The following is a 144,179-nucleotide window of genomic DNA, read 5'->3' as shown; positions in this document are numbered from 1 at the left end:
GGTTCTCCTCACACCACAACTCAATGTGTCTCCTCTGACTGTTGTTCTGTCTAACCCTGGCCTGTCCTGCTCTCTGGCTGCATAGCTCATAATTATATGGCTGAGGTCCGTTATATGAGTAAACATTTACAATTTCCTCAGCGTCCGAACTGTCATTGCGATCCATTACTTTCCTATTGTTTAAATTGGCCGCACTCCCTCCCGTTACGTCACTTCTGGTTTGCCGTTTTTCAGATGCGGAAGTAAAATGTTCTCACAAAAACGACTCCAGAAGCCTTAATGGCGTTTTATAAGTATATAAGAGAATCTAGTTCCTACATTATTTTTCTATACATTGGGTAGTGGGTACTTTAATCTGCAATATGCCTTTTAATAAAAATCCAAAGTTACCAAAACTCATTATTATGAGTTGTGCTGATGTTCTTTAGCATTTTATCTCATAAATACATTCTTTCTGACATGACTTGAAAACACTGTAACTGCCGAAGCTAAGCCTTAAACTCCATTGGCCCAACATCCTACCATTGGTTAATAAACCAGAAGTTGACTTGTCAGACCGCTATGCTTGATCTATGTTTTAAACACACCATAAAGCCAATGCCATCAAACTCACCAACAATCGGTTTGCTGTACTTTTGTTTTGCTAAACAACCGAACTCACTAGAGTGCACACTATAGTACATTTTTCTTTAAATGATTGCACCAATATTTGAAAAAGGATCAGAGACAGTCCAATAAGGTGTGAGAGTCACTATCATGACATGAACTGCACATAAAAAAATATGTGCGTGTGTGTATGAAGGCGTAGAGAAGCCTTTTGGCAGGTTTTATGACGTTTTTTTTATTTTACATATTTTACATATTTTTTTATTTTAAAGTGACACCAATGTGCAGCATCCACCTGGATGATGCCACGGCAGCCATATTGCGCCAGAAGGCCCCACACACACCAGCTTACTGGTGGAGAGGAGAGCAGTCTCCGCTCTAATTCATCCCAATGGTGTTCTGTCGGGTTGAGGTCAGGACTGGTGCGCAGTCCTGTTAGAACAGGAAGGGTCCATCTACAAACTGTTCTCACAAAGTTGGGAGCATTAAATTGTCCTAAATGTGTATGTGTAATATGTAATGAATCTTGTTTTGTGTGGACTTTTGTTATTTCCTGTTCTGTGCCATGTTTTGTAGTCCTTTGTAGTTTTTCTTGTTTGTTAGTCTCCCCAGGTGTTTAGCCATGCCCCCTTGTTATCTTGTTTGCCTGTCTATTAATTTGGACGATGGGGAATTGTTTTAATTTGTACTCTGTGCATGCTCTTTGAGACAGTGACCATAGACCTGCATTATATGACTGACAAACAAGAACGGTTTGACCTAAAAATATAAAAATTGAAACTACTGCGGAAAAAAGACACCTACTGTACATCTTGGATGCCCTTGAGGTAAGCTAAAACATACCAACATTTAATTTCAAAGTGAACTATCCCTTTAACATTGGGCTTAAAGGACAAGTTCGGTATTTTACACTTAAAGCCCTGTTTTCAGATCGTTTCTGATGAAATAGAACTGTTAAGATTAAAATATGGACACATGCTCCTGTCCTGAGAATTTTCGTTTTCTTTCGCTTTCCCTCGCACTTCCACAATAATAGGTAATAATAATCCACAATAATCCTTCCTAAAAACGCATTCAACTTTCATTTACAAAGACGTGAAACTCACCGAGTGGTCAGGGGTGTTCACTGAGATGCTCACACAAAAATCGCTGCAAAAGATACTTTCCAACAGGAGTTACCATTCGTTGTAAAACTGTGGACCTATTTTTTTTAAACGCATCACACCCATTCTTCCGTTGAGAGCTGGAAAACTACGACAAAACCTGTTGGAAAGCATCTTCTTCTTTTTTTTTTAACAGGGACAGTGCATATTAATAAACATTTCTGTCAATATGCCAGAAGGCTATTTTTCATCTGCAGTCCCCGGACAGATGTTAAAAGTCACCCTAAAAGAGAATAAAATTACATATAAAAAATAAAAATAAATTGTACAATACATTTAGTAAGAAATCCTATTATGTTAAAAAAATACAGTCGAAATACAGCAAACCAACAATCAAACAAACATCTGACAAAGACGTAACATATACACACACACAAGGCAAGAAGCCAGCAATGGATAGAGCACATATAGAAATGTGTTAATGTTGACAGCTCTGAAATTCAAGAAGCCATTTCTTTAAATGGTTCTTAAATGTACAATATGTGTTTAGATTTCTGATGATTAAAGGAATGCGGTTCCATTCAGTAGCAGCTCGAACAGAAAAAGAAGAAGTAGGCTATGACCATACACTTTTTCTAAAGGGAATGACACAATCTCCCCTCGCTGCACCGCTGGTTCTGCTATGATCAGCTGTACGGATTACAAACTGGTGGAAGTTCTTTCTGGTGGAAATGGAAATCTGTGCTGTAGGGTTAAAGAAAAAATAATTACTTGAAAACAAAGCTGTGCATGAAGGTAGATATGTTAAATGTTGATTTAAAACACATTCTGAAAGGTCAAGTATTGCTGTAGGCTACACACTCACAGGATGAGTCAGTGTGGCCTCATAATACTTCTGTGTCAAACTCACACCGTATCTGTGTGTAGCGGATGCAGCCTTCAGCCAACCCTGACGTGCCCTGCGCTCCTGAATTCCTTTCCTTCTGAAACAAATCTGTTTGTCTAGATTGTTTCTAGCAACGCGAGCGCGCCTCAGTCGCTTTATCCCTGTCAGGATCAGTGAAGATCGTTACTGTTAGAAACACTATGGGAAGCAAATTGATCTTTTGGATAGGCCTACTATTCCTCACCAACTGTAAGTGTTTGCATCAGTTCCTTTGAGCGTTAACATCGACAGTTATCACTTTACGTTCAGACCGCTTTAAAGTCTCTGAAGTAAACTTTTCAGATCTAACAGACTCTCTACACTGTGAAAAGACTAGAGGTTTAGTCGCTTTGAGCTCATTGTGATCTGATAATGACACGAGTCTATGAAAACACCGTGACCGAGTGTAAGTATATCCATAGCCTATCACACAAAAACTAGTTAAAAATAAAATAGTGTAGGCTAATTTTTTATTGTGGTAATTTTTAGAATATATATATATATGTATTTAATGTATTCATTGTATGAGTTTTATGTAGTAGAGTAGCAGGCCCGGTCCAGTGAAAGGGCCCTCCCCAAATCTGATATACTCATATCATGTGTGTGCTCTCTCTCTCTCTCCATTAACACATACATTTAACTGAGAGAGACTCAGGGACAACTACCCAGTGTCAGAAGGGTACCCAGTACCACCCCCCCCCCCCCCCCCCCCCCCCCCCCCAAAAAAATAAAAATAAGTGTGCCATGTAATGAGTGAGTATAGGAACAAGTGAGTTTTTTTGTGCTTTTTAATGTTAAATTCATCAATCTGGTGCACTATGAGAGTTAAAAATTAAAAACTCCAACCCATATTCAGTGTGCAACTTAAAAATGAAAACCTCTTTTAGTTACAGTGTCTGTCTACATTACACTAATAATAGTTATAATATTAATCCCATGATAGTAGCCACATATTGTAAAACAAATGCACTGAAAAATAAAGGAAACTTTCATAATTCGTTTTGTAGCCTATAGGCTACTAATTTCTATACTTGAAAGAGTATATTTATATACTTCACATTAAAGATGTGATTGGGTCAGCCCAGTGACCATCAAGAAAAAAACCTTGGGGAAGGAGTTGGTGACATTTAATTTGACAACATTTTAAGGATGTGTAGTGCAAATATCTTTATATTATATAATTAAACTTCCATTTTAGTTAACTTTCTTTCCAGTGCAAAACAATAGTACATAAAAAAACTGCTAATAAAGAAAATATAAAATATATATTTTATATATATTACCTGTTTTTTTAATGTATTATTGTTTTGCACTGGAAAGGAAATATTGCACTCAAATAATGCATTCAAGCAATACAACACCTGTATATATGCACAAGGAAAATGGCTAATGTAGTTTTTCACCACAAATTCTGCTGTTAAACACAATTAAGTTTGATGCAGGTTGAAGGGTTCAAGAGAAGCAAATATTATATATATGCACAAGAAAAATCTCACAGAAACAAATAAACCTCCAGACTAAGCACATTGTGCAGCTATTTCCCATTCAATTCTATATTTTTTATATATATTGCTCTTTTTCGCCGGCTGCTTGGAAGTAACGTTAGTCATTTTTACATTTCCCGCTGTTGTCACTTGTCATCATCGTTGCTACGATACATGACTCACAATGACTGAAACGACCAATTAAAAGGGCGTTCTCTGATGATGTTCCAAGATGTTAAAAACGCTACGCTGATCATAGACAAACGGGGAGAAATTAGTATCTACCGCACGCAGCGTCTGTTTTTTTTTCTTATCATAGCCTACAAATGTCTTCGTTCATAGTCTGACATATAAATCCCCTTCCTCGGCACTCCCACTTTTGGCATACATGCATACATGACATACCCAAAATAAAATGGTTGCAGCTTCTGAAGTCATTCTGAATAGACACATAACCAACATATATTTAGAAAGCCAACCCTTGAGAGTTTACAGTTCAAGACTCAAAATTAACCAGACTGTTATTAATATTGAGATATATAAGCTCAAACATAAAACAAAAACAACAAATATTAAGAATATATTTATTAAATGTATAAAAATATTATGTGAATTTAGGATAGCAACTTATTACCACAACTAAAGTGTAGCCACAACTGTGGTCATGCTTCATTTCAAATCTGAGAATGATATATCTAAAATTATGCATTTTGTGAAGCCTATTGTGAGACCATATCAGGGGAGACTTTGGAGAAGGCTAAAAGATTCTCATCAAATATGCATTGCCTGTAATAAACACTCATTTACAGTCTCTGACTAATGTCTGGCGAGGAGAACTGGCCCCATTCATGTTCTTTTCATTTAAATCGACCAACCTTTCACACCTCTGCCGGTATGAGATTTAATCTTCATTATTCTTTTGTCCTTATTCTTTTGTTTGAATCCAGCCATTATAGCCGTTCTTCTGTCATAATGCTTGGCCATTGACACCTAACCCAGGTGAAAAAGACGTAGTATTAAATGTATTAAAAATATATTTGAAATTCAAATAGTATGTTTATAATACATTTGTATTTCCAACATGCTTATTTAAAGTGCATTTAAAATACATTGAATTGCATTTTAATATATTTATAAAAAATATACTAGTAGGTAATATTGGTAATAAATATATATTTAAGTATACTTTTAATAAATATACTAATTAAAAGCATACTTTAAATACATTTCTAAACAGTATACTAATAGTACATTGGTAATAAATATATATTTAAGTATACTTTTAATAAATATGCTAATTATAAGCATACTTTAAATATATTTCTAAACAGTATACTAATAGTACATTGGTAATAAATATATATTTAAGTATACTTTTAATAAATATGCTAATTACAAGCATACTTTAAATACATTTCTAAACACTAATAGTACATTGGTAATAAATATATATTTAAGTATACTTTTAATAAATATGCTAATTACAAGCATACTTTAAATATATTTATAAACAGTATACTAGTAGTACATTGGTAATAAATATATATTTAATTATACTTTCAATAAATATGCTAATTACAAGCATACTTTAAATATATTTCTTAAAAGTGTACTAGAAGTATTTGGTAATAAATATATGCTTAGTTACACTTTTAAGAAATATGCTAAATGCAACCATACTTTTAGAGAAGTTTTAGTGTATTTAAAGAAAACATGCATATGTTGCTCTTACTGAAAGTAGCCTACATTTTATGTGTACTTTGTGTAAGAACAGCAAAATGATTAAGCTTTTAGTGTGTTTAAAATGTATGTACTTTATAAACACTTAGGCCTACTGCAATATAGTTTAATTATTTGTTTTTATCATTTTAATATAAAAAAAATACATTTACAATATATACCAACTTATAATTTATTAGAAAATTTGTCAACTATTATTAGCATTTCAATAAGCTTAAAATTATTATTTTTTCACTTTTACTTGTTTGTTGTAAAAGGCTACTTAAAGGCTATGTTGCAGGTTAGAGTACCCAGTGAGCCAATGTATAGAAAAATAATGTAGGAACTATATTTAAATATGAACATATACTTAAAGCTACACTGTGTAACTTTTTTAGTTTATTCTTAGCTAAAAACACTTAGTTCTTTCAAAAATATATGTGCTCATTAATGTATATTTACTTCGTTCAAGTAATAAAGTATTCTCGTGAGTGTATAATATGCCATTGAAAATACATACGGGTGAGGGGTTCGAATGCCGGTCGCCATGTTGTCCCTCCATCTTGAAAGTACATTAGCCAAAGAGGGACATACCCGTTAATTCAAGCTTCGCCTTTCGCGTTTTAACACTAGATGGCACCGTGTCGAATGTGAAGAGGGGGATTGCTTGAGACTGCTATATAAAAACCTGAAAGCCTTTTTGAAAGTCTGTTGCTGATGGAGGATCACTCTTATTCTCGAGGATATGTATCAGAGTCGCAGAGGAAGCGAAAAAGAGAATTAAGACGGCAACGCAACAGGCAAATCAACAAGACAAATGAGACGCGAGCACACACACACACAAACTCATTAAAGTTATCAAAGGTGACATTAAAACGTGTGTAGTGTTACAAAATATTTAGTTTTTAAATAATTGTTTTTCTTTTTAATTTTTTATTCATCAAAGAATCATGAAAAATTGTATCATAGTTTCCAATAGTTACCTGATAGCTGATGTTAGCAATGAAATGGTAAAAAAATAACCAAAACATAAAACTATTATTCATTTTACATAGATGTCATAACCTATATGTTAACTGACAAATTAAATTACTGCAAATTATAATAGTTTTCTAAAGTAACCTCATCACTTGAAGGAACACTCATGGACGAGGTCGAACTGGAAGCCATGTTAATCTTGGACTACATTGGCCACCGTAGGAGTTGAAACTAAATCAGAATTGAGAGGAACAGAAACTAATATTCACTGGATGGTCATATACCTTTTCACCGCTAGATGGGGGTAAAAATCACACAGTGTAGCTTTAAAAAACGCTATTTAGGCTTCTGGAGTCGTTTTTGTGAGAAAATTTTACTTCCGCGTTTGAAAACCGCCAAACCGGAAGTGACGTAACATGAGGCAGAGCGGTCAAAGTAAACAATAGGAAAGCAATGGATTGCAATGACAGATCAGACGCTGAGGAAATTGTAGCTTAAATGTTTAATCGTATGATGGACCTCAGCCATATAATTATGTGCCTCATATGAAGCCAAGAGAGTAGACCGGTCAGGATTAGACAAAACAACGCTCAGAGGAGACACATTGAGCTGTGGTGTGAGGAGAACAGGGCAGGAGTCGGGTCTCGATGAGAGAACAGTGTTAGCTTATAGATGTATTCACGTTAGCCGACGATATGTATAACACTATGCTCAGATCACAATATTGTACAGATTATCATCATGTATCAGGCAAAAGTAAAGCTTTTATTTAGACCCTTACCTGCGTGTGTTGTGTATGTCAGCCATTAGGAGACTTTATAAACTTTGAATAGCCCCATTTGGTGACAATGAATACAAAAATAATCACAATCACAACTGTCTTACTGTTTAAAAACTTTATATGTATAGAAGCAGCCAACACAAACATTAAAATTCGGAGTAGGCTACAGATTGGAAATGAACTTAATATATTATATTTATAATAAGTGTCGGCTGCAGACTAATAACAAACACATAAATGCATTACATTACAAGTTTATGTAGGATATGTTAATTAAATTAAGACAAGGCACATTAAGACAGGTAGGCTACATGTAGCCTATGCATTTTGTAAAACAGAAGTACAATAAGTGATCTCTGACGGATCCGTGAGCGTCATGTTTCCCGCCCGCGGCCGAAACACAATCTGACGGCGGACCGGGCGCCCCGATGAAGGAGCCGGGACAGTGTGCACATATCGCCGTCATCATATAACTCCATGTCGCCGAGATTAAATAAACACAAGATTTTGACGCGTATCCGAGAGTGGAGCAGAGTGTGAGCGCGCACTGCATGGCGCGGGCGCGAACACTTATCAACAGTGAAACCATTTAAAATACTCTATCATTTCTGGTCATACAGAAAATAATAATACATTATTCGCAACTACTTTTATTTGTGTAAACTCGCAATAACAAGAAACGTTGTGCTTTTGTCAAATAAAATAAAACAATCAGGCGCGCTTTCATGATCTCCGTGAACTGGAGCGCGAGAACTGAAACTAAATATATATGTAGGCTAAAGCTTGAAATGTCCACTTTAAAACGAACAAATTCGAATCGAAAGCTAATACATTCTGATTATGTAATCCGTATGAAAGGTGCATTTCTCTCTAAAAGCGCACCCGCTTAACAGCGGAGATGGAGATGTTTTTAACCGACACTGATTTAGAAAACAATAGTTTATTAATAAACAATTAAAATGCCTCGTTATTTTTTCAGACACATTTATTATCATTAGCCTATAAATCACCTTTCTGTAGGCTGTGGTTCCAGAGACATATGGCTCTTCTCATTCAGCACTGCGGGAATAATATCATTTCCAGGTTCTAATTTTGTCTCAGAAAAATAAATCAACAACAACAAAATCCATATTAATTTGTGAATATTTTAAATGTTTAATTAAGGGGCAACAAGTAGCCTAATAAACAAAAATTCGTCAATATTCATTTTTTTGCGCAGCATTTGGTGTAGCCTAGCCTACAGTTCAAATTAAAATTTTGCCTTTTAAAAATACAACAACCGTTTTTGTTTTGTAATTACGGGTTAAAAATATTTTTTTCTCTCTGTTTTGTAATTTAGTAAACTTTATAGATTTCAACCATATTATTCCTTCTTGAGTCTTTTTAACAAGAATTTAGATTAATGTATGAATTGAATAGTGATTGTGTGACCTATGATGAGGGAACAACCAGTGATACCCTTGGTAGTACCATCAAATGATGCCTATAGCGATGTCATCAGGATACACATACAGCGGTAGGCAGTGGCCCACCTTACCGGGTGACCACGTCGTGGTTCACCAGAATTTAAAGTTTACCCACCTCTTTTTTTTACCACTACACCTCTGACCACGACGATGATTAATTGAAATACAATAACCACCGAAAACACACTGAATCACGACCGCTCCAACTGAATACCAACCTACTCTGCACTGAACGAACGCACAACGCAGAGCCCGGCGGCAAACGACTACCTCATGTGACGTAATATGACGCGATGGTGAAAAAAAAGCGGTTTTTCAACACGGTCAAGGAAACGGTCACGTTTTCTACTAAATTTGTGCCCTTATGTCTTGCAAAACGATTTTAAATCCTGCATTTACTTTTCATATGGTATTTTCATACAAGGTTATATATTAATTTCGAAGAGAAAAAAACCCTGCAAGATGGCCTTTAAGGCTGTTGTCTATTACATGATATTTTGTACTAGTGAAATTCCCACAATAATTTCAGCATCATATTTTTTGAAATGCATCATAGATACATTTTCCAAAGAAATGTTAATTTCCAAAAAGGTGTTGTTCTTGTTTAAATTTGAACAATGCGCATAACACACGTGACTAGTCCTGATTGGTTCCAGAGGCGTTGAACGGCTGTGATTGGTTCTTATGATAATGCGCTAGCATCTCACTCGGAGCTTCAGTTGCTGTGCATGCGGTCCTTGAATGTGATTAGATTTAGACGTTAAAATTTAAACTGTTAAAATATTTATAGCGATCGTGTTTCTTTAGAGGACTTGGAGGAAACCACGCGATTAATATGGATTGGGTGATTTTTTTGCGATTCACTTTTAGAAACGTGAACAGATCTGGTGAATCGTTCATCGGAGGGATAAGTTATGAATGTCAGTTTTTCTTTCGAAGATTAACGAAAGTCTTAAATGGTTTGGAACTACTTAAGGGTGAGTGATCATGACAGCATTTCGTATTTTTGGCACAAATTGAACATCACGTCTTTTTCAGTTTAGTTACATTCAGTTTGCCCAATCAGAGCCAAGATTTTCAAGTCAAAGTCGAAGCAGACTCGAAGAGATGAAGATAACTTACTGCCTCAGAAGTTACTGGTAAGTTTTAGCTGTTTGCATAAATAAATAGCTCACTGTTTAGTTGTTTTCCTAGGTGGAAAGGTCTGCTATGCTTTTGCTAATATGACTTGCACGTGGGATACTGACTTTAACCGCTGTAACATGATGCTGACACTGAATTCTAGCAACTTCTGCACTGTCAAAGTCTAAAGTCTTTGATAAATCTGTTTAAAATCTATGTGGAGACATTTATCTGTCTTAAAACAACTATAAAACATTGTCCAATGCATCTTCAAAAAAATGAATTAGTTATTATAATATGTACATCATTATATTAATATAATTTTTATTTGCTGAAGCTGTGTATTTATTTCTGATTTCCTGAAGAATTTGGCTTCATTCTTATGATGTAAATTATCTTTAAAAAGTTTGAAAAAACATGTTATGTAGTTACCTTTGTCTTGAGCTGACCAGCCAATTATGGTAGTGTGTGTTGATTGGTGTTTATATTTGTTCAAGCTTGACAACCTTATTGCCTTTTTGATTACTTTCTAATATATATTTCTAATTACAAATAAGTACAAAGATTAAATTGTTAAAAGGGATGCTTATAAGAGAGCATACATCTAAACTGCCGAGTCTGTGAAAGGTTTTGATTATATTACCCACCAAGTACATTGTACTCAGCATACTGTCATTCTTAAAAACAAAACAAATCATTCTTCATAATTTGCCTGCCTTATATATTTGTGTGTATGTATATATATATTTATAAATCTCTCTTTTTTTGTTGTTGTTTTTCAGACTAACTGCTATAGAAGAAAAACTGAGTGCAGAGACAAGCGAAGAAGAGAGTAGTGAGTAGTGATGCACCGATTGATCGGCTGGTGACGGGAATTGGCAGATTTTCACGTGATCGGCCATGACCTCGGGCGCCGTATGATTAACATCGCACAACATCAGCAATCAGACATGCACACGGACCGCACATGTAGGAAACCTCGTGAATTACGGCCGTTTCACACCGCAAGCGTGAGCAGCGGGTTTTATTTTTTGTGTGTGAATGCTCTCATTGATTGACATTCACGCCCGAAAAAATACGCGGAGCAAGAGTGCGTTAAAGTGAAAACACGCTTTTGATGGACAAAATAAATATGATTTCACACAAAAAATGCCCAAAATGCACAGAATGTGCATGTCTAGTGTGTTTAACAAGAACTGGAGTAGGCTAGAAAATGAACACAAAAATATTTGTAGAAAATGTACCCATTTAAACTTGTTTTAATTATTCAGTTTGGGTAAAAGTATATGGTGTTTTATTTAATAAAAAAAATAATAATAATAAATGAAGAGTTCAGATGCAATTTAAGCCTCTAAGTGCCATCTGAAATTTTCTTCTAGAATGATCATTTTTATCAAGCTTGAATATTTAAGTTCAGTAATTTATCTTAAATGGCAATGAAAATTACCTATTTGTCATTTAAGTGAAATTACTGAACTTAAATATATGAGCTTGATAAAAATGATAATTTTAGAAGAAAATTTAATCGGAATCGGCTAAAATCGGTATCGGCAGGTCAAACTCAGTGAAAAATCGGAATCGGCCTATAAAATTGTAATCGGTGCATCTCTAGTAGTAAGTATGGTTTAATCTCATATCACCTCTGTTATAGAGATTTTTGAATCCGGACTATTGAATGGTGATTCGGTCATGACGGATGTGTTTCTGTACATCACTTTTTTTTGCTCTCGAAGTCAAAGGGGGCTGACTAAAACAAATAATAATGCTAAAAATAAAGATTAGCATTTGTTATACATTATAATTATTATACTTGTCTGTTTTTTTTTGCTGTGATACAGTGTCATAACATGTAGACCTCACTGTTGTTCAGCAAGACTTAATGTTTGTTCTATTTGATGTAGATATTTTATTAACTCCTTTTTTGCATTATATTAACATTTTATATTGAATGTCTTCTGTTAAAATATGAACTAAGCATTACATGCCATATATAAAAATCGTGGTTACGACTGTTCCCTGAGAGCAGGGAATGAGACATCGATGACGCTTTGGGGAATGCCCTCCATGTGAACCGGTGTCTAAAAAGCTATAAAATCACGGCAAACGAATTTGGCGACAACCTATGACACTATTAGTGCGACCCAGAAGTATAAAAGGGGCGCCTAGATACGCAGTGCAAGTTCCCTTTCGAAAGGGAACAGTGACTTTTTTAACAGATGTTAATTTTGCATTAATATTTAAAAAAATAATAATAATATTTTTCCCTTTTCATAGATACTGTGATCAAACAGTTTCCGACCACGACAGTGTCTGAGGTGCGAGCACTGATCAGAAGAAAATGCAACAATGAGGCAAACTCCAAGACCAATCACTTCAATTCGCTTGAAGGATGAAGGACTGTTTGCAGCTATTGTATTTCACTTTGTTTGACTTTGTTGAACTTATTCCTTTAAGTTCTTTTTTTTTTTGTTCTGTTTAATACTTCTGCAGATCAATGCATTTTATGTTAATGTATTTTATTTAATTTTCATATGTTGCTGTACTAATGTAGTGCATTAAAGTTTACTATCTTTCAAAGAGTGTTTGTGTGTGTTTTATACAAATATTGTTTTTACTGTGTTTAACTGAATTATAATTTTTAACTGTATTTTTAATACATTAAAATATATTTTTTTCATACTGAATGGTTTTGTAAAAATATATTTTTAATATACTAATAGTGGGTCTTATAGTGTTCTACTAATACATTATTAATAAGCTGATATTATATTTAAAATATACTGGGGACACATTAATGTGAAGTTAAAAATATACTTAAGTTGTATTTCTAAAGTACATTTAAAATGTATTAAAAATACAATTTAAATAAGTGCTATTAAATTACACTAAATGTACTTAAAATAGTTCAATTTTAACACAATTAAGTATATTAAAATATATTACTATTACATTAAAATTGAACTTAAATACATATAAAAGTACATTTAGTATACTTGAAGTTGTTCCAAAATAACACATTTAATACATAATTAATACAATACACTTAAAATACATTAAGTATATCAAAATAAGCACACTTTAAATATATTTCCTTTTCACCTGGGATGGTTTCATTTATGTTGAGTTGAAAGATGATGTGTACTTATTACACTTGTTTATTTATGTTACACTTGTTTTATTTATTTTTATTTGAGCTGCATGTGCCTTAAGTGCAATAATTAAAATAATATTTTTCCTAAAATAACTTCTTGTGAATAAAACCAGTCTCCTTCACCTGACCAACAGTTTGACAGGTAAATGGGTAATTTTATTTGTCTTACTTGTGTTATTTTCCACTTTCATTCCATGTGTGTTTTTCTTTTCTTTCCAGTGTGTTTTAAATAAATACAACTATATTTAGAGCTTATATTGTGCACTAATCCGTGATAATATGTGATAACGTCTAAACACATTCAGCAAAGACATCCTCGAAAAGTACTGAATATCTGAACAAAATAAAATAAAAAATGCCATAAAACCTTCATAAAGGCATACACCTTCATACACACATGTATTTTTTATAGTTCATGTAATTTTAAATAAGATTACTGAAGCAAATAATCTTGCCTTCTTCCATGAGCTCCTGCTGTGGCCATGTGTCAGAAAAGGAAATCACAATCCTGAATGAACAATCCTTCCTAAAACGCATTAAACTTTCATTTACAAAGACGTGAAACTCACCGAGTGGTCAGGGGTGTTCACTGAGATGCTCACACAAAAATCGCTGCAAAAGATGCTTTCCAACAGGTGTTTTACCATTCGTTGTAAAACAGTGGACCTATTGTTTGTTTGTTTTCAAACGCATCACACCCATTCTTCCGGTGAGAGCTGGAAAACTACGATAAAACCTGTTGGAAAGCAACCTTCCATTGTCTGAAGGCCACACTGTGCTGTAGGGTTAAAGAAGAAATGATTACTTTAAAACAAAGCTGTGCATGAAGGTAGATATGTTAAATGTTTATTTAAAACACATTCTGAAAGTTTGTCAAGTATTGCTGTACACACTCGCAGGATGAGTCAGTGTCAAGGCCAATACTTCTGCGTCGAACTCACGCCGTAGGCTGTGTAGCGCATGCACCCTTCCGCGTACCCTGACGTGCCTTGCGCTCTTGGATTCCTTTCCTTCCCTTCTGAAACCAACCTGTTTGTCTTTGTTGCAAGCAACGCGAGCGCGCATCAGTCGCTTTATCCCTGTCAGGTGGATCAGTGAAGATCGATAGCCTACTGTAACACTATGGGAAGCAAATTGATCTGTTGGATAGGCCTACGTCTACTACTATTCCTCACTAACTGTAAGTGTTTGCATCAGTTCTTTTGAGCGTTAACATCGACACGACAGTTGTTCTTTACGTTCAGACCGCTTTGAAGTAAACTTGTCAGATCTAACAGACTTGGACACTGTGAGTGTGAAAAGACTTGAGGTTTAGTCGCTTTGAGCTCATTGTGATCAAATAATGACACTCTCTATGAAAACACCGTGACCGAGTGTAAGAGCCATATCACACAAAAACTAGTTAAAAAATAAAATTGTGTAGGTTAATTTTTTATTGTGATCATTTTTAGAATAGGTCTGTATGTGTTTAATTTATTCAATGTAGGCTATGTGTTTTATTTACCGGGGCAAGATGGTTGAGGTTTATATAATTGTATCTCTGGAAAGTAGCCTAGCCTAATCTGTGACATTGTTTAATCAAGTTGTTTGAGTCTATTTGTTAATGAATTTGTGGACACATTCATTTTTTAGATACGGGGCTGAATGAAACCATATACTGCATAAAAATAGGCTACTGTTTGCGGATTCAACTGTGGTGAACTGCGTGATATCCCGTGAACAGTGCTCGCGATGCCTTGCCTCGTCCGAGGGGCTTTCATGGGGAGGAATGAAAAAAGTGCCGCCAAGACGGACAGTTCAGATCGCAAAAAAATAATAATAATAATTAGGCTACTTGAAAACAAAGCTGTGCATGAAGGTAGATGTTAAATGTTGATTTAAAACACATTCTGAAAGTTTATGTCAAGTATAGCTGTACACCACTCGCAGGATGAGTCAGTGCACATGCTCCTGAATTCCTCACTCTGACAAGCTCTCAAAACTAAAACCTCTTTGTTCAGAATCAGACGTTCCGTTAATCAACGTGAGCGCGCCTCGCTTTATCCCAGTCAGTTGGATTAGTGAAGATCGCTACTGAAGATCGTGTAGGCCTACTGTAACACTTTGGGAAGCAATGGCGGCTGGTGAAAAATATCTTAGGGGCTGTCATATTTAGCCGGTTTCAATAGTCTGGTAACCATGGAAGTATGTGGCCTACTTTCTGCCCTTGGTATGTGTTGTGCTTTGATGTTTAATTTGTTCTATTCCTTAACCCAGTTCCAGTGGTTCTCAAACTTTTTAGAGTTGTACCCCAAGAGGCTTCTGCGTACCCCCACTCTTCAGTCACACCTTTATCAGTAAGGGACAATATTTGCCCCCCTAAATCGAGTTTTTTCAAGTGCATTTTTACCTTTACAAATAGGCTACCTTTATAAAATAGCATAAATGCTTTGAATTAAAAAAAAAGTTAAATAGATAAATATGCAATGATGGTAAAAACGAAGTGATGCTTTTAAATATTAAATTAAAACATCGAGTCATCGAGTCATTCATTCAGTAACGAAGCAAGTGGCTGTATTTATGAATTAATCATTGAATTATTGACTCCAAATATTCGTTCACAATCATTGTTGTGTGCTGCAGTTCTGCTGTGGCTTTCATTGGAGCTATTAATTTATTGTAAAAATACTGACAACTGTGTTGAAAATGAACATTATTATTAATATTTCGTTTGTTGAACTGTTGTATAAAATCAATGTCACTTTTGCAATCGTGTGGATCTTCATAATGTGATCATCATTAAACACAGGAACTCACACAGTCTTTGTATCGAAGAGAGTTTGAATTATATCGATCTCCATGAACAGCCTGTGTCTATATTTGTTCTTCATGCTAGTAAGTGCTAACTTAAATCCCTACTTTTACAAAGGCTACATTGTTGAGAACGGCAGTATAGCGCGATTTGCTGAGGCAGCAATCTAAATGCAGACAGTTTCGACCGCAAAAGATGAGGTAATTTGTCATGTATTTACAGCATTTAACCTGAGAGAAATGCATGCTCAGTTTAAATCTTATTTTAAGATGCAACGTTAGTATTAACGTTAAAGGAACGGCAAAATTCAGCATTTTGTTCCCGCACCACTTTCTGTCACCTCACGGTTTGAGAACCACTGCCTTTACAATTACATATCTTTGTAAAGCAAAAAATAATACAAATAATTATTGTTAACCACCCAAACACAATTTAACAAAAACTGCATGATACCAGTGCTCTGTGAAAAAGTCAGTAATTATTTAATGCCATATTACAAGACTGAAGCATTCTTAAACAAAAACAAACAAATTGCACAAACTTTCCATTTGCATTTAAAACTTAACTCAAAAAGTTTAGTTACTTTCTCAGACAGATCCCTCACTTCGGTAACTGTCCATGTTGGATCTGTCCCTGTTGTTTTAAAAAGTAATCACGGAAAGCAAAACAAGGCATTAGCATGACGCATCCAGAGCCATATATATATATATATATATATATATATATATATATATATATATATATATATATATATATATATATATATTATATGGCTCTGTCTGGACGTATCCAGCTAGCCAGGCCGATAGACCGCATGTCTGATCGACATAGGCGCGCATGAGTCAGGGTCAGATCATCCGGATGATCTGACCCTAGCGCCCCTTGGCCAATATGATTTTGAGGTTATATAATTTTGTTTATTTAAATCTGTGACATTGTTGAATATCGAAGTTGTTTGAGTCTATCTGTTAATTAACAATTTGTGGACACATTAATGTTTTAGATACGGGGCTGAATGAAGCAATACTGCATAAAAAAAGAGGCTACTGTTCGCGGAAAAACTTTTTTTTTTATTCTTTTTTTATTTTTTATTCAACTTTGAAAGTTTACAATGACATTTAACAGCAAACATAAAACAAACAGAGGGGAAAACGTATAACAGATCTTACCTTATACAGAGTAAAGCATTAAATTCTACAAATTATTATTTTCAACAAAAGAGATGTTTTTATGCATTTCTTATTTCTAGTGATTGAGTTCAATGAGTCATGGAATATTTTAAGATCTTTACAGAAAAAAATTAAAAGAGGGTGTTATAGACAGTACTTTAGCTTTATGTATATGAAACTTCCCAAGAAGAATGATTAACTTTAATGTGTTATCAATTATATCTGAGCCAGTATTACAGTCCAATAAGAAGATCATAGCCTCATCTATTTTGATTATTTTGTAGAATTTATCAAAAACCATCATAGATACCTGCTTCCAAAAGTCTTCAGAGTATTTACAGTTATAATAAATGTATAAGCGTTTCAGATTCAAGATTACAAAAACAACATTGTGGTGAGAGGTCCTTTTTAAACTTAGTAAGAAATACATTACACGGATAATACCTGTAGTATTTTAAAATGATTTTCCTTAACCTTATTTGGCAGTAAAAATATATTACTTGCTGACCAGATTATCTCAGTTGAAGGTATAGAAGAAAAAAATTGTTTCCATTTCAGAATTGCTTTTGGGTAACAGTGATATCTTGATTAAGACACTTTCTGATGAAAGAGTTATTACATTTCCTATCCAAAATATGAACACCTCCAATAACAAGTTTAGGGGTCTGCCGTAACACTGAGTTGTAGCTGAGATGCGCTTTCACAAGCTGAAGCAATTTAATGGAGATTTTTTTAACAACCACATGGTAATCTCTGCATGAAGATTCAATCCCTGAGAGAGCAATAAATTGTTGATAAGTGTAAATCTCACCATTACAATTTAATTTTTGCGGATTCAACTGTGGTGAACTGCGTGGTGAACTGCGTGATATCCCGTGAACAGTGCTCGCCATGCCTTGCCTCGTCCGAGGGGCTTTCATGGGGAGGAATGAAAAAAGTGCCGCCAAGACGGACAGTTCAGATCGCAAAAAAAAAAAAATAATAATTAGGCTACTTGAAAACAAAGCTGTGCATGAAGGTAGATGTTAAATGTTGATTTAAAACACATTCTGAAAGTTTATGTCAAGTATAGCTGTACACCACTCGCAGGATGAGTCAGTGCACATGCTCCTGAATTCCTCACTCTGACAAGCTCTCAAAACTAAAACCTCTTTGTTCAGAATCAGACGTTCCGTTAATCAACGTGAGCGCGCCAGCCTGTTCTCACCCAAATGCGTCTCTATAGCACGCAGTGTGTTTAACACTTTGGGAAGCAATGGCGGCTGGTGAAAAATATCTTAGGGGCTGTCATATTTATCCGGTTTCAATAGTCTGGTAACCATGGAAGTATCAGGCCTACTTTCTGCCCTTGGTATGTGTTGTGCTTTGATGTTTATTTTGTTCTAATCCTAAAAAGTCGGAAATAAAAATAATTCCCTTATCAAACCATTCTTTTATATATATACACTTTTCCTTTTAGATAATACATGTTGGTTATTCCATATGGAACATAGAGGGATATGTAGCGCTCCAACCAGAAAAGTATCCTTTTGTTATGAGTCCATTTACTTCAGGTGCGTAGAGCCAGGCGAATGGTAGGAGTAGAGAGAGTGGCTAGCCGCACACTGATCCAATTGAGACAGAAAGTGTCTACGAAAACATTATTTTATTAATAAAGTGCAGGTGAATTTAAAAACAGACAAGGCGAGCAAACGTTTCAGCACATGCTTTCCTCAGTGCTCACTTAACAAACAAGATTCACCCCTTTTGAACAAGTCAGTAATTGAGATCAGTCAGCTGAATCCAATTTTCACAGATAAGTGATTGAATACAATTATCTCAGGAGAGTGATTACCTCATTGATCACTTAAGCAGAATTCACAGCAGATTTTGACAACATTTAGCAGGAAATATGAAACATACAACTACAGAGAATAATCAGATTTTACAAAAAGCATGACAGTTCAAGTTCTTCATTCATACCCTCAGGAAATAGGGATTTAAGTTCAAAAATCCAAAAGGCCTCTCTTTGGAGTAATTTTCTGTCTCGATCTCCACCTCTCCTGTGGGGAAGGATCCTCTTGATGCCCAGGAACTTCATGTCAGCCAAAGAGTGGTTTGCAGACTTAAAATGATGAGAAATTGAGGATGTATCATCCTGTCTTCTGACAGCACTAGTGTGTTCAATCATTCTTGTGCGTAATGCACGTGTAGTTTTCCCAACATATAGTTGTGAACATGGACAAATGATGATATAAATCACATGTGTGCTTTTACAGGTAATCAATTGTCTGATCTTTTATGTTTTTAATGTACGAGGATGTGTAAATAATTTGCATTTAACATACTTGGTACAAGAGGAACAGTTGTGACATGGGAAATTACCCTGGGCATCGACAAGAGTGGTTGGAGATGAGATGTAGGTATCAGCATGAACAAGTTTGTCCCTCAAATTCGAGCTCCTGGAAAAGACACAAAGTGGTTGATCATTAAATACACTCAATAGTTGAGGATCACTTTGAATAATATGCCAGTGTTTCTTAATGATAATTTTGATATCATTGCTAAGTGGACTATATGTGGATTTGAAAATACAAGAAAAATTCTTATTTTTTTTGTGTCTTTAGTCAAATTGGTCACCTCCTTTCTCTGTATTCTAGAAACCTTGTCAAGAGCAGTATCAAGCCACTTGTTGGGATAGCCCTGTGATTTAAAGTCCATATACATGCTCTGGGCTTTCAACTCAAAGTCTTCTCTCCTGAAACAGATACGATGAAGTCTCAGGAATTGACTATATGGTAGACCGCGTTTCAGGGGCATTGGATGAGCACTGTTGGCATGAAGAAGACTGTTCTTAGCTGTCTCCTTTCTATAGAGGGAAGAGACTATTTGGTTATCCACAATTGAAATAGAAGTATCTAAGAAATTGACATCTGTGATCCCCACACAATGAGTGAACTTAATGGAAGGCCTGAGGCAATTCATGTATAGAACAAAAGTTTCAAAATCCCTTTCAGAGCCCTTGTAAATAACAAAGCAGTCATCAATGTATCTCTTACATAAAATGATATTATCAAGAAAAGGATTGTTATTGAAGACATACAAGTCCAAGCCAGAAGGCCTTCGTTATGTGGAATGTTGGTATAAAGTGAGGTCACATCCATGGTTGCCAGTATAACATCACAATGAGCATATTGTAGTTATACATTGTAGAAAGTCAGCAGTGTCTCTTAAATAGCTGGGAAGGGAAGTGACTAGAGGTCTCAGCACAAAGTCAACAAAGTTAGAGAGTGGTTCAGTCAGACTGTTGTTTCTGTCTCAATTGGATCAGTGTGCGGCTAGCCACTCTCTCTACTCCGGTTATTCCATATTGTACATGTGTGTGGGGAGAAATTGTGTTTAAAGGCAATTTTCCATGCATCTAGTGTTTGCTTGTGAAAATTAGATAATTTGATGGGAAGTTTACTACATTTGAAGTCACATGATAATAAAAAGTTCAACCCACCACATTTTTCAAAAAACAAATTGGGGATATAAAACCATATAGAATTATTATGGGCCAAGCAATGTTTTAACCAGTTGATTTTAAAAATGGTATTGAGTGCACTGAAATCAAGAACATTAAGCCCACCCTCTGAGAGAGTTCTAATAATCGTTTTTCGCTTTATATATTCAGTCCTGTTTTTCCAAATGAACTTAAATATGACCCTGTCAATATCTGTGGACATTTTAGAGTTAACATACAAAGAGAGAGCCAGAAATACCAGCCTCGAAATTCCCTCAGCCTTAGAAAGCAGAACACGTCCATGGATAGACAGGTTTCTCTGAGACCAGCAATTAAAGACCATTTTTGTTTTATGTAAACATGTAGAGAAATTATTTTCAACTCTTTCATGTGGATATTTATTGATTATAATGCCAAGGTATATATCTGGGATATCGGAATGTCATAATCTCAGATTTATTCTGATTAACAGAAAGGCCAGAGGCATGTGAAAAAAGTTAACGCCTCTAATATAATGGGGACTTGTCTTTTATCCTTCAGGAAGATGCATGTATCATCTGCCAGCTGACTGGTTAAAATAGTGCGGTCTGCTATCTGGATGCCTTCAATATTCGAACAATTCACTATATAAAGGTTAAGAAGCTCTGCGACCAACAGAAACAAAAAAGGAGATATAGGGCAGCCTTGCCTGATGCCTCTCTCAATGACAAACCGTGGTGTCCCACTAGACAAGGATACATTACTATTGATGTCTTTGTACAAGGTCTGTACAGTTTTCATAAATTTCAGACCAAAGCCAAATCGTCTTAAAGCATCATACATAAAGGTATGCTCTACTGTATCAAATGCCTTGTAGAAATCTAAGAACAAGATAAGTGCATCATCATTAACCAACTCAGAGTAATCTAAAAGATCTAAAACAAGACGAATATTATTTGAAATGTGTCGACCTTTCATGAAGCCAGATTGAGTGAGTGAGATAACTTCTTCTAAGCAAGGTTTTAGTCTCCTAGCAGCATATACTGCAGCTAATAATTTGTAATCAGAATTAAGCAAAGTTATAGGCCGCCAATTATCTAAAAAATGTTTATCTTTATTTGGTTTAGGAATTAACGTAATAAGACCTTGCTTCATTGATGCAGATAATTCCCCTCGATCTAAACATTCTTTGAAAGCGTCTAAGATTAAATATTTTATATCACTCCAAAACGATCGATAAAATTCAAACTGTAACCCGTCAGGGCCCGGACTCCTATTAAATGGGGTTTTTGTAATTAGAATGTCCAGTTCTTCCATAGTTATTTCTCTCTCACAAACAGCATGACTATCTTCACTTATAGCTGAAATAAATGGATCCACATTCAAGAAAAATGTATTAGAAAAATCTGAATGAAAAGAAGAAGTATAAAGTCGTTGATAAATGTCAGATACAAACTTTGAAATTTTGCCTTCCTCAGAAGTGAGATTACCATTAATATTAAGGGTTGTAATCCTTTTTAACTCGCCTCTTCTTTTTTTCTAAATTAAAGAAATATGTAGAATTCTTTTCTCCAAATTCTAACCATTTTGCCCTTGATCTGATGAATGCACCTTTGGCCTTTTCTGCATAAAGAACATCAAGAGCCGCGTTTCCACCGAAATTACCCGGAACAATTTGTACCAGGAACTTTTTTCCCAGGAACTTTTTTTGCCCCAGACCGCTTTCTGCGTTTACACCGCGGTCTAAAGTAGGCTACCGGGGAGATTATAACTGCGCGCAACTCCTCCCAGTCTGCGACGCACAGTAATCAGTTTTGAGTGCCACATTTATAATAAGTATGGAGGAGATTCAAACTGCAGTTGTTTGTGATGTATTGGTTTACTAACGAGGTAATTAACAAAACGGCAGAAAAGAGACGAGCACTGCTAAAGCGTGTTCAGAACGTTCAAAAAATTTCCTGTTACACAAATATGCTTAATAAAGCCTGAACCTCGTCGTTGGTCCAGCTGTGTTTTTTTTTATTTTGTTAAATTCCATATTTGCAGACATTCAACTCTTAATGCATGAAGCCACGAACCGCAATAGAGTTTTAAAAATGCCGGTTAAAATAGAATGCTGCGTGGAGTCATCCAGTCAAAATGCGGCGTGAACACGACCAATCAGCATGTTCAGCGCACAGTCCCACCCCCGAAAGTTCCTCAACTTTGAAAAAGTACCACCTCGCCAGCAGGGACTTTCGGAGGGGGAAATATTTACCCGGAACTTCATTTAGACCCTGGTTCCTGCGGTGTAAACACACCGAGTACCACCCCAAAGTTCCTAGTTCCTGGGGAAAGTTCCCGCGGTGGAAACGCGGCTAAGCTCTTCCTTCAATAAATACAACTTCTCCTTGTCCTGTTCACTGGGAGATGACAGACATAAAATATTATTCATTTCTTTTATGATCGCAGAGCTTCTCGACTCCTTTGCCTTAGAAAGTTGTTTACCAAACTTTATAGAGAATTTTCGGCACTCATATTAAAAAAATTCCCACTTTGCAATAGCAGAATCTGAATTAACTTTACATTTTTCGATAATGTTTTTAATACCTGAACAATATGAAGGAAGTTTCGCGGATTCAACTGATGTGGTGAACTGCGTGATATCCTGTGAACAGTGTGGGCTCGTTTAAGATGCGCCACGCCTCGCCTCACCCGAGGGCTTTATGGGGGAGGAATGAAAAAGTGCCGCCAAGAGGGACAGTTCAGATCGCAGTCAGATCCTCAGATCGCTTTGAGAGAGACCAATACTTTGAGTTTAACAAAATGAGCTAATGCGATAATTGCATCAGAAGCAGGCACGTGCAGAGGGGGGGGCTTTGGGTGCTCGAGCCCCTGCCCTTTTTCAAAATTAATCAAAAGTGCCCTTTTCAAACAAATATCATTGATAATATTGTGGTCAATAAAACAAAATGCATTTGCTTATAATTTACATGACAATGTGTACAAGACTAAAGTAGCCTAAATTCACGTTTATTTTTACGTTTCTGTCAGTCTGAGGTGTCGTTGCTATAACGCGTTGCTATGGGTTGCGTCACTTGCGTCAAGTTGTGCGTGTCTTGCTTCGGTCTTGACTGACGGTCTCCTTTTTAGAGGGTCTAAAACTCCGGAGTAGTGTGTGGACAGCAGGCATAACCGTAGCAAAAGTTATGCGTTTTAAAATGAAAATGTACACGTAGGTATCCCACACAGTCTGCTTGGGAACCGATGCTCTCGAGCGTCTTTCAGTGAGTATGGCTCGACGGCAGAAAAAGAAAAAAGAAAAGCTTTTTTTATAATTATTTTTTTTATAATAAAAGGTTGCGTGTCGATTCAATTAAAAATCCACATAACACATATTTTAAAATATTACTTAATTCGCTGAAGCCTGTTTGTCATGCATAATACACCGACCAATCGTCATCTGGCACAAGAAGTTCAAATATCATTGGACGGTCATTTATAAATAAATCATTTGAAAATTACATGGACAGACGAATTTACATTAAAGTGATCTGAATCTCCGTCGTTGACCTAATGGATGTTAATTGACTACAAACCAGCACCAAAAGTAGCATTAATGGTAAGTATAATATTCAAGTCACTTGTAGGCTATTTAGTCTATATTGATACACCGTTTACCATTATGAAACTATCATAGTTTGTTAAATGAAGCCCAGGCCTACTGCAGGCTGCCTGACAACAACACACTAAATGGTGAATTTATTATTTTAACATTTTTGCACACACACACATTACTTTTTTTTTTTTTAAAGAAGTCCCTTATGCGCTTTAAGCCTGCATTTATTTGATCAAAAATACAGAAAAAAACTACAATTTAAAATAATGGTTCTCTATTTTAATATACTTTAAAAATATAATTTATTTCTGTGATGCAAAGCACACACACACACACATACACATACATACATACATACATACATACATACACATACATATATATATATATATATATTATATATATATATATATATATGCCCCTTTTTATATTTGAGCCCCTGCCCCTGAGGAACTCTCTGCACGTCCCTGATCAGAAGCTTTGTGAAGCACGGGGCTCTTCCCCTCAACTGTATGAAAAATTGTTCGTTACTCGAAACTTTCCAAGGTGCACAGATAATGACATCTTGTGGTCAAAAGGTGGAAAAGATGTCTTTCTGTCCCAGAGGACCCATTCATGTGGGTAATTTTTAATAAATAAAATATTTTTTTATTAAGGAACAGGACTTGTTCACCAGTGTGAGGGCTAAGTATATTTATTTCTTTATTTACTTCTTCCCCTGCATTTGAGAATATTCTCTCACACGGGTCTGAGGAGGCAGGAGTGCATAAACGTTATTCCAGGGCAAGACAATGAAGATTGAGGATAGAGGATAGACACCCTTTGTCACGACACACACGGGAAAAGGTAAGATCCAAGAGCAGTTTATTTGGGAAATCCGTACTCACAATCCAGCCAGGCAAATGGTCAAAATCCAGTAATTAAATCCGAAAACACAAGGCAAGAACAAGTAACAGGAACGGAAGTGTGGGGACATTAAACAAGGACTCCGTGACATGAACTGAGACAGACAGGGTACTTAGACACTAACAAGGAACAGCTGGGAACAATGAAGACAGGGAACAGCTGTGTGAAATGAACATTGATGGGTAACAGACAAAGGATTATGGGAAATGTAGTTATAATGTGGATGACACCGTGGGGAAGAGGACATCTAGTGGACACCAGGAATACGCAAACCAGACACTGTGACATAACCCCCCCTCTACGGAGCGGCTACCAGACGCTCCAAGACCCACAAGAAACAAACAAAACAAGAGTCCAGGTGGGAGGTGGAATGGTGGAGGATCAGGGGGAGGGATGGAGGGCCAGGACCATGAAGGGGAACAGGAACAGGGGATGACAACTTAACTGGCGGCCAATGGGTTTTCATGGACCCAAAGTCCATCTGGCGGCCAGGGCGGAGGCGACAGTCCATCTGGCGGCCAGGGCGGAGGCGACAGTCCATCTGGCGGCCAGGGCGGAGGCGACAGTCCATCTGGCGGCCAGGGCGGAGGCGACAGTCCATCTGGCGGCCAGGGCGGAGGCGACCCCTCGGGCGGCCAGTCCATCTGGCGGCCAGGGCGGAGACGACCCCTCGGGCGGCCACGGCACAGGAACAGACACCACCGGCTCAGGAACTGGAACAGACACCTCCGGCTCAGGCTCGGGAGGCGTGACGTGAAGCTCAGGCTCGGCAGGCGTGACGTGACGCTCAGGCTCGGCAGGCGTGACGTGAAGCTCAGGCTCGGCAGGCGTGACGTGAAGCTCAGGCTCGGCAGGCGGGACAGGAACAATGGTGAAGGGAGCTCTGGGTCGAGCATCACTGGCCCAGGGTGGAGGAGAGACTGAGGCGGAGAGTGGTGCTGGAAGTCGCCTCTAGTACCTCCTCCCCTGCGGCTTCCACGGGTCCCAGAAAACTTGGCCAGACGGGTTCCCTCAAAAGATTCCTGCCTGACTGATGGAGGGTCAGGGGATTTGGTTGCCATGATCTCCTCCGTTTGATGGGCCCATAGCGCAAAACATTAAAAAGATGTTCATCCGCGGTGGAACCTCCTTCGAACTCCCCCTCTTGATGGCTGGGGAAGAGCCATGAAAACCCATGAAAACCCTTACCGCTGGATCTATTCATGACGGAGTCCTTCTGTCACGACACACACAAGGGAAAAGGTAAGATCCAAGAGCAGTTTATTTGGGAAATCTGTACTCACAATCCAGCCAGGCAAATGGTCAAAATCCAGTAATTAAATCCGACAAGACAAGAACAAGTAACAGGAACGGAAGTGTGGGGACATTAAACAAGGACTCCGTGACATGAACTGAGACAGACAGGGTACTTAGACACTAACAAGGAACAGCTGGGAACAATGAAGACAGGGAACAGCTGTGTGAAATGAACATTGATGGGTAACAGACAAAGGATTATGGGAAATGTAGTTATAATGTGGATGACACCGTGGGGAAGAGGACATCTAGTGGACACCAGGAATACACAAACCAGACACTGTGACACCCTTTTGAGTAGCCCAGAAATGCAGGGGATCTTCAGTGCATGAAATATCTGGATCTGAGGTAGAGTTGAACTTCAACTGTGGCATCTGCAGTCGCATTGTTCATTTTTCTGGTTTCCACGACATGACTGTCCATAGATCCCACAAACCTTTGCCTGCAAAAGGATAGAATAATACAATAAACGTTTAATGGATTCAATGTATTTCTATACAATAGCTACATTCATGATCCATGCCAAAAATAATAAAACATATCAATCATTTGTTTTCTGATTCCTGCAATACAGTAAAGTATTTAAAATATAAGTGAAGTATTAACTATGCACTATTTAAGATATACCTCATTATAAAGACAGCAATTGTCAAACAAATAAATGACTGATCAGAAGACTCAAAACTTGGTTGCTATGGCTGTTGGTCCACTTCCAGAAGAAGTTTTCATGTTTATCTGTAAAATGTCTCAACATTGAGGATGTGTTGTTATTTATAAGAAAGCTGTTGAGAACAAATTAGGCACTTAATCTACAGAAGTATTTTTTCTTCTTCATATTATGTAGGATTATTATTTAACATCATATATTTTAATATGCATTAAAGTTGAAACTACATATGTAAATATTTATTTATATTACAGCATATATTATATATATATATATTATATATATATTATTTTAAAATCATATTCTTATTACAAAATAATAATAAGCTTTCTTTATTTTGTCACAGTGTCTGGTTTGAGTTCCCTGGGTCACCACTAGATGTCCTCCTTCCCCACGGTGTTTGTCACATTCTGAACTACATTCCCCACAATCCTTGTTCTTCATTGCACTCAGCTGTCCCTTGTCACTAATCATTGCACTCAGCCAATTCCCCATTAGCATTGTCATTTCCCTGTGTATATAACCCTGTCTGTTTTAGTATGTGTCACGGAATCCTTGTAATCGTCACGCCACTTCTGAGTTCTGAGTCTGTTAATGCCTGTTGTTTTGTTTATGTTTATGTTTGATTGCTTCTTTGGTTTTGACCCCTGCCTGGACTGGTTCACGATTACGGATTACCCATTAATAAACACTGCACTTGGATCTACCCCTGTTTCCCGTGTGTGGATCGTGACAGAAGGATTCCGTCAATATGCACAGATCCAGCAGTACGGGTATTCGTATCGCTCCTCCAAGCACTGCTGAGGAGAGGATGGGACGTTTTGGTAATCTGGCCTATCTACGTCAGCAGGGCCGGTCGGTGGGTGATCTATCCCAATTTTTTTGGACTCTCTCGAGAGGTATGGGATACAATGAGGCCACACTCAAGGACCTTTTTAATAAGTGTCTTGACGACCCATTGCCGGGCTGGGAGATGAAGGGGCTGGAGATCCTGGACTTTTGGGGATTCACCAGTTACCTTCATCATCGTAGCCAATGGGATACACCACTCCCGCCTGTGTCTCCTGACATGGCTTCCATACCCTCGCAGGAGACTGCAACACCCCCAGAGGCGGTCACGGACGTCACAGAATCCCCAGAGGCAGTAGGTTTGATGTCGCCGCCTCACCATCAGAAACGGCGGAGGAGGAGGAAGATCGCCAGTCTTCCCAAAGACCCGGAGGCCGTCCCCTCCGAGCAGCCCGCTGTCGTCCCGGAGGCCGTCCCCTCCGAGCAGCCCGCTGTCGTCCCGGAGGCCGTCCCCTCCGAGCAGCCCGCTGTCGTCCCGGAGGACGTCCCCTCCGAGCAGCCCGCTGTCGTCCCGGAGGACGTCCCCTCCGAGCAGCCCGCTGTCGTCCCGGAGGACGTCCCCTCTGAGCAGCCCGCTGTCGTCCCGCAGTCCGTCCCCTCCGAGCAGCCCGCTGTCATCCCTGAGATTGTCTCGGAGCCGCCCACCATCAGTCCTGCCACGGCCAAGAGAGCGGTCTTCCTCTGTTATGCGGTGGCGGTACTGCATGCGTGGAGGAGGCACAGGCTGTCTGCCGTTCCAGAGACTGTCCACTTCACGTCTGCTGTTCCAGAGCCGGAGCCAGTGTCTGCTGTTCCAGAGCCGGAGCCAGTGTCTGCTGTTCCAGAGCCGGAGCCAGTGTCTGCTGTTCCAGAGCCGGAGCCAGTGTCTGCTGTTCCAGAGCCGGAGCCAGTGTCTGCTGTTCCAGAGCCGGAGCCAGTGTCTGCTGTTCCAGAGCCGGAGCCAGTGTCTGCTGTTCCAGAGCCGGAGCCAGTGTCTGCTGTTCCAGAGCCGGAGCCAGTGTCTGCTGTTCCAGAGCCGGAGCCAGTGTCTGCTGTTCCAGAGCCGGAGCCGGTGTCTGCTGTTCCAGAGCCGGAGCCGGTGTCTGCTGTTCCAGAGCCGGAGCCGGTGTCTGCTGTTCCAGAGCCGGAGCCGGTGTCTGCTGTTCCAGAGCCGGAGCCGGTGTCTGCTGTTCCAGAGCCGGAGCCGGTGTCTGCTGTTCCAGAGCCGGAGCCGGTGTCTGCTGTTCCAGAGCCGGAGCCGGTGTCTGCTGTTCCAGAGCCGGAGCCGGTGTCTGCTGTTCCAGAGCCGGAGCCGGTGTCTGCTGTTCCAGAGCCGGAGCCGGTGTCTGCTGTTCCAGAGCCGGAGCCGGTGTCTGCTGTTCCAGAGCCGGAGCCGGTGTCTGCTGTTCCAGAGCCGGAGCCGGTGTCTGCTGTTCCAGAGCCGGAGCCGGTGTCTGCTGTTCCAGAGCCGGAGCCGGTGTCTGCTGTTCCAGAGCCGGAGCCGGTGTCTGCTGTTCCAGAGCCGGAGCCGGTGTCTGCTGTTCCAGAGCCGGAGCCGGTGTCTGCTGTTCCAGAGCCGGAGCCGGTGTCTGCTGTTCCAGAGCCGGAGCCGGTGTCTGCTGTTCCAGAGCCGGAGCCGGTGTCTGCTGTTCCAGAGCCGGAGCCGGTGTCTGCTGTTCCAGAGCCGGAGCCGGTGTCTGCTGTTCCAGAGCCGGAGCCGGTGTCTGCTGTTCCAGAGCCGGAGCCGGTGTCTGCTGTTCCAGAGCCGGAGCCGGTGTCTGCTGTTCCAGAGCCGGAGCCGGTGTCTGCTGTTCCAGAGCCGGAGCCGGTGTCTGCTGTTCCAGAGCCGGAGCCGGTGTCTGCTGTTCCAGAGCCGGAGCCGGTGTCTGCTGTTCCAGAGCCGGAGCCGGTGTCTGCTGTTCCAGAGCCGGAGCCGGTGTCTGCTGTTCCAGAGCCGGAGCCGGTGTCTGCTGTTCCAGAGCCGGAGCCGGTGTCTGCTGTTCCAGAGCCGGAGCCGGTGTCTGCTGTTCCAGAGCCGGAGCCGGTGTCTGCTGTTCCAGAGCCGGAGCCGGTGTCTGCTGTTCCAGAGCCGGAGCCGGTGTCTGCTGTTCCAGAGCCGGAGCCGGTGTCTGCTGTTCCAGAGCCGGAGCCGGTGCCCGTGTCTGTTCCTGAGCCGGTGCCCGTGTCTGTTCCTGAGCCGGTGCCCGTGTCTGTTGCAGCTCCTGAGCCGGTGGAGTCTGTTGCAGCTCCTGAGCCGGTGGAGTCTGTTGCAGCTCCTGAGCCGGTGGTGTCTGTTGCAGCTCCTGAGCCGGTGGAGTCTGTTGCAGCTCCTGAGCCGGTGGTGTCTGTTGCAGCTCCTGAGCCGGTGGAGTCTGTTGCAGCTCCTGAGCCGGTGGAGTCTGTTGCAGCTCCTGAGCCGGTGGTGTCTGTTGCAGTTTCTGAGCCGGTGGTGTCTGTTCCAGTTCCTGAGCCGGTGGTGTCTGTGACTGTTCCTGAGCCAGGGTCTGTCCCTGTCCCTCCTTGGTCTTCACCGCCATGGCCGCCCTGGCCGCCCGAGGGGTCGTCTCCGCCCTGGCCGCCCGAGGGGTCGTCTCCGCCCTGGCCGCCCGAGGGGTCGTCTCCGCCCTGGCCGCCCGAGGGGTCGTCTCCGCCCTGGCCGCCCGAGGGGTCGTCTCCGCCCTGGCCGCCCGATGGACGGTCTCCGCCCTGGCCGCCCGATGGACGGTCTCCGCCCTGGCCGCCCGATGGACGGTCTGCTCCGCCCTGGCCGCCCGATGGACTGTCGGTTTCGCCCTGGCCGCCAGCTAAGTCGTCACCCCTTGTTCCTGTTCCCCTCCATGGACCTGGCCCCCCATCCCGCCCCCTGATCCTCCACCATTTCACCTCCCGCCTGGACTCTTGTTTTGTGTGTTATGTCTTGGAGCGCCTGGTAGCCGCTCCGTAGGAGGAGGGTTATGTCACAGTGTCTGGTTTGAGTTCCCTGGGTCACCACTAGATGTCCTCCTTCCCCACGGTGTTTGTCACATTCTGAACTACATTCCCCACGATCCTTGTTCTTCATTGCACTCAGCTGTCCCTTGTCACTAATCATTGCACTCAGCCAATTCCCCATTAGCATTGTCATTTCCCTGTGTATATAACCCTGTCTGTTTTAGTATGTGTCACGGAATCCTTGTAATCGTCACGCCACTTCTGAGTTCTGAGTCTGTTAATGCCTGTTGTTTTGTTTATGTTTATGTTTGATTGCTTCTTTGGTTTTGACCCCTGCCTGGACTGGTTCACGATTACGGATTACCCATTAATAAACACTGCACTTGGATCTACCCCTGTTTCCCGTGTGTGGATCGTGACATATTTGTTAATACGCACTCGAAACTTGAATTTATGAATCTGAATACGAAGCAATCACGTGACTGTGTGGAAATGAAGCTTCGGACGTCACAGATCACGTGGTTATTGCCAAACGAATCAAGCTCCGATACAGTGCTTCAATATGAGATGTGTTTTTTTTTATTTTTATACAAGCTTCGATGCCTCGGTGCCGAGCGTCACATCAGGCTTGCAATATCATCCTATTTGTGTAGGCCAGGGGTGCCCAATCCTGCTCCTGGCGTTCGACTGTCCTGCACAGTTCATCTCCAACCCTAATCAAACACACCTGAAGCAACCAGTTAAGGTCTTCAGACAGGGGCGGATTTAGTCATTTTGGGGCCCAAGGCAAACACAGGCATGGGGCCCTCTACATCTCTTGTTTCCCCCCTTTTGTCAATCCTTATTTTTCTAAGAAAGCCCTACTTGTAACTTCTCTTCAGCAGTCTTCACACAGCAATGATGTCTAGACATCTGGAGTTGCATCTGTAAGAAAAGAAAAATAAGAAAAAAAACACAGAACAACATTCTGTTTAATAGATGCATCCATTGTAAAATTGTATTTACATACATTTTTCTCTGTACAATAATATGTATTGTCTATTTACAGGGAAGAGCTGCCATTGGTTGTCATTTACCTTGGTTGGCTCTCTGATAGTATCTCCTATATGGATCTGCTTGCTGCTACATGTTTGTGGACTTCTGTCTTGTGTTACTAAAGTGAGAAGAAACACACAAGACAATAAGTGATCAATTATGGACACATAATTTTAATAAAAATAACTTACCGTTTAAAATGTTTACCTTTTTTCTTTCACTGATTTTCTCCTGCTCTCCCTTTTTTCTGACCATTTCTTCATTTCCCTAGTCTCTGTTTTTGCACCTGTCTTTTTCTTCTTCTCCCTTTGGTCTTTGCATCTGTCTTTTTCTTCTCCCTTTGGTCTTTGCATCTGTCTTTTTCTTCTCCCTTTGGTCTTTGTCTTTCTCCTTCTCCCTTTTCTATTTGTATTTGTCCGTCTTGCTCTTCTTCATCTCACCTTTCTTCTATGTCTTTGTATTCTCTTCCTCTCTCTTGAATGTATTTATGTACATTGAGTTTCTTTGGCTTTCTCTTACTAATTAACTCAGCTTTAATGGGTAAGTAACAAATGAAGAATCTTGGGCTGATCTGTGTGTGTGTGTGTGTGTGTGTGTGTGTGTGTGTGTGTGTGTGTGTGTGTGTGTGTGTGTGTGTGTGTGTGTGTGTGTGTGTGTGTGTGTGTGTGTGTGTGTGTGTGTGTGTGTGTGTGTGTGTGTGTGTGTGTGTGTGTGTGTGTGTGTGTGTGTGTGTGTGTGTGTGTGTGTGTGTGTGTGTGTGTGTGTGTGTGTGTGTGTGTGTGTGTGTGTGTGTGTGTGTGTGTGTGTGTGTGTGTGTGTGTGTGTGTGTGTGTGTGTGTGTGTGTGTGTGTGTGTGTGTGTGTGTGTGTGTGTGTGTGTGTGTGTGTGTGTGTGTGTGTGTGTGTGTGTGTGTGTGTGTCTGTCTGTCTGTCTGTCTGTCTGTCTGTCTGTCTGTCTGTCTGTCTGTCTGTCTGTCTGTCTGTCTGTCTGTCTGTCTGTCTGTCTGTCTGTCTGTCTGTCTGTCTGTCTGTCTGTCTGTGAGTGAGTGAGTGAGTGAGTGAGTGAGTGAGTGAGTGAGTGAGTGAGTGAGTGAGTGAGTGAGTGAGTGAGTGAGTGAGTGAGTGAGTGAGTGAGTGAGTGAGTGAGTGAGTGAGTGAGTGAGTCTGTGTGAGTGAGTGAGTGAGTGAGTGTGTCTGTGTGAGTGAGTGAGTGAGTGAGTGAGTGTGTCTGTGTGAGTGAGTGTGTGAGTGAGTGTGTGAGTGAGTGTGTGAGTGAGTGTGTCTGTGTGAGTGAGTGAGTGTGTGAGTGTGTCTGTGTGAGTGTCTGTGTGAGTGAGTGAGTGTCTGTGTGTGTGTGTGTGTGTGTGTGAGTGTCTGTGTGTGTGTGTGTGTGAGTGAGTGAGTGAGTGTGTCTGTGTGAGTGAGTGTGTGAGTGAGTGAGTGAGTGTGTCTGTGTGTGTGAGTGAGTGTGTATGTGTGAGTGAGTGTGTCTGTGTGAGTGAGTGTCTGTGTGAGTGAGTGTGTCTGTGTGAGTGAGTGTGTCTGTGTGAGTGAGTGAGTGAGTGCGTCTGTGTGTGAGTGTCTGTGTGTGTGAGTGAGTGTGTCTGTGTGTGTGTGTGTGTGTGTGAGTGAGTGTGTCTGTGTGTGTGAGTGAGTGTGTCTGTGTGTGTGAGTGAGTGTGTCTGTGTGTGAGTGTCTGTGTGTGTGAGAGTGAGTGAGTGTCTGTGTGAGAGTGTGTGTCTGTGTGTGTGTGAGTGAGTGTCTGTGTGTGTGAGAGTGAGTGTCTGTGTGTGTGAGAGTGAGTGAGTGAGTGAGTGTGTCTGTGTGAGTGAGTGTGTGAGTGAGTGAGTGAGTGTGTGAGTGAGTGAGTGTGTCTGTGTGTGTGTGTGAGTGAGTGAGTGTGTCTGTGTGAGTGAGTGTGTATGTGTGTGAGAGTGTGTGTCTGTGTGTGTGTGAGTGAGTGTCTGTGTGTGTGAGAGTGAGTGTCTGTGTGTGTGAGAGTGAGTGAGTGAGTGAGTGTGTCTGTGTGAGTGAGTGTGTGAGTGAGTGTGTCTGTGTGAGTGAGTGAGTGAGTGTGTCTGTGTGTGTGTGTGAGTGAGTGAGTGAGTGAGTGAGTGTGTATGTGTGAGTGAGTGTGTCTGTGTGTGTGAGTGAGTGAGTGAGTGAGTGTGTCTGTGTGTGTGAGTGAGTGAGTGTGTCTGTGTGTGTGAGTGAGTGAGTGAGTGAGTGAGTGAGTGTGTCTGTGTGTGTGAGTGAGTGAGTGAGTGAGTGTGTATGTGTGAGTGAGTGTGTCTGTGTGAGTGAGTGTCTGTGTGAGTGAGTGTGTCTGTGTGAGTGAGTGTGTCTGTGTGAGTGAGTGAGTGAGTGTGTCTGTGTGTGAGTGTCTGTGTGTGTGAGTGAGTGTGTCTGTGTGTGTGTGTGTGTGAGTGAGTGTGTCTGTGTGTGTGAGTGAGTGTGTCTGTGTGTGTGAGTGAGTGTGTCTGTGTGTGAGTGTCTGTGTGTGTGAGAGTGAGTGAGTGTCTGTGTGAGAGTGTGTGTCTGTGTGTGTGTGAGTGAGTGTCTGTGTGTGTGAGAGTGAGTGAGTGTCTGTGTGAGTGAGTGAGTGAGTGTGTCTGTGTGAGTGAGTGTGTGAGTGAGTGAGTGTGTCTGTGTGTGTGTGAGTGAGTGTGTGAGTGAGTGTGTCTGTGTGAGTGAGTGAGTGTGTGAGTGTGTCTGTGTGAGTGAGTGAGTGAGTGTGTCTGAGTGAGTGAGTGAGTGAGTGTGTCTGTGTGAGTGAGTGTGTCTGTGTGTGTGAGTGAGTGTGTCTGTGTGTGAGTGTCTGTGTGTGAGTGTCTGTGTGTGTGAGAGTGAGTGAGTGTCTGTGTGAGAGTGTGTGTCTGTGTGTGTGTGAGTGTCTGTGTGTGTGAGAGTGTCTGTGTGTGTGAGAGTGTCTGTGTGTGTGAGAGTGTCTGTGTGTGTGAGAGTGTCTTGTGTGTGAGAGAGTGTCTGTGTGTGTGAGAGTGTCTGTGTGTGTGAGAGTGTCTGTGTGTGTGGGAGTGTCTTGTGTGTGAGAGTGTCTGTGTGTGAGAGAGTGTCTGTGTGTGTGAGAGTGTCTGTGTGTGAGAGTGTCTGTGTGTGTGAGAGTGTCTGTGTGTGTGAGAGTGTCTGTGTGTGTGAGAGTGTCTGTGTGTGTGAGAGTGTCTGTGTGTGTGAGAGTGTCTGTGTGTGTGAGAGTGTCTGTGTGTGTGAGAGTGTCTGTGTGTGTGAGAGTGTCTGTGTGTGTGAGAGTGTCTGTGTGTGTGAGAGTGTCTGTGTGTGTGAGAGTGTCTGTGTGTGTGAGAGTGTCTGTGTGTGTGAGAGTGTCTTGTGTGTGAGAGTGTCTGTGTGTGTGAGAGTGTCTGTGTGTGTGGGAGTGTCTTGTGTGTGAGAGTGTCTGTGTGTGAGAGAGTGTCTGTGTGTGTGAGAGTGTCTGTGTGTGTGAGTGTCTGTGTGTGTGAGAGTGTCTGTGTGTGTGAGAGTGTCTGTGTGTGTGGGAGTGTCTTGTGTGTGAGAGTGTCTGTGTGTGAGAGAGTGTCTGTGTGTGTGAGAGTGTCTGTGTGTGTGAGAGTGTCTTGTGTGTGTGAGAGTGTCTGTGTGTGTGAGAGTGTCTGTGTGTGTGAGAGTGTCTGTGTGTGTGGGAGTGTCTTGTGTGTGAGAGTGTCTGTGTGTGAGAGAGTGTCTGTGTGTGTGAGAGTGTCTGTGTGTGTGAGAGTGTCTGTGTGTGAGAGTGTCTGTGTGTGAGAGTGTCTGTGTGTGAGAGAGAGTGTCTGTATTGTCATGTCTAAAGCGCTAGAATCTGACCTTGCGAGCTTTGGCCTCAGCAAATCTTGCTATCACTGATTCCATATCCAGTGACCTCCTGACTTCCTGCTCGATTGAGAGAACAGCTAGAGCAGACAGCCTGTCCTGTGACATAGTTGATCTGAGGTACGTTTTGATTAGTTTCAGTGATGAGAAACTTCTCTCACCTGAAGCTACTGTAACAGGGAGAGTGAGGAGGAGTCTGAAAGCTATACTCAAATTTGGATATATGTCAAGTAAATTCTCTTTATATATATAGTCCAGCATCTCAAATGGTGATGAGACATGTGGCGGGAATGACCTAACTGCACCCTTTACCTCAAGCTTCAGATCTTCTGCATCAATGTCATCCATCCTCTGCTCTAATCTGTGGCAGCATTCATCCAGCTTCCCCTCCTTCTCAGTGCTTCTCATTATGTCGACTGAGTAGAGAAATCCATAAAGCTCATAGAAGATTTCCATGTTGGAAAATCTGTTCTCTACTGTGACAAGAGCTGTATCTATTAGAGGTAGAAAAAAATCTCTTTTGAAGAGCTCTTCTGCAGTTGACTGAATGTGCTCTGTTCCCTCATACTCAAACTGTTTGGTTTTTCTTCTCTGTCGCACCTCAGGCCAGCTCATCTCCACCTCAAGCTTCTCTGCTATCTCCCTGGCATCTGTTTTCGCAGACTGAAATCCATGACTGCGAAATTCCTGAAGGAATTCTTTCACCGCCCTGATTTCTTCCCTCACTGTCTCGACTGAAACTTTGGGGCTCTGAAGGATCTTACTCACTTTGTTTATCTGGAACAACACATTGTACCACACTATGGTACTTACCACAAAAGGCCATCTCTGCAGCTCCTTGCAGATGCTTTCAGCTGTTGAGACAACATCTGCATCTCGTTTCTCTGCGGCGTACTCCTTTAGAGCAGTTAATGCCTTCACGATTTCAGGCAGCTGGTAGCGAACAGCTTTCACAGCTTCAACTCTGCACTCCCACCTGGTTGTTGACAATGCTTTAAGTGTCAAATTCTTGACGTGCTCTTTGAGAATGGTCCAACGTTGAACTGAGGAGCTGAAAAGAGTGTAAAGTCGCTGTAACAGCCCAAAGAAGCTGATGGACGTCACAGAGGACTTGGCTGCATCACCAACAACGAGATTCAGTGTGTGACTTCCACAAGGAACATATAACGCTTTGTCGTTTAATTCCAGCACTCTCTTTTGGACTCCCTGCTTTTTACCCTGCATGTTGCTCCCGTTATCGTAAGACTGGCCTCGACAGTTGCAAAGATCCAATCCTAGTGTTTCTAGTTGGCCTAAAAATGTCTCGCATAAGCCTTTTCCTGTTGTGTCAAGTGCCTGAAGAAATCCAACAAAGTGCTCATGGATGGAGACACCCTTTGATAACTCACAATTAACAATTCGTAGCACCACTGAGAGCTGCTCATTGTGACTGAGGTCTGGAGTGCAGTCCATAATTACTGCATAGTATTTGGCTGTTTTCACTCTCTCTACAATTGCATCAGTTGTACATTTTGCCACAAGGGAAATAAGTTCATTTTGGATATGCTTGCTTAAATAGGTGTCACTTAGCTGTTTTGCCTGAATTCTCCTCAGATGCTCTCGCATCACTGGGTCAAACTGAGCCATTAATTGTACTTGTCCAAGGAAATTTCCATTACCAGACTCAAACAATTTGTCTGAGTGGCCACGAAATGCAAGATTGTGCTCTGCCAGATGGTTTACAATTGCAATAAGTCGTCTTAAAATCTCTTTCCAGCGGTTTACTTCAAGAGCAATTAGATCCTGGTTTACCTGATCTATAGCGGTGTTTGTTTGTAGTTTCTGTGAAAGATTGCGCCAAGCATCCATGTTTGTGATGTGTTCTGCAGACCTCTCATGCTGTCTCAAGTGGGCAGAAAGATTTTTCCAGTAACTGAACCCATCTTCACTTAGCTGAGTGGCCTTTTCTCGGTTACCAAACAAGCGGCAACAAAAGCACATAACACAGTCATTTTTTTCACTGTACATGAGCCAGGACCTCTTTATTTTTTCTCCATTCTTCATTTGCAGGTAATAATTGCTGCTTGTAAATCTTCGCCCCTCTTGATTTTTAGGATAAATTCTGTCCTTGCTCTGAACTGGGCCTCTCTGCACTATTGAGCAGCGCTCTTTGTCAGTGAGATGTTTTGGCCAGAGTGCTGGGTCATCTTCAAGTTCAAGTGTAACACATTGGTCAGAATGACTGCTAGTACTAACGTTACTCATTAGTTGTTCATTGGAATTGTCGTCTTTTTCGTCATAGACGTTGTCATCATTATTATCACTGTCACTGGAAGTGAACGCGGAAGTTTTATTACCTGCAGTTGAAGGATCCCCCTCATCCTGTAAAGTTGCCTTTGATGTAATGTTAGCACTAGCAGCAATATCGCTTGAGCAGCCTGGGCTAGCAGCACTGTCGGCATCAACGGGTAACGTTAGCTCCTCCTCGCTAGCAGCAGCAGTGTGAACCGTCGTGATCACGGTGGTTGTATGATCGTTAGCGTTGTTGTCAGCGGGCATCACAAAAAAGTTAGTTACCTTCGGCAATTTCGCTAAAAACTTTTTGCTTTCCTCCCGCTTCCTCCTTTTTTCAGCACCGCTTGGGTAGCTTCGCTTCATTTTTACTCTGTACACTCACTCTGTCTGTCAATCACTTCTTTTTCTCAGTCAGTTTTTTGCCGCTTGTCACTTTCGCAGATGCGCAGTAAGTGAGGAGATAATGGAATAGTCCAATGTTGTGAGGTGTGGGGGGGGGCCCCTCCTGTCTGCGACACTAATGATTTGATGCCATTTTTCGCAAATGGAGTTTTAGAAATATATAATTTGTGAAAAGTAAAAATAAAATAAAAACGTACACATTTTTGGGGGCCCCTAGGTAACTCGGGGCCCAAGGCAATTGCCGACCTTTGCCTAATGGTAAAGTCCGCCCCTGTCTTCAGAGCACGTCAGGATCACTTGAAAATGAAAGGCAGGTGTGTTTGATTAGGGTTGGAGATGAACTGTGCAGGACAGTCGAACGCCAGGAGCAGGAATGGGCACCCCTGGTGTAGGCCATAACCCTGTGCGCTTCGGCACCAGAGAGAGCAGTTTCCTGAAAGAGCATGTACTGTTTGACACTGCGTCTTTTTCAAGATGTCATTCAAACAGTGTGTTTCTGGATGCGGTCGTTTCCTATCCTCATTTGACGACCACGATCAGTTTCACATAGCCTACCTGGGCTTAAAGCGTAATGAGATTGCGTTCGTGGGTGGTTCATGTTCGTTCATGAGAGCATGGCCACGTCGGCACGCTGTTTGTCTCACCTTTCTCGTAAAGGCTTGAGTCGCTCAACGTGACGCGTGCCGTCAAGCTGCCGGCTGACCGGGCGGGTTTTTGCGTTCTCGAGCCACCAGTCACTGTTTTGTGTGGATGAGCGGGCCGGAGCGAGTGCTTTCTGTTAGAACGGTGTCGTGTTAGCGGCCTCTAAGTTAATAACTATAATGATATTTGCAATCAATCAATTAAAACTTACTTTAGCTGGACAATAACTTTATTCTAGAGCTGCTGTAAAGCCAAAATAATCTCTGTTACTTTAATCTCCTATTATCACTGTAAAGCTGCTTTGAAAACAATCTATATTGTTAAAAGCGCTATATAAATAATGGTGACTTGACCGTTGGCACCCATGTCCAGACCTCTGGAAACTCGGCACTCGGCCGCCTGCTCATTATATGCTCACGACGCGACGCAGAGCAGCTGATGCAATTATCGCACGCCAATGTGCATTGGCTCATTTTGTAACACTTAAAGTAGATTGGTCTCAGATCCCCAATTCTGTCGGTCAGTCCTTCAGGGAACGAGGGTTGCATACGTAACCAAGACGTTCTCTCTTCTTGTAGTGGATCAGACACCTTAGAGATCAAAGACGGATAGCCTATTGTGGGATTCACATTCATGCGCTGTGTTGCTAATAAACTGGATGTAATTTAAGTTATGTTGCTTTTATATGAAAATAAATATGATGAACAAAACAACAAAAGTAATTGTTGTTTAATTCCATTCGAAAGACGTTTTAATCAATCATTTTTACTTTAATACAGACATGTTTTACCTTTTTTTTGAAATATCACAATCACATATCCCATAGAGAGATCGCACTGTCAGAGGGTTTGGGAATATTCTCACATAATTTATTCACATAAAAACATGATATCAGAGTTTTAAAATCCAACATTTTAAAAGAGAACAATACAACACGGTTGTTTAAACTTTAAACCAATGAGCATTGAACTGTGTCGTCAGCAAGGCGTTTCCCATCGTGCTTTTGATCAGCGCAGTCGGCGGAGAGCAACTGCAGAATCCGACACGCCTCACAGTCGCAAGAGTTTTTTGACATACGTCAGCATGACATCAGAGCAAGTCGGACCGCACTCAGACACATTTCTAACCCTTGAGAACATGTTTTTGTACTGGATATTTAATATCAGCTTTTATTGATTGTGTTTTGCAGGTGTGTTTGGTGGGACAGAAGAAGTGACGGCAGTCGAGGGACAGTCTGTAATTCTACTCACTGGTGTACATCAATATGATCATCTGATAATTTGGAAATATGGACCTCAGGACAGTAGGATAGCCCAATGTAGAGCAAATGAGACTCCATCATGTAAGATTTATTCATTCAGAGATAGACTGCAGATAGACCATCAGACTGGATCTCTGACCATCGGTAACATCAGCACTGAACATGCGGGACTTTATAAAGTACAGATCATCAACAGATCTAATAAGTTGCATCAGAAGGAATTCAATGTTAGCGTTTCTGGTGAGTAAATCCTACTCATTCAATATGCTCATTTATTCCATTTTTAATTTATTAATCTTTTTTCTAAATTGTTGTTATAGTTATTCTAACATTGTAGAATGGCAGAGGAAACAAAAAAACATGCATTCACTTTAAAAGATGCTGTACTTATGGATGGCATAGCTGTCCGAAAAATGAGTTCATTTAATATCTTGAAAAAAATTATTGTTGGAGAAATAAAAAATAACCATATTATGTCTGTTTCTCAAAACTGCATTAACTTTGTCACACATGTCGTTCAAACCAAATTAGTTCAATAATATAGATAGAACATGGCGTAACAAAAGTATAACTTCTGATAATTAATCGGTTTGAGATCGAATTCATGTCAGATTGTTGCTGTAAATTACAAGCATGTGGTCTACTTTGCTATTTTTGTTCACTGTTGTTTTGCTTTATTTCTAAATGTTTGATTCCGTTGTGGATTCTCTCACGTCGTACTCCAGTGTTGCCTAGGTTACTAGACTTCATCCACACACACACACACACATACACACACACACACACACACACACACACACACACACACACACACACACACACTCTCTTCAAAAACAGCTCTTGATTCTCTTGACAATCTACAAGATGTGCAATGACATTTGTATATAAATGGCATGAAGGATAGAGCTCAATGATGGGCAACTTCAGTCCTGGTCACTGTCCTGCAGAGTTCAGCTCCAGCCCTGATAGAAACTCACCTGCCTGTAGCTTTCCAGTAATCCTGAAGCCCTTGATTAGCAGGTTCAGGAGGGTTTGATCAGGGTTGGAGCTGAACTCTGCAGGACAGTGGATCTCCAGGACTGAAGTTGCCCATCCCTGAGATAGATCATACTGGATGTTAATTTGCATATTTCATTCAAAAGCTACTGTACATGTCATAAGAAAATGTGCTTCTAACCACAGCTTTTGGTAAACACAGTCCTGCATGGTCAATTAATGGTCTGATAATTGCCAATTTTGAGAATATCACCTGATTACTGATGCCCGCTTGACTGATGAACTGAAGTGTTAGATGTCCCGTGTGTCAGTTTCAGAATATATAGTATGGAGACAGATAAGTATCATTAATAATTCACACAGAAAACCTGATTCACACATGCGTAGGCAATTTCACATGCATGAAACCTAATTCACGTACACACCAAAAAAATTCACGTGCGTGAAATTTTTTTTTCCACAAAAAACAATTCACATGCGCAAAATAAAATTATATATTCATAAAATACATTTCACAAATGCAAAACACAATTCGTAGATATACAACTGTGTGCAAAAACCTTTGAGTGTTTAAAATGTACGAGTTTATCCCTGAATGTGGACGTGCAATCGTCATTCACATGTGAATCGCCTCGGATGTGTGTGTGTGTGTGTGTGTGTTTTTGAGACTTTCCTGGCAGAGCTCTTGACCCACGCGGGTCTGTCGTACTCTTTAGCCAATCAGATGCGAGCTTACCATTCAACCAATCATATATGGAATCCCCTGAGAGTGCATTCGAGGAGCACGGTTCTGCGCACCATTTGCGCAATACGGATTAATTAGAACGGAAATGAAGCCTCAATGAAGCTTTCAATCCAGCATGGCGAACGAAGAACGGGTACGAGTTTAGTTTATTTAATAAAAGTCTGAGTATACACGGTTTATCGTTTACACATTCAATCAAGAATGTTACAGTTTTCTAGTCAGAAAACATAAGTTAAAAGTAAAAAAAAAAACTAGACGGCTGCAACAAGACAGTTACAGTAACGCTAATTATAAATTAAACTGCAATCAAGATAGTAATAAAACAATTACAATGTTTCTAAATATCAGATGTTGTTTATCTTGATCGAACTACATTGTTTCAACATAGTGGTTAACATGTAACTTAACTAGACTAACTTACATGGTTTTAAATGTATTTGTTACTGTAAAAACGTTCACACTGACCTAACAAACATCCATTTATAAATCAGATTATTTAGAATGGTAATTTCACAACACTTAAATGTTGCTTTAGTCTTTACACGTCTTTCTTTTTACTATCTTGATTGCAGTTTAATTTATAATTAGCGTTACTGTAACTGTCTTGTTGCAGCCGTCTAGTTTTTTTTTTACTTTTAACTTATGTTTTCTGATTAGAAAACTGTAACATTCTTGATTGAATGTGTAAACGATAAACCGTGTATACTCAGACTTTTATTAAATAAACTAAACTCGTACCCGTTCTTCGTTCGCCATGCTGGATTGAAAGCTTCATTGAGGCTTCATTTCCGTTCTAATTAATCCGTATTGCGCAAATGGTGCGCAGAACCGTGCTCCTCGAATGCACTCTCAGGGGATTCCATATATGATTGGTTGAATGGTAAGCTCGCATCTGATTGGCTAAAGAGTACGACAGACCCGCGTGGGTCAAGAGCTCTGCCAGGAAAGTCTCAAAAACACACACACACACATCCGAGGCGATTCACACGTAAATGACGATTGCACGTCCACATTCAGGGATAAACTCGTACATTTTAAACACTCAAAGGTTTTTGCACACACTTGTATATCCACGAATTGTGTTTTGCATTTGTGAAATGTATTTTATGAATATATCATTTTATTTTGCGCATGTGAATTGGTTTTTGTGAGAAAAAAATTTTTTCACGCACGTGAATTTTTTGGGTGTGTACGTGAATTAGGTTTCATGCATGTGAAATTGTCTACGCATGTGTGAATCAGGTTTTCTGTGTGAATTATTAATGATACTTATCTGTCTCCATAATAAAGACAATGTATAATCTAACCATTTTAGTGAGTAAATTTTGAGTATAAGTTAATATTGCATGTCGTATTAACCAGCCTATGTCTTTTTATTGATATCAATTGATATCAGAATTGCAGACTGAACAACTCAACATCGATGAACTCGGTCAACCATCTTCAGGTATGCAGCATAAATGACCTCTTTAAATATAAGGATCAGAGAAACATTGAAAAATGTCTTTTTGTCAAATTAAAACTAGTTGCAAAATATTTAAATATGTAAAATATGACTGTTGTTAGACATAACTGCTTGTATTTTTCATGTGCTGATAAGGCTAACACTGCATCCACTCCGAACAGTGTTATGTTTGGCATAGCACACCTATTATTTTTTTTTGTGTTACACTCCTTAATCTTGGTTCTTACTATTAGTGATAATGGGCCCTGTCTTGCACCCAGCGCAATTGACTTTGTACACCGACGCATGTATCAATCCTATTTTGCACCCGACACACACTTTTCCCTCCACAGACGCACGTCTGTTAATTAATGAATGAACTTGCGCTCGGGGGGGGCGGTTCAGTGAAAAGAGGAGGCGTGTTCCGGCGCAAACGTTCCCTGGTGATATTTTGCATAAATCATACATTATTACAAGGAAAAATAAACACACGAGGGAAATCAATGGATGAAAAACTATCAATGGATGTAGTTTCGAGTCGGCTACCTGGGATTGCCGCTATGGCCTGAAGTTGCGTTTGTGTCTTCAGTGAGTGCAAAGCCAGTGACTAATTTCCTCACCTCCGTGTTTAGTCCTCATGGGAACCTGGAGTACATAGTGACGGATAACGGACCTCAATTTACAGTCTCGACTAGTCGAGCCACGAACGCCGTGCTACGTTAGATTTCACAAACGTAATTCCTATCGACCAGCTCACTAAGCATGGCGTTCATGGCTCGACTAGTCGAAACTTTTTTCCAAGATGGCTCCTGCCTGTATACGTGTAATGTACTGCCTGTCTGTACGTGTATCTTCTTATTAAACTGTCTGTACACTTACACAGTTCTCAATGCTTCGGTTTGCATGTAGGGACCCTCATGCTACCGTGTTAGTGTGAGAATATTTCGAGCCTTGTTAGTGGTATTAACTAGCGATTTACTTTTACGTACTCTATGCCCCATATACTAGCGTTATAAGCCAATCAGTTTTTAGAAATAAAACTCTTTACATTCGATTATCATGAAAACACATCCCAGAGAATGATCGACTCGGTAACCATGTGTTAATTACCCCTAGGTGCATTTTTCACCTGAATTGTCCTTTAAGTATACTTAATAAAATGAACTTGAAGTATACTTCTTTTTCGTAAGGGTAGCTAGCTACCGAAACAAGCTCCATGCTAGTTTAGATGGTGGAAATGAACAAATTAATCATAAGCTAAACAGCTCACCAGCCTGAGTCAAAATACCACAATAACAATAACAATAACACAAAATTATCTAAGAGTGAAGCAATCAATTGTCTGGGATCGTTATTAGAGGATTTAACAAACTGCTGGTCTGAAAAGGTGACTATTAATAATAAAGATGAACAACAGTTAATTGTAACAAATAAAAAAATATACTTTTTTTACTGGAAGGGACAAAGTGCTTTCCCTTAAAGAGTATATGTCAAAGTGAGTTGCTGTACACATGTAACGAAATGTGTGTGTTTGTGCTTAAAAATTTGTGCTTAAGTTTGTTTCTTGGATGAAAAAAATTACAACTACCTTTTATTAATGTTTTTTTGAAATGTACTGTAAATAAACAGTATCATGTTTAAAATTTGACACTGTTCATGGACTTTCTCTGAACTGAAGATGTGAGAGATCTTGTATGAAAATACGCATAACTGTATAATTCACAACAGGTTCATAATGACCCATGCAGAATTACACAGAGATCGTGCATTATTGTTATTATTTTCTGTCGTCTTTTTTTAGGGCTCAGGTTTTTCAGGGACTATCTAACCTGCATCTCTCTTTGTTCATTACAGCAGGTCTGGGCTCAGTCTCTATAGCACTGATATGTGTGGGGGGGTGCTGGTGGTGGTGGTGGTGCTGGTGCTGGTGGGTGTTGCAGGATTTGTGATTTACCGGAAAAGAAAAGAACGACCAAAAGGCAAGTATTACCTACAGCTGATACAGATTGTGTCAAAGTAGTCTTTAAACATTGTTGTCTTTACTCATACATTTAGTCATACTTTATTTATGTATTCCCAGAATTGTAATAGATGTCTGAATAGAAGTAAAAGAAGTCTGTTGTAAATGTTATTGATGCAGATTGTGTCCAAAATCTCACTCGTTTACTATTTACAATCTAGTGAATGTCACTACATGAAGAAGTGTAAAATGAGTGTATCTGAAACAGCTTCAGACAATATTGTGCACTTTGTGTTGTGTCCTGCATGATGGGACACATCTCAATCTGAACAGTTATAATTCAATATAATTCTAGGATTATCAATGAAGTAAAACACTTAAAGTTTACTCAAATTAAAATACTTTCTCATCCTCATGTCAGCGGACATGCTTGTTTTGCTTCAGACCTAAAGGCTGCAACACACCACACATATATATATTATTATAATGCTAATAGTTCAGTAACAACACCGAAGCAACAGATGAAAACAAAAAACAAATTAAAGTTGTGAAATTAATTATAATCCTCTTATTGTGCAACTATTATTATACAATTAATTCTCAGCCAGGAAACAAAGAATACAAAAGACAGTAAAATAAACCTAAATTATTTCAGCTGAATTCTTCTGTTCTGAAGGTGATTAGCAAACTGTAAAATCATCTAATTTAAGAGACTGGCTCTAAAATGTCACTTGCGTCTGGAATACTTCATTATGATTGGTCTATTGCAGCATTTAGCGGTCAGTTATTTCCTAATACCACATGATTGATGACACCAAGCGTTATCAGAAGGTTGGAACAGCTGGTTTGAAAAAATTGGCGCTTTGCTTTTTTGGCACAATTTGATGAAAGCCTCAAACACTTCAGAAAGCATTGGTTTCCCATCACTAATTTGTTCTAATATTTTGATTTTTTTTTTGAAGCTACAGATCGACTCATGGAAGTATACCCCCAGGGGAGCCCGAGAGGGGGGGAGAATGAGAACCCCAATCTGACAGACCCAAGGTTACCGACTAATGGCAATGGAGGAACGACAACGACCGTAGTATGCAGGTGCGGGAAAACCTGCAAAAACAGCCGTGGCCTAAAGATCCACCAAGCCAGGATGAAGTGTTTGGAGAACGAACATGTGTCACAGCGCACAGATGTTACATCTGATGAGACGCAGGAGGAGCCGAGCCAGGAAGCACCCCATAGCGCTCAGAGCCTCCGCGTGCCACTAACCGCTCCCCCAAGTCTTCTGCCCCAAGCAAAGGTGCGAATCAAGTGGCCACAGGCCTGTAAGACGGCAGTCTGGAGACAGTTCGACGAGGACGTCGACAAGGTGCTTGAAGCAACAGAGAAGGGAGATGTGGATCGAAGGCTGCAGGCAATGACGACCATCATCTCCAGTCTAGCTCAGGAGAGGTTCGGTGTTGAGGAGAAGCGACCAACGCCAACCATCTACTCTGTAGCAACATTGACTGACATCTGGTCTGCCAATTAATCCTTTAAGAACACATACTTCTTTGTCTGAAAAGACAAAACATTTTGGTGGCTCCCCAAAAGAACCCAGCCCCCAAACTTCCTGTCCAAACGCATGCATGAGCATGTAATCGGACACTCACATGCCATAAAACAGAAGAAACTCTGTTTATCTATCACCCTCTGGAACACACACACACACACACACACACACACACACACACACACACACACACACACACACACACACACTCATGGACCCTTAAACTGAAATGTCCACATATGATCCAATAGCAATGTTTTTGACATATATTTTTGTGTGTATAATTGGTCAAGATAATGTCTGAAGCATCTGAAGTAATCACTATGCTAGTGATTATGAGGAAATTATGTAACCCTGTATTTGTGCAGAAACGTCATTCGAGGTTGTAATGGGAAAAACATGTTGGAGTCGAATCTTGACTGCAAGGTACAATAATATGCATTTATTCTAGGAAATACCATACTTCTAAATATGAATGTTAAATTCGATCTCTCACATGACATAGTCAAAGTAGGCGTGTCTTTACAAACAAAGGAACAGCTTTCCCGCTCCAGATCAGAGGATCCGATTTGCTGTTGTCCCAAAAGAAGGCGTGAGCCACACATTCTTTAAAAACCAAAGCTCCCCCAAAATCTCTCTCTGTCCTTCCTGCCTTCATCGCTGCTTCAGCATGTGAAATCTTCGGACCTGAACTCCTTCAGGAGTTCCCTCCTTTTTATTTTCTTAATCTAAGTTTCTTTTGTTTCATTTTCAAATTATCCTTAGTTCGGCTTCACCTAAGAGTGAACGAATTTAGCTTGAGTTACTCCGTCGGCACATCACTTCCAAGAGACCTTCAAAGCTCCACGAGAGAACGCGCCTCAGCACGAGAGCGCGCGCTCCTCTCAGACTCACACAAAGAACTGTGCAAGTATCATAACTCTAACGAGTTTTTAATGTTTTAAGGTTCGATGCATTTTGTTGGCTCTCTCAAAGGTCTGTGATTTTGCTATTCTATGATCATTCGTGATTTATTTCTCTCTCTGTTCCGCATTCAAATCGAGCGCGCGCCCCTGCCCTCGATCTCATTCGCTCTCTCTTATTCTCTCTTTCGCACGACCAAAACCCCCGCAAAGCGCTCCCCGCGCGAGGTGTGCGTTTCTGCTCTAAATAGCACCAGCCTAAATCAGAGCACTCTCTCTCTCTCTCCAACTTTCTCTCTCTCATCTGTATTTGTTTTGTCTTGTTTGTTAACTGTAAGTATATGTACATAGACATATAACGTGTATCTCGTGTAGTCCTTATATTCTGTAGTTTTGCATTTATTAAAACAATATATTCAACTGTGTCTGTGAAAAAAGCTTGTAAAAATACAAATGTCAATGAGGTAGATCCGAGCTACCAGCTCTTCTTATTTACTACATTAAGTAGTTTTCATTTTATAAACACAGGAAAATTAATGTTCACGACCAGAAAGTTAATATTTCTTGGAGTTTATAAGGGATAACTTTATCGAGAGATTGATGGATTGATCTTTGATGGTTTTGCGGGACAAACACCTCTTTGATCATTACATGAATTTCCTTTAAAGGTTATCTCATAATCGAAATTAAATAAGATTATTGATATATGAATGAGGAATTATAAGACGTTGTGATCGATTATTCATATATTCATATAATCTATACATTTTCAATTTCGATAATTTAATGTAACTGTAATATGCAAAATATTAATCATATTCATGATTAGTTATTAAAATTCCCTATAGATCATTTGAGCTAATTCATACGGACCCAGAGTCCGAGGCATTAACCCTACAACTCCATGAACCACAGAGCAGCGAAGATCCGCAAAATCTGACAGGAGTTGAAGTCCCTCAAGAAGCAGCACAAGGAAGCCAGTGAGGAGCAACGCCCACCCCCGGGGGGAGTTGAGATCTGTCTTGAGGAAAAGGCTGATGACCTTACGCAGAGCAGAATGGCACCGAAGGCTTCGAAAGGAGAGATCCAGAAAGAGAGCTTCGTTCATTGCCAACCCCTTTGGCTTCACTAAACAGCTCCTGGGACAGAAGCGTGACAGAAAGTTGCTCTGTTCAAAAGAGGAAATTGACCAGCATCTGCACAGCACTTACAGTGACCCTCTCCGGGAGGAAGAGTTGGGCCAGTGCGACATTCTTGTAGATCCACCTCCAGGAGGTTGTGCGTAAGGCACGATCTAGCTCTGCCCCTGGACCAAGTGGAATCCCATACAAGGTCTACAAGAATTGCCCCTTGCTACTCAGGCGACTCTGGAAGATTATTCGAGTCATTTGGAGAAGAGGAAAGGTGGCACAGCAGTGGAGGTTTGCTGAGGGAGTCTGGATCCCCAAGGAGAAAGATTCCAAGAAGATCAACCAGTTCAGAATAATCTCATTGCTGAGCGTGGAAGGCAAGATATTCTTCAGTATAGTAGCAAGGCGTCTGACCAACTTCCTCTTAACTAACAACTACATAGATACATCTGTGCAAAAGGGAGGAATTGCTGGAGTCCCAGGTTGCTTAGAACACACGGGAGTGGTGACTCAGCTCATCCGGGAAGCTCGTGAACTAGGGCTGTCACTTTTTATTCGATATTCGAATATGCATTCGAACATGACGTGAAATATCCGTATTCGAACTATAAATAAACTATCCGGTTTTTAAAGTGCCATGTAGCGCGTTTATTTTATTTTATTGTTTGACATCTCATCCAGTAGAGGGCGCTCTAAACGTATTGTAGCGTAGGCCCATGCCAAATCAAGCGCGAATAATAGCCAAGCCAATACATTCTATGAATTACATTAGCCACCCTGTTTTGAAAATGGAAGAGAACGCACATGAGCGGACAATTACGACCCCAACTCACCTAAAAAGTAGTGTCTGGAAACATTTTGGGTTCTACGCCGTAGATGGTAAAATAACCGTTAAAGATAAGGTAGTTTGCCGAATTTGTAAAAAACGGTTTACATACGCATCCTCGACATCCAATCTTCGCGCTCACCTGTCGAGTTACCATCCAAATGAGGCAGCGGCGTCAGAGACACAGCAGACGGCCAGAGCATCGCCAGCCGTCCAACATCGCATGACTGCATACTTTCCTGCACAACCGGTCGGCACCTTGCCAGATGCACGGGTAAAGGCCATCACCGATAAGATGGCAAGGTTTATTTGCAGGGATATGAGACCTATAAGTATAATTTCGGGAGACGGGTTTCAGGACCTCATAATGGAACTGGAGCCACGATACACAATTCCATGTCGCACCACTATGTCAGCCCGCATAGTAAAGTTGTATGACACCACACGAGAAAACATTAAGACCTTACTGCAGGACAAGAAACTCGCTCTAACTACAGACGGGTGGACATCACTGGCCACACATGCTTACGTGACAATCACAGCTCACTTCATTTCAGACACATGGGACCTCGAGAATTTCGTTCTTTGTACGAAAGAGCTAAGGGGAAGTCACACAGCTGCCCATGTCGCAGAGAGCATCAGCAACACCCTGGACGACTGGGATATATCCCGTGAAGCAGTAATAGCGGTCACCACAGACAATGCGCAGAATTATGTGAAAGCCATACGCGATTTAGCCCTCATACATGTACCTTGCTTGGCGCACACTCTAAACCTAGCCGTGCGCAAAGGACTAGATGTGAAGGCTATTGATACTGCCCTTTCTCGCCTTAAACAGACGGCAGCTCATTTTGGAAAGTCTCCTGGTGACTGCTGCCTGTTAGAGGCAAAGCAGGAGCTTCTCGGACTAAAAAAGGAGAGACTGATAAATGACTGCGTCACGAGATGGAACACGACATATGACATGATCTGCCGTGCCTCCGAACAGCAAGCAGCCGTGGCCGCGGTCATTTTTGAAAAGAAAATGTCTCACTTGGAACTCAGCACTTCGGAGTGGTCTGTGGTTGAACAACTAAAAGACACACTGAAACCATTCAAAATTGCAACTCAGGCCCTCTTCACCGATGCCTACCCTACAGCATCCGCCGTCCTCCCTCTGCAACATGTTATGCTCTCTCAGCTGACCACTCCTAACGCAACACAGAGAGCAGCTATCAAAGAAATGAAAGGTAGGCTTGTCATTTTCGTTCTATTCCTTTTTAGCACAGGCTAATTCTTAATTCCATTAAAGGAGAACTCCGGTGCAAAATGAACCTTTGGTCTAATTACACATTGTGACCTAGTCAACCGTTATCTGAGATTTGTTTTCATGATTATCGAATGTAAATAGTTTTATCTCTAAAAACAGTTTAGCCTATAACGCTAGTATAACGCTAGTATATGGGGCATGGAGTAATGACAAATAAAAATCGCTTGTTAATACCACTAACAAGGCTCAAAATAGCCCCACACTAACACGGTAGCATAATGAGGGTCCCTACATGCAAACCGAAGCATTGAGAACTTTGACAGTGTCCAGACAGTTTAATAAGAAGATATTTTATACATACAGTCAACTTCACGTATACAAGCAGAATCCATCTTGGAAAAACAGACTCTATCAATCGATCTACGAACCACCGATCCAAATGCGCTGAACTGTGTAGAATCTCATATGGTCCAGCGCATTTGGATCGGTGGTTCGTAGATCGATTGATAGAGTCTGTTTTTCCAAGATGGATTCTGCTTGTATACGTGAAGTTGACTGTATGTATAAAATATCTTCTTATTAAACTGTCTGGACACTGTCAAAGTTCTCAATGCTTCGGTTTGCATGTAGGGACCCTCATTATGCTACCGTGTTAGTGTGGGGCTATTTTGAGCCTTGTTAGTGGTATTAACAAGCGATTTTTATTTGTCATTACTCTACGCCCCATATACTAGCGTTATACTAGCGTTATAGGCTAAACTGTTTTTAGAGATAAAACTATTTACATTCGATAATCATGAAAACAAATATCAGATAACGGTTGACTAGGTAACAATGTGTAATTAGACCAAAGGTTCATTTTGCACCGGAGTTCTCCTTTAATGTCGAAATATTTTTCGGGGGAATAAATAGAAAATTGACAGTTAATAACACAAGCTAAAAATAAAACAATTAGTTTCAGATACTGTTATGTTTAAAGGTATAATTGATAAATAATAATAATAATAATTGATTCATTCATTTTATTTCCATTCTTAGCGAGGATGGTCGACAATTTCAAACCGCGCTACAGTGAAAACAGCAACGAATGGATGCTTCTCAATAAAGCGGCCCTTCTGGACCCCCGGTTCAGCCGCTTGGTTCACCTTTCGCCTGGGCAGAAACACCTCGTAATTGAAAGCTTATCTCAGGAGCTGAAGGAAGCTGAGAGTGAGATCGACGGCGATTGTGCGCAAAAGAGGGAAGACGTGGCTCCGGCCTTAGGTGCCATGGGAAGCTTGTTTGGGGACATGTATAAATCGATCGACTCGCCCACACACAACACTAATGGTATCCAGGAGCTTAAAAACTACATGACTGAACCTCCTCTCCCCGCAGACAGCAACACGCTGCATTGGTGGAGAGACACAGGCTGCAACAAATACCCACTTCTCTCAACATTGACGCGCAAATACCTGTGTGTGCCAGGCACGTCTGTGCGCTCCGAACGCGTGTTCTCCACCGCGGGGAACATCGTGAATAAAAAGAGAGCCGCACTTGATCCAGACCAAGTCGATAGATTGGTGTTTCTAGCAAACAATATAAAAAAATGAATTAGGCTGCTATATGCCTTACTCCTGGCTGCTGTTTAAGTTGTAACGTTATTGTTTGTGCCGTGCTGTTCCGATTCAGTTTTTTTTCATGTAGCCTAATGTTGTGATTGGCTATGCATAGTGGCACTAAAGTTGATTACCAGCTGTTTCAAACATTAAGTAAAAAAAAAAAGTTCAGACAGGCTATGACTGTTAATAAATATGTGATTGAATCTCCGTTATGTTTTTTTTTTTTTGGGGGGGGGGGGGGGGGGGGTCGTAGATATTCGAATATATTCGAATACATTGCTTGATATTTGATATCCGTTCGAATTTGATTTCTCTCAAAAGTGACAGCCCTATCGTGAACGCAAGGGAGACCTCACGGTACTGTGGTTAGACCTAGCCAATGCATATGGCTCAATCCCCCACAAGCTGGTCCAGACCACCATGACCAAGCACCATGTGCCGCGTCATATTGTAGATCTGATCTTGGATTACTACAACCATTTCAGGATGCGAGTCTCTGCAGGAGGTGTGACATCCGATTGGCACAAATTGGAGGTGGGAATAATCACAGGCTGCACCATCTCTGTGATCCTATTTGCGGTGGCTATGAATATGATTGTCAAATCGGCAGAGCCGGAGTGTCGGGGGCCCCAAAGCAGAGGAGGGATCCGCCAATCAGAGCATTTATGGATGACCTGACAGTCACCACAGAGTCAGTGCCAGGAGGCAGGTGGATACTCCAAGGGCTGGAAAAGCTAATCCGTTGGGCTCGGATGGAGTTCAAACCAGCTAAGTCCCGTTCGCTAGTGCTGAAGAAGGGCAAGGTCACGGACAGGTTCAATTTCAGCATCAAAGGGGCAAGGATACCATCATTGTCAGAACAGCCGGTGAAAAGCTTGGGCAAGGTTTTTGACAGCAGCCTCAGAGACTTCGTATCAGTCCAGTCAACCTGCCAGGAGCTGGACAGCTGGTTAAGAGCAACAGACCGTTCTGGCCTCCCCGGCAAGTTTAAAGCGTGGATTTACCAACATGGTATATTGCCAAGAATACTCTGGCTGCTACTTGTGTATGAGGTTCCCATTTCCACAGTGGAGAACTTGGAAAGAAAGGTCAGCAGCTGTCTCAGGAGATGGTTAGGGTTGCCCAGGAGTCTCAGTAACATCGCCCTCTATGGAAACACCACAATGCTCCGGTTGCCTCTGAAATCCCTGGAAGAGGAGTTTAAAGTGACTCGGGCACGTGAGGTGCTGATGTATAGAGACTCCAAAGACCCAAAGGTGGCCCAGGCAGGAGTGCTGGTGAAGACAGGGAGGAAGTGGAGCGCCCAAGCCGCTGTGCTGGATGCACAGGCTCGACTGCGGCACAAAGAGCTTGTGGGAGTGGTGGCCCGAGGAAGAGCAGGCTTGGGGATGTTCCCAACACCACCTCGCCACAAAGAGGGGAAGGGGAGGGAGAAGCGCAGCCGAATACAAGAAGAGGTCAGAGCGGCGGTGGAGGAAGGAAGGACGAGCAGAGCAGCTGGAATGGGGCAACAGGGGGCCTGGACCAGGTGGGAGCAGGCCATGGACCGCAAGGTCACCTGGACGGAGCTCTGGCAAAGTGAGCCACACCGCATTACCTTCCTGATTCGGGCAGTATACGACGTCCTGCCTAGCCCAGCAAACCTCTGTACGTGGGGAAAAGCAGACACACCCACTTGCCAACTGTGCCCAGCTCGTGGAACGCTGGAGCACATTCTGAGCTCCTGCCCAACAGTGCTTGTCCAGGGTCGTTACACTTGGCGTCACAACCAGGTGCTGAAATCTATTGCAGACACCATCAGCAAAGAAATCAGCAAAGGCGGCCAAGGGAACAACACTACTTGCCCAATCATATTTGTTAGGGCAGGAGAACAGCCACAAGCAGGGAGGAAGGCCCCAGCAGGGATCCTGGCATCAGCCAAGGACTGGAAACTCTCTGTGGATTTGGAGAAGCAGCTGAAATTCCCCCAGCACATCATCAGCACAACTATGAGGCCAGATATTATTCTAGTCTCAGAGAGCACCAAGAATATAATCATCATGGAGCTGACCGTGCCATGGGAGGACCGCTTGGGAGAAGCCCATGAAAGAAAGATGACCAAATATGAACATCTGGTCACAGACTGCCGAGCACAGGGCTGGAAGGCGAGATGCATGCCTATCGAGGTTGGCTGCAGAGGATTTGTGGGGCGCTCCCTACACAAAGCCTTTACTGCGCTGGGCATTGCAGGAACAACAAGGAGCAGGGCCATCAAGAACACCACCGACGCAGCCGAGAAAGCCTCGAGATGGCTCTGGATTCGTAGAGGAGCACCATGGGGGCAAGCGAGTGCTACCTGAACACAAGTCGCGGTCAGATCAGCCGTGGCTGGGTCGCCTGGGCGAGGGTGTCTGATGTTGAAAGACCCGAAACACTCGAGGACCCCAGGTTACATCACTGATGATGTGTTCAGGTGCATCTGAAGATGTGTTTAAATAACTACTTGTTCTGGCAAGGCCAGTGACTCCCAGGAATAGACTGGTTGACAACCAGGAAGAGGCTGGTGACTACCCCGGGATTAATGAAGAACCATGACATACCTATGACACTTGTGTCAGTGAACACCGTGTCAATGTCAATGATCAAATACATACAGCACATCCATTCATGTGTTGCAAATGGACAAGGAAGATGTGTACCCCAAGACACGGAGACCTACCCTCGCCTCCACCAGCGAGACACGCACCATCGTCTTCAGCGTCCTCTTACACCTCAGCCCATCCAACAATCCCTGCAATAGAGAAATGGCCAGTGTTAGGTTTGAGACAGGCACTAATCACCGCAGGAGAATTAACAAAGCCTAGTTGTATGACTCGTTAAAATCAATAACTCCTTCTCCAAAATCCACTCCACCCTCCAAGGCCGCTAACAAAGCGAGCAAGACCCGTAGGGTTTAGTTAGTATATCCTTCGGATGAGACGTTAAACCGAGGTCCTGACTCTCTGTGGTCACTAAAAATCCCAGGATGTCTTTCGAAAGAGTAGGGGTGTAACCCCGGCATCCTGGCCAAATTTGCCCAGTGGCCTCTGTCCATGGCCTCCTCATCATCCTCCTATATATATACTAATTGGCTTCATCACTGTCTCCTCTCCACCAGTAAGCTGGTGTGTGGTGGGCGTTCTGGAGCAATATGGCTGCCGTCAAATCATCCAGGTGATGCTGCACATTGGTGGTGGTTGAGGAGATTCCCCCCTTCTATGTAAAGCGCTTTGAGTGTCGAGAAAAGCGCTATATAAATGTAATGAATTATTATTATTATTATTATTATTATTATTATAGTAGGGGAAAAGCAGTAGGCGAGCGAAAAAGTATGTACGAATCCTTTGCATTCATAAAAGAGTAGGCGAGAATTACCTGGGTGACGTACTAATCTCACGAGATTGGGACGTACGTATAGTGCGTTCGAATATGCCTACTATATAGTAGGAGAAAACTATGTGAAAGAAGTTTGAAACATTAATGCATTAATGCTAGCGTTTCAGCAACCCGATCTCACGGCAATTCGTACGAATTTTACGAGGTGGCTAATTCGTACCAATTCATACGACCTCACTCGTACGAATTTGTACGTTTTTTGCTAAATCGTACATATTTTACGATTTGCCAAAATCGTATGAATTCATACGAATGACCTACTCCTGACCCCGCCCCTAAACCCAACCGTCACGTGGGTTTAGACAAATCGTACAAATTCGTACGAGTGAGGTCGTACAAATTCATACGAATTAGCCACCTTTTAATCACTCGTACAAATTCGTACGAATTGGTCGTGAGATAGCGTTGGTTTCAGACATTGACAGTATATAAACTGGACACAGCGACCCCATAGGTTTCAACGGAGAGAAGTGAAGTCAATTAGAAGCACTCACTTCCTGATCGCCAGGAGAACTGCGCAGACTCAAACTGAGCTTGAACACGTAGATGTTTCGTCAGCAACCTGTAGGTATTCTAGTAGCTGTGCCGAGAGAAATCTGAATCATTTAAACACCCACCCCCCCTGTCATTTATATTGTAGTTGTATTGTAGTCAATTTGCCATAGACTTGTAAATGTATTTTCTTGTTCGTATTTTAATGCTTTTTTTTTTTACATCTTGGCCAGGGGACTACAGATGAAAAATAGCCTTTTGGCTAATTCTGGCTTTTTTTAACCATGTTTGTTCATGTGTTTTATGAAATTGCACTGTCCCCTTTTAAATATACCAATAAATCAAATCAAATCAAATCACACGTTTGTGTCTGTCATTGTATTTTTGTGAATGGCATTTTACACATCTGTGACTACTTGTCTGCAGCTTCAAATTCAGAATACAGGTTTGTGACTATTCTCTGCGAGTACAAATTTCAACATTCAACTTCAGATTTTTATTTTACATGTTTTCACATCCGAGCTGTGAGTATAAATGTTGGCATACAAGTAATATTTATTGTACAAGTTCTCAAATTCACATCAACGTGCTCTCGAGTTTTGCTACTCATTTACCTTCATATCTGAAAGCCACTAAATATGAAACAATGATAGGAGTACTCAAACTTACCGGTAATTGGATTAAATAGTATTTAACACAGCATAATTAAATGTTTTCATATACTTTTCAAGTGTGTTTTCAAGAGAGTCTTCGGATTAGAATTTTTACTGAAATGTGATTTTGACATTTCTAAATAACCTATTAGGTTTTTGTTTTTCCCCAAGCAGATATTTCGATATACTGGGAAATGATTTAGACCTAATACCTATTAACTTCACACCGCATGGCGCCACCTTGTGGAATAATAGAACCATTACAGTTAATAGGAAGACATTATTCAAACAAGAGTGAGAAAAAAGTGGTATTGTTGATTTGATAGATGAAGCGGGTCGATTTATTCAATATAATCCCTACATGGAGAAGTTTGTGATAAAATGTTCCTTTAGAGAATGTAATAGGCCTAGTTTGTGTTGAGAAATCATTAGAACAACTAGGCCTAATACAAAACACTCTCATATTGAAATGTATTTAAGTTGCCTGAGCTGAAGATTGGCTAAAAATACATTTGGGACAATTTTTTGATAATGAAACATTTAGAAACAAATACTGTAATTATATTAAATGGGCAAATTTACCAAAAATGAAGAAAATTCAGTTTAAAGTCATTAATAATAATGTTTATCCTGCTGCTGAAATTTTACGGAAAACCAGGCCTACACACAAAATGATATAGGTTACGACTGGAGATATTTGTGTATATTTGTATATGCATATTATTGTTCCCTATTGAATTTGTATACTGATGTTGTTCAATAAAAAAAAATAAAAAATAAAAAAAATTATGTACATATAGCATTTTAAATGACGTATGGGGTCTATTACGTCAGTGTAGTGGTAGTGAGCAAGGATTCGGTTTGATTGACAACTGCTTTCTACCAATAGCGTACAGACTCAGAATACCATCGGCCCAATCAGGAAGAGGTGGGCGTGACCAGAGGATTAGTGCGGAATCAAGCTGTGTTGTTGAACTGGCTACTGTTATATTTATATCATATTTCCAGAATAACGCAGTTTAGTGTCGCAATGGTTTCGCACTCGCTGGCTTTACCGATGATCTGCTTCACCACGTTGTGGGGTCTGGTCGGGATTGTCGCCCCGTTTTTTGTCCCGAAAGGACCAAACAGAGGGTGAGGAATGATGCTGGAACAGGCCGAGTCCATCCATCTTTAAACGCATCCATTTAAATATCATTGCGGTGTTATTCCTTATTGCATTATTAAATTGATTTTTAGTTTCAAGTGTTTTATCATTACAGTGTCATCATAACCAGTTTGGTGCTGACCGCCGTTTGCTGCTATATATTGTGAGTATAAAACATTTAGGAAAATACTGTCAAATATATCCTTATAGACGTTTATTCATATTTGGTATTTGGATTAAAATATTAACCCTCTATGCATGCATGATAATGTATGATATCAGCGTTATAAATTAACAGTTTGCAGTGCATTTTTTGCAGTTGTTGGTGATATTGTAACTAAAATGTATGTAATAATATACAGTTTATTCTGAATGTTTAATATTGTATTGCAGCTGGTTAGTCGCAATACTGGCCCAAGCAAATCCTCTATTCGGACCTCAGCTTAAAAATGAGACCATATGGTATCTGCGGTACTTCTGGGAGTAGATGGAGGTAAACCTGCGCTCATGTCAGATTCGTTGTTGAAAACTGGATTTATGAGGATACAATAATGATTATTTCTTATTCTCATGTCTTGCAGGTGTCGTTTGGAAGATTCAGAATATTTATCTCAACCGGCTTTACTATTACAATCAATAAACCCACAAAACAGTGAAGGATCTACTTCAAGGGAACAATATGCGTGTGTTATGAAACATGTCTTAACATTAAACAACAGTTACAATGTGTTACTTAACATAATGAGTCAAATATTTGGAAAATACTACTGAAAGCATTCTAATTATGTACAAATAGTGATAATGTGAGGAATTATGAAGAAATTATTTGTCTGAGAGTAATATGACTGTATGAGTTATGGTTTTGTTTTGTTCAGTAAGGCACATGTTGAAGAATGTGTGACTTTAACCTATTTTTATTATGTTGTCCTCACTTGCATGTCACACTGTATTATCGTTTTTATTTATTTTTTGTATGTGAATGGCGTTCTATTGATGTTTTATGTCATCAGATGTAGATTTTGAAGCTGTCATCATGTTAATGAAAAAACAGGAAACTTAAGTAAATAAAGTGGAGTATTGAAGCGACTGAAGTTCTGTGATGTTGTTATGATGGCGTGACCTGCTGTATATAAAGTATGGAGAATGTTTGATTTATGAATATGTGTCAGACAGGCCACATGTTTATATCAGTGTTGTTCAATGACAGTGTACAACAACAAGAATTGATTAAAAACTAGTACGACTCATATGGAAGGGATCTGATGTTAATACTTAGACATGCAAAAATACCTTGACATTATGCGATTCATCTAAGGTGGATTAATTGTGACCTGTTTGGAAGAATTGAAAAACATGTTTTATATGTGTATTCATACCATAATAATAACTACAAACTTTGACTGAAAATTTATATTTATATGTTAACATTGATAACAGAGTGAATCAAAAAGTTAGTGATTTGTCCTTTTCTTTTAAGTTCATTAACCAACCTCTGATGTAAATCAGAATATCACAAACTTTCATATGAAAAAAAAAGTATCTGAAAATTCGATTAAGACTATGTACTTAACATCTTTAATAAAGAAATTAAGTTATATAAGTAGGCTATATAGGCTACTAGATCTAGTTTATTCGTGTAGGATTTATTAGCGACATCCGCAGGTCTTTCAGTGAGTGGGCGGGGTCACCGCAGGGATCCGATGCTATGATTGGTCGATATTTCTCTGAAGGCTCATGGGTAGTGTATTTTTTAACCAGGAATTGCGCTATTAAACATGGTTTAAAAATGAAATAACGTGAACTGACTGCTTAAACTGAAGTACATATCATGAATAAACGATCTAGGAGCTCATGGTACATCTGTCTTTACAGACTTTATAAGTTGTCTTGTCGCTCAAAGTTAAGTCCCCTATGGAGAAAATTAAACGGATTTATACTTCCGGAGTCTGACTGCGCTGAAACTACCAAATTAATATTTACAATAAGCGACAGAACGTTTTAAGAAGGTTCCCAGGCAACCCCAGGACAACCTCCTCATTTATATTCAAAAGCTAAACCTGTGTTTTTGCATACGGACTTTTTTCAGTCAGTGACGTCACGTGAAGACCCATTTCTGCTTGCAGGAGAAAGTGAGCAGAACACGCTCCTGTGCTTATCACAACACAAGCAGGACTGTGTCTCTCCTTCAGACACAATCATAATACACATTAATAACGAGACACATTGTGTTTGACAAAGTTTGTCTGGACATCTGCAGCAACCAGGTATGCATAACTCAGCAGCATTTGCGTTATATTGATTTATGTATGCAATATGTTGCCTATATTTAATGTAGTGTGTATTTAGTGTGTATGCTTCTACATAGGCTACTAAAGTGGTCTACTATATAGGCGAGGTTAACATGAAGTGAGTGCATAACATGAAGTGTTTACTAGTTGCTTTAGTTTTCCTAAATATGTTTTTCTACATTGTCAGCATTTTGAGTTGATAAGTGTGTTGATTATTAACTGCTTGGTATATAGTTCACCTTATCCTTGGCTTTAACTATCTGTTTTTTCTCCCTTTTTCTACAGTCGGATCCTAACCAGTGGCATGTTTGCAATTCGCAGTTTCAATCTTCTGTGCAGGAGATCAGCAGTGTCAACATGGAGAAATACAAGTCAGAGTGCTGCTGGGAAAAGGCTGGATATAAGTGGGATTTATCCCCCCATCGCCACTCCATTCACCCAGAGTGAAGATGTGGACTATCAGAGACTTGAAGACAATCTTAAGAAGTACAGCAACTTACCTTTCAGAGGCGAGTTAAGTTTGCAGTCATTCATTGTATGACACGTGCAGTCAAATCAAACGTAGCCTACAAAACAGCACGTCATGTAATTAAATGTTATATGAAAATAAAAACTACACAATATACAGTAATAATGTAGATTTTGTGTGACTCATCTGTATGCAGACAATAGTAAACAGATGTTAGTGAACCGTTGCAGGTTAAAGTCCACCTTAAAGTTTTACAGTGCTCGACCTAGTGGACTTTTTGAAAATTACATGTCAATATTTTTCCTCATCCTAAAGTTATTTGACATCTTGTGTTATATGACAACTCTTCCACTGGCAGGTCTTGTAGTGCAGGGATCTAATGGGGAATATCCATACCTGAGCGCGGAGGAGAGGGTGGAGGTGGTGAAGAGCGTCAAACAGGCCCTGCCAGAACACAAGCTGCTCATGGCTGGATCGGGCTGTGAATGTAAGGCTCTCTTCTGCCTGTATTATATATTTTATATATATATATATATATAAAATCAGGGTTGTATGTTCACTTTTTTTTGCACTGGCGCTATGGATGTTGAACGTTTTGTAGCACAGGTATGCATTTGTTGCAGAAAAATAAAACGTACATGAATTAATGGTCCTTACTGGGCACACAAAATAAAAACTTTAACAATCTTTTTTTTTTCAGACAAACATTTGCCTTATTTGCCTAAAATGGCAGACTCTAGTAAGGCAACAGCTCTTGCTTAACATTAAGTCAATTCTGTTTACAAAGGCCAATATCACTAATCACGATGCAAGCAACATGCACTATTGAGATCACACGTGTTTTGTCTGCCACAAGTGAGACTCATAGAAGTCATACAACTTATGATCTTCCAGGAAGTCCTTTTATATGGATAAAAACATCCAGATATAATAACTACACAACAAAATAATAAACGCAACACTTTTGTTTTTGTTGTCTCGGGTGTTTTCATAAGAGTAAAGTATATTTATAATGCAATGCTAATCGACAGCCTTTATCACTGTATAGAATAAAATAATAATAATCTATGATAAGAAGCCACATCCGCTCACAAAAGACAGTTATTTCAAACACTCGACTGACGTTGTGAAGTGAGTTTGTAATGTTTAAATGTCCTCTTTTGTTGCCCATCAGGATTGTAAACGCTTCTCATTACAAGTTTGGAGAGATGTTCGGTGCGTGTGGCTTTTTCAAATCGCAGTGCTTTCAGAGATGGAGCATTTGCTGCGAAACCGATCGACCCGCTCTGCGCTTTACCATGAATCACGCTTTAAAATGTTGCGGTTTCTTAAATCGCAATTTTGGCTCGATTTCAGCTTAAAGGGATACTTCACCGATTAGCATTAAGCTTTCTGTCAGTAGAAACCCGGTAGTATTTTCGAATGACCGTGCTTCCCTCCCTCATGTCCCCCTGAGTCGAGAGATTTCTGTATTGTGTCTCTGGGGAAAAAAATCAGATGACGCAAAAATCATAATTTAGCGCATCAGAGGCTTCATTGGCCAGAGGCGAGAGACTACAGCCAGTAGTAGGAGCGAGTGCCGCATGTTTTCAACCCACCCATAGGGGGCTTTCGCAAAACGGATATAAATCTGATCAGTATTTAAATTAAAGCAACACTATAAGATTTTTTTACTTTAAAATAATGTTTCCAAAATAGTTTCAGCCGTTCATCAAGTCGTAACAGGGTGAAAGGCACTTCTGCCTTCGCTTTGCGGTCCTATATCTGCTATAAACACACTGTGTAAGTTTACCAGATCGGGTCGCGTTTCTGTAGTTTGACTTGCTTTACGTCAAGCGTTACAATAGTCATTATTTAGTTTTTCTTCGTTTCTGATGTCGCAATACATCATACTTTCATGAAATCATGCAACATACTCGACCTTGTCTGTGGACATCGTTCATTCCAGAGCCGGCGCTAAACAGCGAGCGTGCGCGCGACAGTAGGCGGCGCTAGGCTAAATTATTTACGACAGCGGTAATGGACAATTCTGCTTCCAACCTGTAGTGCGACCGCAGAGGAAAAGTTATTTAGTGTTGCTTTAATTTATCAACTAAATCGTCACGGAGACTCACGATAAAACGGCGTCTTTTCAGTTTTGAGTTAATAGTTCCGATACTGGCCTCTGTAACCGGTAGGCGTGGCTTGGCCTCGTAGGGCAGCGAAGCAAGTGCATTGTGGGAGTTGTTGTCTTTCATCCACATGAGCCAAAAATACATTTTCAGGCTTGTCTAGAACTTCTAAAATAATTTCACATTTCTACTACATAAATGACCCATTTTAAATACACATTCATATTTCCAGAGGTGAAATATCCCTTTAAGTATCCATATAACAAACTCTCACTTCACACAAGCGGCCCTGCCTCACACACATGCTAAACCGTATCGCACGCGTGCTACTCTGGTGAATTTATTCATCGCACAGACCAGTTTTTTTTGTAGCACATGCTCTGTATATAATATATACGGTTTACACACTAGATGCCAGTTGTTGTGCCCTTCTGTGTCTGTTGTTGTAGCCACCAGAGGCACGGTCCTCATGAGCCAGAGAATGGCTGAGGCCGGGGCCGATTGCTTGCTAGTGGTAACACCGTGTTTTTACCGAGGCCGAATGGACAGCCGAGCTCTTATAAACCACTACACCAAGGTAAGTCTCGAGTAATTGTTTTTCATTTTTCGTTCCAATCAGTTGATAATATGTATAAAGTGGAGAGAATATTGTCATGAATAATCATCCATTTAATCGAGGGCTGTTCTCTCCGTCGTGATCAAATGAAACTGTGGACGTTATGCATATCTTTTTGCGCTCATTTGCATTTTACTTAGTTCAGTTGTGGTTGAGCTTCACACTCCGTCTTATTAAAATGCGTTGTTGCTTTCCTCTTTCCCGAGGTGGCAGATTCCAGTTCGGTGCCGGTTGTGTTGTACAGTGTCCCAGCAAACACTGGCCTGGACCTTCCTGTGGACGCGATCATACAACTCTCCCAGCACCCGAATATTGTCGGCCTCAAAGATAGTGGTGGTGATGTAAGAGCGACTATTAGTCAGATTTAGTACAGTAATATATAATTTCCATAATAATAATAATGTATAATTAACATTTCAGTTCGAGCTGTATTTACAGGTGAAACTCGAAAAATTAGAATATGGTGCAAAAGTTCATTTATTTCAGTAATTCAACTTAAAAGGTGAAACATATAATATATAGACTCATTACATGCAAAGTGAGATATTTCAAGCCTTTATTCGTTATAATTTTGATGATTATGGCTTACAGCTTATGAAAACCTTTTCACAATATTCTAAATTTGAATTTGGGGTTTTCATAATCTGTAAGCCATAATCATCAAAATTATAACGAATAAAGGCTTGAAATATCTCACTTTGCATGTAATGAGTCTGTATAATATGTTAGTTTCACCTTTTAAGTTGAATTACTGAAATTAATCAACTTTTGCACCATATTCAAATTTTTCGAGTTTCACCTGTATGTATATAATATATATATATTTTAATATATATAATATTATACACTCAGACCAGTGCTGGGTATTAACTGATTACATGTAATCTGAATTACATAATCAGATTCCAAAAATGAAGTACTTGTAATTAGATTACATTACATTTTAAAATACTCGTAATCAGACTACAGTTCATTTTTTATTGATTACATGTTATTTTCACAATGGCAGTAAATGATTCACAATTAATTTATTCTTCCAACTATTTCCTTTTTATCTTTTAAATGTTCCTTTCTAAAACGTCCACTGCTTATATCCGTTTAGAAGGTTACACACACACACACACACACACACACACACACACACACACACACACACACACAGACCATCAGACACTGGTCATGTGACTATCACTGAAAACTGAGACCCACAGCATTTGATCACAGAAAACAAGTGTTTTCTCAACATTGCAACAGTGCATATCTAATCAGCTCCTGACGAACACATTCATTATTATTTGAATTCTCACACAGTGAGTAAATTACCCAAGACTACTGTCTTTGGAAGGATTTTGTCTTTCAAACACATTCAAATCTTCAAATTCACATAATTTCATATTTACATGCAATGCACGGATTCCCCAACTTATTTTTTCAGCTGAAACTCTTTGACCTAATATATTTACTTATATAGATTTTAAATTAATAAATTGGGCCAATAATAAAATGAAGTCGATAATAAATAAATAAATAAAATTAAGTTTCTGTTAATGGACAGATGACACACAGATAGACAAATAAAATGTATTTTGATTGTTTTTATTTTAAAATTATTTATTTTAATAAAATAAAAAAATGATTTAATTCCTTATTAATAGCTTTTAATTAAACTCACAAACCCTCTCCAGTTCCATCACCAACCCAGGTCTGTAATAATAACAATAATAATAATAATAGTAACCCTGATGTAATGTAATATTTAATGCACTTCATGTTGTTGATAACAAAAAATTGAATATATTTTCTTTCTCTTTGTATTTTATAAAGAACAAGTTTATATTCAAATCAATGTAATAAACAAATCAGTTAAAAAGCAATACAAAAGTTGTCAGATTATAATACCTTAAAATTGTTTAATATAATGGATTATGTTACTATATTCACCAAATTTTTGTAATGTAATTTGTAATCAGTAAAGTGACAGAAAACAAAGGACATGGACTCTGGGAGTGTGTTAATTTCTCGCAAAAAAAAAAAAGTAATTTAAAAAGTAATCGCTGTGTTCAAAGTTAAAAGTTTTGTGCCATTTTTAATTGCCCTCGCCTCTACTAACCACTACATGTATGTGTAAAAATACTGTTCACGATCTCCCTTATTTTACAGTCTTCTATCACCTTAAAACACATTCATCTCTGATAATTGATAGATCACCAGAATAGCTCTGATCGTGCAGAAAACCAGATCTCAGGGTTTCCAGGTGCTTGCAGGATCAGCGGGCTTCCTCGTGCCGGCATACGCCGTAGGTGAGAATCTCTTCCTTATCATCTTTACACAGTCGAAGTATTAATACTCTTATAAACAATATACTTGGATGCACCCTGTCATAAAATATGTACCGTATGTATAAATGTATGCATGTTTAAAAAAAATAGATAATCAGACATTCAGAATAAATGAGATTAATTGCAAAACATACAGTATAAACTTGCAGTTGTACTTCAAAAATTAATAAAAAAATTCACTTTACTGAAGGTGACTAAGAATGCATATTGTGTAGATAAAAAAAAAAAAAAAAAGTATGAGATTGCACAACTGATACTATACGGTTTATCTACACAAATTAGTGCAAATTCATCATAATGTAAAGGTAGAACATGTCGTACAATTTGCAACCATAATGAAAAACCAAATCATGCAAATTCGTTCACCATCCACCATTGATTCGTGTACATTCACAGAACATGACAATGGAGTAACAGTACAAATAAGGTCCTTAATAGAAACATGTCAGTCCTGATACAATATTCACTGCATTTTCCTCATAATGGCAAGGTTTGATAACTTCCACGGAGAGTAAGCTATGGTTAATCACGTGTCAGCTTGTGGGAGAGCGGCTGGAGTCTGTCAATTAATCAACACAATCAAAGTGGCTTTAATGTCTGTCAGAAAGCCTGGCGAGTTCTGGGCCATTATAATGTGCATGGGTGGTGTCGGCCTGTCAATCAAGCTGTTGTTTATGTTGGAGTGGTTTATACGCTGTCAATCAGATTGTAGAGGAAAAGTAGGGGTATTGAATCGCGAAATATTTTTCACTTGGACATTTTGGGCGGTGTTTGTTGCATGCATGTTACTAATGTGGTTAAAAGGAACCAATTATGCAAAATTCACTTTTACTGGGTGAACATAAATATCGGCAGTGTTTGTACACAACCACCCTATAATGGTAACAATCCATCCACTCCTCTTTATTTTAATCCCCATAAATCATAATCATAATCAGTGTCTCAGAACAACTTGCCGTTTCTATGCGATGTGACAGTGCACAAGCCCCGCCCACGGGTGCTGACAGACTCCGCCCTATTAGCGTAGCTCCTCCCCTCAGTGATCTGAACACAGTCCGCCATGTATTAACAGCAACATTCAAATAAGAAATGTATTCTTATTAAAGCTACTAAAATTATTCAATCAAGAGCAGTGAGGGATTTTCCTGTTTTTCTTTTGTTGTTTGATTCATATTAACCGCATATATAGCATTAAATACTGTATATTACACTACTTTCACTTTAATACACAGATCTAATATACACATGCGATTTTTTTTACTTCCTGTTTACGTTCACAGACATAACCGACTGTAGCCGCGTTTCCATTAAAGATTTGCGCAAAACTTTTGCTATTTTTTATTTAAATTTTTTTAAAATATCGATACAAAACTATTGCGAAATGACGGCGTTTCCATTAACCGATGTTATGCGACTAAAACTTCATTTTTTCCTCTCGCGATATGTCATTTAAAATATCATGGCATTATTATTATTAACGGAAGGAGAAATATGTGTGTTATCCAATCATTAATGGCTGTGATATACTGTGAGCGGCACATATGAGGAGTTTCTCACTCATTTCTGCCTCGAGGTCTTGATTGTGGCATTTCTTTGAGGTTTAGAATCCAGTTTTCCTGTAATTATTTAGTATTTTATGAATTTAATAAACAACTTGTCTCGTATTCTGTCCGAACACACCGCGTCATCTACGTCCGGTGACTGTAAATGCGCAAAAACTGTTTCCATTGCAGTTTTGAGAAATGTTTATTTTTCGAATTGCCTGAAAAAACATCTCATGCGAGCGTAAAAACTTTTTTGCGATAAATGGAAGTTTTTGCGCAATTGACGTGTTTCCATTGAGCGTATTTTAAATTCGCAATTTCAATTTGCGCAATTTGAAGGGTAATGGAAACGCGGCTTGTGTTTACCGGTATGTGAACCTTGTGTGTGTTTGACAGTTTAAGCGCAATAAGACGTGAAAGAGAACTTCGTTTAATACGGGACATGCCGTCTGACATCCAGCTTTCTGTGCGCTTGCTTCAGATGTGTGCGCTCAGAAAACCATACATCAGAAGTTTAGACGGATATGGCTTTAAAACACATGCAGATATGATAATCAAAACCAAACAGATGTGTTAGTTAGGGAGGCACTAGAGTATTGGAGGCACGACCTGTAAAGGCTCCGCCCTCTTCTGGAAAGTGGGCGGGGAGCAGAAGCTAATTTGCATTTAAAGATGCATGCACAAAAACAGCATGTTTTTCCTTCCACTCAAAAATTGGCATTTACAACATGGAATAATAAACGATCTGTCTAACACTTTATTTTACAGTGTCCTTGTTACATATGTTGCTTGTAATTACAGTAAAATTATGCATAATTACATTCAACTAACCCTTAACCAAATCCTAATCCTACCCTAACCCTATAGTAAGTACATGTACCTATACCATTAACATTACTCAGTACTGAACTGTATACTTACACTAGCTAAGTTTCGATCCACTTGTCAATCGAATTATCTGAAGTTCGGTAAAAGCTGGTGAAAGTGTCTTTAAAGCGAATAAAAACCTCTGCGTAATGACGTCACATGCTGTTTTGCGATCAAATTGGTATATCGAAGTGATTTGAGACATTTGAAGGTGTTTCCATTCATTTTCGCACTGAATCGCACAACATTCAAGGCAACATTTGCGAACAAAGTTTTGCTAGACAAAATGCAATTCATTATTTATTCGGCAAATAACGTTTCCATCAGCGTTTATCGCATATGCCGTATATCGATCAAGATCAAATCCGATGAGACCGAAGGCATTTCATTTGAGTCGATATTCATGAAATTCAATCGAATTTTACGGTTTCCACAAGGCATTTTTCATTCGATATCACTTAATTCAGATAAAAACGTGTGGATGGAAACATAGCTAATGTAACAATGACAGCTTAAAATAAAGTGTATCCATGATCTGCTTGGTATTTTGAGCTGAAACTTCACAGACTTGTATTACATCTTGTACAAAGAGGCATAATAGGTCTCCTTTAAAGGGCGATTTCTCTCTGTTTGTTGCAGGGGCCGTGGGAGGCGTGTGCGCCCTGGCGAATGTCCTGGGTCAGCAGGTGTGTGATCTCGCACAGCTGTGTGTTTCAGGACGCTGGGACGAGGCCAGAGAGCTCCAGTATCGCCTCATCGAACCCAACACAGCAGTGAGCATCACGTCGCCACGGCAACGCCGCACATTTATACCACAGATGCATTTACTGCCATATAGGCATGATAAACATTGGAAGCAACCCTTCCCCCAAGAGCTGTTGAGCTTTGCTTCAAAGGCCAAGAGAAAGATTTGCACTACGGTGCAAACACGCTTTTTAAAAAAAGACCATAATTGTCTGATTCTAAAGGGTTTGATCAGAACAAACAGCCTCTTGAATGATGACCTTGTTTAAAGGAGAACCTATGATTGGTTTTGACTGTATTCAGTAAAGCACAATGTCTCGCTCTGGTTTTTTGTAGGTAACTCGACAGTATGGCGTTCCAGCTTTGAAGCAAGCAATGGAGTGGTTTGGATATCATGGTGGCGTGTGCCGGTCCCCTTTACAGCCGCTATCAGAGGCAGATTTAGCACGGCTTCGGCTGGATTTCTCCTCCAACGGATGGCTGTAGAAGTAGAGAGGCCAACAGAATCAAAGTGTCACAGTAAACCCAACGTTTAATTATTCTTTTTGTGATTTTCATTAATTTAAGCTCATTTTCTCATGAGATTTGGAAAATGTCCTCAGTTCATTTAGTTTTTGCATAGTTTTAGTGTTTCCATGATTATTTCCATGCATCACAGTATTGTTTCTCTATGCATGGTGCGACACATCTTTAAAAGCCATTCCCGATGTGACATTACGTATATATTTACTGTTATCACTCTCTAGAAGAGTGAACTTATCTTTCATTGCTAGATTTGGATGGACTTCAAAATGTATCATGCAACTGTATGTACAGCTTATACAGTTGTAAATAAAGCAAAACAACACTATATTTTGAAAAATACAGTATGCAATACTTATTTTAGTCAGAAAGGAAACAATCCTTTCAATATTTCTTACATTATTGTTTTAGAAACGGAAACACTTTTTATGATTTTGACTGGACAATATTATGTTGTTTTGAGGTAAAAATGCTTTGCATATTTTGAAAGTACAATATTTGTATTCAAACACCTATTCTCCAAACCTATATTATAGAGACAATATTATATCATTTTTCAAATTAAAACAATATTTTCAATACTTTTAATTTAAATACAATATTTGTGAAACGAAACAGTATTTTGAATATTTTTTCTCACATTTGTGATTTAATGATGAATCCGAGGGTTCAGTTTCATGTGTGACCACAAGTGGGCGCTCTACTCCACCGAGCAGCGTTTAAATTGTCTGATGAGGTGCAAACCTGTCTTTTTTTTTAAGATATAAAGGATAAAAAGCATTGGTATACAAGTCGTGCATCTCTAAATGGTAGATTGTTGCAGAATGAGAGAGAAGGAGAGAAAAAAAAATATTGCTACATCTTCTGACTCTTGCTGGGAGCAAAATGACAAGAAACTCTAGACAGAGAGCAGTCATTATCCTCTCTTTACCTCATTCTCAGTCTATTTAGAGAGCTGTCGCTCTGACATTTCAGCTTTTTTTCCCTGTAAATTTCTTGTCTGACTGTCCTTGTTGCCAAACCTCGTGTGAACTATTCTTTTCTTCTCACGTCTCCACAACCATTTCTACAGCACGGGTCCTCACCCAAGGCAATGCGTTGACCTCGAGACAACACCAACACGTCACCCTCTCAGTCATTAATGCAGTGGTAATGAAGAGAGATGTTTTAACGGTATTCATATCATTCTTCATCCTCCTGACCCGCATGTGTCTGCTGTGCTTTCAGCCGAACCCTTTGCGCTCCTCTACTGAGCGGAGTTGCCCACATGATGAACTAGTTCCTCAGGCAAAGCCTCGTTTCTTCTGACAATCGTAGAACGTCAATTAAACCAAGTTTGCAAATATGTTGTATATTTCCATTCTCTGCTGCAAACCTCTACTGGCCATGGACACTGCAAAAGTTTTGGGAGTAAAACATTTATTTAAACAGCGCCTTCGGGCACATGACCAGAAGTGTGAGTTTTCGGAAGCTTTCACAATTCACACTTGGTTTGATTGCCTGGTCCGAACCTGAGTTATATTGTATATTGTAATTATAATTTAAATCGGACTACTTTTCAAATTGTATTTCATAATCCAACATTACGACTGTTACAAAACAGGGCATCGATTTCACTGTATGAACAACTTAAATCATGTTTATCAGGCATTTTGGGAGACCGAACAGGTGAATAGGGAAATAGATTATACGTCAATCTTCCTATGAAATATTAGATATTATTATTACATTTTTTATAAAAATTTCTTTCATTGCATGTTGCCCCAAGAACACATTAATATACAAATTAGATACAGCGTATAGATGCATTGCATTGAATGGGAATATTAATGCATGGACATTTTACTCACATGTTGCATAAAGAAAAATGGTGTATCAATTTATTCCGTATCTTTCATAACATACTTGAGAATCATCTTTATGCAAATTTTGGTTAAAAAAACAAATTTTGGTTTTTCAAACCAAGCAGCTTTCTATGGAAGCTTGTTTCCGCCACTAAATAAAAAATAAAGAAAAAGATAATTGTGAATTATTATTTTTTTCCTCAGAATTATGTAAAATAAACTCTCAATTCTGATAAATAAAGTCAGTCTTTTTCACAGAATTTGACTTTTTAACACGCAATTGTGAGAAAAAAAGTCAGAATTGTGAGAAAATGTCAGAATTTAAGAATTTAAAAAGAATTAAAAAATGAAAAGATAATTGCTATTTTTTATCAAACCATTCAGAGATATCTTGCAATTGCTAGAAAAAAAAAATCAGAATGGTTTGATAAAAATCAGAATGGTTTGATAAAAAATATTTTGAAAAAAAATAGCAATTATCTTTTAATTTTTTTAAACAAGCTTCCATACCTTTGTTTTGTCTGTCAAATTCTCTCTTCCCTCAAGCAAAATTCCCGATCACGTGGATTCCTATTGAAATGACTGGACTTCACCTGCGAAAATTGGCTGAACAACAGTAAACTGGGACCACACCTTTATTGGTTGGCCAGTTTTATTTGCAGTGCGAAAGGAAAAGAATAGAAATCCTCGATTGAACGATTGTGTCGGTCAAATAGATGCATCACCTTATTATATACAACATTATTTTGAGCGTTAGGTCTTAGAGTGTAATTGTCTAAAATGTAGACTATTTGAAACTACATGTTGTAATATTCTTTCTTGAAGAAATTATTTCAAAATATAAAAATAACTTTTTGTCTTGTTTTTCTTTTCAATTCCAGAGCAAATCCTTAGCCACTCCTACACTTACATACACCTGTCATTAATTTCAATACACATTTAGTGTTTCTGATCGATGTCTTTCCAATAATATTGGGGAAAAAGCTCCACCTTTCTTTCAGACTACTTACTAATAGTTGATTATTTACACATTTTAAGAAATGGCGAATTCCTGCAGACACATCAAACATCAGCAGTTCAAATGTTATCATGATGGTGCAAAATATGTGCATAATATGTCAAACAAAACACATCTTGGTCTCGATCTATCAAAAAAATATAAAATAACTCTGAGTTATAATAAGACCCTAATGAAAAAAGAAACTATACCATTTTAAATACATTTAAGTATATTACAAAACATTAACATATTTACTGGCATGAGTAAATATTGAGACTAACTGATATAGATATTATAATTAAACATTATTTGGAGTACTTCTTTATTGCACAATGCACATTTCTTAATATTAAGCCTAAAATGTGTTTTAATATCACTATTAGTAAGGATAGTATGATGTATAATATCAGTCTTTAAATGCAAGTCATTTAAATAAACTATTCCAATAGTTAAATTTTAGCACAATCAAATATACTCATATTTAAATATCTTTAAAGACAAACTAAATATCTTTAGTTGGACCTCAGCACTATTTCTTGGACAAATAAAGTGCATTGCGTATGATAATAGTTGTTCCAATTTAGCAGACTTCAAGTATATCAATTTAGTATACCAAAAGTGCAATTGCAGGGTATTTTTATTAAGTAGCCTAGGCCTACATAAATATGTAAATGTATTTGTAGTATACTTAGCATGAAATAAATGTATTTCAAATACATATTGGTATTTTAATTTTTAACTATGGGATAGAACTGCCAATATATATTTTCAGTCCCTGAACAAAGAATATATTTTAGAACACATTTTGAATGTCAGGTAAAAGCTGAACAGTTCTGAATATTTCAATATTTTGCCATGGCAACAAGCCCTACGCTTGGAGCAGGCTCAATTGTTGCAGCACTTCACGTACCGCAGCATTGCAAGGTGATGCAAATTAAGGTGACTACAATGTCCCTATGTCAACAGAGCAGGTGGTGAGGTTAAAGTCCATTTTAAACACAACCTGAAGCAAGTTTTGTGATGATAGGAAGATGTAAATGGGCACTGGCCTTTGGAAGGCATATATAACATCAAGTGAAATTTTAAATAAACCACTGTAAGTGATTCACTCCAATTATGTGCTCACTTCCAGAAGTATAATTATCCATGAAACTATGAAGCAAAACAAACTTTCAATATTATTACTGGCAATGTCTTTCTATTGTATTCGCTTATGTCTTAATCTATAATAAATCAGTCATCCTTCATATACAAATTACACATTTAATTAAATATTTTTACTTTACAAAAACACAGCCCCTTTTGGAAATAAAAATATCACTATCTGCTCTTAATTTGTCTAATTAGAAGGTTGGTGTGTTCAATTTGTTTTCTTTCTTTTTTGTATTACAAAATGTTAGCATGTAGTTATCTTAAGGACTGAAACATTAGCATAAAATATCTATGTTTATATATTAGGATATGGTTTCATATAACACTGTCTAATATAAAAAGATGGTCACTATAAGCTTTAGTTACCAACATCGTTCTGCTTGCTGTGACTGAAATACCTACGTCAGCCAAAGCGTCTTGCATTGGACACTAATTAATTAACAAATGATTTACCTAATTAGTCGTTTAACGGATGCTTTTATCCATAGTGACACTGAATAAAACAGTTAGTACAGGAAGAGTCCCCCTGGAGAAACCTGGGGTTAAGTGCCTTGCTCAATGGTGCAATGCTTACTGGATCATCCTTGAGGAGTTTGAACCTACAAGCCTTTCAGAAACCAACCCAGAGATTTAACTACTATAGGCCACAGCACGCACATTCATCAAACACAATGGCCCATGGACACACTGGATCTCTCTGCTGAAGTAAACATTATTATCCACCTGAGCTGTTTATTTATGTCAAAACTTGGATAATTGTGTCTTGATAGCTTATTTCCTACTTGGATACTTGATGGCTAACCCACACTTTCACCACTGGAATCCCACAGGGCTCAGTATTGGGTCCGCTTCTATTCCCCAAATCTGTTCACCGTATTGCTCCGTAATTTCACCAAAACGTCTCCCGCCTTTCCAATCTGAGAAAAGATCTCAGCATGCCGATGTGATATATCAACCTGGTTGACTACTATCACGAGGCTGACATGATATTTACACCCAGATATTCTCCAAAATTTGAACACCATTCACAAAGTTCTACACAAACACATTCTTACTTGTGTGCTTGTTAATAACAAAGATAATGAATTACAAACGTAACATTTCAGAGGTAGTAGTAAGTAGTAAAAAAACGTAAAGTCTCTAAATGTCTGAGGTAGGATCATACAATCTGAAACAAAAATGTGACCCTGGACCACAAAACCAATCACATGGGTCAATTTTTTTTTTTTTATTGAGTTTATATACCATCTGAAAGCTAAATAAATAATAAGCTTTCCATTGATGTATGGTTTGTTAGGATAGGTTAATATTTGGCAGATACAACTATTTGAAAAAAAATAGTCTAAACATTGAGAAAATCTCCTTTAAAGTTGTGCATTTATGTTCGCGATTGTGCTGCATTCACTCACAAAAATAAATGTTTTATATATATACGGTAGATCATTTAGAAAATATCTTCATGGAACATGATCTTTACTTAATATCCTAGTGATTTTGGGCAAAAAAAGAAAAATCTATAATTTTGACCCATACAATGTATTGTTGGCTATTGCCACAAATATACGACTTGACTGGTTTTGTGATCCAGGGTCACAAATGCTTATCATTGACTCTGCATGATAATCAGGAACTGAAATGGATCCAGACTCTAGATTAGCTCTGTAATATTTAACAAATAGACTGCTAAATTTGAGCTTTCTCATGTCACAAAACAATGCAAAGAAGAGTGTCAAGAAGAGTAAACTTATCTTACATTGCTAGATGTGGATGCACTTCTAAATGTAACACAATTCGTAAAAACATCACAGACAACAACAGAAAACATGAAGTAAAAGAATCTAAATAATCAATATAAATAACCGAAAGTGACAAGGACATGCAGCAGTATGAATAAAAGCAGTAAACATTAAAACAAATAGTAATTTGCATAATATATTCATGCCGTGGTGCATTACTGAGAACTCAAGTACCGCATCTATCACAGTATTTTTGTCCACAGATTCCACACCTCGCACAAAATGGCTTCCTTCAACAGACAGAAAATAATTAAGGCTGACTTTAAATCTTAGTGCTTAAATTATCACAGTACAAGCATGACAGAAACACAGATTATCACAGTACATAGTCAAAATAAATGCAATTAGTCTGCAAACTAACTAAACTAACCTTTCTGCAAAAGTCTGCTCTTTACGATGTGTACTTTTTAAAAATATTTAATTTGTTTCTATTCTTTCCTAAAAAATTCTAGTTAACAACTAGAGAAAAAACGCACTTCTAGCCTATTGCTTTTACTCAGTTGTAATATTTACAGGTTCAGATCAAAACAGTTTTGTTTTTCTGCATCTGTAATATGTATAGCATAACAATATTTATACATTGCAGACAGTTAAATGCCTGCAGTTAAAAGAAAAAGAAAAAACAAGGAATGTTATTCTCAGGGGTTGTTCTCCAAAAGAAGGCAAACTCAATTGTGAAAGGGTTCAAATGTAATACATTAAGTCTTTATGTCAGTTCACTTAAGATGCATTTATTTGTGATCATGCTGCCGAGTGAGATGATGGGTCATGATTATGATGTTTCGCTGCAGATATGCGGTACAAAAAAGATGTGACAAAAGATACAGCTTAGATGAAATATCTAACACAATGAGTTTTCTTGGATTGAATACTGGAAATAGTGGACATATTATGAATTAAAGTACTTGATAAAATGTATTGCTAACACTTAATTTTGATAGTCCCTTTTGAAAAATTTTCAATTCAACTTTTGAAGTAACTTCGCAATTATGCAACTCTTTATTTTAATGGTCGACTAATGATCTACTAACTATAAGTAACTTTGCAACTACATGTCAACTTATTCTAACCCTAACCCTACCAGTCTACACTCTAAAAAATGTAAAATTTTGGGTAAAATATGGACAAACGTTGGGTTAAAAATGTAATGTAAAAATTTAACCCAACGGCTGGGTTTGTCCATATTTTACCCAAAATTGGGTTGAAACAACCCAGCATTTTTTAGAGTGTATTTACACTCAAATTAGATCGTAGACATGAAGGTGCAACGTACTTATAGTCAACAGAATGTGTTAAAGGAACCATCAATATAACATTTTTATACTCATATCTATGAGAGAAGGGAAGCAATGGAAGGATAAGCTGATTAAAAAAAGTATATGATCAGTATGTCATAACAACCTGTTGTCAGGCAAAAAATGAGAAGGAAGGATCTAAATGCAGCAAAGAAGATAATCCAAACATGAGAAAACATGCAGGAGCAAACGCAGGGCAATGCAAACAACACAAGACAATGAACTGAACAAACTGAGGGCTATAGGACAAACTAATGATGAAAACAAGGAGCAGGTGTGTTAATCAAACAACCAATGAGTAACAGCCAATATAAACATAATTAGATACTATTCAAATATCTTTAAAAGATTCATAATTGTTTTACGTTTTTAGCTGTAGATACGTAATAATGTTTACATTTAGGTGTTGTCATTTTCAGCATATATATCTAAACGTACAAAAATGTACATTTTGTTCCTGTAAATGTTACGTATATACCTACGTTTAACAACGAGTCCAAGCTGAGAATTGAACTAAAACCAAAACTGATGCCAAAGAAAGAGTGCACCATGGTTTTCCCATAACTTTTCACCAAAATAATGTAAGCAATTTAAACTTGGTTTAAATGTAAAAAAAAATGTTTTAAGTTGAATTAGAGGAAGAATTTTTACAGTGAGGAAAGGATCAATAAACCGTAGCCTAGATATCACTCTTAAAAAGACTTGAGGTACGGGAACGAAATGCTGAGTTTTGCCGTTCATTTAATTCTACCCCACCTTAAAATAATATTAAAACTGAGCATGTATTTCTAGCCGATAAAATGCTGTATATACATGACATCCAATCAAATTACCTCTTCTTTCGCAGTCAAAACTGACTGCATCCACACAGGCACGGTGCATATGATAGGTTGCATGCAGAGTATGATGCCTTAGCAAACTACACTACATTACATTCATTCTTTCAGGCGGCAGTGGCTCAGTGGTTCATGTAGGTTGTCTACAAACTGGAAGGTTGGTGGTTCAATCCCCAGTTCCACCTGACCAAGTGTCGAGGTGTCCTTGAGCAAGACACCTAACCCCAGCTGCTCCCGACGAGCTGGATGGCGCCTTGCATGGCTGACACCGTCGTCGGTGTATGAATGGGTGAATGTGAGGCAATATGTAAAGCGCTTTGGTGGCCATTGGGTCTGTGAAAGCGCTATATAAATGCAGTCCATTTACCATTCTTGACCATGTACCTTTGTAAAAGCGAGAGGAAGGCTTGTCCCTGAGCAAAACTCAGTCCTTCGCCCAGCTGCCACAAAACCATCCGCCAGCCAGGCCTCCTCAGCAGAAGATCGATCATGCTTTTTAATCCAGGTTTGTAGTTCAAGATAGGGCTGGGCGATATGGCTGAAAACTGTATTACGATATAAGTGTTTCATATCAGTCGATATCGATAATTATTTATATTTTTATGACCCATTTAAAATGAGGACCAGGAGAAAAATATATTAAATGTTTATTTGAAACTTAACCTTCCTCTGATTATAATCCCCTCAGTTATAAAGGCAGAAATGTCAACACAACCATGGAAAACACTCAAATAATTAAAATGTAAACATAAGTCTAAAATCACAATGAACACTTAATTATCTCTTAACATTAAGGTGCAAAATTAAAGAACACGTAAGAAATTCTTAATAAACTGTAATACAATAGTGCAAAGTGTTAAAGAGAAACATAGAGAAACCTGAGAAGAGCTATTTTCTGCAAGTTTAGTGCTAGGAAGTGCTCTGCTGTTTGTCCGGTGTGGTTGGACGTTGCTGGCGAATACGGATGTGCTCCAAAGGGTGAGCTAAGGTGGTAAAACAAGTTTGTGGTATTACTAGTCTTGGTGTGGACGACGGTCTTGCATAATTAGCAGACGACATTGGTCTGACTACGGTCAGACTTATAAAATCCAAAAAACTGCCATACTGGCGAGCTGACTTTTCCTGTTTTATCAACAATTTCCTGGCTCGCTGTGGCACTCATTATCCACTTATCACTCCACGCCGGTTCTGTTACTGAAGAAACCAACACGAGACAACGATATGGCGCAACCAAACTTGATACTGTTACATGATTGGCTGTTAGCGTGTCACTCCCTATGTTGCTTGCTAGGTTACCAGAGTGAGTGCCTTCGTTCATGCAACCAAACTTGCTTCGCAACCTCTGGTTTCTTCCGACGAAGAAAAAAAAATGATTGAACGTTTTATTTTTTATATTGATTACGTGTCTACCGCGAGACATATCGTTATCGTTTTATCGCCCTGCACTAGTTCAGGACACAACATTCTCAAAACTGTTCCATGATTATAGTCTCTGCAAATATCTGTATTGTCTTTTCTGCAGGTTTCACCCACTTGTAGAATAAATCATTCAACCGAACATACAATTCATACAAGTTTCCTCCATCGATAGGTCTCAGCATTGATCGAATATTTCTCCAGTATTGCCTCTCTCACCTCCCCATAGTCGCTCGCTTCTTCCACATCCATAGCCAGATATAGGCAGCACAAGCCTTGCCAGTGAATAGAGGAATGGCCCAATCCTCTGGAGGCCATTTTGCACACAGTAGCAATTCGCTCAAATGTAGTCCGATAATGCTCTGTCATCCATCTCACGATCTGCTGCATCTTTAGCTCTTTCAATGGACCCCCAGCGGTTGGATGTCAAACTCCATCAGAATTTCTCGAAGAAGTGTCTGGGCCCTCACTCTCCCCAGGCGGTGGGTTTGCAGTAATCGAAACTGATGTTGCATGGACCTCCATCTGGTTTCTTGTTGTGCATTTTCTTGTTCTTGACGAACTTGTCTTTCTTGTTGATCCAATAGGAATTTCTGGAACATATCCTTGAGCTCACCAATGTCCTTAGAAGAAGTCTCAGAGGGAATCAGCTCAACAGCACCTCCACTATTCCCATCGTCCTCCCCATCTTTTCCAGGGTTCATTTGCGCTAGTAGTGCTGCCATCACACCTGAAGATTTCACACAGCAATGCTCCTCTTCTGGATTATCCCACCGCTGCCACCATAATGTGAGGACATGGCCAGAGCAAAGCTAAATGATATTGACTTCAAAACTTGCACCAAAAAAGAACAACAAATCAAAAAGAGCATAAAACAAAGACACTAAATGCCCTATTTTAACGATCTGAAATGCAAGTAACTGTGGGCGGATCTCGCAAATCTAAAATGTGTTGGTCTGAAGTAGCTCCATTACTCATAGGTGTGGTTTGAGCGTAACGTGCAATAAACCAATCAGAGCGTCATCTCACGTTCCCTTTAAGAGCAGGCGCGCTTGTTCCATGGCGGATTGCTATTATAACGGCGGATTTGCCAGCGCACGCCACTCACATGATGGTAACGGTGATTTCGCAGTCTTCAGAATTCTGTTTCCTGGTTCTTGACGGACAACCCACTTTGTCAGATGTCCTTATATACCGATGTGTCTTGCCACTATTGATCAAACAGGTTTGATCCGTCATTACTACAATTAGCCTGAATAATTTGGGTAAATGTGTAAGCTAGATTTATGCCTATTTTTTCACATCTTCATGGACACCCCAATGATCTCCCTCGTGTGGTAATATTTTTCCATGTAATTATGTGTGGTTTGTAAAAAAAAAGTCTGTGTAGATGAGAGAAGCAAAGTGTATGCGCATTGTGCACACGCTACATTATGGCCAAGCACTGAATAACGCGCCACTGACTTTAGACTCGTTTTTTCCTGGTCAGTGGCGGAATTGTTTTCTCAAACTGCAAAATAGCACCAGGGAACCAGTTTGCGCCGGAAAACACGCCTCCTCTTTTCGCTGATCGGGAATATCGAGTCTCGGTCGTGTAGCTAGCCAGTGCTGAAGCAGTCTCATAGGAAGCAAACCGAGCGGCGTGACTGTAGCTGTGAATGCCATATGCCCCAGGAGCCTCTGAAACAGTTTCTGTGGAACCAGGTCCCTGTGTTAGCACAACTGCTCCCCTGAGTGGGCCAGGATGAGCCAGACGTCAAGGTAGTTGAGAATGTGAGAATGTGAACACCGAGCTCCCTCAGAGGTCCAATGGCTCCACAAGGTGACCAGGACAGCCGGAAGGGGAGGACCTTGTACTGATGTGCCCGCCCCTCGAACGCAAAGCGTAGGAACGGTCAGTGTCGAGGGAGAATCGAGACATTAAAGTATACGTCCTTCAGGTCAATCGTTCCAGATGGACAGGTCCAAGATTGGTCGTAACCCACCGCTTTTATTGGGTACAATGAAGTAAAACCCTGACTTTATATCGGCTGGAGGGACCAGCTCTATCGCGCCCTAGACTGGAGCGCAGCAGGACAGGAGCATCCTTGTCACTGAGGTGTACCGGGCGCCACTGAACCTGGGGGGACGGCAGGCGAACTGAATCGCATAGCCGAGTCTGGTAGTTCGAATGAGCCAGCGAGACGGGCTAGGAACCGCTAGACAAGCTTCCAGACACTGTACAAGTAGAGTCAGAGAGACTATAGATGTACCCGCACTGGGGCAGTCTGGTGGTGCACACTGGCCCTCGGAAGGCACAGTGTCGTGGAGTGGGGACCGGACGTGATGTACAACACTTACCTGGCTCCACAATTTGGCACTGCTTTTTTACTGAAGCCAGCGAGGGAACAAAAATTTGACTCAGCAAAAGATACTCCACACATCTGGAGAGCTTCTTCCGGGTTTGTAAAATCAACTAAACGCTCGGCTCTGAAGCGAAAGCTGCACGCTTCCTTATATACCCACTTCGCTAAGCGGGGTTCGCAATGCCAATCTCACTCGCTTGTTTTGTTTACACTCAAAGGTGATTGGGCTCTCCGGTGAGATCACAATTCGTCAGTCACCTGACATAACTTAGAACGTGACTGACTGATTGGGAACCATTTTTGGTTTCCCAAAGAACCTTTTAGTTAAAAGGGATAGTTCACCCAAAAATGTAAACTAGCCCATGATTTAAAACGCACCCACCACTAGCCTAGTTTAGCACAAATACTGGAGGTAAACGGCTCCAGCTAGCATACTGCTCCGCAGAAGTAGCAGTGCTTCGCCTTCTGAGAATATAGTTCCCAGTATGTATACGGTTAGAAGATGGCTGTGTCTCATGTGACCTTGTTGTACACGCTCAAATCACAACATGTAAATAGGAAAATGTTGGCGTTATTTTGTCACTTATTGGGAGCAGTATGCTAGCTGGAGCCATTTACCTCCAGTCTTTGTGCTAAGCTAGGCTAGCGGTGGGTGTGTCAGACAGAGTTACGGCATGAACGGAGATGAAAAGGGTATGTGTGGACTTATCTAACTCTGGGGGATACGGTGAATAAGATAAAGTCCCAAAAAATCTGCCGTGTTGCTTTAACAATTCTTTAAAAGATATATATTGTTATGTTAAAGGTTCTTCAATCCATCAATCCAATAAAGAATTATTATAGTATTACATATTATTATTATTACAAATAAATATTACAAATAGTACACACTTATGTGCGAAATATGTTTCACATCCCTGTTCATAGTGGCTTTTCAGCACTGCATATTTTGGATGTCTCCCTAATCTAACCTGATTCGACTCAAAAGCGTGTTAGGCAGTCTCGTGTGCTGGAGAATCTCCCATGAGAGTGCATCTGCGGTTGCCAGAGGGTGTAGGGTACAGGTAGAGCTAGGGGAATATTGCTTTTCCAGCAAGCGTTACTGTAACCATTGTGACAGATAAGGGACAGACCTAAATATTAATGGAAAATTACACAAAAATAACAAATTACACTACTGTTAAGACAGTAATATGTAGAAATATCATTACAATTTTAAAGACATGTGTTCTATTTGAATATAAATATTAAAATTAAATGTATTCCTCTGATCAAAGCTGAATTTTTAGCATCATTTCTTCAGTCACATGATCCTTCAGAAAACATTATAACATGCTGATTTATTGCTCAAGAAACATTTATGATTATCAATGTTGAAAACATGTTGTGCTGCTTAATATTTATCTGGAAATGGTGATACTTTATTTTCTGGATTCTTTGATGAACAGAAGGTCCGCCTGGTCGATGCACTGGTTAGGCGTTCCTCCTTGACTACTGTATACAACTGTGTCACACTGTCATGCTCTCCAATCGATAGCCACAGCATTTACATACATTTAAACTCTGCTCAACTGTCACATCGGTCATACACACTCAAATCAGCGACTCTCGTTTCAAATGAATTGCTGCCTTCAGAATTACATGCATTCCTCAATCATGTTTGACATACTGGAGTGCAGTACTCTATCCGTTTTTGTTTTGTTTTTTTTTGCACACAAAAAACACACTGTCGAACAGCCTGGCCACTTCAGATTAGATCTGCATCATCCTTACCAGGTTTTAAGTCATTACTTAAAAACACACTTCTTTTCACTGGCTTTAAATATACCAACAGCATTTTCTGTATGACTTCTGTCTTCTTTTATGATCGATGTTTTATGATGTATTGTAAAGCACGTTGTTCAGCTGTTGCTGTGCTGTATAAATAAACTTTGACATATTCTGTCTAAGTGTGTCTACAAACGGCATGCCAATCCTCAGGCCTCAGTGTGTGAGGATTTGAGTGAAGTGGAGGGAGGGAGCTATTGCTTTTTTTTTTTGCCAGCTAATGGTTTACTAAATTAGGCTCCCCATCTGTCGGCTCTTGCAGAGCTACCTATTCCCTAATCTACCAAGACATTCTTAGCCAAGAGATTTTGTAGGGGAGTGGGGAAAAGGGCATAACCCTTGCTTTTAGAGAATGTTTTTGATTGTTTTTTTGTACTATTTTTCAGTTCGAATGCTTGAGGAAAGGAGAATAGAAACTGACATTTTGTTTGGCAAAAGAAAATGACTGTGGATTAGTATATATAATTAAAACAATGGCATACTTGTATATATTTGGTTGCAGTTGTGCACAGAATCACGTAAAAATACAATTTATGTTTTTAATTTATAGCAAAGCCTCTAGATATATACATTTTTCTGTGCCGTACTCAACATAAAGCCAATACCAAGTGACAGTTGCCAGATAATTAGCTGGATTTGTGTGGATTTTGTGTCAATATAGCTTTGATGCTTGTACGTGAAGAACAAGAATTTGCAAATGCCCCAATTATTTTTAAGAAGCCACTTTCAGGTGTACCTTTTCCTCACAGGATCTATCAATATTGTGCACATCAATGTACATTTGCTTAGCTTTGACAAGTACTTTTCAAGCACTTCTTTAAATAAAAATTGGGTTACGGTGGTTTCAAACACTAATCTCTAAAGATGGCATGATAAATACAAAAATCATATCCAGAATTGCAACTTTTCCAAATTGCGTTCAAAAACTCAGTGTTATTTATTAATGTTTGGTTTGGTTCATAATTATTTTTTATTATATTAATTATAAAATATTACTGTATTAATTAGTTTGGTGTATAGCTTCTGTGTAGATTTTGCGATAAATACAAAACCGAGTGCAATTATTTCATCAAGAAAACCCAAGAAGGTTTTATTGTAGCAATTAGCAGTGCAGAGTCCAAGGTCTGTTTCTTTTATTGAATTTAAGTTAATTAGACTCCTGCTGTTCCGCTAATTACTGTAACCCACACTTGTCATGGAATATATTAGTTCTGCAGGTGCTTACTTTAATTGTTGAAAAAAATATATATTTTTTTTTTTAGTTTGGAAACTGAGATTTTGTCTATGAAAAGCACTGTTTTAAATAAGGTATATATGCAGGGGGAAATGTGATTAATTCTTTGTTAAATGATTTAATAAGAAAGCATTTGCAATATCATAGATAATTGAGTTAGCTATCAAGCTATTTTTTTTTATCAAGCTATATTTTGTAGTTAATTAACAATATTAATATATTTTTGTAGCAAATCGTTTCCATTTATAAAAAACAACAACTTTTTGTCACAAAGTGTAAGATGTGGATGTATTCAGTGAGCAATGAATTGATTTAAACCGATAGCTTAGGCTTTTTTTAACCAACTCATTAAGAGCCGGTTCATAAGTCACATGTTTATAAATCAGATTCGCGCCTTGCTATTGTGTGCAGCAAATGAAGACAACTCATAATAAAAACCTCAGATTGGGTCATTAAACCTGTGTATTTTAATATGTCCATCTTTCATAGATTTGATTTAACCAAAATGGAGTCATTCAAATTCAAAAACGGAATTTGAAAAAAAGAAAAGAAACGTAATTTGGGAAAAGATAAAATGATTTCATGGGGCGCTACATTTTTTAAAATACGAATCTGAACATGTTGAATGGCCTTATGAACGATTTACACACAAAAACTCCTTCTGCTTGTGTTTCATGAATGAGGCCCATTGTCTTTATAGCTATGTAGTGCAGTCTCTTTATGCCATCATATTGAATTCAAACTGCAGGCTCACACATCGGGGGAAATATCACTTGTTTTGGCATCGGCGCTGGAGATTCAGCAACTAAATAGCAGCTCAGGAAACACTAAGTAGCTTAAACAAAGCTATCAACGTTTACTTAAAATGAACGTTGGAGGCTTACGCTACATCAATACGTAATCTTTTGTATTGGCCCCTTTAACACACATACTGTGCTCCCAATCTGCAAAGAAACACTGTCCGTGAAGCCCCTCCCCCACTACACTGGTATTTGAACATCAGATTATCCCTAAACGCTTTGAGCGGTGTGCATGAGACAAAGCTAAGGAACGAATTAGGCAGTGAGAGAGTTAAGTAACGCGGGCCTTACAGTCGGGGGGTTACAACTGGTCATTTTTCATGGAGCAAAATGTTCAAAAATGTCTCGCCAAAGGTCATACAGTCAATGATGTTCATTAAAAACACTGAATCAGAGAAAAGACACCGAACCAATCAACAGGTCAGTTTGGTTTCCATGAGAACGTGCCACAACAAATCAATGCTACATGTGCACACGCAACAAGACCGTTTCTGTTACAGTTTAACCAAAGCATTACCCAAAAGCGTATTCAGATCACTTGTGAGTGACTGCTTTGTCTTTCGCTGTGGGACTGATGCCTTTTGTTTATACCATACTGCAAAGAAGACCTTGAGGGTATATGGAGCCCTGGTACATACAGCGCCTCTGTTTGTGTGTTTAGCTGTCTCTAAAGACGCCTGTAGAAGACGCTTTGTGTGATATGATCATTTAATATCAGCAGACTTTATGATTTACAACGCTACGATTTCCCAAAAAAGAATTATATTAAATATATATTCTTTCCAATTACTGACCCTGACTGTGAAAACGCAGTTAATTGTAAAGTCTGAATTCACGGGTAGTGTTATACAATCTCTTTTGGTCTCGTGACTTATTTCTATAGATTGAGTCAAATAAATGCTCATCCAAATCAGTATTTTCAGTGAATGCATTTCAATGCGTTCCTCACACAAAGCTTCTTGCTTCAATGTGTTTTATATGTTCAAGTTTCGTTCCTGTAAGGTACTTACTTGTCTGTTATTTCTTATTTGACTTCAATAAACTCAAGGTTTGAGTTCAAGTTTTTTATTCAAATATTACAGCTTGCGTTACATACAGCACAATTACTAGAGTAATTATTACTATACTCTATATTATGTGAATTCGACTGGAATAGTTGTGCACCTCTGGGGTTTGCGAATCATTCACTTCATTAGCTATGGCAACATCATGAAATGTATCTGAATAGGGCCTCTGGGAGCATATACTGTATAAAGCTTCTTAGTTTTACGCATTCTTCCTTTTATTGCATTTTTAATGTTTAATTACCGTTCTTACTATTTACTTTTGTTTTATGGAAAAGAGCAACTTTGCTGATCATTAAATTCTCCACCAAAAAAACAAAAATTATGATTAACTACTAGCCTATATACTGTACTGGCATGCCATTTGCAGTGAAAATTAAGCACACTATTCTCAGGTAGAAAGGAACTTATAATGCATTTATATTTTATTCATTTCATTTGCCTTTCTTTTACCATTTCATCCTATATAACAATTGCTTCAATTGTTACACCCATTGAAATCACATTAGGAAATCTGCAGCGGCACTGCTAGTACAATACAAGCTGTCAGTCACTCCTAAACAGCTTACCTTTACTGCACTGTTCCTGCTATACTGCCAGCTTTAATAGAGAGGGAACAGAACTCCTGCTTTATTACATGACCAGAGAATCACTGCCTTGAAAAGTTAGCTAATCGATTTTACTGGATCCAATAACAGGATCTCCACTCGCTGCTTCTTCAAAGTGACCCCTGATTGGCTGAGCTGTTGTCCGAGTGACACCTGATTGGCTGAGCTGTTGTCTGAGTGACCCCTGATTGGCTGAGCTGTTGTCCGAGAGACACCTGATTGGCTGAGCTGTTGTCCGAGTGACACCTGATTGGCTGAGCTGTTGTCCGAGAGACACCTGATTGGCTGAGCTGTTGTCCGAGTGACACCTGATTGGCTGAGCTGTTGTCCGAGTGACACCTGATTGGCTGAGCTGTTGTCCGAGAGACACCTGATTGGCTGAGCTGTTGTCTGAGTGACCTCTGATTGGCTGAGCTGTTGTCCGAGTGACACCTGATTGGCTGAGCTGTTGTCCGAGTGACCCCTGATTGGCTGAAAAGGCTGCAAGCAGTTTATGCTTGGCAATCTTTCTTGCATTGCAAGCCATTATCCTTTTTATACGGGGATAGTTCACCCAAAAATGTTTAAATCTGTCATTAATTACTCACCCTAATGTTGTTCCAAACCCGTAACACTTTCAATCTTCTTCAGAACTCAAATGAAGATTTTTTTTTATGTTACGCAGGACGTTTGAGCTTCTGCAAGAACCAATGAGGTTCATTCTCGTGTTACTCAGCACGTTTGAGCTTCAGCAAGAACCAATGAGGTTCATTATCGTGTTACGCAGCACGTTTGAACTTCAGCAAGAACCAATGAGGTTCATTATCGTGTTACGCAGCACGTTTGAGCTTCAGCGAGAACCAATGAGGTTCATTATCCTGTTACGCAGCACGTTTGAACTTAAGCGAGAACCAATGAGGTTCATTCTCATGTTACGCAGCACGTTTGAACTTCAGCAAGAACCAATGAGGTTCATTCTCATGTTACACAGCGCGTTTGAGCTTCAGCAAGAACCAATGAGGTTCATTCGCGTGTTACGCAGCACGTTTGAGCTTCAGCAAGAACCAATGATGTTCATTATCGTGTTACGCAGCACGCTTGAGCTTCTGCAAGAACCAATGAGGTTCATTCTCGTGTTATGCAGCACGTTTGAACTTAAGCGAGAACCAATGAGGTTCATTCTCATGTTACGCAGCACGTTTGAACTTCAGCGAGAACCAATGAGGTTCATTATCGTGTTACGCAGCACGTTTGAGCTTCAGCAAGAACCAATGAGGTTCATTATCGTGTTAAGCAGCACGTGTGAACTTCAGCAAGAACCAATGAGGTTCATTCTCATGTTACACAGCACGTTTGAACTTAAGCGAGAACCAATGAGGTTCATTCTCGTGTTACGCAGCACGTTTGAACTTAAGTGAGAACCAATGAGGTTCATTCTCATGTTACGCAGCACGTTTGAACTTCAGCGAGAACCAATGAGGTTCATTCTCATGTTACACAGCACGTTTGAACTTCAGCGAGAACCAATGAGGTTCAGTATCGTGTTACGCAGCACGTTTGAACTTCAGCGAGAACCAATGAGGTTCATTATCGTGTTACGCAGCACGTTTGAACTTAAGCGAGAACCAATGAGGTTCATTCTCGTGTTACACAGCACGTTTGAGCTTCAGCAAGAACCAATGAGGTTCATTATCGTGTTACGCAGCACGTGTGAACTTCAGCAAGAACCAATGAGGTTCATTCTCATGTTACGCAGCACGTTTGAACTTAAGTGAGAACCAATGAGGTTCATTCTCATGTTACGCAGCACGTTTGAACTTAAGCGAGAACCAATGAGGTTCATTCTCATGTTACACAGCACGTTTGAACTTCAGCAAGAACCAATGAGGTTCATTCTCATGTTACACAGCACGTTTGAACTTCAGCAAGAACCAATGAGGTTCATTATCGTGTTACGCAGCACGTGTGAACTTCAGCAAGAACCAATGAGGTTCATTATCGTGTTACACAGCACGTGTGAACTTCAGCAAGAACCAATGAGGTTCATTATCGTGTTACACAGCACGTTTGAACTTAAGTGAGAACCAATGAGGTTCATTCTCATGTTACGCAGCACGTTTGAACTTCAGCGAGAACCAATGAGGTTCATTCTCATGTTACGCAGCACGTTTGAACTTCAGCGAGAACCAATGAGGTTCATTCTCATGTTACGCAGCACGTTTGAACTTCAGCGAGAACCAATGAGGTTCATTCTCATGTTACGCAGCACGTTTGAGCTTCAGCAAGAACCAATGAGGTTCATTCTCGTGTTACGTAGCACGTTTGATCTTCAGCAAGAACCAATGAGGTTCATTATCGTGTTACACAGCACGTTTGAACTTCAGCAAGAACCAATGAGGTTCATTCTCATGTTACACAGCACGTTTGAACTTAAGCGAGAACCAATGAGGTTCATTCTCATGTTGCGCAGCACGTTTGAACTTCAGCGAGAACCAATGAGGTTCATTATCGTGTTACACAGCACGTTTGAGCTTCAGCAAGAACCAATGAGGTTCATTATCGTGTTACACAGCACGTTTAAGTTCTGCAAGAACCAATGAGGTTCATTATCGTGTTACGCAGCTCGTTTGAACTTCAGCAAGAACCAATTAGGTTCATTCTCATGTTACGCAGCACGTTTGAGCTTCTGCAAGAACCAATGAGGTTCATTATCGTGTTACACAGCACGTTTGAGCTTCAGCAAGAACCAATGAGGTTCATTATCGTGTTACGCAGCACGTTTGAGCTTCTGCAAGAACCAATGAGGTTCATTCTCATGTTACGCAGCACGTTTGAACTTAAGCGAGAACCAATGAGGTTCATTCTCATGTTACACAGCACGTTTGAACTTCAGCAAGAACCAATGAGGTTCATTCTTGTGTTACACAGCACGTTTGAACTTAAGCGAGAACCAATGAGGTTCATTCTCATGTTACGCAGCACGTTTGAACTTCAGCGAGAACCAATGAGGTTCATTATCGTGTTACACAGCACGTTTGAGCTTCAGCAAGAACCAATGAGGTTCATTATCGTGTTACACAGCACGTTTAAGTTCTGCAAGAACCAATGAGGTTCATTATCGTGTTACGCAGCTCGTTTGAACTTCAGCAAGAACCAATTAGGTTCATTCTCATGTTACGCAGCACGTTTGAGATTCTGCAAGAACCAATGAGGTTCATTATCGTGTTACACAGCACGTTTGAGCTTCAGCAAGAACCAATGAGGTTCATTATCGTGTTACACAGCACGTTTGAGCTTCAGCAAGAACCAATGAGGTTCATTCTCATGTTACACAGCACGTTTGAACTTCAGCAAGAACCAATGAGGTTCATTCTCATGTTACGCAGCACGTTTGAACTTAAGCGAGAACCAATGAGGTTCATTTTCATGTTACGCAGCACGTTTGAACTTCAGCGAGAACCAATGAGGTTCAGTCTCGTGTTACACAGCGCGTTTGAGCTTCAGCAAGAACCAATGATGTTCATTCTTGTGTTACACAGCACGTTTGAGCTTCAGCAAGAACCAATGAGGTTCATTATCATGTTACGCAGCACGTTTGAACTTAAGCGAGAACCAATGAGGTTCATTCTCATGTTACGCAGCACGTTTGAACTTCAGCGAGAACCAATGAGGTTCAGTCTCGTGTTACACAGCGCGTTTGAGCTTCAGCAAGAACCAATGAGGTTCATTCTCGTGTTACACAGCACGTTTGAGCTTCAGCAAGAACCAATGAGGTTCATTCTCGTGTTACACAGCGCGTTTGAGCTTCAGCAAGAACCAATGAGGTTCATTATCGTGTTACACAGCGCGTTTGAGCTTCAGCAAGAACCAATGAGGTTCATTCTCGTGTTACACAGCGCGTTTGAGCTTCAGCAAGAACCAATGAGGTTCATTATCGTGTTACACAGCGCGTTTGAGCTTCAGCAAGAACCAATGAGGTTCAGTCTCGTGTTACACAGCGCGTTTGAGCTTCAGCAAGAACCAATTAGGTTCATTCTCGTGTTACACAGCACGTTTGAGCTTCAGCAAGAACCAATGAGGTTCATTCTCGTGTTACACAGCACGTTTGAGCTTCAGCAAGAACCAATGAGGTTCATTCTCGTGTTACACAGCACGTTTGAACTTCAGCGAGAACCAATGAGGTTCATTATCGTGTTACACAGCACGTTTAAGTTCTGCAAGAACCAATGAGGTTCATTATCGTGTTACGCAGCTCGTTTGAACTTCAGCAAGAACCAATTAGGTTCATTCTCATGTTACGCAGCACGTTTGAGATTCTGCAAGAACCAATGAGGTTCATTATCGTGTTACACAGCACGTTTGAGCTTCAGCAAGAACCAATGAGGTTCATTATCGTGTTACACAGCACGTTTAAGTTCTGCAAGAACCAATGAGGTTCATTATCGTGTTACGCAGCTCGTTTGAACTTCAGCAAGAACCAATTAGGTTCATTCTCATGTTACGCAGCACGTTTGAGATTCTGCAAGAACCAATGAGGTTCATTATCGTGTTACACAGCACGTTTGAGCTTCAGCAAGAACCAATGAGGTTCATTATCGTGTTACACAGCACGTTTGAGCTTCAGCAAGAACCAATGAGGTTCATTCTCATGTTACACAGCACGTTTGAACTTCAGCAAGAACCAATGAGGTTCATTCTCATGTTACGCAGCACGTTTGAACTTAAGCGAGAACCAATGAGGTTCATTTTCATGTTACGCAGCACGTTTGAACTTCAGCGAGAACCAATGAGGTTCAGTCTCGTGTTACACAGCGCGTTTGAGCTTCAGCAAGAACCAATGAGGTTCATTCTCGTGTTACACAGCACGTTTGAGCTTCAGCAAGAACCAATGAGGTTCATTCTCGTGTTACACAGCGCGTTTGAGCTTCAGCAAGAACCAATGAGGTTCATTATCGTGTTACACAGCGCGTTTGAGCTTCAGCAAGAACCAATGAGGTTCATTCTCGTGTTACACAGCGCGTTTGAGCTTCAGCAAGAACCAATGAGGTTCATTATCGTGTTACACAGCGCGTTTGAGCTTCAGCAAGAACCAATGAGGTTCAGTCTCGTGTTACACAGCGCGTTTGAGCTTCAGCAAGAACCAATGAGGTTCATTCTCGTGTTACACAGCACGTTTGAGCTTCAGCAAGAACCAATGAGGTTCATTCTCGTGTTACACAGCACGTTTGAGCTTCAGCAAGAACCAATGAGGTTCAGTCTCGTGTTACACAGCACGTTTGAGCTTCAGCAAGAACCAATGAGGTTCATTCTCATGTTACGCAGCACGTTTGAACTTCAGCGAGAACCAATGAGGTTCATTATCGTGTTACGCAGCACGTTTGAGCTTCAGCAAGAACCAATGAGGTTCATTATCGTGTTATGCAGCACGTTTGAGCTTCAGCAAGAACCAATGAGGTTCATTATCGTGTTACGCAGCACGTTTGAACTTCAGCAAGAACCAATGAGGTTCATTCTCGTGTTACGCAGCACGTTTGAGCTTCTGCAAGAACCAATGAGGTTCATTCTCATGTTACGCAGCACGTTTGAACTTAAGCGAGAACCAATGAGGTTCAGTATCGTGTTACGCAGCACGTTTGAGCTTCTGCAAGAACCAATGAGGTTCATTATCGTGTTACGCAGCACGTTTGAACTTAAACGAGAACCAATGAGGTTCATTCTCATGTTACGCAGCACGTTTGAACTTAAACGAGAACCAATGAGGTTCAGTCTCTTGTTACACAGCGCGTTTGAGCTTCAGCAAGAACCAATGAGGTTCATTCTCATGTTACGCAGCACGTTTGAACTTAAACGAGAACCAATGAGGTTCAGTCTCTTGTTACACAGCGCGTTTGAGCTTCAGCAAGAACCAATGAGGTTCATTCTCATGTTATACAGCACGTTTGAACTTCAGCAAGAACCAATGAGGTTCATTCTCATGTTACACAGCACGTTTGAACTTCAGCGAGAACCAATGAGGTTCATTCTCATGTTACACAGCACGTTTGAACTTCAGCGAGAACCAATGAGGTTCAGTCTCGTGTTACACAGCGCGTTTGAGCTTCAGCAAGAACCAATGAGGTTCATTCTCATGTTACACAGCACGTTTGAACTTCAGCAAGAACCAATGAGGTTCATTCTCATGTTACACAGCACGTTTGAACTTAAGCGAGAACCAATGAGGTTCATTCTCATGTTACACAGCACGTTTGAACTTCAGCGAGAACCAATGAGGTTCAGTCTCGTGTTACACAGCGCGTTTGAGCTTCAGCAAGAACCAATGAGGTTCAGTCTCGTGTTACACAGCACGTTTGAGCTTCAGCAAGAACCAATGAGGTTCATTCTCATGTTACGCAGCACGTTTGAACTTCAGCGAGAACCAATGAGGTTCATTATCGTGTTACGCAGCACGTTTGAGCTTCAGCAAGAACCAATGAGGTTCAGTCTCGTGTTACACAGCGCGTTTGAGCTTCAGCAAGAACCAATGAGGTTCAGTCTCGTGTTACACAGCACGTTTGAGCTTCAGCAAGAACCAATGAGGTTCATTCTCATGTTACGCAGCACGTTTGAACTTCAGCAAGAACCAATGAGATTCATTCTCGTGTTACGCAGCACGTTTGAGCTTCAGCAAGAACCAATGAGGTTCATTCTCGTGTTACGCAGCACGTTTGAGCTTCTGCAAGAACCAATGAGGTTCATTCTCGTGTTACGCAGCACGTTTGAACTTAAGCGAGAACCAATGAGGTTCATTATCGTGTTACGCAGCACGTTTGAGCTTCTGCAAGAACCAATGAGGTTCATTCTCATGTTACGCAGCACGTTTGAGCTTCAGCAAGAACCAATGAGGTTCATTATCGTGTTACACAGCACGTTTGAGCTTCTGCAAGAACCAATGAGGTTCATTATCGTGTTACGCAGCACGTTTGAGCTTCTGCAAGAACCAATGAGGTTCATTCTCATGTTACGCAGCACGTTTGAGCTTCAGCAAGAACCAATGAGGTTCATTATCGTGTTACGCAGCACGTTTGAGCTTCTGCAAGAACCAATGAGGTTCATTCTCATGTTACGCAGCACGTTTGAGCTTCAGCAAGAACCAATGAGGTTCAGTCTCGTGTTACACAGCGCGTTTGAGCTTCAGCAAGAACCAATGAGGTTCAGTCTCGTGTTACACAGCACGTTTGAGCTTCAGCAAGAACCAATGAGGTTCAGTCTCGTGTTACACAGCACGTTTGAGCTTCAGCAAGAACCAATGAGGTTCATTCTCATGTTACGCAGCACGTTTGAACTTCAGCGAGAACCAATGAGGTTCATTATCGTGTTACGCAGCACGTTTGAGCTTCAGCAAGAACCAATGAGGTTCAGTCTCGTGTTACACAGCGCGTTTGAGCTTCAGCAAGAACCAATGAGGTTCAGTCTCGTGTTACACAGCACGTTTGAGCTTCAGCAAGAACCAATGAGGTTCATTCTCATGTTACGCAGCACGTTTGAACTTCAGCGAGAACCAATGAGGTTCATTATCGTGTTACGCAGCACGTTTGAGCTTCAGCAAGAACCAATGAGGTTCATTCTCGTGTTACGCAGCACGTTTGAGCTTCTGCAAGAACCAATGAGGTTCATTCTCGTGTTACGCAGCACGTTTGAACTTAAGCGAGAACCAATGAGGTTCATTATCGTGTTACGCAGCACGTTTGAGCTTCTGCAAGAACCAATGAGGTTCATTCTCATGTTACGCAGCACGTTTGAGCTTCAGCAAAAACCAATGAGGTTCAGTCTCGTGTTACGCAGCACGTTTGAGCTTCAGCAAGAACCAATGAGGTTCATTATCGTGTTACGCAGCACGTTTGAGCTTCTGCAAGAACCAATGAGGTTCATTATCGTGTTACGCAGCACGTTTGAGCTTCTGCAAGAACCAATGAGGTTCATTCTCATGTTACGCAGCACGTTTGAGCTTCAGCAAGAACCAATGAGGTTCATTATCGTGTTACGCAGCACGTTTGAGCTTCAGCAAGAACCAATGAGGTTCATTATCGTGTTACGCAGCACGTTTGAGATTCTGCAAGAACCAATGAGGTTCATTCTCATGTTACGCAGCACGTTTGAGCTTCAGCAAGAACCAATGAGGTTCAGTCTCGTGTTACACAGCGCGTTTGAGCTTCAGCAAGAACCAATGAGGTTCAGTCTCGTGTTACGCAGCACGTTTGAGCTTCAGCAAGAACCAATGAGGTTCATTATCGTGTTACGCAGCACCTTTGAGCTTCTGCAAGAACCAATGAGGTTCATTCTCATGTTACGCAGCACGTTTGAGCTTCAGCAAGAACCAATTAGGTTCAGTCTCGTGTTACACAGCGCGTTTGAGCTTCAGCAAGAACCAATGAGGTTCAGTCTCGTGTTACGCAGCACGTTTGAGCTTCAGCAAGAACCAATGAGGTTCATTATCGTGTTACGCAGCACGTTTGAGCTTCAGCAAGAACCAATGAGGTTCAGTCTCGTGTTACACAGCGCGTTTGAGCTTCAGCAAGAACCAATGAGGTTCATTCTCGTGTTACACAGCACGTTTGAGCTTCAGCAAGAACCAATGAGGTTCAGTATCGTGTTACGCAGCACGTTTGAGCTTCAGCAAGAACCAATGAGGTTCATTATCGTGTTACGCAGCACGTTTGAACTTAAGCGAGAACCAATGAGGTTCATTATCGTGTTAAGAAGCTTGTTTAAAGTTCAGCAAGAACCAATGAGGTTCAGTCTCGTGTTACGCAGCACGTTTGAGCTTCAGCAAGAACCAATGAGGTTCATTATCGTGTTAAGAAGCTTGTTTAAAGTTCAGCAAGAACCAATGAGGTTCATTATCGTGTTACGCAGCACGTTTGAGCTTCAGCAAGAACCAATGAGGGTTATTCTCATGTTACGCAGCACGTTTGAACTTCAGCAAGAACCAATGAGGTTCATTATCGTGTTACGCAGCACGTTTGAACTTCAGCGAGAACCAATGAGGTTCATTCTCGTGTTATGCAGCACGTTTGAGCTTCAGCGAGAACCAATGAGGTTCATTATCGTGTTACGCAGCACGTTTGAGCTTCTGCAAGAACCAATGAGGTTCATTCTCGTGTTACAGAGCACGTTTGCGCTTCAGCAAGAACCAATGAGGTTCATTCTCGTGTTACGCAGCACGTTTGAGCTTCTGCAAGAACCAATGAGGTTCATTCTCGTGTTACGCAGCACGTTTGCGCTTCTGCAAGAACCAATGAGGTTCATTCTCGTGTTACGCAGCACGTTTGCGCTTCAGCAAGAACCAATGAGGTTCATTCTCGTGTTACGCAGCACGTTTGAGCTTCTGCAAGAACCAATGAGGTTCATTCTCGTGTTACGCAGCACGTTTGCGCTTCAGCAAGAACCAATGAGGTTCATTCTCGTGTTACGCAGCACGTTTGAGCTTCAGCAAGAACCAATGAGGTTCATTATCATGTTGAATAAGGAAACAGTTCGATTGTCATAGCTTATGTCTAGTTCCCCCATTAAGCTGACCAAAAGTATTGAAATATCAACATTTATATATTATAGAGATATTCAATATATTATTTAGCACTGAATTTCCAACCTCCTTCAAAATGATGATTGTGATAGGATTTCAACATTGAAGCAATGTCACCTCGCTATCTGGGGTCTCTTCAGAAAATGAAGAGTTTTACAATCTATTTATGAACTTTTTGAAGCATCAAAGTGGTAATTGCGTAGCTGTCAATGGAGGGACAGAAATCTCTCAGATTTAATCAAAAAGATCTTCATTTGTGTTCCAAAGATGAACAAAAGTCTGACAGGTCAGAAACAACATGAGGGAGAGTAATTAATGACCAAAGTTTCTTGACTATCCCTTTAATGCATTCAACTTTCCTCAGAGAGACTAAGTACAAATGTAATTTGTTTAAATTTAAAATTATTTTATATTTTTAACTAAAGTATATGCTATTATTAAAATAATTACAACGTATTTTTTTATTGTTTTATAGATTATTTATCAACATATGAATTACACAATATAAATGACAAGGATCATATAAGTATTAACATATGATAACAGACAATTTTGAAATGAAATCAGCTTAATTCTTATCAGCGAAACATGCTATAGCAAAATGTAAAGCTTCGGCATAGGCTGAATAAGATTTGGATGTGGGAGGGACATGTCAGAACAGAAGAGTGCTGCAGCAGCGAAGACCCCCCCTCCAGCCCTTCCCAGAGAGAGAGAGAGAGAGAGAGAGAGAGAGAGAGAGAGAGAGAGAGAGAGAGAGAGAGAGAGAGAGAGAGAAGGGGACTGATGACGTCGACTCTGGGAAGCTCCCAGTAGAAGGTGCGCGCCCGCGGGAGGGGCCGATAGAAAATGGCGAGTCTGTGCAGAAGGCAGCAATGCACGATCGAGAGGCGCGGCTTTCGGCAGGAACTTGATTCGTGGCGGCATAAACTCATTCACTGTGTAGGTAAGCTCGTTTAACCTAACATGCAGAATTGTCCAGTACAGCTTCACGGTCCGTGGATGTGTATATTTGGTGTAGGGGACTAGTGGAAATCAATTGCCTATAGCGGCGAGCGAAGCGGCTTTTTTGTCTCGCAACGATTTTTTCTCATAGCGCTCACCACCCGCTGGACCTTGTAAAAAAAAAAAATCGCAGTTATGAGTTTAGTTATGCGGCTGTAATAGGAGCAATAATGTGTGTCAAGTGCATATTTGTTATTATTTAACTGTGTAATAGTTAATGTTTTTGCCCCGACGTTATTTCTTTAAGTTATTATTTTTTTTAAGAACATTTGGGCGATGTTTATTTATTGTAAGCAGGGCGTGTTACGTGTACAGAGGGAATTGTGCATTGACCAATCAAATGCGTTCCTTTTGCCAGTGTGCGCGCTCCCTGTTTTATTGTAGGCTACTGTATTATTTGGGGTTGGGGGGGGGGAGGGCTGTGCGCGTCCCCGCCCCACTGTCATGCTGCTGCGCGCGCGCGTCCTCCCTTCCCTCAAATCATCGGCGCTGGGGGAGCGCGCTTTGCTGCAATGGGGAAATGTCAGAAAATAATTTTGTATTTTAGGGGAAGGTGGGGGGTTGACAAAGAAAATGACACTGCGCATATTGCATAGTTGTTATCGCGGCCTTGTCAAGACCAGTTCTAGCTACACGGAGCATTTTAATATAACGCCTTGATCTTAATCTGAAGATTTTTTTGGCGAATATATGCTCTGATATTTGAGTCTGTTTTGATGTGTGTTTTTTTGGTTAATCGATTGCTCGCTTTGTCCGTGAACGACACTTGCCAGTGTAGCCAAAATGTCGTGCAAATAACAACATTATTTGGTTTTTAGGAACCCATGAGTCCCGTTTCAAAGTGTTATTTACTCATATTTTTTTCTCATTTCCAAAAATATGATGGAAAATATTGGTTCCCCGCCCCTCCCCCGTTAAATCTAATGTTTCATTAGCTATGTTTAATCCTTTTAAATCGCCGTATCTGATGTTATTGGGAGATTATCTATTGAGTCTTAACCTCGAGGTTTCCTCGTTTTCAACCCTAGATTTGTGTTAATCTCCCTTTTAATGTCAGACAGAAAACCCTTGGTTTTTGGCATCTGTTCTGCAGCTTTTGAGTAAATGTTGGTCACTCTTTATCAACCAAAACAATGTAGATATTTCAACGACATAGTGAACCGCACAAAGTCTGATTATAATGTTGCTTAAGATATTACACATGCCACAAATACATTTAAGATGTCACATACTTCTCTATGAATGGTAAAGCTTTTATTGTGAACTTTGCTCTTCCGTTTGTTCAACATGCTCTACATCATATCAAATATGATACACATCTGTGTTTAAAATGACTGCGTTTTATTATCGAACATGGCATGTGTCAGTGAAACCTGCTTATATCCTCTCATGATATGAGGAAAAATCTCCCAATCTGTATCAAAATGCCTGTTTCAGGAAGTATCAATGCAGTTCTGAAATATGAAAGATATTTGGCAGTGAGCCATTAAAGGGTTGGTTCATCCAAAAAAAATTGTCCCATGATTTCCTTACCCTCAGGCCATCTTAAGTGTATCTTTCTTCCTTCAGCCAAACATTATCGGAGTTATATTAAGTAATATCCAGGCTCGTCCATGGGAGTTTATAATGGGAGTGAATGGTAGAAGATATTTTGAAGCCCAAAAAAGCTCATCCATCCATCATAAAAGTAATGCATGGGGTTAATAAAGACCTTCTGAAGCACAGCCATGCGTTTTTGCAAGAAAAATATCCATATCCATATTTACAACTTTATAAACTATAATCACTGGCTTCCGGTAACGCTGTACGCGAGTCTAGTTCCGGCGGACGAGTGACCTCTGACCCGACGCATGAAGAGTGATCTCTGACCCGACGAGTGACCTCTGACTCGACGCATGACGTATTGACGAACGCGGAAATGTTACCGGAAGCCAGTGATTATATTTTTCTTACAAAAACGCATCGCTTTGCTTCAGAAGGCCTTTATTAACCCTCTTTTTATGCGCTTTTTTGGAGTTTCAAAATCTCAGGCGTTACTTCCATATACTTACAGTATAAAGCTCGGAAGAGCCAGGATATTTTTTAATATAACTCTGATTGTGTTTGGTTGAAATAATAAAGTCATATACACCTAGGATGGCTTGAGGGTGAGGAAATTATGGGATCGTTTTCATTTTTGGGGGAACTATCCCTTTAAATATTACCTTTCCAATCATGGGAATTTATATATTTTTTTCCTGTTATATTCTGCTCAAAAATATTACATTGTATAAGATTGCTTCTTTGAGAGTACAATCTCTATGAATATTTAGTAATCACATTCACATATGACTATGTTATGGAAAAATGATTATCGTGTGGGAACTCTAAATATAATTGCAGTGTTTAAGGCTTAAAGATGTGTTGCTTCTTGTGTCTTGTGCTTCTGCTGCTGTGTAGTTATTCTGTCCATCATACGAGATTAATTCCGAGTACATTTTGAGGAAATCTAGGCTAAATATTTTTGGGCTTAGCCTATTGAAAATTTGCAGTGAGTTCATAACGAGAGCTTAGCTTTATCATGTGTTTTTAGAGGTAAAAAGTAACCCGAAGCCATTAATCTCCCACCGTATTTCTGTGTAATAAGTGTGTAAAAGTTGATTCACGCCTTCATGACAAGATGTTTCTCCCGAGCTCTGTTGATAACGCTTTAGGGAGCATCATAAATCATTTCCTCAAACTTTATTTTTCCAGGGTCAAAGTCCCAAAATCCAAACTCTATTGTTGTTAACACACTGTCCAGCATTCCAGCATTGATAGAAGTTGCAACGTTTAGAAACACATTGTTTTTCAGTGCAAGCCACTTAGTGTGATGCTGAATTTGGACTGTCAGTATCATATTTTGTCATACGTTTCTTTTTCCGTTTCTGTTTGTAGTCTGATACTAAATCACCCTCTGTAATGTAACATGGACTATTATGTTTCCCACAGGCTAGCTTTTCCTGTTTGTTGTTGGTAACTTTTAGACAGCCTTGCATTATGGGTACAGCAGTGGTTCTCAAACTGATGGAACCCTTAACCCTTTAAGCGGCACCCCCTTTTTTTAATAGACGTGAAAATGCACATGCCGAACTTAAATGGATGTAATTCAAGAATGCTTTGGGATATAGATGTAAGATTGGTCCTGTTTTAAAGAAGACATTTGGCAGATTTTTGTAGAATTAAGAAAGTTAAACAGAAAAAAAGTTATAGAAGTTTGAGTTTATGGAAATTTACAATGTACATTTTTTTATTATTCATATTTTATATAAAATATCTATTTTCAAAACCTGGTGGATTCTAAAAATGCAAAAAAATCAAAGCCAAAAATCTGAACAAGTTGTGTTTCAAATGTTAGGTTGATATCTCAAAAAATAAGCTTTCAGTGAGATTTAGTTTGGGCGCAGTACCACACTTCTCCACTAGTGGACATTACTGCCCATATAAGAGCGCCTCCATTTCCATATGTTGTTTGAGTGATCTGAACCATTATTTTTAAAATGTTCATACAATTTATGAAGTAGATATGCTATTCAGAAGTAGTGTTGGAAGTTTGGCATATTTTGAAATGAATTCAACCTCAAAAAGATCACGTATGTGCATTATAGCTCGCCGCCACATCACAAATGGTGAATCTATTATTTTGTAAAACATTTTCAGACCTTTTTTTCTAAAATAATTGAATGGCTGCTATCTTTTGTACTCTTGGCATGAAAACAAACTGAGGTTACTACCATTCTTTCATGATTTTTCATGTTCATCACTATTTCAAAATAAAGGTCTGAACACGCCTTAGGAGTATGAAAATATTCTTGTTGTAAATTGATAAATTACGGCTCCTCTGTAATTTATGTTGAAAATCAGTCACCAAATATGTAAACTAGAGATTGTAAGCTTTCAAATGAGATATAGTTTGTCAAGATTAGTTTAGGTTTAGTATAGGATATTACTGTTTTAAATATGTAATGGCTGTGATGCCAATATAAGGGGTTAAATAATAATTGACAAAAATGATCAACATTGAAACTATAATCAAATTCATTAACTCATAGCGGTTTGTATTTACATTAATTTTATGATAAGCATTTCAGTTTTGCCGTTCCTTGTCATTTATTTTCAATTACTTTAAGTAACAGTCTTGTATATTTTAATTTGGGAACGAGACCCTTGAATAGGATTTGGTGTGTTAAGAGGAGGTTTGTATTTGTAATGGATGTTTCATTTGGTTAAGGTGCCTGTGTTTTAATTAATCAGCCAAGTTTATTCATCTGCTGTTTATTTTCACCCAGTTTATATCCGCACATGGACCCGGCGCTCCAGTGCCAAACCTAACCTTGGCTTTCCTGGCTTTTCGGACTCTTTCCTGTGTGAATTTGTCAGCACACATTTGGTGTCATGCTCGAGAGCGTCACAAATTCAAACAAAACTGAAGGTCAAAGCTGCTTGCTGTGAGAACCATTACCATCAGGAAAAATGTCACTTTTTATTTTTATCTCTAGTCATCATCTACCTCCCCCTCTCTCTTCGAAAGCTTCCCTATGCGTCCGCCTTTCCTCTCTTTTCATCAAAGATCAGCAACAACCTTATGGCCAATTATGTTTCTTGCAACATTTCTCTCAAATATAGGGCTATTTTGGATATTCCTTTGACATTTTATCAATGCCTCAGTCTCCAGTTTTGGTCGAGTCCATACTAGATAGATAACATAGTGATTTTACAAGTTCCTAGTTCTTCTCAAAGACATTATTGGTTGATAATCATGTATTTTTTGGGTTTTGGTGGTTTGAGAATTGTTTCGGCCACATATTGAGAGCGGCTTTATACCTTTATTTTTCTAGCTTGACCGTAAAGCGCTTCTAGCAGCTCTTGAACATCCACCCCCAACTGAAGAGGTTGTTAAAGAAGCGTCTGGAGCTATTTGACGACAGTTTCCAGCAGATTTAATTGGTATGTAGGCTGCAAGAAGGTGCATTGATTCAAGTTGCATTCGTTTTGACCACCGCTGAAAATCAACAGCATTTTAAATTGATTATAAAAAAAAAAAAAAATTGTCATCTGAATTATGTATGGATCTTTTTCTCTGTGGGATGTTGAGATGCTGCATATAAGGAAAATACTGCATGGAATTTTTTATTACATTTTTTTAAAAATAGTTATGCTCCATAAAGCCTAGGTTAGTTGCATTTAGTATTTTATTCAATGCAATATACAAAATGAAGTTTAGATGACCAAATAAAAGACTTTTCGTTTTGTCTGCACCATTGGAGAAGCCGGTTTATAATCACAATAGTAACTGTGAGTATGTTACATTGGCGCTGCTAAGGAACTAAAGCATTGATTCTTCATGATTCCAGCATGCGGCGTGTGTTATCGAGTTTACAGCTACGGTTTCCATCACAGCTTTTGAAGCTGTCAGGGTTTCACTAAACCATGTAAACTACTTTAAATGTACTAGCACTACACTCCCACAGAGATAATACTTTTGGTTTTTCCACTGGATTTTTTTCTCAACAGTTCGGATCTTAAATATGCCAGGCTTCTGTGCCTAAGTATTTTGACATCTGGGAAGTCTGTTTCCATTATTATTTCCTCTAAAACCCCGGGGATTCTCATTCTGTCAAAGGACATCTAGATTAAATCCGTACTTTATCCCAATTCTGACTTTTCTGACTTTCCTCATTTCATGCAAATCCTGGTCTTTTTTTTCTTTTTCTTTTTTTGTTGCCATGTATAGTGCTTTTTTTGATTAAAGGCACAATATGTAAGATTTTTGGATTAAAATATCCAAAAACCACTAGAACAGTGTTATGTTTTGTTGGCTTGTGTTCTTACAATATCTCGTTTCCGACAATGTTTAAATCCATAGAAATCATCCATTTTAACCAGTGTGACATTGATGTCATATCCACGTTACCCTAGATTTCCAGTTTTACTTCCGTAGAAATCATGGAAACACCGAAGACGCTTTAATAAATAATTATATAGCTTTGTTATATAGCTCAACATAGTAGTGTTATATCAACTATCAACACACTCAAATGTATTTTTAGTATGATTGATTTGACCAAGTCTAACACCGCTGAGTTACTCCACAAATTTAATTTGTCAATTTTTATTAAAAAAAAAGGCCAGTATGAGTAGTAATTCAGCACTTGTGGCTGTTTCATTAGAACAAAATAAAATAATGTGAATTTAAGTGATCAAACTATAACAAAATTCAAGTTCAGGAGGCAGACATTAATCGTAAAATAAACATAACCAACAAAACGAAAGGAGCGGCCAACTTCGGCATATAAGCATAATAAAAACGGCAGCGTAAAATGTCCCACGGCCCCGGCTTCATAAACTTTTATACATTAGCTCACGCATGAACATGAATTCTGTTTATTTTTCATTGGACGACAACTCCCGTGATTCTACGCTCATTCACGCCGTCATCAAGCTACGCCTTTGTTATTGTTTTGAATAAGCGACCTCTGGTGGCGAAACTTACACACTGTGCTTTTAAGTAGGTCAGTTTGGATGTATTTTGGATGTCAGATGCAAATTAAATCTTTCACATTTAAAAGAACAATTTTGAACACATTTGTTCTCTCAAGGCGTGTTTTCCCCAAACTTCCCAAACGATTCCAGGTAAGCCATTGATTTGATAAAATGAATCATTCTTTAACAGCCTCTTGCGCAAGAACTTTTGGGAGTGTTTCTTTTTGATACCCAGTGACCGTAAAGACAAGATAAGCTAAATTTTCACTCTTCCTCTTTCGGTGCTGAAGTTCATTTTAGCCTTTAGCTAAACAAATCCCTGTAAATCTAAGTGTGTCAAAAATCTGCCATATGGTTTACATTTTTTTTTTTTGTCCACTTCTCATGTGACACTGTGTGGTTGTTGTTATCCATTAAAGCCCCTGAACACTTGCCGTGTGGGGAATGAGTTTAGATTAGGGTGAGGGTTGAAGGAATTTTGACATTATTTTTGCTGCTAATGCTGTCGATGTTTACTGGGAACTGTTGGCATGCAGACGCAGATTTCGGTGGCAAATAAATGAAAACCATTCAGCCTAGTTTTCAGTTTTTAGTGTTTTATGGTGGTACAATTCCTAAATGCTAAACACATTTTAGCTTCACCTTTAGCAAAGTAGTTTAAATTAGGGCTGTGAAACGATTAATCGCGAGTAATCGTGATTAATCGCATTCCAAAATAAAAGTTTGTTTACATAATAAATGTGTGTGTACTGTGTATAATTATTTAGTATATATAAATACACACACATGCTTGTATATATTTAAGAAATATTTGCATGTGTATACTGTATATAGATTTATATATAATTTATATTATATATAAATATATTTAAATAACAATTTTTTCTTAAATATATACTGTACATGCACGTGTGTGTATTTATATATACTAAATAATTATACACAGTACACACACATTTATTATGTGTAAACAAACTTTTATTTTGGATGCGATTAATCGCTTCACAGCCCTAATTTAAATCTTATTGAAACACACTTGTGAAATGTTGTACAAAAAGACATGTAGAAGTTTCCCAAAACTTGAGGGATATTTCGCATGCATCAATTATTATTTTTACCAAAGATTTTGAGTTTTACCAAAGCAGATTCATGCTTCAGTAATATTTAATCTAGATGCTACTCTGCAAATATATTGAACCTAAATGTGAACAAAAGTCACTATCGTGAAGTAAAAGCCACTGTTAATGTTTCTAGTGCAGCTTCAAGTCACTGTTTAATAGTTTTATGGTTATTGTTAAAGTATTTTCTTGTGTTTTGGGGTTATGATTAGCTGTATTAGCGATGGTCAACTAGTCAAACAGAGCACTTGTCGATTAGTGAGGGTTTTTTGAGAACTTTTTGCACCAATACTTCATCCCTAAGTAATACTTCATCCCTTTTAAAGCACAAGAACGTGCTCAGATGAATCCAAAACATATACAATTCATTATTTTTTACACAACCTTTCAGCAGTTTACAAGCATGTAGTTTTGCCCGTCCCTGAGATATGTTTGTATCGTTCATTTTCTCCAACATCGATCCAACGTCCATCTGGATCCCCAGCACGTGAAGGATTTCTTTTGTTTCTCAGAGCAAGAATCCATGTGAAAATCATATGAAAAAAGCAGGCTGAAATCTCATATCAATTACATGCCCCCCCGCCTCCTCCCGAATGGAGATGATTTTATACTCTGCTGATCTGATGACTATTGTCTTCAGGGTCTTTGTGCTATTAAATGAGGATTAATTGTGAATCCCATTGTTCAGTATAGCGGCCACTATTACAAAAGTAAAATTACGTATGAACTATCCTTAATTATTATTATTTCTGGTAATTTTGAATATTCGCAAATGGTTTAGGATTTTTCCACACAGTTCTGATTAAAAGTCATGTAGTGGAACGCATTATCTCTCCAGCCAAGTTATTACTTTTTGTCTGTTTTTTTTTAATATATATATACATATTCCAAACATAGATTAAATCTCGTTAAAACCCATAACCTAGAATAATATTTGAGCAGATATAGGGAGTATGAATGATGTTATTTGCTGAAGTTTGAGGTGTTTTGTGTTTCTCAAAAAATGAGAAACACAAAGCAATAGACCTGGATATATATTGCTGGTTGAATTATGATATTGTCATGGTAGTTTGACAGTTTCTTGGTAAATCTAAACGCGGTTTAATTTTGGGGCATTATTGGGATTTTTTTTGTTTTTTTTATCCTACTTTTTTACCAAGCGTTTTCTGCATTGACTGAACTGGTCTTGGATGTGTCGTTTTTGATTAGTCCAGGGAGGGACCTGGAGGATTCAAGACAGATTGATTTGTGGGAAAGAGTGTTTTTGAATGGAGTATCGCATCACCTGCATTGTATGTTGACTTGAGAGATGAAGTTTTCCTTTCACTCAATGTATTGTTGGATTATCACACTGGCGAACAATAGATTCTCTGATGTCTTTTTGAAAGATATAGTCCACCCCAACAAATAAAACATATCCTGGGACTCAGGAGTTATTTAACAGAATGTCCAAGCTCCTCTTTTACACTAGTGGAAATTGTCACAATTCACTTTTAAAGACAACATATGTGACCCTGGATCACAAAACCAGTCACATGTCGCACGGGTATATCTGTGGCAATAGCCAACAACACATTGTATGGGTCAAATTTATAGATTTTTCTTTTATGCCAAAAATCATGAGGATATTAAGTAAAGATCATGTTCCATGAAGATATTTTGTAAATTTCCTTCAGTAAATATATAAAACATTATTTTTGTGAGTGAATGCAACACAATCGTGAACATAAATGCACAACTTTAAAGGAGATTTTCTCAATGTGTCGATTTTTTTTTGCACCCTCAGATTCCAGATTTTCAAATAGTCGTATCTCTACCAAATATTGTCCTATCCTAACAAACCATACATCAATGGAAAGCTTATTTATCCAGCTTTCAGATCATGTATACATCTCAATTTCAAAATGTGACTGTGACTGGTTTTGTAGTCCAGGGTCACATATAAAGACAATTCGCTTTTATTGTATGGAAAAGAGCAGCTTGGACATTCTGAAGAATTTCTTCTTTTATGTTTCACTGAAGAAAGAACATTTGAACTACATTTTTGTGTGTGTGTGTGTGTGTGTGTGTGTGTGTGTGTGTGTTGTTGAACTACACTCTAGAAAGTGGTAACCAGCAATTGTTACCTTGCTTAGAGAGCTGTTTTTTACTTGTTTTAACCCATACATTTTAATTTTGTTGGTATAAATGAATGCATTTAGATTGATTCAGTGATGATAAATAATATTTTTGACTTGAATAAAACCATTTTGATGTTATCATTTGGTTACTTTTTTTTCTCAGTCTATGCCTATAGAGGGATTGTATTTCTTATGGTGGTTTTGTTGCTGCTTCTGAAATAAATATCCATATTTTTGGAGAAACTTTATGAGAAACTGATTTTAATTATTTATTTTATGTACTGCGATAAACATTTTGAACATACTTGCCAACATTGACTGCATGGTTGAAATAATCGTATCTATACAATATAATATAAAATATAAAACCCCCCCAGAAAAATAGATACATTTTTGTTATATCCCTCAACCATATTAAATGAACGGACAGATCGAAGGATATTATTGATCCAAGGTTCAGGTGCAAAATAGCGGCAATGTAACACACACACACACACGCACGCACACACACACACACACACACACACACACACACACACACACACGATGAAGGCCATGGCAATTTTGTAAGAGCTTTCATTCTCAGATTGTCCGTAGGCTATAAAAATAACGTAGTTTTTAATGAAAAATTAATTCTGTCAAAGAAATATATATTTTTAAATGTGCTGCAGATGTTCTGTGGGTTTGCATGGAGATCGCCACATCAGTTTGACGTGCTAGTCGTGAAAATAAACCATTTGTCGTGACTGACAAACGAAGAGAGCCTTGCAAACATGAAGTATTGTGGTATATTGATCTATTCTTTAAAAAAACGGCTTTATGAAGAAGAAGAAAAAAAGACTCCTTTATTCCGCATCGCATTTGTTTGTTTTTTTGGTGAACACTTAACCCTATAAATAACCTGCTTTGCAGTGGACTTAAATCCACATCTACTTTAACCTAATGCTTCACATTTGGTACTTAATGGCCAAGTAAACATTGCTTTTGACACTAATCACCACCATCAAAAGCTTAAAATTGCCTTTCGTAGCCAATAGTTAGTTTTTATGACAACTGGTGCATGTACGAGATGTGCATTCCCTGCAATTGGGGCTTGATGACCTAAAAGGTCCTGTCATAGAAGGCCGATGTCCTGATGGGTTACATTCGATTGGCCGATCCCTCATAGCAGAGCTGCGGGTTTACAGTTTTCCCGCACTCTAATTCAAACACAATCTGGGTCAAGAGGGACCCGAATGACATTGTTTAACCTCCTCTCCAAATAACACTTCTGCACTTGCAATGTTCTTGCTGGAATTGAACAAGGGAGAATGAAATAGCCGACGCAGGAAGCACTCGAGTGTGTTTTCTCGGTTTTTCTCAGCGTTTTGTCCTCTCGTTGCAGGAATTTTGTTGCTGGAAAAGCAATGTATTTCAGGTAATAGGACACAATTATCTGGGAGACGGCAAAGTCTGCTTTCATCCTTCATATCTTTATGATCTTCATAGTGTTTCTTGCTAGGTTAGACAAAAGACTTATTATTATTATTTAGACATTTAACAAATCCAAACAAGATTTGAATATATATTTTTGAATACTATTTATTTATTTATTTACTGCCTTTTTACTTTATTTAGATTCTAGTCTCTAGGGGTATATCAAGTAATATTTGTTGTCTAAATTTGGCTATTGCTTTGATACTTAAAATGTTGCATTCATTTGCATATTTTTGAGAGTGTTAACAAAAGTGACAGAAAGGAAAATGCTTAAGTTTTTATTTAGTGAATTGAGCCAGCAATGGGCATGATATTTTTTGATAGTCAGTTTATATTAGTATTATTATTCATGTATTATTGACTGTTAAATGACAATTTTTTTTATTCTAGCCTGAAAACTGTCAATTCTGATTAATGGTGCACATTTATTTTCAAAAAGTTTTGGGTGAAACTTTTTTTTATATACAAAAATGTGTTTAAAATGAATTAGATTATAATTAATTTTCTGTAATGCTGTAAATATGGGGAGCCCTTAATTACACATTACTATAATATTAAAGGTTACAATTAACAACTCATAAAATAAACTTTTGTACTGTAAGTTGCACATAAGGCAGGTTTTACATTAACTTCTAAATCTAATTATAGTTAATTTTCTACTCCAATTCATTTTTGAAATATAATCATTTACACAGTGGCTGTCATAACTAATTTATTTAAGCATACATTAAATATCAAGACATTACTAACAGGTAAAGTAAATATAATGCACTGAAAAAAACTTTTTCTTTGGCAAGTTTTTGCACTAATACTTTTTAAAGTAAATTTCACATTTGGAATTAAGTAAACTCTACTTAAGTGAAAGTAACAAAGAAAATAAGTAATTTTAACTTGGCTAGTAAAAGGTTGAGTTATATCTATTTAGTTGAAGTTTCTTTTGCAATACATTTTACTCAGACAATATAACATTGAACTAAACCACACTTTTAAAGTATATGCTTTACTTAGAAACATCGAAGTAATTAATACAATAGATATAGTGTGTGTGAGACACCATATCTACATTTCAAAAGTCATGTGTGTGAACGCAGAGACCTCAATACTTGGTAGACAATACACAATGATGGTAACATTTGATTGATCGTTTTTGTGTTTGAATGTGTCATTTTGAGTAGAAAAGTAACTCCAAATGCCACAAAATGGCAAGTTACTAAACCTAACAGCAAAAGCAATGATAAAACAGTGGAAATAAAGCTGGAAAACAGTGAAAAATCAGCCTCATTAATTATTCAAGGCCCAGTGCATGATGGGAACACCAGTATCAGAAAAGTTGAGTAATTTTACTTAATTTTATAATGTTGATATTTACGCTTTCATTTCTACACACTTGAATTGAGTACTAATATATCATTTACTTATTTTTTTTAAACTCTTGCCTGAACTAACTTTTTCATGTAAATAAAAAAAAAAAAAAATCTGTAGTATTTACTTCACCACAAAATCATTTTTATCAGTGTGGATATGCTAATATAGTGCATATACAAAATGCTTCCCTCTAGAGTTCATTTCACTAACCTGCTATTAACGCTAAATGCCTGATGTAAATATAATGCTATGTGAGATATTATTCTCAAGCTGTTTTATTGATATCTTTCCGCAGTTGAAACACTGGTTAATAGATGTAAACATCTCGAGCGATCTCTTCTTCTTCTGCTCTTATTACTGGTAGACAATAGCGTTGCCCCCTTCTGGATGGGAGTGTGGATCGCCAGTAATGAATGTATTCGTCACGTGACTGCACTGAACCGTGACGTCCATACCGTACCGTACGGTTCGGGGCGAATACCTAGGGTTGGGTATCGTATGAATTTTAACGATTAAGATTTCGATTCTGCTTATCGATTCCTAATTTCAATTCCAATAAGGTAAAAAAAAATCAACAGGCTAAAGAACAACTTGCGCAAGGAACGTTTGCCTGTGGTTTAAAAATACCATACCAAAAAATACCATACCAAAACCAACTAGCCTAACTAAAAAGAAAACTTGATCTCATTCATATTTAGTCCTATCGTAAAACATTTAATTGTAGCTGAATATCATGAACAAAAATCAACAGGCTAAAGAAAAACTTGCGCAAGGAACGTTTGCCTGTGGTTTAAAAATACCAAAGAAAAACAACTAACCTTTATATTTTACTATAAATTTCAAGCATTCGCAGCAAATAGATACAACTGTACAAAGGTACGATTGAAATAAACTGTGTTTTAAGATTTTCAGGTATTCAGGTACAGAAACTATGTAAAATAACACTGCACTTTATAAATAAAATATACATTACAAGTAGTTACAAAAGTTATTCAGTCAAGAACGAGTGATTTTTCTCTTTGTCTTGTTTGATTAGTGTTGTTATGGAGACGGCAGCATTAATATTAGGCGGCTGTCACTTTAAGAGTTGCCCAATATAGTTGGTTTTGATTTGTTTAAAGTCATATTGAAATGCTCACAAAGGAATCGATAAGAGGAATCAAAATTTTAATTATGTAACAATCTGATTCCTGACTTTAAGTATTTCTGGAATCGTTTTTCGATTCCCAACCCTACATGTATATAATCAGTCAAAAGACCTGAATGATTAGTCCAGTTTCAGTTTCTCTAGTCGGACACGTCTGGGTTTTTTGGCCGATTCAGCAAGTTGAATCGCTGTGGGGCGTCGGTGTGAGAGAGAGATCTCTGATTGGCTGTTCGGCTTGGAGGACGAGTCAGTGCACGAGAATTAAAGGGATGAAAGCGAGCAAAGAAGTCAAGAACCTACAGACAGAAGGCTTATAATTTTACATCATCTTGAGCATTTGAATACACAAACATTTCCATAATAACATGAGCCGACTGGAAGGGTAAAGTGATCAGCGTGATTGATATTCAAAATGCTAAGCAAGCGCTGCTTTGTTTACTCACATGCTAGTTGACCGTCTCCTTTAGTCCTTTTGGCGTGTTCAACGCAGGTTTTCGGCCGACGACACAGTTAGCTTTCCACGCCGCTAGTTCTTTGACGTCGGCTTAGTGTGTCTCGGGCTTTAGGAGCAGGGCCGTTCTGGGGTGCGTTTACCGAAAGCATCGTTAGCCAACTATGGTCGCAAGTTCTGTCGTTATCAGCAGTTCAACGAGTCGGTGTTTCGCGAAACCATTCCAACGAACATTCGTAAACAGCTTCGCAAAGTTGTGTGGTTTCTTGTTTTCATGACGTGTAGACTTAATAAATCCTTATCTTGGGCAAAAGAAGCAACCTGACATTCAGTACAACCTATATCTTTTATTTAGAATACATACAAATGTATTTTATGTCTTTTAGTTTGTCAAGAGATTTAAAGCACCGTTTTTGAAGAGTGCGCATGTGTGAACGTGCTCTAGTGAGTAAGATCGAGTCTATGATTTAATCTGGAATTAAGCAAAATAACTGAGATAAATGAGAAATAGTCCTCAGATGCCATGTACATAATTTAAAGTAAAACATCTAGCTTTAATTTGATCTCAAACAGATTCATTTAAAGAAGTTATCACTCCAACACCTGAGACATCATTAACCAACGTGGTTGAACGGCCACTTTGCGACAGTACAGTTTCGGGAAACAGTCTTAACCATATATATACATAATAAAGGCTAGATGTCTAGTCCGCGCTGCTGGCCAATGGAGGTCGACGTCCGCACACGGCGGCCATCTTGTCACAGTCAGCTCGCTTACTCGTAACATTGTGTTTTAATGGTGCATGTACCGTTTAAAAAACCATAACTTGCTCAATTTTCTAACGATTTTCAAACGGTTTGGTTTGTTATAAACGTCAGAGATGTAGTTATGACACTGCATACTTATGAATAATTATAATATTATATATTTCAACAGGTTCAAGCATCCAGAATTATAGCCACGTTAATAACGTTTGTAAGAAACCAAACCGTTTGTAAATCCGTCAAGATTTCAGCGAGATTTGCGTTCGCGTTGATCTTTACATCAGGAACCACAGAGCCCGCCAGAAAGCTTGCCTGTGACAAGATGGCCGCCGGGTGATGACGTTAGAGACTCCGCCGTAAGACATCTAGCCTTTATTATGTATATCTATGGTCGCGACTAGCTGGTTGATTTCTTAAACGATGCATCGTACTATAGTAGTTAAGCAGTGAGTTGCGTCGTTGTACGGGAAACGCACCCCTGGCCACTTGATCCGTGTTGCTTCGTACGACGAGTCCGCTTTGCGCATCTTCTCCTAGATTGGGGCGACGCCCAACCGTTTCCTGACGTCTTCGTTCGCTACGTGTTCCCAACGCTTTAGCCCATCCGCATCTCCATAACACGCAGAGCCTGCTCGTGTTTCACAGGGCGGACAATGATCTGATAGATCTTGGCCTTGAGACGGTCAGGTTCGAGTTGTTGTCTTTAAAAGCAGACAGAGTTGCTTAACAGCTAAAGCTCAGAATGCTAATTAAAACATCACGAATATATTTGTAGTTAAGAAAGTCAAAATTATATTCAACCTCGCTGTTGAGTTCTGAATAAATGCGAGTATCTAATTTGCTGTCATTCAATTGTATTATACTCAGTATTATATCTACCATCCTCCACCTTGATCTCAGAGTATCGTTATTAAAAACTCATATCATTCTTTAATCTCCATGCACTGCAACCATTTTAAACCATAGAAATGTACCTTCCCTTTAACCTAGCGCCCTCGATCTATCGCCTTCATCTGCAGTACACGTTCCTACAGCATTCTCCGTTACGGCCAGCGTGTTATAAATACTTTTCTAACTTCATCAGATGCTGCGCCACATCAGTTGAGGATCATAATTAGTCATTCATCTGCAAACAAAGACCCGTATGAAATGGATGATGGGGGTAGATTTCCTGATTCGATCCTCCCTTTTATATACCGTGTCCTTTAGAATTCAAAAGCCAGACAAGCAGAGTTTTTAAAAGCAAGTCAATCGCAAACATGTTATATATATATATATATATATATATATATATATAGTCCAAAAAAGATGACTGACAGGCAGCAGGAGACAAAGGGATGGAGGAAAGGCTAATTAAGAGAAGTGTAGCGATCTCGCCCAGTGTCACTAAGCAACGTATAAAAACCTTCATTTACGCCCTGAGGTTAGGAAGCACACGTCTGAGAAAAGCCAGTCTGCCTCCATAAACTTCCCTTTTTTTCTGTCCTCTCTTTAATAATAAAGTGTGTGCACCTTGCGACCTCATAATTAGCTTTTTCAGCAGTCTTTCAAATTAATTAGTTTGATGTCTGTGTATGAAATACGGGGATAGAGGGCATTAAATAGTGAAGGCAGTCAAAATGGCAATAGCGTTACGCTTATTTATAACATCAATCTCACACAGGTGATGCGGCACTCTTTTATTTAAGCTTCTGCGCTGAAAGAAAACACGTTTTTTTCAGAGTTACAGTTCTTGAATGTACAAAAACTAAAGATGCCGTGGCGAATGGCGCTCACGCAGACCCTGGAGGTTCAAATCCAGCTTTCAACGCGTGTCCTCACTTTACTTTCTGTCGTTTTTTCCACTTTATGTGATAAACATTATATAAAGGCCAAATATTAGCCAAAAAGCTTTTATTTTTTCTAATCTCCTTAAAAACGAAGGCCAAACATAAAAAAGAAAGGAAAGGTGTATGTTTTGAAATCTGTTTTTTTCTTCTTCTTTTTTTTGGAAGTGTTGGAAGCATTTGACACAAGGTCGGCTGCGAGCAATGCTTTCATGTCAGTGTTTACAGTTTATTTGGAATTGAAGTTAATTGATTCTGGCAGAACGTGTGAATTGAAGCGTAGGAAACCTATAAAGCACTTTCCTGTATGAGAATAGAGAATTCAGTCTATTGATATCGCATAGACACCAACAGCAGTCACATGAGATATCTCTGCTATTCACTCAGCACTGGGTTGTGTTTGCTCGCCGCACACCTTGCAGGTGATTGAGACGAGAGCAGAAATGTACTTTCTCAAGGGTGAATCTGTCCAGCTGCAGTGTAAGCAGCCAAAGGTAATCTTCGTTAGCTCAACATCTGCTCCACTTCACTAAAAATATGAGCGTCTTAAACGCTGAATAAAACATAAGCGTTTGAAAAGCGCTCACTTTTTATGAGCAAAGTGTCACTGCGTCTAGGATAATGATTTGTGAATCTATATTCTGTTAGTAAAGAATGTGAAAAAGATGTCAAATTGATTACTTTTAAATGTATTTAATTTGAAACTATTATGATTATATTTTAACTTGCTGAAAAAATATAAATATAGAATAAAAAAATAGTGCCGGCCAATGATTAATCACGATTAATCACATACAAAATAAAAGTTTGTGTTTACATGATATATTTGTGTGTTCTGTGTATAATTATTTTGTGTATATATACACACACATGCATGTATATATTTAAGAAAAATGTGTTATTTATGAATAAAATATTTATATATATAAAATACAGTATATACATTCAACTATTTCTTAAATATATACATATGTGTATATATATATTTATATATAAAAATATTTATACACAGATCACACACATAATGTAAACACAAACTTTTATTTTGGATGTGATTAATCGCGATTAATATTCATATTTCTAAATAAAAGTTAGAATATATTGAATATATTATGTATTATAATATATTTTCATTTATATTTACATCATGGATACCAGAATAATAATAAGAATTTACAGAATTTATTCTCAGCTCAGAGTTTGCCTATCTTCATTTTCTTGGGCTTGTTTGAACAAATCCCTAACACTAAATCCACAATGTAGTTTATTTATATAACAGACATTAATAATGCCTTCAAGTTCTTTGTATAAAATCTCGTTTTCCACCATGGAATAATAAATAAATAAAGTAATTGTGACTTTTTATCGCGCAATTCTTACTTTCCCCCTCAGAATTGAATGACATAAAGTCACAATTCTTCTTTTCTCAGATTTATAAACTTCTCAGATATAAACTAGCAATTGCGTGTTAGAAAGTCAGAACTCAGAGAAAAAAAAGTCAAAATTGCGACTTTATGAGATATAAACTCGCAATTGTGAGAAAAAAGTCAGAATATATGAGATAAACTCTATAAAGACTGCGAGTTTATATCCCGTCTTTGCCAGTTTATATCCTGCAATTCTGACTTCATATCACACATTTGTTATTATTAATATACATTTATTTTTTTATTACGTGGCAGAAATAAGGGATAAAACTTGTGTAGTACTTGTATTGATGTCTCAGGCTTGTATTTTTATTAAAAAAAAGATATATTTTCCTTTTTTCTGGATACAAACTGTAGTGGATGTTATCATACCTTGATGTTTCTTTTCATATTTCTAATAGTCAGCGTTCCCAGCGTGCATTGAAGCTCACACTATTTAGATATTTGTTTTGTATAATATATTGAAAAAGTGTATTAAAGACAGTGGACCCTATCGAAACTACTTTAGATTAGCTCTATAGTCTTCTAGCTACATTGCTTGAAAATTAGAGCACATTAAAAATTGATTTCATTTATTTTTATGTGTCAAAGGAATGATAAAAGATATCAAGCTTGCGTTTTTACAATTGAAATCCTAATCATTTCAGTGGCCTTCAGTCGGATAATTAAATAATTGGATAATTAATTAGACGTTCTGCTTTTGGCACATGGCGCACTGAATAAATCATTGGCCCCAACAGGATCGTTGAACTGCGCAGCGTGACTCCTGCGTGCCGCCGCACTGAATTCAGCCGGCAGATTCCTGTCAGAGACTTTATCAAGGAAATGTTCCTGCTTTTTTTTTTCCTCCTCTAAATGTATAGAATAGCCGTCAATGGCAGGTTCTTCACAGGTTTGGGATTGCTTTCTCAAACACTGCGGCTTTTTTGTGGGTTAACTCCTTAACCAAACAAAGAGAAATGACCCATTTTCCTCCACCCCTCCCCTATTTTGAATAAGCTCGGAGTGAAATTGGATAAATGCAGTTGAAATGTGGAGAAACTACACTTTAAACACAACAGTGGACTGAAGAATGGGGATGGGGGCAGGATTGGGATCATATTTTGGTGTGTTTTTCCTATTTTTGTCTTTTGAACTGCTTGGGGGCCGGATAGACATCCTCTTCTAACAATCTTACAAGCAACTCTTCCCATCAGAGATGTTTCTGCCAGTGACTAACTATAAGATTTAACCGAGATTAATGTGTGTTTGTCATTATATTGGTCAATTTCGTTTGGTTTGTTTGTTCTTGAAAACTCAGTTAATTTTGCTTCGACACAGTGGTTTGTTTTTGTTTTCCTTTGACCTGGCTGTCACGCTGCTGACTTTTTTGTGTGTGTACCATCCGTCTCAGGGAATGGCTCTACCAGATAGAGATGGTTGTAGTTGACACAGATTTCCCCTGAAAGAACAAACCCAACCCCCTTTCTACCTTCTATGAATGGAGGATGTTAAGGATTGGGGGTAGGGAGTTGGCTTAATTTAGGGTTAAGATAAACCATGGGGAGGCAAGCGTGCACCATCTCTAATATGCTGATTTTAATGATTTAATGAAGGTATTGCCATCCCCGGAGAGAAAAAGACCCGGTCTTAATGTAAGATGATATTGATCTCTTAGGTGGTGCTTAGTTCCTTAAAATGTTACAAAGGAAGTCTGGAAGCTATTGACTCAACAGCTCAAGCCTTTAGGAAAGTTTATATTTTAAGCATGAAACAGCAATTTTTTTATATAAAACTAAAAATGTTAAAGTACATTTTTAGCAACATATATGAAGCCAAAATATTAACAAATTATTGTAATATTCATTTGGAAGCGGTTCAAATCCAAGTTCATTTCAAAGGGGCCAAATGTCAAGTGGTGTGCCTCAGGGTTCGGTGCTCGGTCCAACGCAATTGACATGCTGTCACCACAGATAAAAAATAATGCTAATGCTAAATCTCAAACTTTGCTCAGAGACGTTGTCACATCCGGTTCAATCCCATAAACTAATACTCATATATATATATTATTATATATATTATTATATATATATATATATAAAAAAAAAAAATCATATATATATTTATTTATTTATATATACATTTTAAGGTGATAATTTAATAGGAATTTTAAGTAGATAAAATAAACCCTAACGTAGTTCATGGATTTAATAACATAAGAAAAGCACTCCATGTTGATTGTGTTTAGACTAATTTCAGCGTTAGAGGTAAAAGCATGATTATGTTTTTTACAGTAACTGAGCCTTCTAATCTGTCCTCAATATAGATTAAACATACGCAGTTTATGTTAGATTTAATTCAATTAAAGATTGAACCGTTCGCTTGCTCGAGACGTACATCTTGTAAATGTTGTCCTTCAAGCATCTGCAGAACTCACAATATATCGATCTTATCTACTGGTTAGATACATGGTTGCTTGTTGCCCAGTGAAAGTAAATTATTCATTCATCCACTACACTATATATAGACTATTAATGGTCACCAGGAAGTTCAAACAAAAAGCTGCTGACGTGACCCTCCCTGGTGTCAAATTGATTGGCTGGTTTCTGATCGCTCAATGGGACATTCCCCCCGCCCTGGTTTTACTGTTGTTCAGTTTTGTGTATGTATGTATGTATGAAATGCATTCTTCATTTGGTCTTGGCGATTTAGGGTCGTGTAGTGAATGAATGTTAGTTTTGTTGGCTTGAATGAGTCGCTCTATGTCGATACCCCACACAGTTGTCCTTCATACAAAATGCAAGAGGCCTGTATGAAGTATTGTACCACGACTTATGATAATACAAAATACTTGATATCCTGCAAACCAACTTGGGTAAGGATTATATGTTAGGCTCAGTTTTTACACACACATGTAACATATTTACATAAACATATTTACCATCAAACACACATGAAGTTAAACATTAGTTTTGTGGTAACGTTGAGGTACTTGAATTGTTGACTAATTTAACTTTTAGCAGATATAAAATGTACAGTCTTTTTCTTCCAGGAAAATATTGCATTGCTCATTATTTTATCGGTAACACTTTACAATACGGTCTTATTTGTTAAGATTATTAATGTATTAGGATAACATTAACTAATACTGGACACTACAATTGTTACAGTATTTATTAATCTTTGTTAATATTAGTTTGTTTGTTCCTGTTAGTTCACACTATTACTAATGTTAACAAACACAACTTTTGTGTTTTGTATTTCAATAATGTACGAGTAAATGTTGAAATTAACATGAACTAAGATTAATAAATGCTGTTGAAGTATTGTTTATTCTTTGTGCATGTTCACTAAGTATGTAGTTAACTAATGAAACCTTATTGTAAAGTGTTACCATTTTATCCAATACGAAATATTAAATACAAATATTTTACAGAAAATATTTTTTTTTAATATAAAATACTCTTGATTACAATATAACTTATAATGTGTATCTTTAACTACAAATCATATGAACAACTACACTGACTTTCAGAAGCAATAAGTTGCTTTTGGGCAAAATTTTTTAAAAATCTGTAAATGTTTGTGAAATATAATCACACACACAAAAAAAAAAAATATATATATATATATATAAAAAGTACTTAATCACAAATATCTTTGCATTCTACGTCCAGTGCTTGATCATTGTGTACCAACCAATGCAATTATCCACTAGAGCTGGGAAAGCGCTGCAGTTTTAGCATTAATGCGGTGCATTTAATGGACTAGAATGCTAGAAATCTTTGAAGTGCTCGTTTTTGTTTTCAAAGCCTCCTTTGTAGAAGCAACAATGTGGAATGCATGCTTTATAACTGCGGTGCGAACAGCCGATGAATAGCGAATCACACTAACTGAGTCTGGCTGCTTCTGTTTCTGTTTCTGTCAGAAAGACGCCGGCCTCCTGAAGGACAAAAACTTGTGATCATGTTCTTCTTAATCATTGTGACAGAATAGCTTTAAGGACGTCATTGAACAGTATGGATTTGCCTTAATTTACGAAAATGCCATACATTCAAGTGGTTCAGACGCAATAAAATGCACAGAAATGTTATTTTGCCAATGTTAAGTATTTTACAATGATGGCTGCTTTAAAACTTGCCTTTTTTTATATATATATTTTTTTTTTTTGGTGGTAGTTCTTTATTCAGGAGTTGACATTGTGTTGTGCTTAAGCAGTTCAGATATTCAGATGTATCGCATCTGGTTCCTTTCTAAGATTTCTATGGCTTGTACAAAATCACTTCTATAGACATAATTTACCCAGAATAATACTGATCTTTTTTTATTATTCCTTATTTTAGCGGATTCATCAGGGTGTATTCATGCAACTACTCCGTTGATCCAGTATTTTTCAGTTAATTAAATTGAGTGGCAGGATTAAATTGGCAAAGCATTGATTTAGTTCGTAAAATTGAAAGCGGTCTGTGCTTGTGTGGGGGTAGACGTGGGTGGACATGTGATTTGTACTTATACATATTGCTAATAAGAATGTACCTTTGTCTTCTTCACAGGGTTTGAAAGCATTTTGGAGGGGCTGTTTGGACCAGGACTCGTAAAAGATCTTACCTTCTTTCAAGGTCAGTGTCACAGTTTATATGATGGGGTGAAGATTAAAATACCGATTACTTTTAGTTGTTTCGAATGTTGGAAACTTCTACGGTCTAACTAAAGAAGATCAAATTGTAATATTTTGTATCTTTCTTGTTCAGATTTTCTTACATTAGCCATGTTCCTATGTGACCCTGGACCACAAAACCAATCACATTGAGAAATTGATATTTATACATCATCTGAAAGGTGAATAAATAAGCTTTCCATTGATGTGTGGTTTGTTAGGACAATATTTGAACTATTTGAAAATATGAGGGTGCAAGAAAATCGAAACATTGAGAAAATCTCATTTAAAGTTGTGCATTTATGTTCACGATTGTGCTGCATTCACTCACAAAAATAAAGTTTTATATATTTACGGTTGGAAATTTACAAAATATCTTCATGGAACATGATCTTTACTTAATATCCTATTGATTTTTGGCATAAAAGAAAAATTGATAATTTTGACCCATACAATGTATTGTTGGCTATTGCCACAAATATACCCGTGTGACATGTGACTGGTTTTGTGATCCAGGGTCACATATTATAAATCATGAATGAAAATGTATTAAAAATCCATTACAAATTTGAATTATTACATATTTAAAAGTACGTTTAAAACACATATGGCCATACGTTTTTTCAACTATGCCAGTTTGTTCTACTGTAGGTTACCAAAGAAACAATAGCGTCAGTGAAGAGCATGTTCAAAACTAAATATGATATTAAATGTGTGATGTGTGAACAAAATATATTTATATATAATTTTTTTCAAACTGCGAAAGTGTTGTGTTCAAAAATAGTGTGTTCAAGGGTACTGTACGTACAGTGCTAGCATTAAAATTAGCCTCAGCGAGACAAAGAACTTGGCCGGTTTATTCCAGAGATGTTTAAAGTGTTATTTTAGTCTCAGAATGCTTTAAACATAATACATAATCCGAGATTTAGTGAAGTTAGGAAGGAAATCTGGACTAAAACATGCCGAATAAATGTACAGATGTTCCACTGTGGTGATGGGAGCCGCTAAAAGTGAGAGAGAGATTTGTAGCGTTCTTAAGTTATTGGAGGTTTGACGTCATTAGTGACATTCGCTCTGATAAAATGAACGGTTGTAACCACAGATACACGAGTAGGCCTCAAACTAGGGCTGTGCAATGATTAATCGCATCCAAAATAAAAGTTTGTGTTTACATAATATATGTGTGTGTACTGTGTGCTTTAGTATATATAAATCGATATAAATGCACACAAATGCATGTATATTTAATAAATATTTGCATGTATTTACTGTATATATGTGACCCTGGATCACAACACCAGTCACATGTCACACGGGTATATCTGTGGCAATAGCCAACAACACATTGTATGGGTCAAAATAATACATTTTTCTTTTATGCCAAAAATCATGAGGATATTAAGTAAAGATCATGTTCCAAGAAGATATTTTGTAAATGTCCTACCATAAATATATTTAAAATATATATTTTTGTGAGTGAACGCAGCACAATCGTGAACATAAATGCACAACTTTAAAGGAGATTTTCTCAATGTTTTGATAAAAATTTTTTACAGCCTCAGATTCCAGATTTTCAATAGTTGTATCTCGTCCAAATATTGTCCTAACAAACCATACATCAATGGACAGCTTATTTATTCAGCTTTCATATTCTTTATATATCTCAATTTCAAGAAATGTACCCATGTGACTGGTTTTGTGGTCCAGGGTCACATATATATATATTTATATATAATTGATATTATATATAAATATTTTATATATAAATAAGAAATTGTTCTTAAACATATACATGAATATGTGTGTCTTTATATATACAAAATAATTATACACAATACACACATTATGTAAACACAAACTTATATTTTGGATGCGATTAATAGCAATTAATCGTTGCACAGCCATAATTCAAACCATCATATTCATTCACGCTGAAAGGCTAAGCCAAAGCCCAACTCGCATAATTGCAAATTACTCTCGGAGGAACATTGTTTTGGTAGTTTTATGCCTCCACTGCTTGATGGACAAATCTTTTGTACTGCACTTTAAATAATGAAACCATTTAAAGAGTTTTTTTTGTCCACTTAAACAAAATTGCTCAGTTGAAAAACACCCGATTTCTCCTTTTGTTCTGGAGTACCCCAGGGTTCTATTTTAAGACCTTTATTCATTTAGTAAATTCACAAAATAAAACATTAGCTTGTCAACCAGAAAACCAGAAAATGTTCAAATTGTCTGTTTCTAAAGGTATAAATACTTAGTTGTTCGCTCAAAAGAACCCTTCATGAGCTTAAACGTCAAATCATATTAAGATAACTATATTTTTTATTCATTTTTTCACGAATAAGCATGACATATATTATAAACATGGCTTTGATGTTATTTTTTGCAGCACTTGAAGTGCAAATTAACTTCACACAGTGAACAGAATTTTCTATGGCAAATATGACCTTTTTCTCCAAGTTTTAAATTATGCTGCCAATTATGTATTAAGAAAAATGCGCATTTTTTGCAAAAACATTGCATCTATTTTTTTTGTCATCCTTTTTGTCTTAATTTAATAAAACGTTCTCTGTTCTTCTTCACTATTAAATTACATATCCTTATTATAACACATCATTTGTTTACTTTACCTGTCACACATGGAGTAGTCTAGACTAGAAAGATTGCCTCCTCTTGGGTTATTTTGCAGCCAATCGGTCAAGAGACGGCAACTCCTAAAAATAAGCCGAATGACCTTTTCATGTGATTGTCAGCTAGCGGCTATGATCAGACACAGCGTTGAAAACATAATCTGCCAAGGATCATAACAAAGAAGAATATTTAAAGGGGTCATATAAGGGGTCAAGTTTTATCACTTAAATGTCCTCCCCCCCCAGGCCCGCTCATGGTAGTCAAGGTTTCTTACACCAAAAACCATTGTAGTTTAGTTTCTCATGACCATTTTCCACCCCCTCTTTTGAACCCTTAGAGATAAATGGGCCATTTTTATTTTTTTGCCACATGATTCCTGTCAGTGTTCCCCCATACATCAGATCGCCGCAGTCTTTTGGTCACACTTTAGATTAGGGTCCAATTCTCACTATTAACTTTGACTTTTGCCTCAATAAACTCCTAATTACTGCTTATTAATAGTTAATAGTTAGTAAGGTAGTAGTTAAGTTTAGGTATTGTGTAAGATTAAGGGATGTAGAATATGGTCATGCAGAATAAGGCATTAATATATGCTTTATACGTACTAATAAACAGCCAATATCCTAATAATATGCATGCTAATAAGCAACTACACTGTAAAAAAAAATATTTTCATGATTTGTTATCACAACTTTTTATCTTTTGTCAAATCAACTACAATAACTAATGTGTGAAGAAGACAACATACTATTTTGAGTTTGTTTATTAAACCATTCGTCTTCATTGTATGTAAACTCAAAATTTTAATTACAACGAACGCAAAATTTTAAGGCAACTTGCTTTTTTTAAGTTAAACCAACTTTTTTTTTTACAGTGAAGTTAATAGTGAGAATTGGACCCTAAACTAAAGTGTTACCAATATTTTTTAATCAATTAAAAAAGTGCTAGTAAAAAATATATATGTACTGTAGTTGAATACGACTCATATAACCATTATTATTTATTTTACTACAAGTCTGACACCTAACACACTGAAATTTGAAAAGAAAAGTTCACTTCAAAAGTTCATTTCATTCAATTGTGCTAACAGTCAGTCCAAAAAAATAATAATAATTAGGTTTCATTCTTTTTAATACTTTAATATATAAAAACATAGCATGGAACAAAATAGTGTTTGGTTTGCTACTGAAAAATTGCCAGCGCATGGAAAAAACTATTTTTTATATGCATTATAATTAATAATAATAATTGGCCAACATGTTGTCATTTGTTGCAAAGTGTTTTCAGAGTTTGTTTGTGAAAGGACAGCACTTCACCAACACCGTTTCTTCTTCTCCTGCAGATTGTGAGCCCGAGGGTGTGTCTGATTGGTCGTTTAATGAAAATTGTCTCTTTTGCTGCTTAAGACGTGAAAAAGTGAAGGTAATTAATCTCGCTCTTATTTTCTTATGTATGTATTCCCACAAACAATGCATTAGCAATGTCACATTTCACCTCGAGTCATGCTATGTTTTCAACCACGCAGCACTTATATATATATATGTAGTCAGCTGGGTCATTGGCGTTGAGTAAAAAGAAAAACAGGAGAGATGCTCATTAACACTTTCAGGAATGTTCATTAGTCAGATGACATTATTAATAACTTAACTCTTTTAGTGTTTAAGATATTACTTGACAACACATCTTAAACTGTAACGGAAGATTTTCTCTACACCAAACCTCAAACGATAAATCATATTTTGTTATTTCTTTGAAAGTAAACGGCATTACTGTGTTTGTATTCACACATTTCATGAGCTAACAATCTGAGAAGTATATTGGTACACGTCGCACTGACCACACATCAATTTCTCAGGTGAAAAGAAAAGACTATAAAAAATTCTGAATGCAATTCATTTGTTAATGACGTTTCTAATATGATTGCTTTTGCTTTTAATTAGCTTTTTTTTATTTCATTAATTTAGTCTCTCATTGTATTTCCTCTCTAGGAAAATTTGGTTGGTTTGAACAGCCAAGTGTTATCAGAAGCGGACAGCTTCAAGCAAGATCAGTCCAATATTAACAAACTTGAGAAGCAAGCAGAGGATTTCCTCAATGTTGTCTTCTACAGAAAGGGTGAGACGAGCTTCACACACACATTATAGTGAGCATTACAAGAACTGAAACCTAAGTAGTTGAAGAATGTGTAAAGACACTGTTTCCAGTTTACTGGAATGATTAACATTAGTTGTAGTTGAATTGTGTGTTTGTTTGTTTTTTGCTATAAACAAAGGCAATTACGGTGGTGAGTTTGAATGATGTTCTTTTAAAATAACCCCAAATAATGCTAACATTGCAAAAATCCATTTTGAAATAATTGACTTTTCTTTTCTTTTTTTTTACTTCAACTCAATTTAAAGAGGATCTATTATGCTTTTTACATGTTCAACTTTCTTCAGTGTGTTATGTCTGTTTGAGCATGAAAAAGCTCTGCAAAGTCAGTATATCAGTGCACAATATCAGTGTCACTGGGAGTGTTTCCTTTACAGATTTGCGCAAAATACGATTGCGAAATGACGGCGTTTCCATTAACCGATGTTATGCGACTAAAACTTAATTTTTTCCTCTCGCGATAATCATTCCAGAAATCATGGCAACGGATGTTGGTAGGTTTATATATCACAGCCACCGCACTAGACATTATTATTATTAACGGAAGGAGACGTATGTGTGTGTTATCAAGCATTAATGGCAAGGAAAGTCCCTTATACTGTGAGCGGCACATATGAGGAGTTTCTCCCTCATTTCTGCTCCGAGGTCTTGATTGTGGCATTTCTTTGAGGTTTAGAATCCAGTTTTCCTGTAATTATTTTGTCTTTTATGAATTTAATAAAGAACTCTGTCTTGTATTCTGTCCGAACACGTCAGGTGACTGTAACTGTAAACGCGCAAAAAACTTTCCATTGCAGTTTTGCAAAATATTTCTTTTTTGAATTGCCTGAAAAAACGCCTCATGCGAGCGTAAAAACTCTTCTGTGATAAATGGGAGTTTTTACGTAATTAACGTATTTTCAATTTGCGCAATTTGAAGGGTAATGGAAACGCGGCTACTGTTTCTGAACTCCCTCAAACACCTCCATTGTAGTCTTGAGTTTTCTTCCTGGAACAAAAAATGTCTCAATATTCCTCATTTAAATCTTTCCCATCCATATGCATACGCAAAAAAATGAGACTGGTTGAGTTAGTTAGTAGTGTGTTGAAACTGGCGGTTATGGTAAGGGGCTGGACATTTCCCAAACACACTCAAAGCGCTTAACCAATCACAACACACTGCTCCAGCCGACCAATCAGAGCACAGTGTGCTTTTCAGAAGGAGGGGCTTCATAGAGACAGGAAGTAAACAGAGCGTTACTGACAGACTGGGAAGAGAGGAGCTGCAACAATGGAGAAATATGAGAAAATAATGTGTTTTTTGATAATTTAAGCATTAAACCTATTCTAGTAGAGCCCAAAGACAAAATACACAAACAAAAAAAGTCTTGCAAAAGGGCATAATCAAGGCTCTTTAAATCATTTGTAGTCAGTAGTCAACATTTGAAGTGAATTTACATGAATTTTTAACAATACCCGTTTCTTAGGACAACTTTGATTAACTTTTTTAATGCGCGTCAAATGTTGACTACTGTATAATATATATATATATATATATATATATATATATATATATATATATATATATATATATATATATAGGGGTTGGACAATGAAACTGAAGCACTGGCCAATATTGTTGTAGGTTTCATGCCTGTATATGCACTGGTGGCCAATCTTCACTGATTTGGTTTGAAATAGCAGAGCAATAGCACAGCTGTACATAAAATATTGCAATCCACACAGCATAATGGGAGACAAATGCACCAGTACACACAGCAAGACTGGTGACTGGTGGTTGAAAGTGAAGTTGAACATCTCCCGTGGCCGGTAGAGTCACCAGATCTAAATATTTGTGAGCCACTTCAGGGTATTTAGGAGGACACATAGTGATCTGGCCACTGTGAAGGACTTGCATCTGTCATTCCCAAGACGAACTGATGCTCTATTGGCCACAAAAGGAGGCCCTACACTATAATAATAAATGATTTGGTTTCGGTTTCATTGTCCAACCGCTGTATATCACACATGCATACGATATGCATATATATATATGTTCAAGATCAGGGTTTTGAGGTTCAAATGTGTTCCGGTTTCCTTCCTCGTGGAGTGTGTATTTGATGTTTTATACTCTACGGAAACGGTCTTCCCTTTGTGAAAGCCTGCAGAAGTTTACTGCCCTGTAGGAAATGTTTTCACAGCCTTGTCTGATGAATCCAGTGCCTTTGATTTGAACAATGGCAGTAAACAAGCGCATTGTGAAATAGTTTGATGATGCAGTGTTGTAAGATGTAAAATTCATAAAAGAGAAAAATTGATGAGAGGTACTTTTAGTCAAATATTAACTTAGCTTGTTCATGTTCACCTGGCTGTTCAATAACAATATTGCACAATACATAAGAGACTTGTGTGTGTGTGTGTGTGTGTGTGTGTGTGTGCGTGTGCGTGTGTGTGTGTGTGTGTGTGTGTGTAAATGAATAGACTTGGACTTGGTGCTGGAAACCCAATGCACAGGACAATAGTGACACCAGAATAAAATATTCATGATTTTGAAGCTGAAAATACAGAATTATTTTAGACTAATATTTTACTGTCAGTGACAAGATATATTTAACATAATGTAAGCCACTTTTTACTGGTAACATAAGACATTTGGCATTATCAGGACCCACAAATATCCCCCATTGCATTATTACACATTATATTCAACATTATATATAGCAGTTTAATGTAGTACTGACACTAAAACTCTGTAAACTATAATTTTTTCATTTTGGGTAAACTTTACACAATACATATTGTTGCATTTTTGTATTGCGATATATTGTTACACCCCTAATATATAGACTAAAAATGAAAAAATCCAAACTGAATTACCAAAACTTGAGCAAAAATGTTAAATATAAAAATAAAGATCATTAAAAATTATACCATCTCAATGATACTAAAAACACTGGTGTAAAGTGTGAGCTTAAAGTGATCAAAATATTTGGAGGCTAGACATGAATCTCACAGCTAAACCTACTTTCTCTATATGTTGAAGTAATATATATATATATATATACACTAAATGCATTCGTTGGCTCATTGCATCCCGTATATCTCTCTCAGCAGACCTCCCAAAATTTACAGACCCCCACATTCCTCTAGTGGCTCGTGAGATCATGCAGCGAATGATCCGACAGTTCGCTGCCGAATATACCTCAAAAACCAGCTCAACTCAGGACGTACCCCAACCCCAGTCCCAGCCCAACGGCACCAAGGACCAAAGCCTGCCGAAAGCGCCCTCGCTGGAGCCGGACGCCCCCACCCCCGCTCCCGGCACCGGCACCGCTGCCTCCGCACAGAACCCCGTCCTCAGCAAGCTCCTCATGGCAGACCAGGACTCCCCGCTGGACCTCACCATCAAGAAACCAGAGACGCCAGAGCCCAGCGAACAAGGTGAGGCGCGCTTCTTCATCTTTTTTAAATGTCCAAACATCCTTTTATAATGTTTTAATGGTTTCAAATGTGTTTTCAAAATATGTTTTCAAATATGTTTTTAAATGTGTTTCAAAATATGTTTTCAAATATGTTTTTAAATGTGTTTCAAAATATGTTTTCAAATGTGTTTTCAAAATATATTTTCAACTATGTTTTCAAATAAGTCTTTATTTAGGCTATTGAAGAATTGAAAAAAAAAGTAGTGTTGGGCAATGATTAATTGCATCCAAAATAAAAGTTTGTGTTTACATAATATATGTGTGTATACTATGTATAATTTTTATGTATAAATAGTAAATACACACACATTCATGTATATATTTAAGGAATAATTGCATTTATATACTGTATATATATTTATATTATATATAAATATTTTATATATAAATATAACCAATTTTTCTTAAATATATACATGATTGTGTGTGTTTTTATATATGTATAAATAATTATACACAGTACACACACATATATTATGTAAACACAAACTTTTATTTTGGATGAGGTTAATCGCGATTAATCTTTTGACAGCCCTACATAATATATGAGTGTGTGTATTGTGTATAATTATTTTGTATATATAAATACACACACATGCATGTATATATTTAATAAAAAATGTGTTATTTATATATTAAATATTTATATTTATGATATAAGTTATGTATAAATACAGTAGAAGTGGATCAAAAATCTTTCATCAAAGTTATACATTAATTTTGAACAATACTCGTAACTTTTTTTGATCCACTTCAAATGTTGACTACTGTATGTACAGTATATACATGCAAATATTTCTGAAACATATACATGCATATGTGTGTATTTTTATATGCAAAATAATTATACACAGTACACACAGTCATATATTATGTGAACACAAACTTTTATTTTGGATGTGATTAATTGTTGCCCGGCACAAAAAAAAAAAGTTAAATATCTATATGGTTATAAATGATCAAGGCATGTATTACATTCCATTAAACATTGTTAAAAAAGGAACAATTTTATTCTGTATTCACTGAAATATCAATACATTTTAATAAACCGCAATTTACCTACTTTTTTTTATTTAATTAAAAAAAATTTAAGCATGTTAATTTCCGATCTGTCAAAATTGGGGCAAATTATGATTCAGTGTTTTGAGCAGATTCATTTAAAATAATTGATACGCAAAAAAATAAAAAAGAGACTGAAAATACACTAGTAAAATATATGTAACTATTGTACTTACCGGTACACAATTTTAAGAAATCACAAAAACATGCTTTAAAATCATAACAATATTCACTTTGCTGGTGAATTTTATATTGGAAACAAAATATTACGGTAAATATATTGAGTCAGCTTGCAAAGTTTTGAGACAGAGTGTTGTTTTGGTTGAGCATTAGCTCACTGCGTATACAGCTGTATACATTTGTTGTATATAGATCTCTTTACAGAGATTGTCTTGCATTTGGGATGTGCATTACTCAGTTAGGAACCTGTGAATATGATTACAGAAATTATATAATCAGAACCTCATAAAGAGCATGTAAAGATCTTTCAAGGCTATAAAATATCAAAACTTTGGATCTATGAATGGTTAAAGGAAAACTGGATGCTTTGCTTCAGTTTAGTTACATTTTTTCTTTTAGTTTGGTCTTAGAATATGACGACGCTTTATTTGCAGATGGAGTCCTTGACCTCTCAACCAAGAAGAACCATAGTCATGGTAGTGTCTCAATGAAAAGCTCTCATGGTTTCTCAATCATGCCCACAGTTAAGGGGTAAGAAGTCCTTTCTTTTCTCTTTGTGGCATTGTGACCATTACTGGCATGTCTGTTGTACACATGACTGTAACAGGGAATCAGTGTTTTTAGTCCTATCACCAGTTGCTTATTTTATATTTCACTTCTTGTTCACAAAATGAGCACATCGGTAACATCACCCACTTCAAAAATAAGATTCAGTCAGTAAGGATGTCCCATGAATGAATGAGTCAATGAATATTGAGCATCTGCCAATACCGAGTCCAAATCCTATAGCCTACTTGTATTTTCCTTGTGCTTGGTTTATATATACTGTATATATATATATATATTAGGTCTGTCAAAATTATATTAGGGCTGTCAAAACACGTTAACGCACACAATACATTTTTCTAGTTTAACACATTACAAATATCTAACAACGCGGAATCCATTTTTTTTACCATCATCCTTTGGCTAGCGTTATATTATGATCTGTGTATCGGACTCGTGCGCACAGAAAGCCGCTTCAGACGGCGCTTGAACAGACAAATCCACACATAATGATGCCAAAATACCCGTTCTTACATGAGTTAAATGAACGTAAAGAGTTGGGGAAAAATGGGATGCGTGCCATATCCGTGCCGTGCATCGGGTCTTAAAGTGACAGCTGCCTAATAAACCTCCTGTTTGTTATTAGTGTTAATCAAAGAACAAAAGCAAAGGAGGAAATCACTCATTGCTGCTGAATAACTTTTGTAGCTTTAATAAAGATTCATCTATATTTCATTTATAATTTATGCAATGAAGACTGTGAAGTGTTTGATAACTTTATTACATTTCTGTACATATCTTACCGGTTAGACCTACCTGAAAATCTTAAAGCACTGGTAATAAGGTTACATGGGTCGAAAACAACGAAAACAATGATTTTTTTTTGTGCATTTTGACAGGGCAAGTAAAAATCTGGACTGGTCTGACTGGGCCAATAGAGAAAAAAAATTAGCCCTGATATATCTAAAAATGGGCAGCGTTTATGTGAAGATTGTTTTAAGTTAACTTAATTTAAAAGTTGTTATTATTATATACAGTGCTATGCATAAGATTACACACCCATGCTAAAGTTGCCTAAAAAGAGGAATAAAAAATTATCTTTTGGAAATTGATCTTAATGCTTTAATTAAAAAAATTATGGAAAATCCAACCTTTAAGGACACCAATTTTCTTTGTGAATGAATAATGTTTCGTAAATAGATAAATGTTCTAAAATACAGGGCGCATACGTCAGAGATTGGCATGATGTACTTTCCATAAGATCATCTCTCAATGCAAATCAAACCAGCTATTAGGCGAACTGAAATAAAACCATGCCAATCTCCAGGTATGGTGAAGTTAAAAGTGAGGATGTGCGGATATTTTAATTCCAAAGGCCAAGGGAACTTTATCAGGATGCATAGTATCCCGGATCCATGAAATAACTGGCCTTTAAAAATACAAATGGGAATTTAGCATAGGGGTGTCCTGACTTATGCACCCTGTATTTTAAGGAAGAACATTTATCTATTTACGATACATTATTCATTCACAAAGAAAATTGGTGTCCTTAAAGGTTGGATCTTTCCTAATTTTTTTAATGAAGGCATTACGATCAATTTCCAAAAGATGATTTTTTTATTCCTCTTTTTAGGCAACTTTAGCATGGGTGTCTAAACTATATGCACACACATTGGTAGATGTAAACATCTGTTACAATGGTTGACATTGTATACAGACTGTGTGGTTACAATTATGAATATGATTATAATATTGATATGAACTTCTAGTATTGAAGCTCGTGGTGTCAGAATGCCGGTCTGTCAGTCAAGTCCGAAGCAAGACACAATCCATAACAACACGTTAAGGCAACGATGTCTCAGATAGTCTGACGGCATATAAAAATAAACAGTAAATAAATTACTTTTTTGAGTGATTTGTTACAAAAGTGTGCATCAAATATGTTAAGCACCAAAGCTCGGACAAGCGCATGTAACACTCTAGAATAAACCTCATTGGTTCTTGCACTTTACGCACGCTTCGTATTTTCCTTTTAATGGTGGTGGGCAAAGAAACCCACTTGAAGGTGCAACTGCTACCTACTGCACATCACCTGCGTGACAGCTGTTGAAATATAACGGATCGGCCTCGGTATAACCAACACCAATCAGTTTTTAAAAAGCATAATCGACACCGATATCGATCAGTAAGTGAAAAGCATTATCTGTAATTTTAGATTTATTAGCATTTCAAGCCAAACCATGTAATGCAAAGATCATAGAAAGACTGTTGCTGCACCAGTGTTTGGCACAATACACATTTATACTCTAGGTACAGGTGTCCTTAAACTAGTACTCTGTTAGGTTTAAAAAAATATTACTTGCATATACAAAAAAACTCCCAAGAAGTGCATGTCTGTGTAGTGAAATTTGTATAAATCTTGTACAGAATGGTGTGTTTTTTAGAGTAAAGAAGTTTATTTGTACCATAGGCAAGAATACAAATGAATAATTTAGCTGATGTTTGAAATAACAGAGCAAGCAGAGTAATCATAAGTGAAGTATCATCAGAGCACAATGGTGATAGTTTATGTATAACCCCTTGTGGGACCTTCAATTTCCTGTTTAGACAATCAACTTTCCTTTCTGGACTAAGACACTTTACTAAGGTACAGACAATCTCAGAAAAGGTACATTTATTGTTCTCTGAAAAGATACAGAATGGTACTGTGAATGATTGTCTATGAAACCACACAAATAAGGTACAAAAACATTTTTTTTTTACAAATTGTATGTGTTTAACCTTGGATCAAACTACATATACATGAGTCGTTTTTTTTCTATTCATTTTACATGTGGTTTGCAATATTTGCATGTCTAAAGACACTTTAAAACTCTGATTTGTTTTATTTTTAGCAATAAAACTAGCATAGATGGAAAAACATTTAATTAAAAATTACATGTTTGAAATTAAAATGGTTGTAACAGGCTAGCAAATTTGTGTAAGTAAATGTGTAAGTTAATGAAGTAGGGGTTAGCTACTGTAGTTTGGTACCAGATGTTGGTTTCCATTTATTTTCCATAAATTAAAAAATATATATTAGTTTGATATTTTTAAATTCCAATATCTCTGGTAATGGGGATGAATGATTAAACTTGAACTCAACATTACATCATTAAGTTAATCATTATACATAGTTTTGTAGTTATAATGATTATAAATAGTTCAAGATTATGTGTAAATTATAACGTTTGGCATTCATTGTTCGACACAGTCGGGAATCTGTTGTAAAAGTGGTATTTGTTACTCTTTACAAAAAAAAAATTCATGTGACTATTCATGGAAAATCCCCTATTCAATTTCTTGAAGACAACAGAATTGTTCCTTTCCATTAAGTACAAGACTTCATTCCAGTAACATACCACATTCTCACATATGAACATTTTATCTTTCCATAAATTAGGCGTTCCCAGAGAGCTGATCACAACTATCGAGAGGTTGACGATGAGGATGGCTTGCCACCGAGAAGCTTGCATGATGGGATAAGGGAGAACTGTATAAGTTCTGGACCCCTCAAGCCACCGTTGGCCCGTTCACTCCTTATTAAAGAGGAACTCCTGAACCAGAAACATCGCCTCCTTGGCCAACCCACACCTCTTTCTTTGGCTAGCCTAGAGTCCGTGGGTCTCCTCAACAGCCAAGCCCAATCCCTTCTTTCACGTGATGGATCATGGGGAAAGTCCCATCTAGACAGCCTCCTGAAGCTCAAACAAATTGGCGGGAATCTCAGTGACCTAAGCGACCTGCCTCTTTTCCAGGAGAACCTAGGCCTGTTCTCCAAGGGCACAAAGTCCCATGACACTGGCTCCATCACGGTAAAGAAAGAACCAGGACATTCCCCTCCAGTGGACTTGAAGATCCCACAAGTCAGAGGCATGGACCTGTCCTGGGACTCCCATGGGAACGCCTCTGATCTCTATAGTTACAGCTCTATAACGATGGGTAACGTGCACTCGGACAATGCGCTCAGTAGGAAGCTGAGGGTCATCTTGCCAAAGCAGAGTCGCAGGGCCGCTCTGGGAGGCCTTCTCGATGCTGGAGCGGTGGCCGAGTACTGGGGGTCAGACCTCGAACAGCCAACTTTGGGACCCCAGTACCCAACATCAGATCCAGAGGCCGACCCAACAGGCTCCAAGCAACCCCGAAAGAAAAGGGGGCGGTATCGGCAGTACAACACTGAGATTCTTGAAGAAGCCATTGCTGTGGTGATGGGTGGGAAGATGAGCGTTTCAAAGGCGCAAAACATCTACGGTATTCCCCACAGTACCTTGGAGTACAAGGTAAAAGAGAGGATGGGCACACTGAAGAACCCACCAAAGAAAAAGCTTAAACTGATGATGAGGGCCGAGGGGCAAGACTCTGGTATTACCGGCGAAACCGAATCCACGTCGACGCCCGCCACCACACCCATCGCAACGCCAGTGGATCTCTTGCAGGGGGCAGGAGACAAAGTCGAGTAGATTACACAGAACACCTCATAAAATGGAAGCAGTTTTAGATTCTGACAGAAACAATTGATTTGGAGTTGAGGATGGGGCTTTAATTGTGCCAATTTACTTGCAGTATCTGGGTGAGCACAACTGCAGGGATTGATGGGAGGATTTAAGCCTGATAACTGGGGATAAGAAACAAATTGGCAGTTATCAGTGGTCGCATTGACACTGCAAGCATTTGCTGAAGGTTTTTACAACATAAAGCAACAAATGCGTACTAAAGCCATAAGAGAGTATCGACAGAAAGACATTTTTGTTAAAAACGAAAAGCAAGCAGATTAACCCTTTGTTCGCCCCCTTCATCATGAACTTTGCTAGCTGTGCCATTAATGCTCATGCGTTTTGGCTGGCATGCCATTTTGAGAAATGAGGAGTGGGGTTTGAAGGGTTTCGTGCGAAGCTGGAAAATAACCCTTCAAAAAATGAATTCATCTCTTATTGGTAGGTTTATGAAACAATTCATGATCTTTAAAACTAATTTATTTCAAATGGAGTTGACAAGGATTCTCACCAGGGATCAATCCTAGGCCCGTTTTCTATTAACAGGTAAAAACAATTGCTTTCAACTCTTTGTAGTTTCCTCCTTTTATATTCCGCGCCAACAGACTAAGAATTAGACACGTCCATTTCAAAAACACAAATGAAGCGTAAGATTAGTCATTCAGGGATGCATGTTTGTGATGTTGAAAAGATTTTTTTTTTACTTTACTGTATAACTTTTCTTTAACTCTAGCGCTTTCTTTTGCACTACACTTTCAGTCTGGCGCTCGCCAGAGCCTAAATCTGGCAATTAGACCTGATTACCTCGACACTGCTTGCATTACGCACTTACTGTTCTGTCTGGCATACTACATCACACTCATTTTACAGTACTCTCAGTACACTCTTGGTGAGAGCCTCTCTCTTAAAAGGTTTCCAAAACCCACGAAGGGACAATGCCGACGACTTAAAACCACACAGGACAGGAACGTGTTTCAGATTCACATCTTTCTACTAAAATTAATCGAGGGAGGGTTCATGCAGTCAATTTTTGGCTGTTTCTGGCGGCTCCCTCGTCGCTGCTTATAGTCAGTCGCTGACGTGTATATTTATAAAAAGAAAAGCATTTTTCGCAGAGGGTTGGTTTTGGGGAGGGTGGAACATAGATGGGGGGAAATGTAGGTCGGGTTATGACCATATAACCCTGTTATATTATAAATTTGCGTTCTTTCAGAGAGCCAATTGTTGTCTCTGAATAGATTCTTTTCCTCATGTAAAACTCAGGGCAACTGAGACAAATATAGCGATCATGTTTTTAGAGAAACAATGCATCTTACCTACTTGAACTGGAACCTGTGACACACTCTCAGTAAATGAGTTGGGTCAGGGGCAGGGCTTTATACCGGGCGTTAGTTGGGTCGAGCTGAGCCATGGATTGCAGATATTGGTGGGATGTTACCATCCAGATGGGAATTTTCTGAGATCTCTCTGAAAATAGCACTTTGTTTAAAAATAAAAGCGAACGTGTTTGGGTGTGCGTTTTAAAGTAGCTTTTGCAGTAGCAGATAGCAAAAAGGAGACTTGCAAGATCAAAGGGGGGATCATTTCAACGACCCCCGCCGTCCTGCAGCTTAGACCCAAACATGCTCGTTTTGTTTTGAAAAAAATTACCTCTTTAATATACAGTGGTCGACAGCTTGAACTCTCAGATTTGTCTAGTGTTGCCTCACTGTTTAGTGTCACGTTGCCCCTCTTCAAATCTAAACCGTGTCATCTGATGTATATAAAACTGAAAAAGCGCATAGATCTGTGAAGATTTCAGAGAGAAGGCTTTTGGCATGGCATGCTCCACTTTGATGTTGTTTGAAGGGCATTCTGGTATATCACTGCCTGGTGCTCACCCAGTCTGTGACAAAAATGATACTTCAGACTTCAGGGTTTCTGATGACGAAACTGACTCTTTGAAATGTACCTTTTATTTATTTCATTATTTAATTTCAAATCATTTAAGTAAATGGCATGCACCAGTTCAGTTGAGGCTGATGAGTTATTTATAATCTGACACTTTTGGTGGCCAGGTTTTCTTTATGTTGAACACTGTCCCTTTACAATTTTGCCCAGTGAATCCAAGTCATTTTAAAGCCTTAATAGGCTTGTTGGACAATTTCCTACAACACTATAGTTGTTTAAATTATCTTATTAATCGAAAATTATTTCGTAGTTTTGTTAGCTTTGTTTAATGAATTTGCATTGCCATTATAGCCATGTGTGGAGACACTACTGAAATTAGTAGGAATCTTGATTATTTGTATCAATACTACATACAATTGATGTAATATATATATTTAGTGCAGTTTTTAAATTATGATCCGTACTTCTACAATTGATTATGTAGAAAGTCGAAGGGAAGTTAGCTAAGTTAGAATCATATTCATGTGTAAATCCCTTTAAGTCATCTGGCATCAAATGCACCAACACTTTACCAATGCTGAGCGTTTAAAGTGTCTAATTAGAAATTAGTTTGGTCCTTAATCAATCAATCAGGTTATTTATTAATCAACGTGATGTAAAATAATACTCTTGCCATTGTACATTTTCTTAACCAGTATTGTCTTGTTTTACAGTAAAAAAAATAATTAATTCAAGATATGTTTTCTTGATTTTACAGAATATTTGAAACCCTTGAATTTAATTTTTCTTACCCTACTGGCAAATGTATTGTTCTTGTTTTAAGTATAAATTTAGTTGGATTCTCCAATAACTTTTACTGGAAAACAAGATACAAAAAATATTACTTTGCAGCGCAACTAGTAAATTATAAGTAGTAGGTCAGTAGCTACATGTAGAGTGTTAGTACTACTAGTACAAACAGATTTGAATATTTGCCCTCATAATTGGCACTTATGAATTATTGCACTGATGGGCATGACTGGAAGTTGTTTTGCAGCACTTAAAATCTTTCGGAGGAAACCTCCCTATTGTTAATCTAGAAAGTTTTGAACTTTCAAATTGCTACTGTACATTCTCCAACCCTAGTTTATCATCAGCTGTCCGATTCACAATGGTGCATGCCATTTCGACATATTTATTTCATTTGACTTCAATGATTAATGTATTACAGGGTTAACGGCTCCCCCTGTCCAAAAACACCCCCCCCCCCTCTTAATGAAATGAAAACATCTTTACACACAAATGAATGTAGAACCATTTCGGAATGATTTCTGAAACTAGTAGTTTAGAAAACACGGCACTTTCACACTTCATACATTGAACAGACTGTTTTAATTTCTCTCTTGCTGCTCGTTTCAATTTTATTTGCGTTTCTCTGAAACGTACACCTGTAGCCTTCAGTACTTTCGTATCTCAGGATAGATTCAGCCGAAGGGTTCGCAATATTTGTCAGTCGGATAACAATGCAGACATAACTACCTGTACAAGAAGTGCATAGACATGTTATATTAACTACAATCTTTGCACAATATACCTCATCCTTGGGAATAAACGCACCTTTCTGTGCCACATCCTTAAATACCATTCAGGGGCACGTGGAAAAGGAGCAGTTGAAACTCTGGGAAATGAATTTTATTTTCCTATTTCACCCTCTTTTTTGTCTTCTATGAGAGGGATGGCGAGGCATTTCGTGTGTCTGACTGACCAATATTTACACCCTTTTCATTCAGGTACAGAAAAAAACGATTTTTTTGAATACAATCAAAAATTTCGTTTAACATTTCGCATCTTGCCAATAACGGGTCCCATCCTTTAAGTTGACTATCGTTAATCGTCAAGGCAAACATCAATGGATAAGACACAATCCCTTTTCCTGTACTCTGAATAGCGATTTAGCCATCAGGTTTAACCCTCATGGGTGTTTTTGTGAAAAACACAAATGGAGGTTCGAAGGGGAGAATATGGGACAGGTGGAAATGTTAACCTTTCTGTTGTTTTTGTGCTCTTTGTAAACTTGTTTTTAAACTGCATTCCAAAAATTTCAAGAGATACCTTTATATGGAAGAGAAATCTATACATATTACAAATGAATATATTATATTTATTTTACTGTTAATCTTTTTTATTTGTCTTTTTGTTCTGGTTGACATTGAAATGCTACACAAAGAAATGATGGAAATCGACGCCGACAGCTACAACCTCAGTTTCTGTACCATATGAAGTGCCATTTGTTTTGTCTCAAGTGGCTCATTATGATTTCTTTTCTGGAAAGATGCTCGGATAGCCTTTTTTATCTTTTCTTTGACGAGTTTTTGACCTCCACTGCATATCCACATAACAGCATTACCTCAGGTGGGATCTCTCCAGAGCAGCTGATTCTACGTTTAGTTGTAGAAATCAGGACCTGTACTTGACTTTTACACGTTTCCAAAAACGCAACGATCACTTTTCAAGGAAGCAGTTTATAAATAACGCTAGTCGCATTTTTTGTTTTCCTCCGGTGTATTTTAAAATTGAATGCTTTGCTTAACTGAACCACGGGTCTCTTTTTGAATACAACTTTAGCACACGTTCAAATCAATAGGGCACACATTTGTACTCCACAAATAACACACACTCCAAACACTCACATGCACACAAAACACCATCATGTCTACATCATGTGGGTGGTTTACAGTTTTAAGCTATTGGTTTGATAACTCTTCAAGGGAAACTAGTCGGTTGTGACATTAGAAAGAATCTGATAAGGGAAATAACCAGACAGCAACATAGTGTCGGCCCTGATCCGGCCCACATCTGGTCCACATCTGGGCCGTGTGGATTCCTTGTGTACCAGACGTTGGCCACATCTGGGCCGTGTGGATTCCTTGTGTACCAGATGCGGTCCACATCTGGGCCGTGTGGATTCCTTGTGTACCAGATGCGGTCCACATCTGGGCCGTGTGGATTCCTTGTGTACCTGATGCGGTTCACATCTGGGCCGTGTGGATCCCTTGTGTTCCTGATGCGGTCCACATCTGGGCCGTGTGGATCCCTTGTGTACCTGATGCGGTCCACATCTGGGCTGTGTGGATTCCTTGTGTACCTGATGCGGACCACATCTGGGCTGTGTGGATTCCTTGTGTACCTGATGCGGACCACATCTGGGCCGTGTGGATCCCTTGTGTACCTGATGCGGTTCACATCTGGGCCGTGTGGATCCCTTGTGTACCTGATGCGGTTCACATCTGGGCCGTGTGGATCCCTTGTGTACCTGATGCGGTCCACATCTGGGCCGTGTGGATTCCTTTTGTACCAGATGCGGTCCACATCTGGGCCGTGTGGATCCCTTGTGTACCTGATGCGGTCCACATCTGGGTCGTGTGGATTCCTTTTGTACCAGATGCGGTCCACATCTGGGCCGTGTGGATCCCTTGTGTACCAGATGTGAGCCACATCTGGGCCGTGTGGATCCCTTGTGTACCTGATCCGACCCACATCTGGGCCGTGTGGATCCCTTTTGTACCTGATGTGGGCCACATCTGGGCCGCGTGGATCCCTGGGTATGGACACATAGACACTCTAAATTTGATGTCTAATTATATCTGATTAAATGTCTCATTACAACTGCCATTTAAATACATATTAGAGGTTCAGTTGCATTTTATTGAGATTGGATAAGTTTATATTTTTGTTCAAACCATTAGTTAAGCCTAGAATGTTTTCGTCTTGTTGCGATTCCTTCAAGTTTAACTATTGTTTTTTTATTGATTTTGGCAAAATTAAAATGAATAGGCACACCTTTATTCAACAGAAAACATTTGGAATTGGGAGAAACAAATTGTCGGCAAACATTTTAGTCCAATTTAATTATAGATATCCATCGGACTGTCAATCTATGCACTTGAGAGTTACATGCACCATAACAGATTTTTTTTTGAGTTTGTGATTATATCAAGTAGTTTTAGGGGCCATTTTGTTCTTCGTTGACAATTTAAACATTATGTCAAGTAAATAAGTTGAATATTTTATTAGATTTAGATCAGCAGTATAGCTTAAAATAGCAGTTGTCATGGTGCAGCACACGCCGTGGTAAAAGACATGTTTTGAATGTAACCTCCTAGAGAAACATGTCTCAGAGAAAAATTATGGAATATGCTCAGAATATTGAAACTTACCATGACACTGTATACATTATGCATTTCATTGAAATGTTCATTTTGGTGTCATCCGGAGTGCCTGTCTTGCAGTGTTCAATCGTCACCGATAATTTGATAAGTGCATTCAATCATCATTACACGAATAAACTAATAGAATAGAATAAATGAATAGAAACGATAATGAGCCGATAACACCTATTGATAATTGGTAACAACATTCAAAAATCCTTAACCAAGGCGACCTACAATCTATATATTCATTTTTTTACACTGAATTGAATCAATGTCGCCTTGATTATTTTAATGCAAATAAATGCATGTCATTTTATTTATAGGTGAAGTGTGTTATTTCTGGGTCACTAGCGCAATGGCAAAAATGATTTATTTTTAAACATGTTCAAAACACTCATCCGGTGTGCTATTGGTCCACAAACATAATCCCACCCCGAACTCGCTCTATTGGTCGAACCAATGTTGCTACGCTAGATGCTCACTCCAACAGATCAATGTTTGTAAAACATCCGCTTTTTGGGGATTCCATGAAAAATTTAAAAATACACACTTCATCTTTAAAATGAGATGTTCCTGCATAGGTTTTAGTGAAACTGTGAATTATATGGAACAGAGCCATGAAAAGTCAACACCTGACCTCCACTATGAAACATTAGCATGGATGACAGTGAAGTCGTTGTTCTTAATACGCTCGATGCTAGCTCAGTGAGAGGTCAAGTAGAGCTGTGTAAACGCAAATGAAAGCGAAAATGGAGAAAATGTGCTTGATGAAATAGTCAGCGTTCTTCTAAAGAACTTGAGAGCTTTTGGCTGTTAAAGGGCTGCCATTGTGTTGCCATGACAATCTTGCAAGATCATTCACAAGTAAAGGTGTGCCTATTCCAATTGCTATTTTCCTAGAAGCAAAAATCCACTTTCTTGTCTTTTCTGTTCTTTTATTTTATACCCGGATTGTGCTTTCTCAGTATTTCACATGCAATTTCTACCATAGTGTCTACATTGAAATGTAGACCAAATTTTTCTTTCTTTAGTAACCTTTCTATATAATTTGGCGGGACACAAAGAAAATATTAGATTGAAACGTGTTGGGAGTTACGATATTTCCAAACAAGAGTCCTTCTTTCTGTAATGCGATCTTGGATCTGGATCTGCTCTTGACCATTAATCTCATCCATGACTGTTTCAACCCTGCAGTCCATTGACTTCTGCGGGATTAGGATTATTAGTTTTGCTACCTCAACTTGCAGATGGTTTTGACATAGGAGTCTTTTGGTAGTTAAGCAAAAATTACTTGTATCTTGAGGGACGGACTGTCCCTAAAGGCTTTTGCCGATCAGGTTGTGGGAAAACGTGTTCGCGGTTTGATCGGCGTACCTGCCGTACTGTATGTAGCATTTCAGATGCACGGAAAACACTGGCTCGTCGTTCCAAAAGTCACGGTCCCGTTCTGTCGGAAAGCAGTTATACATTCCGCATGCACATGTGAACCTAATAAACCACATTTATGATGGAGGTAATGGCTCTTTTTGGACCAAAAGGTCCTAAGTTATGCATCTTGACTGCTTCTAAGTCCAGTGTTTGGGAGGAATATCAGGTCGACCGATCACCTCTAAAGTTGGGAATGCGTCGTTATGTGTTTTTCCTTAAGAATCTCAGTATAGTCGTTCCATACCATATGAGTTTGTGCCCTTGAAAATTCAAGCCAAATGCAGTCTGTGGGCAGTATCTTTGTTTGCGATCGCATTTGCATTCATGCGTTTATGGCGCACATCTCATCTCTTGACGGGATGCTGTGCTGCACTTTTTTTTTCATTTTTTTTCATGTATGGAGTCGAAGCTTTATGGAGCAAAAATGCCTTTTGCTATCAGTTCGACTGTGTTCATATTTCCAAGTACTTTTTAAAGTTTGGTAAACATTTTTAGAGTGGAGTCTTAACGTTGTAAAGGTTCGGCGTTCAGTGTAGTATGACGATTGGATCCCTTCTCCCGTTACTCCCCCCCCTCCTCCCCCTCCCCCCCTCAGGTTAATGCATGAGACTGGAATGATTAGGCTCGGCTAAAGATTGATACCTTTTCTATATTTCTTAATACTGTTGATATTGTGATTTTAAAAACTTTGATCAAATACGCTTGCCTTTACGTTCCATTTCTTTCGCCAGTTTTAAGAAGTTACCCCTCCTAGTACAGAATCCCACCAGTGTAGTGGTCCAAAAAAATGTTCGATTTTTGTTGCAATACGAAACGATTTGAGTGGTGAAGGCAATACTCGTGGTTTAAGTCCCATTGAAAGTGAGTTTGTTGTCGCAGGCCCGAGAAAGCAGGTCGCCCAACAGCCGGACGACTCGACTCCACGTTCTTATCATACCCGGACCGCCTTTTGCATTTTGAAAAGATTCAGCCAAATATCTTTAGTTCAGTGCTTTATTAACAGCGAGGATTGTAAAGTACGAATTACCTGGGGAAACAAAAATGGACGCTCTAACTTTAGATCTTTCGCTCGGTCCCTCGAGACCCACAAGGCCACAAAGACTATTTTGTTTCTGATGTCTGTACAATGTGTGATGATGTTTCAACTAAAAGAAAAAAAAAACCTTACAACGCAGAATACCTCAGATAATAAATCCATGTAAATCTTGACAGCCTCCACATGTAGATAGAGCCCTGTTCACTGCCTCCCCACCTCTCATGTCTGTCGGACGTTTCTTCTTCTATCGTTTCACTGCCCGTTATATGTTGTGGAGGTTTCATTACTTTCTTTTCATGTTTTTTTTTTTAGTCCCAGGAACAAATGAACCGTTCATCATTCATCCGTGTGCTTGACAACGTTAGGCGGCGTTCACACTGAAGGGACTTTGCAAGTCACTCGTTTTTTTGACGAGAGTTGGAGATGTGAGGCATCATGATCAGACCGTTGATGA

At 38.7% G+C, this 144,179-nt stretch overlaps 3 protein-coding genes across 3 annotated transcripts; all 3 read left to right on the top strand.

Annotated features, from left to right (window-relative positions):
* The first annotated feature begins 58,313 nt into the window (after nt 1-58,313).
* Nucleotides 58,314-59,613, top strand: atpv0e2 (ATPase H+ transporting V0 subunit e2). The gene is made up of 4 exons (XM_079593083.1): nt 58,314-58,514; nt 58,643-58,690; nt 58,921-59,020; nt 59,109-59,613. Exons 1-3 carry the CDS (start codon nt 58,411-58,413, stop codon nt 59,012-59,014), a joined length of 246 nt encoding a protein of 81 aa, XP_079449209.1. The 5' UTR covers nt 58,314-58,410; the 3' UTR covers nt 59,015-59,020; nt 59,109-59,613.
* A 648-nt stretch (nt 59,614-60,261) lies between these two features.
* On the top strand, nt 60,262-70,639 carry hoga1 (4-hydroxy-2-oxoglutarate aldolase 1). The gene is made up of 8 exons (XM_079593082.1): nt 60,262-60,791; nt 61,101-61,324; nt 61,643-61,771; nt 63,845-63,972; nt 64,218-64,352; nt 66,215-66,311; nt 69,401-69,534; nt 69,842-70,639. Exons 2-8 carry the CDS (start codon nt 61,120-61,122, stop codon nt 69,989-69,991), a joined length of 978 nt encoding a protein of 325 aa, XP_079449208.1. The 5' UTR covers nt 60,262-60,791; nt 61,101-61,119; the 3' UTR covers nt 69,992-70,639.
* Nucleotides 70,640-97,629: 26,990 nt separating this feature from the next.
* Nucleotides 97,630-139,882, top strand: lcor (ligand dependent nuclear receptor corepressor). The gene is made up of 7 exons (XM_079592102.1): nt 97,630-97,728; nt 120,515-120,580; nt 124,595-124,674; nt 125,241-125,367; nt 128,494-128,823; nt 130,538-130,634; nt 134,092-139,882. The coding sequence occupies exons 1-7, from the start codon at nt 97,632-97,634 to the stop codon at nt 135,146-135,148; spliced, it is 1,854 nt and encodes a 617-aa protein (XP_079448228.1). The 5' UTR covers nt 97,630-97,631; the 3' UTR covers nt 135,149-139,882.
* Nucleotides 139,883-144,179: the final 4,297 nt, after the last annotated feature.

The sequence above is a fragment of the Phoxinus phoxinus genome, assembly GCF_949152265.1.
Source record: "Phoxinus phoxinus genome assembly, chromosome: 20".
In the NCBI taxonomy this organism is placed as follows: Eukaryota; Metazoa; Chordata; class Actinopteri; order Cypriniformes; family Leuciscidae; genus Phoxinus; species Phoxinus phoxinus.
This window is presented reverse-complemented; position numbering and strand designations above follow the sequence as displayed.

Coding starts and splice junctions, on each gene's coding strand:
- atpv0e2 (XM_079593083.1), top strand. CDS start 58,411: ATGGTTTCGCACTCGCTGGCTTTACCGATGATCTGCTTCACCACGTTG. Junction 58,515..58,642: donor CCGAAAGGACCAAACAGAGG/GTGAGGAATGAT, acceptor TTATCATTACAG/TGTCATCATAACCAGTTTGG. Junction 58,691..58,920: donor GCCGTTTGCTGCTATATATT/GTGAGTATAAAA, acceptor ATTGTATTGCAG/CTGGTTAGTCGCAATACTGG.
- hoga1 (XM_079593082.1), top strand. CDS start 61,120: ATGTTTGCAATTCGCAGTTTCAATCTTCTGTGCAGGAGATCAGCAGTG. Junction 61,325..61,642: donor CAGCAACTTACCTTTCAGAG/GCGAGTTAAGTT, acceptor TTCCACTGGCAG/GTCTTGTAGTGCAGGGATCT. Junction 69,535..69,841: donor TCATCGAACCCAACACAGCA/GTGAGCATCACG, acceptor GGTTTTTTGTAG/GTAACTCGACAGTATGGCGT.
- lcor (XM_079592102.1), top strand. CDS start 97,632: ATGGCGAGTCTGTGCAGAAGGCAGCAATGCACGATCGAGAGGCGCGGC. Junction 120,581..124,594: donor AGATCTTACCTTCTTTCAAG/GTCAGTGTCACA, acceptor CTTCTCCTGCAG/ATTGTGAGCCCGAGGGTGTG. Junction 130,635..134,091: donor ATCATGCCCACAGTTAAGGG/GTAAGAAGTCCT, acceptor TCCATAAATTAG/GCGTTCCCAGAGAGCTGATC.